Source organism: Mugil cephalus, chromosome 7 (assembly GCF_022458985.1).
Source record: "Mugil cephalus isolate CIBA_MC_2020 chromosome 7, CIBA_Mcephalus_1.1, whole genome shotgun sequence".
Lineage (NCBI taxonomy): Eukaryota > Metazoa > Chordata > Actinopteri > Mugiliformes > Mugilidae > Mugil > Mugil cephalus.
In genome coordinates, this window is record NC_061776.1 from 27675097 (window position 1) to 27796344 (window position 121248).

Below are 121248 nucleotides of genomic sequence, written 5' to 3' on the forward strand. Positions count from 1 at the left end.
TATGTGTCCTACTGTGACTTCAGTCCCTGGGTAGCCTGCCGGTGAGAGGGAAAAAGGGAAGGAGGAAAGTATAGACGAAACTACTGCTGGTGTAGGAAGAACAAACAGGCTTAAGAGACTGCTAGGAGAAAACGTTGGTGAAGAAGAAGGTAAAGACATGGTTCTCTGCAAAATCACTAAGTCTACAGTAGTTAATCTCAGGTTCCTGCTGTGTTGCCCTAAGCAGGTATAAATGTTTTGTAAGATGTGGAGATGTTCAACCTTGGTATGCCTCTTCCTTTGAAATGCTTTGATGTCCCATTTGAAAGCATTGCTATTGATGTCAACAGGCCACTTTGCTGGTGGCCAGATATTGTTAATGTAATTCTGTAATTACATGGGACTACATCTGGAACACAACCTGCACTGGTCAGCTAACAGTGAACAAAAAAGGTCAGTGACAGTCTGCAGTGTCTGTCCAGTTCCACTGACAGGTCGGGGAGGCCGTTTGCCTCTTAGGCCATAAGACTCCACAACGCCTCCCTGTGAAACCTTATTTATAGTACTGCATTGACCTATGCACAGTCTTCTCACTCGGTAACAACAAAAATGCAGTGGGGTTCATTTTTGTTTCTACTTCCTGTTTCACTTTCAAGAATAGTGGCTGAAGCTTTCATCAAATTTTCGTCCGAATTCCGCCGAACATGAGTCATACCAGTGTCTATATCTCCAAACCTCCTCAGTTAACCTTACTGACTCTTTATTGATGCAAATCAATCAATTCAAAAATCACAGAGATGGAGAAGCAGCAGGAAATACTAAAGCGGAAACACACTACTACCCAGCAGACCAATCACAGCTCTTGCACTCTGCGTGTTACTATACAATGAAGGTCCGAACACCTAATCTTCCATGGGTAAATAAATCTACCTACCTACCTACCTACCTACCTACCTACCTACCTACCTACCTACCTACCTACCTAGTAGACTATGCAACAAGAAATACTAAAAAGCCAAAGTTGCTTATGTGTTGTGTACAACACAAACAGGCTTGGCTACTGTGTACCATACCCAGAACAACAGCTGAATTTTGGAAGGGCTAAAGTACATGATGAGGTACACCATTAGGACACTGCGGGCAATGTCTCAGTCCTCCACCAGAATTGCTCCCTTTAAGCTACAGGAAACAAAGTATGGTGCTGAACATGCTTCATAAAAATGAAACTCAATATGTTTGCTGCACCTGCGTATGTATGACCAAAGAAGCTGGGTTACTACCAGAGTGGAATGGAAAAAGAAAGCCAAAGGACCCCAAAGAAACTTGCATCTTTTTTCATTTAAGTTGGTCCATAGGCCCAGTTTGAGATCCTGGACTGCACTCTTGGAGTGCTGGGCAGACCACAGGCAAGTGCACAATGCTTTGTGTGGGCGGAAAAAATAAAATGTCTTGCTGTACTGTGAGTGTTGCACTGAGAGAAACAGAATCTGTGACAGCAAGTTTCACTAACTTCATCTGGTACAAAAACAGAAAGAAAGACACAAAGAAAATGTATGGAGCATCATGACGTAGGTTACATGGAGATAAAGTTCTTAAAAAAAAAAAAAAAAAAAACAAGGCTTTAACTCAGAACAAACTGGAATTACACAGGGACACAAAAAAACAATCTGGCAACTGAAAAGGGAAGAAACCCAACTAATAAGACACAGAAACCACTGACATCAATGTATGAGAGCGTTTCTTATGTGTATATTTTTCAGTTCTTTATTTTAGACACCATTGCAAGGTCCAAAGCATAGTAAAACATTAAAACAGAATAAAATAAAAACAAAGGACATTCTCTCCAGTGTTTTCTTAGAGGAGTACCTCAATGAGGTCCTGGCTGGACTAACTAGAGCTTCAATAATACCATTTCCTAAACTATCTAGACTTAGACTTAGACGGATTCACATGTTGGCACACTGGACGAAACAAAAAAGTAACTATCTGGGTATTCGCATCAACAGCCTCAAAGAGTCATTATAGGCAAATGTAAGCTGCTCTTCTTATACCTACACCACAAATAAGCAGTATAAATAGGTGTAAAGAAGGCTTTAAACAAGGAACATACTGAACTTGCAAAGTAACATGTTAGCCTGGGCATGTAGTTTGCAGCGTTGACGGTATACATCTTTGTCATCAGATATATATATCTGAGATATTTTACTTCTGCACACACCATGACTGGACTATTACACAACGAAAGCAGGGAATGTCCTTTTTTACTCAAAACCATATTATGTGCATACTTAAAGTAGCTGTTGTACTATATGGGCTAACAATTACCAGATCATCTGCATACATGAGATGGTTAATAAGAGAGCTACCAACCAGGCAGCCCGTAGTACACAAACTTAATTGAATTGACAAATCAAATTCATGTATACATTCAATAAGACAGGGGATAACAATCCACCATGACTGACACCGTTTGATACATAAAAAAGGGAAGATATTGCACAACTCCATTTCACGCTAATTGTCTGGTGACTGTAACTGTGACTTTTGGGACCCCTCTCTGTAGCAGTTTCCCATGGTTGACCCTATAAAAAAAAGTCTGAGAAGCATCTATAAAACACAGAGATACAGTTGAATTCGGACTCAGATATTTCGCAACCATTTCCTATGAAAAGTGAATATACATATTGGCGCCATGTTTCTTTTTGATTGTCAGATGTAAGTAGAAATGTATCAAGCCTTGTCATGAGGATACGTTCCATGACTTTGGAAGTTGTCCATGCTGTTCAGTTTCCCAGCTTTATCTTTTAGGACCAGAACTAGCAATATAGAAAGAATTGATTCAGGTAGCACTCCCTGAATAAGAAGCCTAGTAAAGCACAATGACAACAAAGGACAAAGTTTTTGACTGCATGTAAGTGTGTACTGCATGTGAGGGTTTCACGTGTATATGGGTTAGGATTTTAGCATAGTATGTGAATGAGTGTGGTTTCATATGTGTAGGTTGGAGGCTAATACTGAATGATGACGCTAACGGCACCTCATAGCAGATGGGACAACCACAGGCAGGTGAAACAAATCAGCAAATCAGGGAGCAACAGGCAATCACAAAACACAAAATACTAACACAGGAAGTAAACAAGACACAGACAAATGATGTAAGTGACTTTTCAAAATAAAACAGAAAAACCCAAACCTAACTAGAACCCTAAAACCATGACAGAGTATGGAGATGACTTTTCTACCCTAATAACTTTTCAGCTGTTATCTGTATGACAGATTTGCTGGGGATTTTAAATTAGGGATAAATGCAGATATGTATATCAGACCATGTGTTCACCCTCTCCTGTGCCTTATGAGTAAGTCGGCATCACCAGTGTGAAAATGAAAGAAAAAAAGGAGGACTATTTCTGGCTACATGTGAATATCTACAGGGACCACCAACCGCCAGCATGTTGCATGCAACTTCACCGTTTTTGATGCCTGAAGCAGCATGCCCTTGAAGGCTCAAGTGTGCTTGGCCATACATTCAGTCTTAAGATAAAGGTTGCACCTGAAGAAAAACTCATCTACTCAGCCATGAACTCATGTTTTTTGTTTGTATCACTGCACTCATCTCATCAATTAAACTCAACCTAGTAGAAATGTTTCTGCAATATTCCACAGCCAACAGAGAGATTCAGTATGATACACTCAGCTAACAAACATGCTCTCCCTGCGGAGAGGCGGCCTTTAGCATATCAATACCCAGTATTCTGACCAATCATAAAAGAGAGGCTGCTGGATCTGGTCCAATCAGGCAATGAATGCTTCAACACTGGTTCCAGTCTACACACCTGCTAGTTTGTGTGAGAAGACGCTGTTTAAAAGCTGAGTGTTCACGTGGAGGTAACAGCAGAGCATAACACTGAAGCCGATGAGCATCTAGCAAGAAATTAGATTGATTTGTTCTGTCGTCCGTCACCATTTTAAGAGCCCAGGAAAAGGAGTGTTCAGATGTTAAATTTTCTCCAACCAACATGGCCAAAAAAAATTCAAAGACATAGAAACAGAAAACGTTTAGATATTTTTACTTACTTGAATGCGTTAGTTGAAGCTGTTGCAGCACTATTGAGTGAATAACATATTTTTAATGCTATCTTTTCCTGCATGTCAGATCTAAATATTTCCATTGACAAAGTCAATGCTTCATTCATGTAGTCAGTTTGCAGTTGAGATTATTGTTTGCCCGAAAACCAGTAAGAGCCAAAAAAAGACAACACAATCCTCCATGCCTCACAATGGACACATTGTGATTTCTCAAGATTTACACATTTATTATTTAAAAAGCTTTTTAATTATTTATCAAAATATTTTTTCATCAAAGCATTTTTTTCATCGTGTTTCCAATAATGCAGTGCAATGCTGGTCCCACCTTTGTTTGCAGTAAACATGAATGAACACTATAGCTCCTCATTTGTGTGACTGCTGTCTTTACAATAGTCTGAAATGAAATATGACAAAAATATCAGTGACGAAGTAGCATGGATAATTCCAAACTATAGTTAACGATATTATTTTCCATATAATTCAGAGACGCTAACAAATGATACATAATACAGCAGAAATTACAGAAGATGGTTACATTAAGCACAAATGACTACATTGTATAAAGTCATCTTTGTATGTAGCAGTAAAAAGAAAGAGGTACACCTAATGAGGCAAAGGAAAATAAATTATTTTCTATGAGAACGAGATTATTTATATTCTCAAACCCAATCACTGGATTCATTTATTAATTCCCACGAATTCTCCACGAATTTCTCAGGCATGTTACGTGTGATAGGAACAGGAAGAGAAATAATCTGCTTTTCATATCTGTGCAAGAAAACATGCAAAGAAAAAAAAAAGTGGTGCTACCTGAAATTCTGTTGCATAACTCCTTGTGTACATCCTGTACATCCTGGCTGAACACAGAGATGATATCATCCTCCAGTTCCTCCACCAAGGTCTCGCACTACAACAAAAACACAGCAGCGAAAGACAGACTTAGCCAGCAGAAACAGAGCGAAGGCAGCCCGGCCATGCATACAACACAGACACACACACACACACACACACACACACACACACACAGTGTTTTTGCTGACACAAACACACACAGACACACACCACGTCTTTTTGCACAGTGCAGGGCGGTGTCCAGGTTTCCCTTCTGTTTGCCAAACTGCTCAGCCATTTTGAAAAGTCGCTGGTCACGCAGTGAGCTGCAGTTCAAGTTTTTATTTGTTTTATTTCAGAAGAAATTTTTGAGATTTTTCTCCTCTGAGGACCTTCTTGAGAAAACAGTGACATGACAAGTTTAAAAATCTTGGTTTGGACTTTGCTCTTTCTAGATCTGTACAGTCTGTGATGACAAAAAAAAAGAAGAACAATAAGAAAGATCAGAAGATGAATGATTATAATAGAAGTATGGGGTTGAACAGTAAACTGCTAAATATTATATAAAAAGCCTGAAACTGTTCGACGAGGGAGGCCTGGCCACAGGCTGCTAATGTGTTACACTACAATGAAGGCTTTTTGAATAAAAAAAAAAAAAAAAAAAAAAAAAATGCTTACTAAAACTAGACAAATGGATTAGTCCGGTTGTTTGAGAGATTTTGTCTTTGGAACAGTCTTCAGATCCGATCTGCTCCAACACTGGCCTTTAAAGGCAGACTTTCAGGTTTGATGTGACAGAATCAAGTTTGAGTAGAAACCTACTTTTACTCAACTTTATGTCACTGATTGTCTAGTTTTTTGTTTTTTTTTTGTCCCACTCTGCTCTTAATATGCTGTGCTGTTTTGAAATGTCCTTTATAAATAAAGACTTAATCATAGGATAAACAGTAGACAGAAATTTTGTCTAGAATGCGCAACACTCAAGATATACCAAAGACCTTCCAGATGTCATTCTGTAGGTAAACACACAGCAGGTCTTCTGTGTGGTATAGTGCAACCGAAAGCTATGTCATTAGTTCTTTTCAGAAAAGTCCCAGTCAAAGCCAAAGCAGAAAGTCACATGACTGTCATAATGTGGCAAAGTTAGCTGCTGCAGCAGCTTCCCATGCAGGCTAGTTATCATCCGAACAAGTTCTAGGTTCATTTTATACATGAACAAATTCAGTAGCAACTGGTTTCATGAACTAGCTCAGACTGATAATTGGTAATAAATATTTGCACCTACATGTGAAACTAGTGACTGAAAAAAATAGCTATCCACTATATGACTTTTCCATTAAAGACTAAAACAGTACATATAGTAACATCTTGAACACTTTCCCACATTTGACAGTAAAAAAGTAATATTAAAGGATGAGTCCAGCTTTTTGAAATTTTAATTTCTTGCATATCAAATGGTGAGGACTAACGAGGACCCATAATAAAACCATAAAACAATTAATAATCGGGTCAGTGCTGAAACAATAAATATATTTATATGTATACGTCTGATGGGTTTTCACGTTATGCCTCAGCATTATCAGTGATAACCAAAATAAATCACACACACAAATTAATATATACACAGTATATTCCATTTACAAAATGACTTGAGAGTGTGTATGGATGGATCAAGGTGGTGTGACCTGGCTGTGGACTCCTACGTGCACGTGTATCTCTACATTAGCACATAGAATTAAAGATTATAGTTCAGTTAAAAATATGATGCATTCTGTGGCTTAATTATGAAGATTTGCACTCACTGCGAATTTCAGGGCATTGGATGCCTCCGGCCCATCGAACTGGAAGTTGTTAAAGTCCGGGAAGTCGCCTGTGGTCACACCGTCTCTGGGAGCAAACCTCATGTACTGTTTTTTCTGGGTGTCGGGGTCGACATGGAGGGCGTAGTCACTCATGCTGTTGCATACCTCGTCCAGGAGCTCACTGAGGTGAATCTCAGAACGAGCGAGAGGGACCTGGCCAATCAACCCAAAGAAAAGAAGAAGACATGCAGTGAACACGTCGGGCTCTTTGTTTGCTGGTGTGAGTACTCTTGTCCTGGGCTCCAGTCTGTCCTGGTTCTTGTGTCATATAACATCCCTCTTATTTTGTTAATGTAATATGATAGGGAAAAAAAAAAAAAAAATCAAAAATACACTTCCGAAGACGGCACCTGGATGGACCCGAACAACAGAAACACTAATAAACTGGTGCTGGCAGAACACCTTGGAGCCTGGGTTGGGCCTGTATCAGCTGTGTAACACCACAGGAGTCTGTGTAGGTCAGCCAGATGACCTCTTGTTTCCGCTGTGTTTTCTCAACCCACACTAACAAACCTCAACCTCCAACTCTGACTTTTAACCTGTGTGAATACCCTCCCAACCTCACCATCCAAAATCTAGCGTCCTCTTCCTCCCCCCTTTCAGGACAAAACAACGAGGCGCTGATGTCTAGACATGTCTACACAGGTGCTGCGCTCTGCTCCCTCCGTGCCCCGGAAGGATATCGGTTGACAGGGGTGATGCCCGGGGGTTGAGGGGGCAAGGAGGGGGCACTGAAAAGGCTGAGGTGGAGGGGGTGGGTCGGTGCTCTTTATACCTCCAACTGAGCTGAAAACAAACCAAAGGAAGGGTTTGGTTTCCTGAGAAGGGTGGGGCTGGTGGAGGAGAGTGGAGAAGCAGGAGGCCTCAACAGAAGCCAAGTGCAGGGTAAACAGCCCATCTCCTCAGCCCCCGCCAAGCCTTTGCTGTGTCTTTTGGCCCATTCATTCTCTTTCCATCCTCCGATGATCAAAGGAGGAAATCTTCCTTGTATTCTCTGGTCAAAAGGTGGAAGGGTGGAGGTTGGGGGTGTGCGGTAGTGGTGAGAGGGTGAGGGGGGAGTATACACCATAAAGAGAAAGAGGAGGGTTGGATAGAATCTTGCAGATGATCTGAATTTGTAACAAAGTGGATACATTATTCCCTGACCTCTTTTGTTTCTTTTTATGTCTGGCTGTGTTCCCTTCCGGACCTAGTCTACTGATTACATTACAGACACACACACAGGCGCGCACACACACACACACTTGAAAATGTCAAAAAGTGACAGAAGGCCTTCCCACCATCTGTTTTACAACAGTTACTTCCTTTGCATTTGTGTTTCTTTGACTTTTCATTTTCTTAACAGAGAGCTTTATAAAAAAAATGAAATAATGCCACCTCCTTAAATCCGGCTTCATTCTGGGGTCATAGTGTAGGGCCAAAGGCTGTGAGGGGGAACAAGACACAAGAGATGTAGTTTCTGTCGACCAGTGATGATGGGATTCACCTATATAAATCTAAATCTGATTGTGACCTTGACAAGTAGCAACATTTACTCACTCAAAGAATGACATTACAGACACTAGTTATTTTTCTAAACCAGTCTGGTGTATACTTGGATCTGATAATTTCTGATAATAAAGATCATTATTGACTACTTTATCAGTTAATTCATTGTTCTAAAATGTCAGAAAATTGCACAAAATAATTGTCTAAATACTTCTTAGCTCTTAAGCTGGTCTATCAAATGATCTTTTATTGTTTTACCATAAGTGTGAAGGCCAAGGATATTCAGTTTGCTGTTTCGTTCTGTCTTATTCAAATCAAGGTTTAGCGGCTTTAATGTCTTTATTTTTCATTTTTTATATATCTGTATCTACTATTTTCAGAATTAGTGAGGTCACTGAGCTGAGAAAACTGTGAGCCATTGCTAGCAAAAATAAACCACGGGTCAATTCCTACCTGGGACTAGGCTACTTTGTATTAAGACCAAATGATAAGGGTAACTCAGTCAACACAGATGAAAATCTATTTATTACCCACATTTGAGCATTTCACCTGCATCGTATCACACCTACATGACATGTTGTATAAGTCGTCACTCTTGACTCCTAAAAATGTTTTGAAATTCTTTTGAAGTTCTGTCAGGGTCTTCCTTTTAGTCGTGTCCCAGTCTCATTGATGGAGAGTGAAATCAATCTTGCAGGAATTCCCACAGGACTCCCCAAAAAAGGTCAGCCCTGTAATCTACACATTATCATCATCATCATCATCATCAGCAGCAGCAGCAGCAGCAGCATTCAGCCCGCTGATGTGGATATGTGCTGTGTCACTGGGTCAAGTATCATTAAAGAATTTATGGAAGTAGACCTCTTGTTACCATGTGACTTCTGTCACTTGCAGCTAAGCATTTGCATTTTTATTAAACACAAATACCATTACCTATACCCCGATTAAATGTCAGAAAGATATGAAGATATAAAATAATAAATACTGTCCAAACTGGTGTGTAGTTATTTTAAGGCTGGGAAATAGTTTTGGTTTTCAACTAATTTCACAGGGGTCTCTAATGTCTTGGTAGGTAATAGAGCACATAGTTAGGGAGTATTATTACAAGAGTTAAAATGGGAATATTATTACAATTATCAGCAATTATTTTATGTTATGTTCTAAATGTAAAGTGGATAAATCAAATTGAATCCATTATTATTGAATATTAGAATGACTATTATTATTGATGCATGTACATGTAACAGTAACTGAAGATAATTTGAACTTTTGAATTCTTAAACATGATGACAGTTCATCTTATTTACAGCTAGTACTAGCTAGCTAGAATATAAAGTACTTGTTTTCTTTTGTATTGATTTATTTTTTGCCTAGTATACAGATCAAATTGGCAACTATTTTACTAATTGCATCATGTGAGTACTGTTTTTCTCTGTCTTATATTAGTGTAGATTTAACACTGGGAGATTTTAATGTTAAAAATATTTAGTTGATAAAGAAATTGTTCTGCAATGTCTTATGGTCACTTACAATGGTTAATAATAAAAAGAATGATCTGTTGCTCTAGCCATATTCTTATTGCCATCAGTCATGTCCTTTCTTGTTATAGAGTGTGAATTTAAAACTGTATGTCAAATAAGACCTCCCTATCAACCACCCCACCCGCTGCCCCCAAAAAAAGACTCTTCTCCCCCTGCCCGACAACAAACCACGTCGGTCCATCTTAGCCCCTGGGCTTGGGTCTGAGTCATTACCATGCCATGCTACAAAATGGTTTGGAATTAAACCCCTTCCTTGCCAGTTGTAGCAGCGTGAAAGGGATCTGTCAGTCATAGCGTTGTTTGAAGAATGGGGTGGTGGGGGTGGTGGAGTGGTGGTGGTAGTGGGGTGCGACCAGTTGGGCCAGAGAATAGGCTTCTCAGGGATGCTATCCTCCATTCAATTCCCATTGGACAGGGAGCCATTATTGCACCAGTGTGGACAGGGGCCTTTCAATTTCATTGTCCCGGTGATATGGGCCAATGAAGACCCATAAATTAATAATAATAAAAATATTGTCATCAAAGTGGTGAGTGGAAGGAGAAGCTAAAATGTAATTTTGACCAATATACCTTTAAAATCATAGAATAGTGAAAAAAAAACATGCATGAAAAAGCAATAACAGTAAAATTATCACTTAATTATGACAAAAGAAAATACCAAAGCAGATTATAATTGGCTGCCAATTTAATGATATGCATCACTAGAACAGCATTAAATATTAGCCCAGGACTAATCAATGCTGGTAATTTGAAAGAGGATAGAGAACAGGTGAGGTCTGCTTCGTAATTATACGACAAGCAAAATAATTATGTAGAGAAAGCCAAATACAGAAAGAAAGAAAACTTTTTATTTTAAAGTATGACGTGTGGTTTGCTTCAGGTGATTGTGTCAAGGCATTAGACTTAGGAAAAAGGTGTATTTCATCATGCTTTTTTCCCCAATTATCAAACATAATGTATACTAATCTCTAGATACTGTCAGGGGTTACAAATAAAAGAACACACAAAATGTTGTACATAGTGTTGGTTTTTTCATTTACAGTGAACAGTGAGCCCACTTTACAAACTTTATCTTTTCATGTACTAATGAAGGAAATGCTAAATTGTGAAACTCCACGTTGTTACAGAAGGAAATGGAACAGAAGCTAGTCTGAAGATATCTTAATCAATCAAGGGCCCAGGTGTGGACAGCCTAGCCTACCATGCACAGAGAGAATCTCTTGGGCTGACTATGGCAAGAGAGAGAATTTAAGTTTATTGGGGGACACAGACTGGAACCATATCTCAGTTGGAAGCAGGTGAGAGAGAAACCCCCTTTTGCTGGGCATCATACTGATGAATGCACTGGAATGATCCGCTACTATACTTAAAACCACAAATATGGGTATGTAACCTAATTGGTGTACTTTTGGAATCTGCAGAGTGCACACAGGTTCACTATTGTTTAAAACCAGATTTCAAAACCCACTAATATGGTGCATCACCAGTCCTCTCATTGGAAATATATTTCAAGGTAGGGCTGCAATGACAATTGGAAATTGATGTAATTGATTACGGAACAGGACCAGTAGCTCAAAACGGTCAAAATCCCAAAAGATAAAAATACAATTCATAGCACTATGGCACCTTGACATGGTCGCTCCAGTCTCTACACCATAACCTGACGTGCACCACGAAAGAAATGTAAGTAGTGTATTGCAATGAAGACCATAATGGCTGTGATTGGTCAGAAATGCGTTTCTTTGTTCACGTGACTAAGCAGCCAGACAAGCACAGAAAGTTCTCCTTTGCTCATACACACCATCTACTCAGACATCACCTCTATGTCACGAGACTGCTCCTGGACAGAGAGACACCGGGACGGTAGTAAAGAAGTCCCAGCAGAGAGAATATCAACAGATGTCCTTTGCCTTCTCTGGATGACATTGCAAGCTAAAGCTGCCTCCACATTAAAAGGAAATTTTTAAAGGACAGTGCGAGTTACAAGGGCTTGAAAAGCAGGACCAATAGATTTAAACCCAGTCTCGGCCATCAACGCTGCTAATTCATAATCAAATGCAATATCTTGTATTATTTTTAAATCACAAATCACAGTTCAAGCTGGGATAGACTCCCAACTGTAGCTGTAGCTATTTGGACCATTATGTTGAATTTAGTCTCATTATTAGTTGGTGGTCAGAGCCTGGGAATTGTTGTTGTGCCCTTATCTTTTTTTTTTTTTTGAGAAAAGAACAGAGACTCTAGAACAGATGCCAACCACAATGCTTATCACTAGCATGTCAGCACATAAGCTTCTGTCTGCATGTACAGACCTCTAAAACTAAACAATGTAAACGTTCTGCTCTATGTGGGTCCAAACTTTAGCTAGATTATCCTCACAGCATAGAGGTTGTTATTCATGGAGTCTCCATGTATGTCTGCTACATAGGGAGACAACAAGTCACAGAATTTAAAACATACTCTATGTATGCTAATTAATAATTCACAAAATATAGTACAATCATCTTATTAAATGCACTCAATAAATCTGACTTTTGGTTGAACAGTATAGTTTGGCAAAACTTACCAAGTTCATAGATATCGTGTTTAAATACTGAATAACATTTATTGGGATAGATCAAGTTATATTTATTGCTACAATCAACTTCTCAAAAAATAATCGACTAATCGAAAAAATAACTGACAGATCAGTCGATTGACAAAAGAATCGTTTGCTGCAGCCCTAGTTCTGTGACTCAATCACAGATCAATCCAAAACCTTTTTGATAAGAAGTTTATCGTTTGATCATGGTCATGAGCACTTATCATGCTGGTAGCTAAATCATTTTCTCTTGCTTCCAGTCTTTGTGTGTGAAGTGCACAAAGGAACAGGACATGGATAATGTCGCTTACACAGACAGCTCTTAGTCAGTAAAAGTAAAAAAGAAGCTTGCATTTCTCAGTATGTGGAGGAAGTCAACCCTTCTTTTAAGAAGCCAGTAGAGAGAAAGCACAAAACCTCTCTGAGTGAGGTGACATGCAATCTTTTTTTAATTCAGTCACATTTCTGGGCCATGATATTATGTGTCACTTTGTCAGCACACCATTGTGCATCTTCTCATTCTCAATGCATGACTTCCCACCGGTCACTATGAGATCAACTCGCTGCTCCAACTAAGTTCAATGTCTTTGGAGGCCTTAAATGTGTCATTGTTGCTGCAGGCAGGTTTAACTTTTGTGCCACAAAGCAGCTCCATACCCCCAGGAAGTCCTACTGTGAGGAGGCCAAAGAGCAGAGACTTAAAACCTGCAAATCCTCCTCACTGATGGCATCTAAGCTGTGACATCCCTCCCTCTCTGATTCACACTAGGTCGAAAGCTGCTGAAAAGAAGGGAGCAGGGAGGGCATGGGATCAAGGTTTGGGTTCTTCTGGGGCTCAGTAACATTTGATTGACCTAACAATGCAACAGGTGGAGGTTAGTGTCAACTCAGGGCAGAGGAGGAGCTCATCTCTGGAGCAACAACACTCACTAGAAATGATACCAACCACAAACAGTTTTCATCAGAAGAACTTATCTGTCTTATAGTAATAAATACAACAATACATATCTTGGAAACTATTTCTGTAATAAGGCCAAACAAATCATGGTCCCAGATTGGCAGATATGAGGATGCGTTGCTTTTCCTATTGCCACAGTTTGTCATTTTTGGTTTGTGTCATTGCTTGGAGAAAGAAATCAAGAGATTACAAAATGAAAAAAAAAAAAAAAGAAGAAAATCCTTAGTTACCGCTGGAAATCAACTCTACTGGAAACAGCTATGTATAAAATAAATTTGTTCAATTGTTGTAAACAATAAACACGTTAGAAATACAGGTTATCACATCAAATCAAAATAAACACTGCAAATGCATTGAACAATGAGTAATAATAAATGAAAGTAGTATTAGCAGTTTTGATTAAAATATCTGGGTATTCATCTACCAGTGGTAACCGAATTTTGTCTGTTACAAACTGTAGTTTGAAAGAAGTGAACCAGCATTATGGGAAGTACAAATGCTGTTATGAAATGCAATATTGACTCACAGGAGTACTTTTGATAGAACATACAACTAAAATAACAACTTTGTTGTTCGTGATATGTATATTACACACTTGAAACATTTTCTGATTTTCATATCATTATGGCTACTATAGTATAACCTGCAAGTATGTTGACTTGATGTTTGCCAGGTGAATAACATTCAATAAAAGTTTGATACATCATATTTAATTGAACATTGCATTACCATGTTTTACTATATAAGCATGTAGGGAGAATTTATTGGTGTAGTTTTTCTTGAAATGGCACACATCCAAAGACATTCAAATGAACATAGCTATGGGGCGAGCTAAATGAAACCAAAGCAGGACCCACAGGGGAAAGAAGAAGAGTAATTAGCAATCATTGCTCAATTAATCCACCTTTATACAAATGCTTAATGAGAAGCTAGGAACGACACATATAAGAGCCAGATAACAGCACCATGAACAACAACTTCAATTTCTGTCTGGGTGAGATACATGTAGCATCCATCAGGGGGCCCAACAATCATTCTAACCAACATAAGGCTGGTTAGTTCAAATGTGTCAAGGACTATCTGAGTGGATATAGAACTACTTTTAGTGGATTATGGGTCTAATTTAGAAAGATCGTAGAAAGGTCCTTCATTGAGTCGAGACCCAGCAGAGAAACCAGACTTGAGTCATTTTTCTGGGTCCAGCTCTCAAAGTGTAGTGGTTTTCTACTCATAGAAGTATAGTTATGCCGTACGTGAATATCCAATCATAAACTGAAGCAATACATTTCTCCATCGTATGACTCTATCGCGCTGTCTGCAAACAACTTGGGCAGATTATGGAGGAGAATGGCCATCTCAAAAGCTTAAAGCTTGGTGTATACCATAGTCTTTGCGGATGGCCATACCATAACATTCTCTGAACTCACATTAAAAGATGGCACTTAAAGGGTGGAAATTCCATTCAGAGTTATCCTGAGAACCAGTGACGTTAATTGTTCTTCAAAGAACAACAGGTATTGAAGCTGAGCCCCAAAGACACTGCTAGAACTGCAACTCTTTTATAATTGGCATTTAAACAATTTAATGATTGATTGCTCTCACAAATTGTTATGTTACTGTCTTGTACTGTAAGATGCTGTAGTTTTCTCAAGTATACACATTTTCAGGAATTTTCAGGAACCACAAATAAACTATTCCATGAGAGAGATAAATTTGTACAAACACCAAACATGAGGCTCAAAACCATTAGCTCACATCAGAAAGGAGAAGATCAGGGGTAGTTGAATTACACACAAACATTAGCAAGCAAATAAATATATAAAAGGTTAAAAGTGTCTACATGGCGTCTGCAGTGTTAGAAATGTTAGCTGGGATTATTAGCTAATGTCAGATTTAGTTGACAGGTTACAGCCTGATGCCCGATGGATATACAGCACAAAAAGTTTTCAGACACCCTTAAAATTTTACACAATCTCAAATATTATCATGAAATATTTGTTGTACAAAGCTTTTTCGTTTCAAAAGCTGTGGCTGCATTCAACAGATACAGACAAATACAAATTATATTTATTCTGTTTATTGTTTAAAAGAAAAACTAACAAAACTAAATCCTTGAGGGATTCAATATATCAGTCCTCAACATTGTTGCTGTTCCTTGTTTTAGCCATTTTTGTTTCTGAAGTACTTTCAAATGTACTGGCTTTACATAGACATGAAGCACAGTAACAGAAAAATGTGTCTTAATAAAAAGCACAACCTTTATTAGTGAATCACTGGAACCAAAATGACCCAATACTCAAAATTTCCTATGTATTTTTATGGAACCAACCAATTTTAAATTTTTAATGTCTGCTTTACGATTTGTTTAGGGCTGTACTAAAAGACATTGCACTTAAAGACCTAATAGTGATTCTTAATGTAATATTTCACAAATGCATGGGGCGTCCGAAAACGTTTTTCCACCATTATACCCATCTAGATTCCAGGGACAGAAAGTCAAAAGGATGTTGCCTCTTTTTAAATTACTGGGTACTTGTGTTGGGTTGTTATTTTGACATTATGGATGACACCACAGAGACTGAGAGAGAAGGACAGAAGGGAAGAGAAAGTAAGAGAAACTGAGAGAGCAGCAGAAAAAGAGAGAGAGGCACATGCTGGAGTAATAATTATAAGGTAGCTTCTGTTTTCCCATTTGATCGTGAACACAATGTTTTTAAAGAACCAACCAGTGTGTTGTTCTGGATTTAAAATATATGACTGTTAGTCCAGAGAGGGAGTGATCTTAATCTGATTTAACATGAATACTGGACTTCAATAAGGATGCTCTCCAATCTTTTTGTCACAATTGTTACTCCACACATTCATATGTTTAAAAAGCTTTCACCTGCCAAATAGTGCAGTTATCAGTGACACTCTAAATAGGGGTTGAAGCCCAGGAAATCAATAGTGGTGCAGGACACCGCCTGATAGCCTGGTCTCTAGGCAATAGATGATGTCTGGCTATAGTGACCTCATTATTTCAAGAACAATAATTTGGATCTATATTCTCACTGTGTTCACACAGCATCACACCTATACAATCACAACAACACTACCGATCAATCTACTTTGACTGCTATGTGACCTCCACATCCCTGAATACAGCTTCACTGTGAATCACGAGATTTAAGGCAGGGAAGTATTTGAGGTTTGTATAGGCTAATTCTTAATGAGAAAAGCCCTTGTAAAGAGAATGTTTGTGTTTTTGTGTACCTTGGAAAATGTTATTTAACTGTAGTAAATACATTAAGAGTAAGACGAAGACAAAGCCCAAGATTAAGGATAAGAAATGCGTTCCTATGGATAAACTTCAACAATAGAGCTGCAATACTAGCCTCCACTGTTTCAAAATGCTTCTGTATGAGCACTGACAGGAATTAGCAAGACACATGTAAATTATTATTAGAAAGAATTAAACTCCAAACATCCATCCGATGTTACAGACCTCATAGTACCCTGGCATCGCAACAGATCACTTCAATCTCAAAGTTCTTTTGGTTCCTAGAGTTTCTAAAAGTAGAATGGGAGGTAGAGCCTTCAGCTATCAGGCTCCTCTTGAGTGGAATCAGTTCCTATATTGGGTTTGGAAAACAGACAACGTTTCTACTTTTAAAGTCAGGCCTAAGACTTTCCTTTTCGAAAAGTTTATAGTTAGGGCTGGCTCAAGCGACACCAAACAATCCCTTAGTTATGCTGCTATAGGCCTAGGCTGCAGGGGGATGATGCACTGAGCACCTATGCTGAGTTCCTATCTTCTAGTTCCTTCTCTCTTACTACTCATGTATGTGTGTGCTACTATAGCATGTTAACTGTGGCTCCCTTGTGGTGTGAAGAAGAGCATCTTGCCCAACACATCCTTGGAGAAGATGGGCAACAGCACCAGAAGACCACAATAAATGCTACTCACATCAGTTAGGAACAGGAAACGAAAAACTGTAGGCCACACTGACATGCTACAGCCTACCTGAACATTGTTGCTGACGTTTTCTATCCTTCTACACCACAGTGTGCCATTCTTCTGATGTCTATTTCCAGGAGGATAACGGGCTATGTCACAAAGCTTAAATCCTAAGGTTTCTTGAAAATGTCAATGAGTTTTCTTTATTCAAATAGCCTCCATAGTCACCGGATCGCAATCTGCCACTTTTGGATTGTAGTGAAATAGAAAATTTGCCAACAACACTGGAGTAAATGCATAATGTTACATCGTTAATATGGACCAATCTATAGAAACTACTATGAAATGTTTCTAGCGAATCTAGCGATCAAATCTATGAGACAGAGAAATTAAAGCAGGTCTACAGAGAAAAGAGGTGTCCAGTCCAGAAACTAGCAATACGATGGTCAGAGAGTGTATATAGTCATGGTTATGTACTGTGTACAACAGATCTGGATGAAGAAGTACAATAAAATGCACTTTTGTCCCAACTGGACAGTCATAACATGTGGATATAAAGTTTCATCACAAAGGTGGGGGGGGGGGTCTGTGTACTTTTTGGTCATTCAAGTTTGGTTTAAGACTTAATAAGTACTAACCCTAACCCTTTTCACTTGTTGTACCTTTAAATTTTAAAACACATTAGCAGGAATAAAATTAAGTAGACAATTTAATTTTGTTGAGAGGCGTTTAACCAAAAACAACCATCTGACATGCAATTTTTACAGAGAATTTTGGTATGTGCACCATTTATAGTCATTGTGTAAGTGTTCTCAGTGCCTCTATTTGGTACTAGTTGGGTAATCTGCAATGTTGTGACAGAGCATTTTACAGTCAAGGCTGCTCAGTACACTGTGGCTCAGCAAACATATACTTAAAGAGCCACATATAGCTAAGGATTATGGTTAGACTGTCCTTATTAACACATTAGTGTGCTGTACCTTTTTGTCTTTCATGGTTCCATCAGGGTCGAGTCGAAAGCTGCCAACATTAATGGTTTTCTTTGGGTCCACCTGACTGATTGAGTAGGTCAGTTCATCCACAATTGCCTTGCATGCTGGGAAACAGAGGTCGGCATTAGTGACGGCAAGAAAACACACTGCAGTTCACTATCAGGAGTTAACAGAACATTAGCAGACAGAGTGTTTTAAATGAAGTTCTCCAAACATTTACAGGGATTGCAACAGATATCTGAACAATACACTATAAGTATCAGATGACAATGAGCTCCTGACAGTATAGGTGACACACATACAAATCAACTGTCTATAGACAGTTGTAATTAATCAAGTATTTTACCATGATGCTTATATGTCCACGGTGTGTTTATAGAGACACAAAATACGAGACAATTTTCTGCTTTAAGTTTTAAGTAGTCAGATTTGGATAAGTTTTTCATGTCAGAAGCTTTCACCCTTGTACAACACAGTTCAGAGGATGTTGCTTAAATGTTGCCTCTTGACAATCAGTCAAGAGAGTGGCTTATTTAGATGGGACTGATGAATTTCACTCAAATTGACTCCAGCAAAGCTGACTAACTCTGCGTTGAACAGCATAGATACTTGGTTTTGCATCTTGCTTGGTAACCACGCTGCAGCAACTACAACAAATTACATTTTGGCTGAAACACAGATTCTACGGTCCTTCTCCACCAACAATGAAGGCCGATTGCTGAAATTTTCCGATTTCCATGACACAAATTAAAGAGTTGCCAATCATCTTGCCTGGGACTTAGTCGTGATCGTTCTGGAGTTCGTTTTTGACCTTGAATGACTCTCCTCTTGATGCTGTTAGAGAATTTTACAGAGCCCACTCTGCAATATTCAAGGCACTATAGAAACCATCATACATGTACCTGTGTATGTATAAGGTCAAGACTGCACCACTACAAGAACCAACATTCATCTATCTTTCTATCTCGGTCTTTTAGTTGTAGTGGCACCCTGTTGCATAATATCATTTTCTTAACTTTTACAACTTTCATTCCGCTGAAAGCCACATCTCCATATGGTTTTCAATGCACACTAGGGCTGGGTGGTATGACCAAAATGTACAGTATATCACAGTATTCTTCAAAATTCTGATGGAATCACGGTATATCACAGTATTTTTTTTCATGCATAAATACATGTTCACAACGCGTTCTAAAATTAAATCTGAGGACATTTACAGTTCAGGGATAAAAAAAGAAGGATTAAATGTCATCAACATGAAATGAAGAAACTGGGGCAAAGTTTCAATTATTTTGACATATTTATTCATATTTATGCTCAAGGGCCCTCAATTTGTGAATTTAGTTTGGACTATTGAAATAATAAGAATAATTTATTAGTATTTTTAAGTGATTACCAGATCACGGACTTCCACTTCAAGTTCTCTTTTGACAATTGCACAGGTGGGTTAGGACGCTCCTATTTCACCTGGCAATGACAAATACTATTTTCTGATTGGCTGATTGGTCGCTGATTAAACAGAGCAGGCTGCCTTCACTCTATGTGCAGCGAGTTTTATCATTTTTCAGCGTGACAAATGTCACGTGTGGTGTGACAGCGTGTGAATTTATTGAAATGCATGAGACTTTAGAGCCCTGCTCAAACATATTTTAACTGCTATGTCTGTAACGTCAATAATAGTGCAACCAGCTACCTATTTCGGCTGTAGTCTGCGTGCAACATTTTTTTTCTTATTCATAAAGCTAAAATTAGGGACATTTTCAGGGACAGCTTTAGACTGGGGACGGGTCATCCAGAATGGAGACATGGCACAAGTTCTTATGTGTTTTCAGGGTCTTCTCATTCTGCTGCAAACTTTCCACCTTCAACGCACCTCACTGTCACACCATTCGTGTTTAGAAGCGCTACATTGAAAATGGTCCGGTCTGAAACAGTGTGTCACAGCCGAGCATTCCAGTCACTGTACAATCAAACACACCGCTATGCCGGCATATTAAAAAGTGATATCATGACAAAAAAAATATCCGTATTCGGTATGAACCGGTATACAACCCAGCCTGTAATGCACACTGTGAAAAAACTGCAAATCATTAAATCTTTTAAAGGTCACAAAGGAATATATAGTCCTCCCTTTTCATACTTTGGAACAGTGCTCTTTAGCAGTGTTCCATTTTTTCTTGCTAGGTTTGTCACCCTGCAGCATTGGTATGTTTCAGTGAGAGCTCTGTGACTTACCAGAACAGTAGAGCATTTTTTCCCTCTTCCCCTGGCAGCTGCTGATTAAGACGGATAGAACCATCACAGAAATTTGAATAATCCATGAGGCCATATTGATAACCTAACAGACAGACAGACAGACAGACAGACAGCCTGGTTAGACACACCGTCTTTACATCTGTTATTTCAAAACCACAAACAGTGTTGTACGTATGGCAGTGACTCGACAGTGACAAAGACTCACAGAAGGGTGTTTATATTTTAATCTTTATTTATTTGTGATTCCCTGCCCCTTGTAGCTACTAAGTAACATAAACTCTGGCCTAAGTGCTCTCAGCAGGCATATTTTATTTCCTTCTCAGCCTTCGTCATTAAAAATACATTATGAGTGTGAATTCAAAAACGTTAATGAAAGGCAACTGGAATAATAGAGTTTCTCAGGAATTTGCTTGAGCTGGGGCTACACCTACAGGTGTTCCTATTTAAGCCCCACCAGTCCTTTACAACAAAAGTTGCCTTTCTTTGATGTTTTTGGATATACCATGACCTGGATGACTGAGAACCTTCACAAATGTATGAGTGTAAAATTCATTGTAGGGAACCGATGAAGGATGTAGAAACGTACTGGGAAGGTTTTCCAAGAAAATACACCTGAGTTTTAACTTTCACTCAAAAGTTTCTTGTAGCCTACACTTTACTTTAGGAGAAGGGAGACAACACGGTCGGTTATAGCTTCATATTGTCAAGTTAGACTTCCAGATACCAAAGCCAGGGCTTCTCTCCTCATAAAGGTAAAAGCAGTTCTAAACACAGGTGAGATGGGAGACACATGACCTGAAACCTGCTACCGTTGTGCCGCTGTGGGCAGGCGGGTCTCATATTGTCTGGGCCTTTGGGATACTTTTTTCTCACGACGTGAAAAATAAATAAATACATAAAAAATGGTAGGCTACATAATTTCAATAAACTCTTATTGGTTAAATGTACAGCTTCGCCCTTCGTTCAAACGAGAACGGCTCAAAATAAATGAGATTAAATAGTATGTTGATCCCTGCTGCTGATGACAAATACGTCAAGTTAATTTGGAACATGCTTTTCTTGGTAGTTGGCCAGTACACAAAACACATTACATTCATGTGGGAAACAGTTGTATGGGGTAAACTGACCGGTTAGCAAACAGCTTGTCTTACCTGGCGTGGAGAACTAGCTAGACTCAGCAATGGATGTGGAGTCGTTGTGATTCAAACTACAGCGATGTTGAATAAAATGATGAGCTGTCATTAACAACTTTCTCTGTACATGCTTATCTCTGCTCAATATAGGATTCCTGGCATGGACGTTGACGAGTTTCATTCACATTACTTCACAACTTTTAATTTTCCGGTTGTAAATTTCAAAGTAAAATGTTTTGATCGAAACGTTTCCGACCATTGGTAATACAAATACGTTAACATAAGTATATGTTTGCAAACTACCTCAAACTCAGTTTTTCCTCTTTTCCCTCTTTTCTCTTTTTTTTTTAACTATTTCATGTTGTTCTCGGCACACGGTGAATTCTACTTTTACCTTGAAGGTACAGTCAGCTCACTTACCCTCTCACCCTGCCTCGTCACCGCCGCCTTGACGCAGAGGTATATTTACGAGCTTGGCTGTGGTGGAGCCACGTTCTGTCAGACGTCTGCCCGGACAGCCAATCAGGATCCAACCTCAAAGAACACAGACCAATCAAACTGCGCTACTGTCTGCAGGACGTGACTTATCAATCAATACTTGAGAGTATGGTATTAAAGAAGTGCCATAAAAAAACAATATGGTATGTTAATATGGAAATATAACTTAAATATCTTTCAGCTGTTTCTCTGTGATGAAGTTATTGGACACCGAATTTCCCTCGGATCCCCCGGAAGGATAGTGAGGAACCATCATCTCCCAGGAAGAAATGTGGTTAGGAAAAAATCAAATCAAACTTTATTTATATAGCAGTTTGCATGCCAAACAAATGCAAACCTTCGCACAAATAAAAGCACAAAACATTATAACAAGAAACCAATCAAGAACCTCCGAGCCCCCATCCTCCATAAGTGTATGTGCGAGTGTCTGTATGTGTAAATACAGACACTTAGAAGCACACTCACACATACACACACAACACAGGCACACACACAATCACACTCATATACACACTAAAATTTGTGTGGCAGCCCCCCACGAGGAAACACTGGAGAACTAAAAGACTAAATAGTAAAATGGAAAATAATTAAAAAAAAAAAAAGATAAATAAATAAATAAATTAAAACACCCTTTATCCAGTAAACAGATATTATAAAAGTAAATAAATAAATGTAAACCATGTAAAACACATGACATAACTAAAATCATCAAATGTGATAAAATTGAATTAAAAACAAATAAAATCATGTAACACAAAAATCCTGATTGATTGTGATCGATGATCACTTACACCTTTGGTGAAATCAATTTGAAGTACTATGGTCTGTGTTTGCTACAGGTGGTCAGGTCTGGGTTCAGCAACATTACCAGGTTATTCCATCCATGTATTTTTTCTTCCCTGACGGCACAGGCATATTCCAAGGTGAAAATGCTGGAATTCATGGGGCTCAGATTTTGAAAGACTGGTTCAGGGAGCATGAGACATCACTTTCACACATGAATTTGCCACCACAGATTCCAGACTGTTCCAGATTGCGCAGTGGTCAGACTTTCCCAGCATCAATCAAAGATCTTGGTAAAACTTCAAAGCGGGGAGATGCGATATGGGATTCAAACATTGGACAGAAAACGACTAAGCAAAATAAAAGATTTATGTAATGAAGGGACTCTAATGTCATTCCAACAATTAATAGATAAACATGACCTTCCCAGAAAGCACTTTTTTAAGTACTTGCAAATTAGAAGCTTTATATATTCCCAAATGAAAACCACCTCAGAACCTACTATGTCCACTCTTGAAAAATTCACAGTTAGCCATTTATATGATAGAGGACAGTTATCAAAGTTTTATGACATACTATTAGCAGGCTCCAAAGAGAACTCAATTTCGTATTTAACTGCATGGAAGAATGATCTTCAGGAAAACATCTCTGTGGAGGACTGGGAGAAGGCATGTCTTCACGCCCAAACCCAAACTATAAACACTAGATTTAAATTATTGCAATATAAGTGGTTGTTCAGGACCTATATTACCCCAGTTAAATTACATAATTTTAAACCTGAGATCCCTGATACTTGTAATAAGTGCACTGAAGAAATTGGCACACTCTATCATTGTATGTGGGAATGCCGAAAAATTCAGATGTTCTGGAAAGAGGTGCTGGAGCTCACTTCTAAATTGACAGAGAGTGTTGTCCCCATTGAAGCCAAAATGTGTTTATTACTTATATACCGTGAAGATTTTCCAGTAAATACAAAGAAACGCAAACTAATCAATTTCTGTTTGATGCAAGCTAAACGTGTAATTGCTTTAACCTGGAAGGATACTCAGAGACCTGAATCTAGACAGTGGGTTAAGGAGATGTCTTGCAGCCTGGCACTAGAAAAAATGACCTACATCGTAAGAGGGAAAGTTGAGGATTTTTATAGGTTATGGATGCCTTTTCTTATTTTTATGAATGATATGAATATACAAATGCCTGGGAACAGATAAGCACCAATACCCCTGTAGAATGTTTTGAATCTTGTACCACAGCTAGAACATAGTGGCTATGAAATGGGAGAGTGAAATAGGATGGTGACCATGTTTTGTAACTCTGTAACATTTTTTTTTTTCAATTCTTATCATTATTACTATTATTTAATATATTATTTTTAATTATGTATATTATTCTTTAATAATTTTCTATTTGTTTTTTGTTTTTTTTTACTGATTTGTTTTACTCCGAGAGGACTGTTGGTTATGAGAGGGAGGGAAAGGGATTTATGTCTGTATGCCTGTTGTGTTCATTGTGCATTGTTTGTTGAGAAAAGGAAAAAACTTAATAAATATAGTTTTGAAAAAAAAAAATTAAAGATCTTGGTGAAAAATAAATGCAACAGTGGATGGAAATAAATACTGTGACATTGCAGAAGCTTATCAAAACAATGCCACGGCAAATGTGTGCTTTAATCAAAGCTAAAGGCGGTCCAAATATTATTATTATATATATATTTTTAATTTCTTTAGGGTGATTTTTTTCCCCAGGTATATATATATATACATCAAACAAGCTGTCCATCGACCAGCGTTTCAGTCCTTTCGTGGAGTTTTGTACTTTGGAATGATGACATGTACATGTAGAGGGGGGATGTTGTGGAGTTTGAATCACATGGCATTGCTAAGGATAATGATGGATAGCAAAAGCATGATTTTATTTTCTCTTTTAGCTATTCCAAAGTTAAACATTTTTGACTTAGCGAGAATTGTGGAGTTAGATTTGTTACCACAGAGAAATTAATTGGATCAGGGGGATACATTTTTCTACAAAGAGTTTGTACATACCAAGGGAAATAAAGTCTTCAGTTGTCACTTGGCATGCTAACTATCTTAGCCAACTAGCGTAGCTAATGTTAGGATACTTTTTGTGTGAAGTTAAGTAGTCTTGAATATTTCTCAATGAGACAATGTTTGTAGCTTAATGTTAAAGGCAATGTACTCAAAGGACATGTTTTGGTCAGAGCTGGCTCATGGCAGTCTGATTCTGGGTTATGGAAGCTGGCTCTTGGAACATGGAATGTCATATAGCATCTGCTCTGGAACCCAAGTCCTTGGGGGGGATTCGTCTTTGCTTGAGTTGCGACGTGTGTTTAGACGAGTAGCGGAGAGTCGGGGTGGGCCTGTATGTTGGGGTTCACTCAGGTGGATGAAAGGGTTGCTTCCCTGCCCCTTCGGTTCAGACAACAGGTCCTGACTGTTGCAGCAGTTCAGAGTACCCTCACTACTGTGCTGCTGGGGTGCTTCAACATTCGTGTGGGCAATGGCAGCATGTCTTGGAGGAATGGCCTGCCTGATCTGAACCTGAGCAGTGTTCAGTTATTGGACTTTTGTGCCAGTCACAGTTTGCCACTTACACCGTTTTCGGTGGGGAGAGGGAGCTGCTGACATTAACTGGGGGGTATTGTCGGGCAGTGAAAGAAAGGGCTTTATAACCTTTGAACACCTCCAACCTGGTGCTGGACACCCAACCAGTCCACGTGTTTTGTGGATTTGGAGAAGGCTTCTGAGTGTGTCCCTAGAGGCGGCCTGTGAGAGTGCTCTGGGAGTATGTGGTGATTGGCCCCTGCTAAGGGCCAATGAATAATGTATCCAATGTAAAGCGACACTGAGTGTCCTTGGTTAAGCGCTATATAAAACTGATGCATTATGACAATGCAACAGTTTTCTCACAATATTAGCTATTACATTATGAACTTGTATTACATTTAAGTTATTACGTTATGACTCATTATTACATTATGAGTTGCTACATGTTTAAAAGAGACAATTTATTTATTAGGCGCTGTTAATCTACTGTTCAAACAATAAAATTAATAGAAACCTTCTCAAATATAAGACTTGACCAAACAAAGACATTTTAATCAGATCACATCAGAGCAAATGTTAAAGGTAGTATTAAAACATACTATAATATCAATAAACAACGTCAGAAAAAAAAAATCCAAAGGAATACTTCTTTTATGGTCTTGATTTGAAGCCGTCCTTCAGGATATCCAGAAAAAGCATCATGGTGACAGTCCAGATGATGCCACAGCATGAAGCCCATAGGCCCTATAAAACTGAGGAGTCAGTCAGTACACTGACATTCCTGTGGAACCTCCTACAGAGTAAATGGTCTATGATCAAATTTAATTTCTCTAAGTTGGATGTTACACTTCCTGCACAATAAAAGCTATTATACCCAGCATAACAAGTTTGTTTAATGGAAATATACCAGCGACAAGAAAACCGTTTGTTTAAACTTACATAGGTAATGCTTTAGTGTAACCTTACACTTAAATTAAAAGTAAATAAATGTAGCTGGTAACAAATAATAGATTTAGACTGTGAGACTAAAAGTACATGTATAAAACTGTATATCAGAGACCATCAGAGTCAAGAGCAAGTTTCATAGTTCATCTGGAAAAATCACAGCCAATACATAGGGAAATGGATAATGCAAAAGGTAATGGAGAAAGAGTTATGTTGGCCAAAGTCTTGCAGCATACTAACAGTGCATGGGCCTGGGAAAAGGGCTAAAAATTGTTAAGACAGTAATGAACTAGGGAATGCATTATGTCACTGGAGAGTTCCTTCAAAAATAGAAACACAAGTGTGTGTGTATGTCCCATTAACTGTGGGACAGTGAACCAGGTGGTGTCTTCACAGGGAGATTTGACATGGTTTTCCTACTCCTAATTGAATGTCATCTGTAACATCAAGGTTTTGATTGCACAGGTAGATGAAAATGTCTTCAGACCAGTGAGACATGCAGTGATGTGAAAGAAAGTCAAAGCTGTTGTTAAAGCAGTTTTCAAGATTTGTTTCAGAACTCACATCTACCATCCTGTGACACGGGCCGTCGCTAGCTATATACCATTTTCATTTCAATAGATATCTCATCAACACAATATTTTGGGGGTATTGTACAGAAAAGTGGATATTTTTCCTTGATCTAAATTGAAAGTCATCACTGAGAAACCTTGTCACTGGTAATACAGACAACTGTATTTTGGTTGGAGGTTGTTATGCACAATTCAATGGCCACAGTCAGACTTCAACAAACCTGTTGTGCTATTATTAATATTAATGACTACTACTACTAACTACTACTACTAACTAACTAACTAATAATAATAATAATAATAATAATAATAATAATAATAATAATAATAATAATAATAATGATAGTACTCAAAGTACTTTTCACTGACACATTTACTCAATTGCTCACACAACTCAGGGTTCAATGTCCTGCTCAGTCACACTTCAGCATGTGGCATGTACAGGGGATCAAACCCTCCGGTTCTTGGGCAAACCACTCTAGCTACTTAACCACAGCTGTACATGTGTAAAACATATTTAGTTTAAGCTTAAACTTTTCAAATGGACCCTGTTTACGAATAAAGTTAAGACCTTTTAGAGCAATAACTAAATGCAAGAAAAGTAGGAAAAATATTTTACAATTAATTTATAATTTAAGGAGTCTTTTTTAAAAAAAAATTGACACAGAATTTATTTATTTTTATTCTACTTTTTTGCCATAAGTGTGCCTTCAAAGACTGCCAGTATTGAGATTCACTGCACAAGCTACCAATTCAACAGTGAATTGAAGCTACTCTGTTGGTTTCATATATTTGATTCTTTCCGAGCCGGATTCACCAACCACAAATGTGTATGTGTGTACGTGTGTTGATTTCTCACCATTGGAGCCACTATATTCAGAGTCAACAATGACTTTCATATGCCACTCCTTCATGTTTCTGTCTGAAAACTCCAGATCCTCTAAGCTATAAACATGTAAACACCCTCACTAAGACTGGTCGCCTGTGATATGCCTGATGGCATTGAACACAAAAGGCAGAGGGTAAGGGGTGGAGTTAGTGGTGGGGGTTGCTGAGTGGGGAGGTGGTGTCAGGAGGATGGAGGGTATTTGGTTTTTTGGGGGATGGTGAGGGGTAAGGAGGGCACTTGAACCAATGAAGCATGGCGAGAGTGAGAACTGGGAAATGGCAGGCTGGTTGCCACTTCACCATGACAGCTGGCTGACTACCAGATTCAAGCCTCCAATAATTAATTTTTTTTTCTTTCTTTTTCTTTTCTATTGTTTTTCTGTTTTCATAAAAACAGAAAAACAAAAAGAAATATGCAATATAATGTTCTCAGGCATATAGGTAAGAGCATTTTGCAAATGTCTGTTTTTCAGTCTATGCAAAACAATAATTAATTACAAAAGAACACGCAGCAGCAAAAATAAAAATATTCTTTTCGGTGAATGTCATCTTGCCATTTTAATTTCCATTTCATGTCTCTGTTAAAGCATGTGTGACAGGGAGCTCCTGTGGTGGGCAGGCCTCCAAAGGCAACAATTGAAGGTGTCATGTGGAATCATTTCATTACACTGTGTGAGGGAATTAACCCTGACATTCAGAAGCATAGCTATAATTTAGGATTCACAGCCTAAGAGAAGATTGCCTGTCAGTTTTGGTCCAGTACCAGGTTTTTCCCACACAAGGTAAGCATTTCCATGGAATAATTGTGCAAGGGAACATTTCACATATCGGGAAGTACAATGGCTTGTGTACAGTTTGTGATCTGGTTCAAAAAATTCTGTGTTTTTCTATGCGCATGGCTGTCACACGCTGTCCTCTGACATTGGCTGCCATGGACTAACTATGCAGAGTATGCAGAATACTAAATGTCATGTTATTATGTAACAAATATTATGTCTATAAATACCTCTTATATGAATCAATAAATAAATGAAGACTGATACCAAGCTACTGAGAATTCTCTCATTCTTAGCACTTTTAAATCACTTCCAGGCAGTTGCTATGGTTTACAAAGTACGTCCTGGTTTTGTCTGATCAAAATAAGATGTTCTCCACTGGTATTTGTCATTTACCTTATGCCTTATGCATAGAGTTGTTGGTTTTTCACAAATTTCCAGCCACTCGACTCTTCCTATTCCTGTTGCTGAACTCTACAACATGGTGTTTTAGTGCCTCACATTTAATTGGTCTTGATGTTCCTGATTGGAAGGGAATAAAACAGACTATAACACTGAAGGCCACATGCTGAAGACTTAAATCAGTGAGTCTGTCATGAATATCGATTCAGTTAGTCTGGTGGTTAGTCTTCATGCAGTACTTTTAATGGTCACATAAGACTAGACTACACAACACCAGCCTCATAGTGGATCAATCAAATACATTCAGGCCATTCTGTGTGATAGCTTCTGTCTGTATTTACTCACAAATAGTACACATTTGATGTCAAAGCATATCTGCATAAAATTACAGCATCTACACTGCTTTCTGTAAACCACAGCACTCCCTTTTTACTTTTAGAGGTGGCAGTGAATGAGTGAACAAAAGTTGTAAGCATGGTAGCTATCTAATGAAGTCTCTACATCAGCATCACTGTAAATATATTTATTACTGGTCCAAATATAATTTTACCCCGAATATATAATTCAAATATAATTGTACAATCTAAGATCAATACAGCCACTGTAAATGCCACACATTCCCCCCTCTCCAAATGTTACCTGTTCTGCTGAAGGCCCTCCAGTCAGACTGCCACTATCTGATTGTGTCTGGTGTGTATGGAAGAAGCTGCACCATGACTGAACAGCCCAACATCTTCATTCACTTCTTGTCACAATAATCAGACACACTTCATCTCAACACCAGAAACACACACCAGAGGCCAGTATTTGTGTGTGGATGTAGTGTGCTGCATATGGTTGGAGGACAGTATCCTGCCACGGTCGTCACATTATTTTCATTATTATATTATCACATCACATATGTGTCACATATCACATATTATCAATATTCCATACTGAATATCTGTACATAGTTTGTGTGTGTGTGTGTGTGTGTGTGTGTGTGTGTGAGAGACCATCTTTGCAATGACTAACCTTTTAGACCTTAAGACTGAGTGAAAACATATTTGTCATGTCCTTAAGATCTGTTTTTTGGGTTCAGGTTAGAATTAGAGTTAGGTTAGTTTAAATGCCTGGAAAGTCAGTGAAGACCCTCTAAAATACAGAAGTACAATCAAAAACAAAGAAACAACCTACAACAAATAGCATGAAGCAATGACAAACACTCCATTTTTCTTTTTTCTTCTTTTTTTTAAGTATGTTTTTTGTTATTTTAGACTTTATTGACAGTCTAGTAGAGAGAGATGGACAGGAAATGGAGGCAGAGAGGGGGAGAGACACACAAGAAAGGGCGCCCGATGTCGGACTTGAACCGGCTAAACACCACCCCAAACATTCTAATTTTAATGGCCAGATGTGGTATATACTGTAAATGCTACACTTATTGTGACACATTTTCATTTTCATTGCAAACTATTGTTTTTGAGCAAATATAAAATTAACATTAGTACATTGGTATGCAAAGGTTAAGGAGATTTACAGCATTTTAGTTGCTGTTTTAGGTCTGTGAAAACACCCTACTGAATAAATATTTCTAGGCTGTTACTCTTAAAATAGGAGATAATATGATGTATATTTTGCGTATATTTAGCTGAAGAAACTTTTTGCTGGAAACTACCAACTAAAAACTCCCACATTGTTTTCTATCTATTGAGTATTTTCCAGATATCAGAGGTCTGAATGGTTGGGAGTCAAAGACCTTCGTCATGACAACTGTGAGTCAGCCAGGGAGCCAACAAACTGACAGAAACCGTCACTGTGTGTGTGCCAATGTTTTACCTTTGACTCCACCCATTCTGTTGTCCCTGCAGAACTCATCATCACCTGCTTATCCATTTATCCCGCTACTACATGAATCTATTCCCTATGAACAAAAGCAAAAGAAAAATTTAATTCTTCAGGAGCCAATCATAATACACCAGTTGTGTGAGGGGATGCGTATCAATGTTTACCAACCCTCACTAATGGCAGACAACCATGGCAGAACTGTGTGTATGTAGACAGAGCAGCTGCTACTCTATAGGTGTCTCCTAGGACCACAGCAGGTCTCTGAATGTTTGTTCTGTGGGTGCAAGCATGTGTGTGTTTGCCTAGTGAGGCACATGAAGGACACTTCAATGAGACAAGCAAAACACACACACACACACACACACACACATTCAAATAAGATGGTGTCCCAAAATATCATTCTTTGAGAGGCATTTCTTAAAAGGCCACACAGACAGGTAGATGGAAAGATACAGCAACATTCCCCATTAATGAACACATTAACACATTTAGTGGCACTATGACACTATGAAGTGTGTGTGGGTTTAGATTTATTTAGGAACACTTTCATTCACTAGGAACTAGTGGGACTGAGGCCCTGTTCAATCCTTTCATTAATAGCTGATAGGTGGTGAGAGCACTCCCAGGATGCATTGAGGGGGCGTTTGAGCAATCCAATTTCAGACCACATTTGGAGGTGGTCATTTGACCTCGTTCCTTTGGTAATGTGAACACATTAAGCATACTGGGTGACATTTAGTATGATAAAGTTGATTCCACTTTGTTCCAGACATTTGTCTGAGGCAGGTGAACCACCATCTGATAGTCACAGTTAACACAGAAAAGGTTCTCTGCAAGGTAGAGGGAGGTCAGGTTGCAGGCGACTCTCCACATATTGATATACCTATAACCTGTTTGAATGGGAGGCCAAGGGCAACTTCTGGGGAGTAGTATGAAAAATTTGTTGCCATACTTTTGGGGATCTCATTCACAAACAGTGGTTCCCCACTAGAGGATCTACTCTACCTTTTTTTTTTGTTACGATTTTTTTTTACTATTTCTGTGTGCTTCTTTTAACTGATCGCCGGCGATTCATTAAAGCCTGTGGTTTTTTAATTATCATAATTCGCAATGGTTTGCGCTAATGACAAAAATCAAAGTCTAGCTTTTGTCTGGAAGACCTTCATGACATCTCAAGGGTGTAACTAACTTCATTTTTACCAACAAAGTCCTCCAAACAACTCTCACAACTTCCTAGTGTTCAGCCACACTTTGAATTGTGTCCATTGGTGAGTTATGGTAATTCAAATACCTTTTTTTTCTTTATCCATGGGCGGATGTTTAGGTTTTAAAGGGTTAAGATCTTGACACACACCTCCCACAGAGATGCTCTCACACAGACACACTGTTGACTTGTGTGCGTAGATCTGACATTGAAGAACAGCTTTTGTCTCAGTTTATTGTTCAGATGTTAGTAGCTGTCACTACTCAAGGTCAGGAAGCATGTCTATTCAAAGCTTTATCGTTAGATTAGATGATGAGCTCAGACAATGGCTCAGAGACAGATCAATACACCTGACCAGACCCCTTTCACTGGTTGCACTCTCAATCAATAGATACTGCCAAACTCAGTACGAATTCGGTGTCCGGCCTGATCAGGGTGTTCTCTGATTGAAGGCCAGAGGTGGAAAGGAGAGCTGATTTTACTTTACTCCTCTAAACAGTAAACTGTAGATGGTACAGGTAAACAGTATTATTATTGGTTAAATTTAGATCACTGCATCAATTTCTTCAGTTTACTTGAACTTGCATGCATTTCTTTCTGGCCTTCAGCAGATGGGTCCCTCCATATGAGCTGGGTTCTGCTCAAGGTTTCTTCCTGTTAAAAGGGAGTTTTTCCTGCCACCGTCACCCTCAGGCTGCTCTGGAGGTTTTTGTGAAGCATCTTGAGACAATTTGTATTGTTATTCACGCTATATAAAGTGAACTGAATTGAATGTGGTCTGTGGCCATGCATACCATGTGAAATGTATGTATGTATTGGGGACAACATGGTATTACAGCTGGACACTTAATTGTATTTTGTGACAAGACCGGGAAAAGTGCAAACGTGTAGAAGAACATGGTTTTAACTAAAAAAAAAAAAAAAAAAAAAAAAAAAAAAAACTCAGTATGACACGTGGTGTTGTCATGTGTCACTGACCAGCTTGACATTCAACTCGCTGCTCCCAAATGTCCTGTTCATGAAATGTGTATATGTGTGGATGTGCTCACAGCTCATGTGTAGAGATTAAACACAGTCAACAGCAGAATTAATGTGTTTTCCTTTGACGTGCTTTCCATGGATTGTGTGTTATTGCTCTGAGACCTGCGCTGGCTGTCTGCTTTGTCTCTGACCTGAACCTCAAACAATGTTATCTCAGTCTTTCTGTCTCCCTTTGCTTCTGTCTGCTTCTTTATCCCTTGTTAATGCTCTATTGCCACCACCCCCACTTCAGTTTCTATCTTTCTGGCCCTGGCTCTTAATTATTCTCCCTGATTTGGATCCTTCAGATAAACAATGCATGTTAATTAATATTTTATGTACACTGTGTGTGTGTGCCTCATTGCAGAAAATAAAGAAAGTCTTTTCAATTACCAGAGTAGGGTTCTCTTTTGAGGGCATTATTATGATAGACAGTAGATCAGTGAAAATTTAATTTCCATTGCCAGTGATACCTGAGAGCTTAAGAAGTGGTAGAAATCCTGAATGGCATCTGGAATAGTACCCATGATGTGATAGGTTGATTATTTTTTAATGAAAGACCATGTACTCAAGATTATTATAGCGTTTCCTACATGATGCCTTTGTTACTTGATTGGGCCTATTTGGCAGACATACTGACAAGCATAAAAAACAAGTTTTTACATTTGCACAAATTCCAGTTTTATCTGTGTAAAATAAATAATACAATAAGGAAATAATGTTCTTATTGTTGTCTATACAGTGTATATATTTGTGCATATGCAGTGTGCATATGTTTATGATTTTATTTTTGTTTTTATGCAACAAACACCACCATTTATAGAATCCAATGGAAATAGAAAAAGTACACAAACTAAAGTACAACAGAGTTTATTGAGAGTTAGCATTTTTTGCAGACGCATAAAGACCCATCCTTTAAAAAACATTTTGCTTGGCTAGTTTGGTTTAACAAACATGAAATTAGATTTTCATTGCTGTCTAAAGATATGACAAAATAAAATACTTTAAAGACTGAATGCTTCGGGGTTGCTAGTCTGCTCAACACTTGTGGTAATAGGCGTACTACAACAACTGTCAGGTCTGTGAAAAGTCTGTGGTTGTGTTGTGCAGCTGAAGCTGAAGGTTCTATGTGGTAAAAATGTAAAGTAATTGTATGAAATCTAAATGATATGTATTTTAAGCAATTGTGATTATTATAAGTTCATCATTCAGTAGTTTTGATAGAAGGTGAAGGTCAGATTAGTACATATACATGAGGTTATAGGGCCGGCCAGCTGGCCAAGAGCTGCTGCCAGAACCACAGGCTACCCATGGTGCACAAGGATTTATTTATTTTTATTTATTTATTTATTTATTTTGACAGACATGCCAGCTCAATCTAGTTTAGCCAATTCAATTCAATTAAATTCACTTCAATTTGATTTATTTGGGTAGTATCAATAACAATACAAACTGTCTCAACATGCTTTACAAAAACTGTCCTGCAACCTCCAGAGCAAGCACAAAGGTGATGGAGATGGAGAGAACTGCCTCCCAAACCCAAACTGGTTCCACAGCAGAGGAGCCTGGTAGCTGAAGGCTCTACCTCCCATTCTACTTTTTAAAACTGTAGTCTTTCAGATATGATGGGGGGCCAATGAAGAGAAGCTAAAACAGGAGCAATATGATCGCTTTTGCTAATTACCCTCAGTGCTCTTTCTGCAACATTTCAACAGGAGGCTTTTTAAAGCCAGACAGTACTGAGTTACAATAATCCAGGTTGGAAGACGCAAATGCATGAACTAGTTTTTCCACATCACTCTGAGAAAGGATTTTCCTAATTTTTATGATATTACGAATGTGAAAGAAAGCAGTCCTGGTCACCTGCTTTATGTGAGGATTAAAGGACATATCCTGGTCAAATGTAACACCATACTGGAGGCCAAGGTAATGCCATCCAGAGAAACTAAATGATTAGCTCATGAATCTCTGAGATGTTTAGTTAAAGAGTAGAAATGTACAGGTCATCCAAGTCTTTTGTCTTTAAGGCATACTTGGAGTTTAACCAGCTGATTCATTTCATTCAATTTCATGGATAAATATAACTCGGTGTCATCTACATAGGAATGGAAACTTGTGCAGTGTTACCTTATAATATTTTCCAAGGGAAGCATGTATTATATGGAGAGTATTGGTCCTAGCACAGAACCCAGAGGAACTCCATAAGTGTTGTATAAGACATACGTATAAGATAAGATATATATACCGTTGTATAAGTAGAAGAATAGACACAGGAAACCAGGAATCACCAAGAGCTGAACGAAAACACACGAGGGTACATCAGTAAGCAGATAGCTCAATAGAGACAGGACTAGATATAGAGGGAGAGCAAGCATGCAAAAAAATGGGAAAACACAGGAAGTAAAAGAAGAAACAAACACCAATGAAGAAACTTTCAGAACAGAAACAGGAAACACAAAGAAAACCAAACAGAATTACAATTAACGTAACAAAACAAAATATCATGATAAAGCCTTGTTTTACTGTCCCAAAGATGACAATCTCCAGGGCCTGATCTATCTGTAACCCCTCTACAAATTGATTAAATACTTCAATTTGTATTATATGATGCAATATTTTGATACAGTAGTCAGAACATTTTGCTGATATCTATTTTTTTAGGAAAATGTACAAAAATGATTTTATTTGTTACTGCTTAGTTTCTGCTCTTTTGCAGAATATGAGACTGATATTAATGTGTGTGTGCACATGCATGAGTGTCCCTACTCTAGGGCCTAAGTGGTAGGGGCTCATTGTAAAAATAAAAAAAGGCAGACCATATGCCTCTTATCAAGGTAGCAGATACACACTTCCCCATGGACCCCAACACACACATGGACAAAGAGAGGGAGAGACAGGAGGAGAAAGAGAGATATATCGTCAAGGTTAACAATGTTTTGACCACTGGTTATCTTAGCTGATGAGGTTCCCACAAACAAAGACAGCGCATTTTCTGATTGGACTCTCCATGAACAGAGGAACATTCTCTATTATTCAATCACGTTATTTCTTTTGTGTGTGTAACATTGATTGTTGATGATTGCTAATTAAGTGTTCCTTCCTAGCAGGCAGCAGATCAAAATTGTCATTCAACACTCGTTAATTTTGTTCAAAATAAGGACTAGATGTATTTGTAGATGTGAAATATTGAGTAAAATGGATGACAGAGCTGGTTGTAGACTGTGCAGTACAGTGTACATGTGCTACTGGATCTTCTCCCGTCATTCAGGAATAGTCTTGTCTTGAAATATAAGACAAAATGATCTCATGATTATTGACTGGTCAGTAGTGAGTCAAATGCATGCTGACATCCAGACAAATATTCATACAGACTCATATACTGTATATCATTAAAAATCTGCTAAAATATCCTTTACTGATTTCCCTCTTTTAGCCTGACTGCAGGAATTTTTACAGTTCATGATTCACAACAAAACCACAGATGTTTCAGCTGAGTTGAGCTGAGTGGTGGGTTTGAGTTTAAGGGATTCATGCGAGCCAGGCAGATTCTACAGCTCTAAAGTCCTTATGGCTTTATGCACGGGGCATGATCACATTCAAACAGTTCAATGCTGTTGACACGCAGTTTAAACAAGATTATTATGTAAAATACTAATGTGTGCTGTAGATTTCCCTCTTTTGCAACAAAGATTAACACTGAAGAAAAGTACACCAAAATATGCAGATGATAAATAAACAATGTACATGCTTGGTACCAACATGAAAAACTTAAGACCCATTTCAAATTGAGTCTGTATTTTATCTTAAAATAGAATTTATTTAGCTGTTCTAGCAGCAGTGTTGATAGTTTAGTGTGTACACCGGAGCACAAAAAAAAAAAAGAAAAGAAAAACAAGCTTCCATTTGACTTTATTTTACACACTGTACATACTATGAAGAGGACGACATTAAATAAAGGGAACAGAGCCAAACAACTCAGCAGAATGGACAAGCAGAGGAAGGAGGAGAGGGAGGTCTGGGAGGGAGGGGAGCTTGGGGATAGTGAAGGAGGATGTGAGTGCTGAGATGGGATCTGGACCGTCTGTGTTGTTTCGTGTCAATTGAAGGGCTTTTTCCATCATCTGCCAGTGTCCTGTAGAGCGAAACCTGCTGATGGCAGAAAGATCCTCTCAGCTGGGTCAACGTCTCCTCTACATGTTTCCTACAGGCTGTGTCAGAGACTATTAAAGACTGGGAGGAGTGCTGATTACTAATACCATCAGGAAGCAATCTAGTGTAAAAACTGAGCTCTTTGGCCTCTGTAGCGTCAGAATGTGGACAGAAAAGAAATGATTAGATGGACTATTAATATAATAATTATAATCGCAATAACTACATCATTATCAGTGATAATAATACAATAAATAAGACGTCAAATTATCAAAAACACAGAACAAAGCAAGGTGTCCTGAAGATGGCCGTAAAATCTATATTCTTGTGGCTCAGAATGTTGCAGAGCAATATTTAAAAACCCATTATTTGTTTATGTTCAGCTGAATGAGATAGTTTTATACATAATGTGTATATCATCTTAATATTTTCTTGAGTTTTATCCTGCGTAATAAAATTGAATTAAATTTTCTAGCTTCAATAACAATACAAATTGTCACAAGATGTCACAGAGCCTGAAACCTCTCAGAGCAAGGCAAAGTGCTGTAACCTCCCGAATATGTTTGACTTCCCTAAAACCTTGATAGTCTTTCTGCCAGCTTTAGCAGGAGCATGAGAGGCTGACACTGGTAAACGCCACCATCTACTGGTTATCATATCACACTACAAGGGTGTTTGCGTACTTGGCAGCAGAGTGGTGCAGCTGGGATCACTGCTGTCTCACAGATGGAAGATTCTGGAGTGTCTGTGTATGGAGTTTACATCTCTATTTTTATTTTTTTTTTCTCCAGGTGCTCTAGATTCCACCCACATGTGACTTCTATTTGTTAATTTGCGATTTTGACTTGGCCATAGATTTACACGTCCAGCGTGTACCCTGCCTCTTCTGTTCCAGTCCATGTTATCCTTTACAGGAAAACTGTTACAGATGCTGGATGAATGGAAATCCTTAACTGAGTGAAAAAAATTGTATTGTTGAGAATCCTGCAATGACTGCCTGAAGCCTGGAACCCACGGACATCACCAAACGCTGGGTTTCCTCCATTGTGATGCTTCTCCGGGCCTTTACTGCAAGTATCTTCAGTTGTTGCTTGTTTGTGGGTCTTCAATATTGTCTTAAGCAAAACGAAAAACATGCTTGATCGGGTGATTGACTCAACTAATGTAGAATATTCAATTTCTTTGCCTTAAAAAAATCGTGGGTTGCTTTTATGGTATGTTTTAGGTCATAGTCATCTGTACTGCGAAGCTGTCAGCCTCCCAATAAACTTCGCTGCATTTGGCTGAATTTGAGCATAAAGTATATACCACTAGACTAGAACTCATCTGGCTGCTTCTCTCTTTCCCATGCCATCACATTGCATCCACCACGTGTTACAGAAGATATGGTTTGCTTTGGATCATGAGTCATTTCAAGCCTTCTGCATACTTTCTGCCTCCATCATTCTCTTTCAGGTTGATCAGACTACAGACTACTTCTAATGTTTTTTGACAAAGTCTAATCTGGTCTTTCTATTTTTGAGACACATAAATGGTTTGACCTCTGTATTCACTATCAGAAAGTCTTTTGATTATTGTAGACTCAGATACTGATACATCTATTTCCTGGAGTGTTCTTCACTTGGTTGGATGGTGTGAAGGTGTGTTTTTCTTCACCATGAAAAGGATCCTGTGATGGTCCACCAGTGCTGTCTTCCATGGTCGTCTAGGTCTTTAAGAGTTCCAGAGCTAACCAGAGCACTCTTTTTTTTTTTTTTTTCTCAGAATGTACCAAACTGATGATTTGGCCAATCATAATATTTATTTATTTTATTTTCTCTCTTTTTTCAGCCTAAGGATAGTCTGTTTCACGTGCATTGAGATATCCTTTAAGTGCATGTTGTGGGTTCACAGCAAAAGCTTTTACCTGCTTATACAATGGAGGAATAATGAGGGAATAGCCCATGCAGCCCATGAAACACTATTTTTGTAAATTTGTTCATAATGATAATTCTGTACATATTTTGCTTATACTATTTTGTATTTTATGACTCAGTGATGACACATAAATTGTGTTATTTGCTGGTGAGTATGTGAGTGGACGGGTTTTTGTTTTTAGTAGAAAATTATTGGTTAGCTTGCTGAGTAATGCCAAAACTTTCTAATCATACTGCACCCATGGATTGAGAGTACATGTGTGACAGGAAGCTGAAATCTATAAATGCTTGTTCACTTTCACTGTAATGAAATGTCTCTTGAAATCAAAACACACAAAAAAAATAAAAAATAAAAAATAACTTATAAGATTTACTTAAAAAATATATTGTAAGTATTTGCATGCAAATGATTTAAGTAAAATTTAATGCTGCAATATCAAGTAACACTCACTTGCAGGTATCAAGTAAATTTTACTTACCATAAAACATAACAGTTGTAAAGACATTAAGTAACATTTACTTAATTGCATCTAAGTTTTAAGTTATATTTATTTAAACAAATTAAGTCTACTTGTTTTTCACAGACAGGAGCATCATTTCACTCAAAATTTTAAGTAAATTTTATACATCTGTAATATTTGCTGTTATGAAGTTATTTAGTAGATTTGAAATAACTGTCTACTGTGACAAAAAAAAGTTGTAAACTCAAAGTGCAGACTGGTGAAAATATAGACAATTCATTATGAGTATCGATACTAGGAAGGACACATTCGGTATCGAAAGTACACAGTAAAATCAGCATACCCACATTACCACTGTAAGAGTTGATCTTAACACTTTTAAAGTGTGGGTCCACACCCCAGAGTGTTAATTTAATACTTTTTCAAGTGTTGGTACCTTTACACTAAGTTAGTGTAAATTTGTTAATTTTAACACTGCCTAACACCAACCAGTGTTATGTAGTGTTAGCAATTAACTCTCTCAGAGGACTATTTCTTAACTACACAAGTGTTACCCCCATAACACTTAAACGGTGTCAATATAATTCTTATATAATCCTACAAAAAATACTTGGAAAATTAACTTTACTAAAATAAAAAGGTAGTCATGTTTTGCAGTTCAAAAACATTTATTTTCAATCTTGCACCACAAATATTAGAACATGCAACAGTAAGGCACAGTGTAGCGTTAGCACCACTGTAGCACGCTAGCTAGCAACTCCGAACCATTAGCATCATCTTATCACGTTTCATATCTATGGTTACAAAGTGCATGACTCGTCTCACTCAGACAAAATGTCAAGCCAAACGTACCGTTTACTGCCGTTACTCACTTTCTATGTTACAGTGAGGCCAGGCATGCATGCTAACCATGCTAACCTCTAGCTCATTAAGCAGGTGTTCGGCTGGTTAGTAACAACGCTACGAGTAAAGTTTCCGTGGCTCACCGCTGCAACATGACGTGCCGAAGTTGTTGTGGGCTTCACACTGCGCGGCACAGCCATGCTACTAGCCGTGCTAACTAGCTTCATCTCAAAAAAAGAAAAAAAAAAACAAAAGAAAGAAGACTGCCAGCGGAGTCTCTCTGTATTCATCTGGTGCTTATATATTCTCACAAATTTAAAAGAAAACAGTAATAACTTGCCTGCCGAATGACTCGGTCGTGCTACACCTGCTCTGTGATCCTGCATGTAACGTGCGGAGAGCCAGCCCCACTGTGCGCATGCGTTTCAAAACGCCACACTTCAAGAGTAAAGTTTATGTAGTATTTCTAGGTTTATGTACATACAACTATTAAACATTTAAACTGTATGAGGAAACCTAAGTAAAACTTACTCTTCCCCCATAATTCATGTATTACATTAATAAAATGTTTAATTTTACTCAAGAAACTCCACTTCTTACTGAATCTTAAAAATACAAGGTAGAAATTATTACTACTACTCTAATATTACTCTAATAGAGTTTACTTCACCAAAAAGTCACTTTTTGAAAGATTTTAAATAATCTTCTCAATTACCATTATTACCATGTCTTTCAAGTTTCCATAATGTTTAAAATGCTTGAAAGGAAGTTCCACTGGCTTCAATACGTTCAGTACATCTGGTGTTTTTGCTGATTTAGTTCCATATAAGGCACATGAATTTCCTTTAATTGTTTATATTTTATCTTTTAATCAGTCCAACTGATCACCCGACGATGCCATCTGTATGCCCTCCACTGAGCCCTCACACATCTGGACACTAAGGACTCATACGTCAGAATGCTGTTCATAGACTTTAGGTCAGCATTTAACATAATCATCCCCCAACAGCTGATCTACAAACCGGACCGTCCGGGACTCAACACCTCGCTGTGCAACTTGCTGCTGGAGTTGTAACCAGGAGACCACAGGCAGTACGGGTCGGCAGCAACACATACAGCACCATCACCCTGAACACTGCTGCGAAACTGTACAACAAAGCCTGCTCCCAATAGACCGCATATGTAGAACTACTGCTGTATTAATTAATTAAAGGATTATCTTATCATGATTACATTCTGCTTGACCACTTTGGTCAGATGTGTGTATCTTTGTATGCTTATCTCCTTCTATCCTCTCTTCTGTCTTCTTCTGCTTAACTTGTAGCATCTAGTACCAAATCAGCAAACAACGAATGCCTAAAAACACAAAACAGGAAATCCTGGAGAAAGAACTCCAGGATTTATAGCAAAAAATTACAAAGTTCTAGCAGTTCACAAGCCACTGAAATTATGTACGATATACGGTTGAAGTCAGAAATTTACATACACCTTCAGTTCAATAAATTACAGGGGCGGGATTTAATCCTGGAAATCAATGATCCCTGTCTTAATTCAGTTAAGATCACTACTTTTAGAGATGAATGTGAAATGTACGCACAATAGTAGAGGGAAAGATTTGTTCCAATTTTTAAACTTTTTAAGTTTACATACACTTTTTCTTTGGTAGCACTGACTTGATTAACATGAGTCAAACATTTGGGGTACCGTTCCACAAGATTCTTAAAGCAAGCTACAAGATTTTTCTTCCTGACAGAACTGATAGTACTAAGTCGGATTTTTTTTTGCCTCCTTGCTCACACATGCTTTCTTAAATTCGGCCTACAAATGTTCTGTCACTCTGATATCCCTACGTTGTTGTCCTTTAGACATTTTGCCACAATTTTGAATGTATAATTGGGGCCATTGTCCATTTGGAAGACCTTTTTGCAACCAAGCTTCAGCTTCATAACTGATGTCTCCATATGTTTCTTGAATAAATTCACTTAATCTTCCTACTTAGGAAGCCACTATTTTCAGTACACCAGTCACTCTTGCTCCAAAGATCTCCAACAACATGATGCTGCCACCCCTGTGCTTCATAGTCAGGATGACGTACTCAGCCATGCCCATTGTCCTCCAGATCAGTAGTCTTTCTTTTTTATGGCAGTTTTGAAGCAATGGCATCTTGCTGCGTGATCTTTCAGGTTATGTAGATGTAAGACTTGTTTGACTGTGAATATAGATATTTGTACCTTTGTGTCCAGTATCTTTACAGGGTTTGCTGTATGTAAAGTATGTTCATTTTCTAGGGGACAGAACATGATTCCTTCCTGAGCTGATCCTTGTTAGTTTTCTAAGTAGACATTAAGAAACACAAAAGAAGGTACAATGTTTTCCACTGACATGTAGTGGAGTAAATTACTTATTTTACACAATTCCAGTCCGGCAGAAGTTTACATACATTTAGCTGACAATCCCTTTCATTCAATTCAACAAAATGATGTCATGACCAAGCACCTCTTTGACATCTTGAGGAAATGACAAAGTTTGCTTTGCTTGGCTGGTCACCCAGTGTGCAAACACAGATTCCACAGTGCTGCTGGCTGGCACAAAGTGCAGAAAAGCAGGTGCAGGTTCAGTCGGGCTCATCCTGCTGGGTGGAGTACTTTAGAGGAATATCCAGACCCACCACAGGTCCCACCACACTGAGCCATGACAGCACATAGTTCACTGGCCTGCACCACAACACAAACACACACAATTAAAGTGACACATTTCACAATACTGTATGGAGTAAATTCATCAAGCATACTTTGTTGCCAGATTCAAAGCACCATCTGTACATGTGGATGCCTACATTTTAAATGAATTAACATTTAGATGGAAAACTATCATCAACTTTATGAAAATGCTGCTGGTTATATGCAGCTTTTCAGTGAACATAAGAATGCAGTGGACACAGACGAAAGAAGGTGGAAAAGCGGAAAACACACCCAAATACAGAAAAGCTTCATGTAGCAAATACCGTTACTTTTTTTTTCTTCCTGTTTTGGTTGCATTTCCTATTAACTAGCTGCATTTGTGCAGTGACACTAGAATTTACAACCTGTCCGATGATCACAAATAAGCATGCAAGGCCCTAAAGTAATTGTTTTTGTGGTATACTGATATTTGTATAATTTAAATCCAATTCAAAGCACTTGAGAAGAAGGCCTGCATTGGTTTATCGAAGACGATTCACCTGAATTAGACTCTTAGTTCAAACCTATTCGAAACACATGTTAATTCCGAGCGACAGCCCAGAATGACTGGCAAGACACGAAAATAAAAATGAAAAATCAGCAGGATATCACTTGGGTCAGTGGATGTAGCTGTGATCCTACCTGTTCAGGTCCTCAGATGCCTGCAGCACAGGCCTCATAAACTCCTCTGTTCTACAGGGGTGGAGCATAAAGAAAGGCTGACCAAGCAGTGGATGCTCCTGATGCACAGAAACAGAGACAAGATGTCAGCAGAGCTTCAAGGTCGGAGATGGTCAAAGCGGAGCTGACGACTGCATTTACCTGTTGACTGATCATATTCAGAGGACTGCTCTGGAGACGAAGTCTGAAATTTGGATGAATGAAACGCCACACCTCCTCTAAACTCAGACTCCTCCCTTCTAACAGACAGGATAGAAGAAGCAGTAGCAAAATCTCAGAGTGCATTCTTGTGAAATACTGAATGGAATATGAAAATCAATACACACCCTCTACTTTCCCAATGGAACAAACGTTTTTGATATGTAAAGTTAGCCCGCTAGACACCAAAAAAAGTCCCAACCACAGTAGTGCATGCAGCCTTGAACATTACTCACTGGTTAACCCTCCTATTATCCTAAAATATTACAACACATTTTACCCTGATTTACATAAACTTGTCGACCAAGTTTTTGTGTCAGACACTTTGTTTATTTGTTGACTACATAAATAACCCCTTGCTACCAGTGAGTTGACCTTCCTTCTACTGTTATTTTTTGAATGATGAACATTGATTGGGGTCAAATAGGAGGGTTAAGTATACAGTGTTTTCTAAACCCAGCTCTGCCAGGTAAACACTGTGTTCTGTGGGAACTTCTACCCAAGACAAAGCAGTATACATCTGTCTATGAGAACATATGACCTGCAGAAAGATCAACTGGAAGGTGAAAGCATAATAATCCCAGTGTCTGGTCAGTTGATGCATCATGTCTTACTGATTCCTTACTGCTTTTTCAACTCGGTAGAATCTGCCAGAAAAGGGGATTTGAAAACAGTATCCTGATCTGCTGTTCAAAGACTTTGACAGGGAGGCAGTATGTGAAGTCAAGTAAAAGTCAATTAAAGCTGTGCATTACTGAAAAATAAGGCTCAAAACAATAGTCTACAAACAGTGGGCACGGCACAATTGCATGGTCAACATCCAGCGTGGTCTGGGTGTATCTGAGGGATGCTGCTGTTGTTGCGGGCGGCTGCAGTTATAAAATTAATAAGTGAATATTAAACTAAAATATTAAAATATGTTTAATATGATATTAATAGCCTATAATATTGAAATATTACCGTTTTTAGATGATATGCCATGTTTGTAGTCAAGCTGTAATATGCTAATTGTTGTTACCTCTGAAACAGGGGTGCTCTGAAAATACCCCCATTAGCACTTGGTACTTTCCTCCTGATAAAATGATCCATAGACTGTATGAAATCAAAAAATCGACCAATCAGAATTTTGGTTGACCCAGAACGTATCAACCAATAAGTCGACCAGTCGACCAGTCGACCAGTCGACCAGGACTTCACAGCCCTATTGGTCACCTTTGCTGATAACCTGCGTCTCCCTGCTTTTTTGTCATGTCTTACGAGCCAGGTCATCACAATCTACATTCTACTCTCTGGGAACTATCACAGCTTGTAAATAAGTTTTGTATCCAGCAGAGTTTTTGTGTTCTCATCTCAGCATCTCACATCCCAGGTTCTGAAATATTTTAGCTTGTCTTTAAGCATGTTTAAGATCTCCCTATGGGTTGCCAACAATGTTCAGGTCACAAGCCTCACCAGGACATTCAGCCCAGTATATGTACATTCTTTAATCTCTATCAGTGTCAATGACAAACTGCAAAATAATAGTTTGCAGAAATGACTAACTCATATGTAACTAACCTAGAGTGAAGGCTCTGAAATACAGCACAGGAGTGCTGTAGCTGCAGGAGTACAGGATATGATATTCATACTGAAGCACCTGGCTGCTGCTTTCAGTCACTGTGCAGACGCCGTCATCTTCCTCATCTATGTTGCCTTTGATATTATGACTATCGACTGGGGTTACAGGGACAGACTGTGGAGAAAGAGAGAATGAGATGTTCAGTTTGCACGTCAGCTGTGTCCGTGCCTCAGTTTCTTAGTGTTGTCTGTGTCTGTTTATGGAAAGGTTCATAAGTTAGGGAAATTAATTAAATTATTAAAGGTGGTGAAGTTAGCACAGTTTAATTTAATTTACACACACATACACCGCTGAACATCCAAGTTATGGACATAAAGATAGCGGACGATTGGGTGTTCAACTGAACAAAAAACTGGTCTGCACTGACCACATTAGAGAACTTATATGAAAGGTCAGAGCACTGTCTACCTGCTGGACAGGTCAGAACAGTAAGAGCATTCGGAGTTTGGGTAACACTACTGAGGACCTCCTCTGACTTTGTGGTGGCATCAGCCATCTTCTATGGAATGGTCTGCTGAAGCAGCAGCATCTCAGTGACAGACAAAAAGAGACTGAACACGGCGCTATAACAGCACTGGACAGCCCCTTCCAAAGTGGACTGCTTCATTCTCACATTCACTGAGAATGCTCAGTAAAGGCTCAGTTGGAGAAAAAAGCATGCATAATAAGACAAATGTTTCACCTCTGGTTCAAGGCCGGCGTGACGGGAAATGTGTGACTTTAACTCTGAGCTGGATCCTTCTGGTTTCTGTAGTGGGTTTGAGCCAACAGTAACTGACCTAAGAGCCGTCTTCTTCAGATAGCCCTCTTCTGAACCCTAAAAACAGATCGGAAACTACAAGTGGGTACTTTCATGGTGAACAGCAGGCTTTTATGCTGTGTCTATAGCAGTAAGAATGATAACACAGAAGCCCTCACCTGGACCACTTCCCATCTCCATCCATCTCTCAGCTGTTTTGACTGTAGCAGGAAGAGCTGGCAGCAGTGACGGAATTTCTCCTCATCCAGAGTACAACAGCTCATCTCTGTAAGGTGTGTGAGAGGGGTGTGTGACATTACACAAAGCAAGGACTCTGATCAAAGTCGTTCACTTTTTCACGCTAACTGCCTCTGCAACTATTCACTAAATAGTGAACAAGCGAGAGCTACACAACAACTGAATGACATTGAATGCCACACTACACTCATGGTTGTAACATCAACCAAAAACACTGAACTCCCGCAGTGCATTGTAGCAAACATACTCCTTGCTATTGAGTATTTAATTCAAATGTATTTTATTTTAGTTTGTCTAGTTTTTTAAATATAATTCTAAATTTGCATTGATGGTGATCTTGTAACATTAAAAAAAAATCTTTTGACGATCAAAATGCGTCACAACTGCCAATGTGTGACACCCACCAGCAGGTCCAGCTCGCTATTTATTGAACTTTTCAACCAGAGGTAAGCCAACCATGGATAAATCCCTGTTATGTATGCATAAATAAAATTTAGTTTTCTCTGTAGCAGTTCTTTTATTTCATAAACTCAACACACTATAGTTTTTTTATACATAGCCCTAGCATAGAGGTAAAAATGATATATGCAGTGTCATCTTCATTTTAGATGTCAAAGGAGTTTTCTTTTCTGTGGGAAATGGGTCCAAATGGTTCTTTGAGTGTTGAAGGTTGCCGACCCCATCTTATACTAACCTATAAACAACACAACCAAATTGACCTCACAAGTTTTAGAAATACAGTCTTTTTTTTTTACTCTGGTCTGGTCCAGGCCTTTCAGGACAGGGAACAGGGGACATTTGGCTTACATTAGTTCTAAAAGTATGAAATTACAGTTGCAGTAAAACCAAAGTACATCAGTAATACTGCTTAGGACCCCTCCTATGAAAAAATTATTACTACACATGCCTTTACGAGTAGGCAGCTTTGTAGTATATCAGGTGGCAATGCGCAGTTCCTTTGAACTACTTTTATCAGCTATCAGCTGGTTGTCTTAATCATAATACATAGGTACTTAAATTGTGTTTAAATTCATCCTGTTTTCATCTGTGCACACTGTGCTGCAACCTGGAGTGTGTTATATAAAGCAAATGATGCCTGTTTCAAATACACATTTGCAAACGTTTCGCTTTTTATATGTTCTTTATCTGATAAGTAACTATGCATGCAGAGCAAGTGTATTGTAGTAAAATCTTTTAATATTTCCATTTATTTAATCCGTATTTTCCTCAGACCTGTACAGAATTACAAATTCCTTAGACCTAGAAGCAGTAGTTGAGCAGTAGTTTTTGAGGTTCATGCCTAAAGCCATCAGTTTACTGACATCACAGCCAATGATGACAGGCCTACAGGAGGAGGAAGAGGAAGAGGTAAAAGCACTTGCCTCCATGTGTAAATGTGCTATAAACGTTGTATTTTTCATGGTATAATTTTATATTAATAATATGTTAGTATTTTGAGCTGGCTAGTTCATTGCACTGCTACATTTGTGTTAATTGTGTACCTGAATCTGAAAGATACTTAAAATACAAAACAAACAAAAACCAGTATTGAAACTGAGGACAGTGGTTGTAAAGCTTTTTAAACGTCCTTTAAAAGTCACCGGTTTAGTAAACTAATGGTCAGTTTTCCACAACAAAGACTTGAGAGGAGAGGGGGAGAAAGGCGAAGAGCTAATGGATTGGATGAGCGATTCTGAAGGAAAGAAAAACTACTTAACCTCGATTCTGTTTTGTGTAAACAATACGTATTTTACGGTTGTACCATGTCAAATAAAAAACAAGCCATTAAAGTGTGCGTCAATCATTTCTCAGTCTGATATACGACAGAGCTGAACATGTTTGTTTCAATGGGGCAGATAACCTTAGAAGCTGCACTGAATATTGCGGCCAAAACGAACCCCTGCAGAGACACACAATTAAAAGCAGATACAGCAGACATTAGGCTGGATTCAGCTCTTATTTTCTGTTACTTACTGTAGGACGACGGGTCCCACAGAGAACCAATACCAACAGGAGAACCGAAGAATAAATAACAAGAAAGCAGAGCCAGCTTTTCTCTTCCGGATCGTCAAGTCACGTGACCACCACCGTTCTTCCTCCGCCTTGTCTGTACTGCAGCCATATTAAGAAGGGGGTGTGACCAGGGCCAGAGCAGACAGCATAAAATGACAGATTGCTATGCTCTCATAATATTGCAGACCAGAAGGCTCTGAATACGTTATATAACTATAAGCCATCCTCCCTTTAAGACACCTAAGCAGTGTCAGCGCCACGATGGGGGAAGCAAGGGAACAGTGAGTCATAACGGCACTTAAACTACGTTTCCCAGAGGGCTCCATGTGTCGCGCTCTTCTAATTTTGGTTCAACGGTGAACCGCAGAAGAATAACAACGCAATGGTAATGTTGGTCTGGCTTCAAAAATGCACAAATTGAATGAACAGGCAGATGCTGGTACATGCACAATATTTCTGCTTGATGCATCTCCGCCAGTTCCTGAGTACCAGCTGCAGGGTCTTCAGCTGGGAGCCATCCCTCACTGATGTTTCATCACTTTAATCCCCAGAACAACTCGGGATGGTGGGGTAGCATCCAGGGACGTCTCTCTACCGCTCCCTGTAGCTTGATTTCGATGGTCAGGTTAACACGTTGTCTCTCCCTAGAGTTCACAAGCTAGCCTTCTCTGCTCCTTCTGAGAGATCATTTATGACCCTCTTGCTGACATGAACCCAACATCTCTCAGGATGTCACCAGCCACTTTTCCATCTTCGTCACTCCTGGTGCAAACGGGAAAGGGACTTTTAATGTTCCTAGGTTATAGGTGTACAAGCCTTTATGGTGGAGTTTGGTAAAGTTAAAAGATGTGTGGAGAGCCGTTGTCTCCAGCTGTCATTTGAAGTCAGACTATGGCAGGGCAGGACAGAGGAACCATCATTCTGTCAGTTTGTTTCATTTACCAGCTGTCTTCATGTCTTCATTTAACAGCAGGCATGGTTATTATGACAGCTACTGTAATTTTTTCAATCAACAGTCTTTGAGTTTCAGCTTTGAACTTTTGCTCATCATGGTGTTTGTATTTAGAACCACCAGATGGCAGCAAATACCGCATCACAGCTTAGAATTCAGCATCATATAGGGAGTGATAGGAAAGAGCAATATAATACACACTAATATAATTTGATTTTGATTGATTTCCACAATAAGCTGTGTGACCACCCTCCTGTGACCCAATTCACTGTCACAACATCTTCAGTGACAAACAAAAACATTTTAAACTCACATTAAACTCACAAGCAGGGCAATAAGAATTTAAGAACTGTGTTAATTTCATCAGAAATGTTTTGGACTGTATCTTGAACTGAATTGAAACCAAGTCCAGTGATTTTTGTGACTTTTTATGACATGCAGGAACTTCAGGAACTATTAATCCACTAGAGCTGTAATATACAACATGGTAAGCTTTCACTACACCCTACCTTTAGTGATAGGTGGAACATATACCATACAAACAGCATGTTAAAGCACAAAGTCTGGAACTAAATTGGTCAAGTGATGGAAGTGCCATGTTAAGTTGATTTCTCTTTCTTTCCATTTCCATGATCATGCTCAGGAAAACACTGGGAAAATGCAGAAAAAACAGCATAGTGACAAGACCATTTGCAATTTAGTCGTCTATTACGCTCTCATCTGCCATGAGAGACTTTCCAGCATTCTTCAGTCTGACTTCTTGGTAATGAACTTACCTGTCATGGACTCAACTGCTCCGTCCATCTAGTATACTGCCTCAGCTTTTTATTCCTTTAGTTCTGCCATTGCCCTCCTGGTTCCCGTTTCCTGTCTGTAACATGCCTACTCCTCACTGATTCTGGACCTATTTGTGCTTCCACTGGTTTGTACACCACCTGGTTCAACGATATTGTGACAGTGATTGGCACTGTTGCCTCACGGCTGTCTCTAGTTCTCTCTGTCCGTGAAAAATATGCAGGCTTGGTGATGGGTGGTGGCGTTTTCAGCTCAGTCTACCATGACCGTCTACGTCCATTGGATGGATTTGCGGTCAGAGAGCAGCCGAAGTTACAATCCATGTTAAGAGATTAACACTTTAAACATAAATGTTAAGAGATGACAAACAAAGCCATTTATTGAAATAATGCAAAAAAAAAAAAAAAAAAAATGAATGCAGTATTTTCAATCAAGCATAATGTAACCATTTCCACAATGAAAAACATAGTCAACACTGGAGTCTCTAAAACATTTGTGTCCAGTTCTCAACTGAGGGCAAACGGCAAAACAGCAGTATTTTTGTTGTGTAGTCTTTTATAACACACCTTTTAGACGAAAAAAAAAAGAAATTCAACACAATACTATTTAAAGAATCAAATACAGTATTTACATTTTTCTTACAGCATTTCCACACACATGGAAAAATTAAACTTAAGTACCACAGAAGAACTGTCAATCCAAGGATAAAAGAAGAACATACACCATGAAGACTGAAGTTCTAGTGAATAATGCTGATTCTGCTAGAACAGAACGACATAGTCTTTTTTTAATGCAGACCGTGAGAAGCAGCAGGAATTTTTGGGTTCCATAGGGAATATTGGGAAGACATGGGGAAATGGCAAGTCAGGAACACGATAGCACAGCCAGAGTTCAGAGCGAGGACATGAGTGAAGAACTTTTCCCAGACTGGCTTCACTTCACTTCCACTGCAGTCCAATTTAGGAAATATGTATGCATCTAAACCTTTTTTGTTTCTCCCTGAGACCAACCAGCTCATTCTTCAGCATTTGTTATTGTCTGTTTCATAATGTTGAACCTTCCAGACATAGTCCTCTATTTTCACTGTTGGAAATACAGTTTCGGCAATTCGTTTACTTACTTCGTTACTGTTACTTCATCTCTACCAAGAAATCTTTTACATAAGGGTATCTCAGAGTTTTGATGCTGGGTGACCTAAATGCAAAAAGTTTGCAAAAAAAAAAGTCTCCTTTGGTTTGAGTTCTGACCTGTATTTATCAAACATTAGCATCTATGCTCATGACATCAATATGTCACTTAAGTTAAAAATATGACTCTTCATGGTGATGAAGAATCATATTTTTAAAAAGAATAATCTCCACACAGCAGAACTGTCAAGCTGTAGATCCATAGTAGAGAGATGATTACAGACCCTTTCCAAAAAATTAGAATATAATGGAAAAGTTGTTTAATTTCCATAATTCCATTCAAAAAGTTAACTTTCATAGATTATAGATTCAGGGCCCACAATTTAAACGATTTCAAGTATTTATTTGTTTATTTTTACATAATTTTTGCTTCCAGCTCATAAAACCCACGAAAACAGGAATTCAAAAAATTAGAATACTGTGAAGAAATCAGCCCAAATTTTGCAGGGCATGAATGTTTTAAACTGAGTGTCACATACTAATCATCTACTAAACTCAAAGTACCTGCACAGGTTTCCCCAGGTGTCATTCAATTGCTTCAGTTTGGTTCAATATGGAGAAGACTGCAGACATGACAACTGGCCAGAAGACCATCAATGATACCCTCCATAAGATGGGTAAGCCACAAAAGTTGATTGTTAAGGAGGCTGGCTGTTCACAGAGTGCTGTGTCCAACCATATCAATGGAGAGTAGTGGAAGGGCAAAATGTGGCAGGAGAAGATGCACCAGCAAGAAAGAAAGAGTGGAATGAGGCAGGAGTCACAGCTTCAAAAAACACGATATTCAGACGCATCCGGGAGACGGGCTACAACTGTCGGGTTCCTTGGGTCAAGCCACTTCTGAACCTGAAGCAGCGTAGAAAGTGTCTCAACTGAGCCAAGGAGAAGAAGGACTGAACTGTTGGCCAGTGGTCCAAGGTCCTCTTCTCCGATGAAAGGAAAGTGTGCCTTTCATACGGGAATCAAGGTCCAAGGGTTTGGAGGAAGACGGGTGAGGAACAGAACCCAAGCTGCTTGAGGTCCATTGTGAAATATTCAGTCCGTCATGATTTTGGGGTGCAATGTCCGGTGCAGGTGTTGGTAAACTCTGCTTTCTTAAATCCAAGGTCACCTTAACAGTCTACCAGAATGTTTTAGAGGACTTCATGATTCCTTCTGCTGAGGATCTGTATGGAGATGCAGATTTCTTCTAGCAGGACCTGGCCCATGCCCATACTGCCAGAAGCACTAAAACCTGGTTTAATGCCCATGCCATCACGGTGCTTGACTGGCCAGCCCACTCGCCGGACCTAAACCCCATTGAGACTCTATGGGGTATTCGCAAGAGGAAAATGAGGGGCACCAGACCCAACAACAAAGAAGAGCTGACAGCAAGCATCAAGGAAACCTGGGCTTCCATAACTCCCAGGCGATGCCACAGGCTGATTGCCTCAATGCCACGTCACATCGAGGCAGTGATTAAGGCAAAGGGATTCCCAGCCAAGTACTGAAGATTGACATAGCATTTTGAAAGTACCATATTTTGGTTTCATGTGATCCTAATTTCTGTCTTTTTTTTTTTTCTGCAAAAACTGAGGAACTAAATGATATCTTCACAGTATTCAGATTTTTTTGAATTCCTGTTTTCGTGGGTTTTATGAGCTGGAAGCTCAAATTATGAAAAAATAAACAAATACGTGAAATCATTTAAATTGTGGGCCGTGAATCTATAATCTATGAAAGTTTAACTTGTTGAATGGAATTATGGAAATTACACAACTTTTCCATGATATTATAATTTTTGGAAAGGGTCTGTATATTATACCATGTGTCAGGGAGGAAGATTTTCATGCCAATATTTTATAGATCATTGAGTTTTAGAAACAAAAACACATCATCAGGAAATGTTTTTATTCCTCCATGAATCCTAAATTCATTCAAGGAAGTTTCATTGCACAACTGGTCATGTGAGAGGTTTCTTTGAAAGGTCTTTTTGAATAGCTGAAAGGTGGCACTTTTCTATCCAAAAATTACAAAAGGTATTTGCTATTATACTGGCACGTGCACCTTGGCAACCTTAAACATGTGCATACAGCTTTCATTTACAATTTGTATTTCAAGTGTCTCCCATCTGAGTAAAATCTGCTATTCCTGTGTCAGGTGTGGATGAAAGGATAAGATAGCTGCATCTTTTCATCAAATTCTCACACCATGTCCTAAGGAGGATCTGTTAAACCTGGTTTCATCTGTCTTCACAGTTGTTTGGTTTCAATACATTTATAAGGTCATCGAACTACAACAGACTCACCCTAGGCATTATAACTTTGCTATCTGTATTCCGAACCAGGCTAGAATTGTCTCATGTGTTGGTGCTTCCATAAAATGCATGTTGTGTGCAGGGAAGTGAAGTAAACCCAGTGGGTTCTATTGTTGGGCACAGTTTCGAAGACCTTCAACAGATTTACGGTGTGGTTAAGGAGGCGGTGGGGCACATAGACACACTGACAGCTCATAGCCACTGACCAAGGCACTGCATTCACACCAATATGGCTTCAGGCCTTCTGACATGCCAGCAACTTGCAATGATGTAGACAGACAATGAGGGTTGTGGTGAATTGTAACAATCCACCTTCATTATCAAAGAGCACACAAGGGTAAAGCAACACGTTTCCTGACTGGTTTTGAGGACTTGAACACAGAACGATACAGACGGAGGAAGCAGAGCATTGGCAAGGTTGTTCATTTTGAGTGCAGCCTGGTGGTCTTTTATGTAATGTGTTGGATGAAGTCTGCATAGGCCACTATGAACACCTAAACTTTCATTTGGGGAAAATGCCGACACATAACATGCTGATGATTTCAATTTCCCTTCCAACTTCCGATGATGTGAAATACTGTTGTGTGTCCCTATATAGCATGAGTATTGCTTTCATTGTAAGTTTATAGTGTCTGGAGGAGTGTTTTGGGGTCCTATCACACTCAGGCTGCTACTTTGACTTTTGAATTTTCCAACAGATCTGCATGTTAACATTTGTAAGGAATTTACTGAGTAAACGAGTGAGTAAGTAAGTGATGGAATATAGATTATGTAAATGTTTGACTATTTAGGTCAAGTTTACAGCGCACTTGATGTTACTTGACCTGTTGCCAATGAACCAAAACAATTACATTTCTGAGTTTAAACATCTGATATGTTGTTTTTGTACTATTGTCAAGCTTAAACAATTATTTTATTTATTTACTTCTTACAAGCAGATCAAGTTTTTTGGTAACATGGAGCTGCATAAGAACTTGTATACATTGTATGCAATGAAAAAAAGCATACATTTCATAGTGGATTTTTAAATCATGTTAAAAAACAAATACTATCAAAGTCATGTGATTGGTCTGATTGATTACAGTTTGTACAACAACCACACCACACAAGAGGTTGGTTGGAAAATGATCAAGTCTTGGTACTGTTCTTTGGTCTACAGTCTGTCTAAGATTGAATCACAGCAATCACATAGTCCTAAATGAAAAAAAAAAAAAAAAAAAAAAAAAAAATTCAATGTGGGAACACTAGAGCTAATTCAAACTGAACCAAAAACATCAAATGTAAAAGCACCCTAAGACGGTATGATTTAAGTCATTACACTGTAAAAGGGGCTCACATCTAACAATTTTTAGGTTCTTGTCAGTGTGCAACAGCCTATTTAATCACAGGACACAAAAACTCTCCAGGTAAATGTTTTGTTGCCTGACATTACCAGGCTCATGGCATACTTGTTGATAAAGGCCAAACGGAGCTTATCAGTGTGATATGATATGATAGTGTAACCTTAATGCTGTACAGACAAGTACTCTTGAAACATTACATTTCGTGTGTTTCTGTTCAACATCATTGTCATTTCCTGTTTCCTTCATCTTTCACTCGTCACACACGCCGAGGCCTTCATTTCACCATTATAATATCTATAACATCTGCTGAAGTTTCGTGAAAGTTAGCTTTCCACCACTTGAAATGTCATTATCATACTGTACATTAATGAGTCTCTGTGACTGATTAGGCTAGTGCTGAATGAATCCGTTGTTCCTTTAACAACCACACGCAGCAATATCATGTTACTGCACTGACTGTACTTCACTATAGTCCTAAGGTGTACTAACATCACTGAACCTTTTTTTTTTTTTTTTTTTTTTTTTACAGAAGCAGATTTTAAAGGTCAGAAGCTTTCCCAAAGTTTGTTCAAACAGAGGCATCAACATGACGCTGGGTTTTCTTACAGTGGACATTTTGACTTGTCATTTCAGAGAAAGCACAGGAGCAACTGTCATGGTGGCTCTCTTTCATAGGCATGAAACTGAATGAATGCTAATATTAGGGGTACATTTAGATGAATTCAGTTGTTTATCATAGAACTAAACATTTTTAAAGTGTCAACCTTGTTATTGATTTAAAAGACAAATATGTTGGTTTAATGTGATATCCCCACTGAATTTAATACGTTTTTTTTTATTATTATTATTTGTCACTCTTCAGACCCCCAGTCATTTTATTACATGGATCCCTCCATAATGACTTTTAGAACAACATGAGACATGAGTCAACACACAACCTACGGCCATTTTTTAGCACAGATACAGCAATTTAGTTGGCTTGTTATGCAGGAAGGTGATAATCTTAATCCAGCTGGGGAGACAGACAAACTAGACCTTTTCACTGAAAAGAGAGTGAACAATGATCAAAGGTGTAAAACCAGGCTACATTTTAATGGAATGTCTACACACCCACAGCATGTATGACGAGCCAAAATGTTCTCTGTTAGAAATGCCTTTAACCCTTTGTAATGAGGCAGTCCTTGGACAATCATAGTGCATTTTGTTCTTGTTACTGTTGCTTAAGCAAACAGTTTTTCTGTTGGTGTGTACAGAGAACATGGAGAACCCATTACCCAACTATACTTCGTGAGTGTTTCTCTCCAGACTGTTTCTTTCGGTTCTTAGTGTTCATCTTCTTCTAAATCTAAGAGGATAAAAGTCTTTTTCCTCAATTCTTCATAAATTTCCAAAGTTTTGTGTATTTTCCTACTTCGGTTAGAGATGTCAATGCTTCTCTCCCATCCATTCATTCATCTACACATACTGTCAAATGTTCAGTTCAGTGCCAAGAACACGATCTCTAACACTGTAAGAAATGATGGTCCACCTATTAATTCTGAGAACAAGGTGCAGTTTGTAGTACCTACAATAGTGCTTGCCCTAAACATGTGAGACTTTTTGCGTCTCTCTTGCCTGTTTGATACTATACAGCCATTTAATGACCCGTGCATTTCTTTCCACAGCTGAGATACCATATGGCACCCGCTCCCCAGCTTCCTCCTCCTCGTCCTCACCTTCATCCGCATCTGACAGCCCATCATTGGAGGATCGTCGTGACTGGTCGCAGTCAGAGGATATCATAGAAGCTGATCGGAAGTTTAGGCTGACAATGTCTGAATTGGCCCGTGCAAAGTTCTCTGGACCAACTGTCTCCAGCTCCTCGGGGTCCAGGCCACAGTAGTTAAAAAAGCGTTCCACATCAGCCCCAGCTCGGGCATACCGATCTGACAAGTCTGATTTAGATCTGTGTAGTGAGGGGCGGCGAGCCACAGACGAACCGAACTCAGGCTCCACGTTGGGATCAGCTGACATATTGGAAGATTCTCCAAAGTCACAAGGCAGCGACTGAGGGGTGGTGTTTTCACCAGGGGAGGGAGATAGAGTTGTACGACGAGGGGGTAGTGACAAAGAAAGTGCAGGAGGAGGAAGTGTGGCAGGGTTGGGTTTAGGAGGGAGGGGTGGAGCTGAGGAGCTACTGGATCGGGCTGTACGGAGTGGCTTGCCATTGCACAGTCGCAAAAGGTCAGAGGACGAATGGGAGGTGAGCAGTGGTGGTAGTGGGGAGCGAGAACGATCGATCACTTTTTCACCTCTCTCATCCAGGACTCGTCTGCTAAGGTTGAGGTTTCCTCCCTGTTGTGGACTGCGACGACCCCCTTTGTTGAGTAGTGGGACCTTCAGAGAGTGCGGGAAGGATCGGAGGGAGTGTGAGGTAGTGGGACTGGGGGCCGAGTCTGGTGGTTGCTCGTTAAGAGTCATTGTAGATCTATAGGTTAGTGGCATCCTAGGGGCAAAAAAATACTATAAATCCATGGAATGCATTCAAAAGAGATAAGAGCTAAACACTGTACCACACTGTGAATGTGTAGTATGTGCAACTTCACAAACGTTATTCGCAAATTCCAAAAACTGTGCATGGTTATCCCACAGCAGAGGCAGTGGAGAGTGAGGGGTGTGGACGAGTGGCAAGCAGACAGTGCACTATTAAGTAGAGAAGAAAGTCCTATAGGGCACCTGGACTTGTCGAGTTTGTTGAAGATGTTTCACCAATCGTTCTGTTAGCTTCTTCAGTTCTAAAAGAGTGATTTAGTTTAAACATGTGCATCTGTGGGTGTTACTCATCAGAAACTCATAAGACTTGTGAGGTACAAGTCTACAAGTCCAGTTACCCTTGTTTCAGTTTTTTGGATACACCATAACCTGGACATTCACAGACAAGTCGTATCTTTCAATTTTACTCAGGTCATGTTGAACCTTTTCTTACAAACTGAATTCATAGCCCTCTTCATAGAAATCTAGAGACTAGATACTGCGCCATGTATTGTTATTTTACCTAAAAATACAGAAATATATTTTTTGCTCTATAGTCCCTAACCCTTTGGAAAGGGAGCACTTTTACATCTAAGAGCCAAACATAAGCGACCCAGTGGCTCCTTTTATGCAGTTAGTCGTATCAATACTGAACTTACATTGGCCAGGATTGAAAGACCCATTTGCAGCAGATTTGTTTGACCACAAAAAAAATGATCATTACAAGATGAACGCATAACATATTAGCTTACCCAGATGGAGTCCAACTCCTGGCCATTCCCCCTGATGACCTCACCAGCACAGCACTCTTAGCTCCTCCTCCTAGTCCTTCAGATCCTGCTCCTGAAGAGGATGATGAGTTTAGAAGATTTTTTAGAATTTCCAGGTTTAAATTCTCCCGTTTGCTGCAGCCACTGCTTGCTCCACATGTGTCTGACTTGGCGTTGTTGTTGGATGCTTTGAAAGGTATCCCAACTCCATTTCCCCCTCCACCAATCCCAGGGGCTCTCTTGGACAACAGAGCATGTCCAACAGGAGGCTTGGCCAGCACTGGTGGTTTTATTGGCTCCTGCTTTGCATTGATAACTTCCTGGCTCTTGACATATTTGGCCTTGTCAGCTTCTAGCCTCTCAACAGCACTGAGGCGCTTTGGGTTAGGTTCCACCTGCGTTGAAAAAAGAAAAAAGAAAAAAAAAAGATGCCAATTAATTCAAGATATTTTCTGTATACCTGTATCATGCCCATTCATCCAAGGTAGGAGTAATTAATCAGTGTCATCACAGGTAGGGTGTTTCTGCTGAGTCTTGCCTTAAACAGCTACAAGCGGACATAATGTGGATTGCCTGAGCACAAGGCAATCAGTGTTACACACACAGCTTCAAATGTCATGTTTGTTTAAAAATCTGCACACAAAAACTGTGTTATACTTACATAGCAAAAACAATGACATTAAATATGCCATGATAAAAATGTTTCTGGTTCAGAACTCAACTAAAAGCAGCTAGTAACGATTTGACCATTGTTGCAAACTTTGTTACAAACTGAAAGACGGGGCATAAGTTTTCAACACTGGAGAGCATTGTTAATCTAAACATGTTTCACTGTAGTAGGATTCTACTTTTATTATCATATCAGTTTATAATACAGATAGAACAAAGCAAATGGGCTCAAAACCAACAAAGCCTATATATAAAGGGTTTGTAAGCAGGTCCGTGTGCAGAAAACAAGTTTAACTTCCAGATTATTTTAATAGTACACAAAATTCAAAGTTTTCTTCATGAAATATGTATATATTAAAAATCTTATCACTAAAATCAAAAACAGTGGTGCAGCTCCCAAATCTGGCTGACAACAACCAAGAGTTGAAGCCAGGAAGCTGAGTTGTCTTTCACACTTCTCTGTACCCTCTCAAGAACTGTCTCTTACCCACTACGGCTCACACCCCAAACAGGCTCTGTCTGCTCACAGGTTTTGCCAGTTACCACTGTGAGAAAAATATTTTGAAAGATTATTTTGACTGTACCTCTCCTGTAGATGTCTCTGAGTCAATTTATTACTGCATCGACACCATCAACATGTCTTTCAGACCCTATCCCAGCTCTGCTGCTCAAGGAAACTTAACTAACTTAATTAACTTACTAACTGTAACTAACTTACCATATTAACCCAGGTTAATCTTTCTTTAGTAACAGGTTCATGGTACTTTTCACAGTCTTTTAAGGTTTCTGTAATTAGGCCTTCACTTAAAAACAAATCTCTGGACCCAAGGTAGACCCAAGTGCCTGAGCCAACTCAGGCACTTTGAGGACTTTAGAGAAGCAGCCTTGGTTAAAGTTATTTCTAGCGATGAACCATTTTATGATTGCTCTGTCATTTTTTTAGTTAAATATTTTTTGTGTGAATGTTAAAGACGCTTACAGTGCTGAAGCCCTACCACTGCTGGGTAGATCAGACCACAACCTGGCCTAACTTCAGCCCTCCTACATCCCCTCTGTACAGAGGCTGCATGCGTCTAACTGCACATTCAGGAAGTGGACGCCTGGGACCAGTGAAGCCCTGAAGGACTGTTTTGGCTCCACGGATTGGAGTATACTACTCGGGGGTTCTACTGTTGATGGAGAAATGTAGTCTGTGGAATTAACAACACGGTGGACGGTATCACAGACTACATAAACTTCTGCAGGGACACTGTCATCCCAGTTAGAACGGTTCGTTGCTTCCCTAACAACAAATCCTGGATTAACACAAAGGAGCTTCTCACAGGCTATGGCAGGAAGAGCAGCCAGGTGATGGAAGGATGTGTCAGCTCAACCACTTTTTCAACAGGTTCGACACCCACCCTGCAGCTGGGCCAACTTTAACCCTTCCTGCCCCCCCTCCTCCTTCAGCTCCAACTCCACCTTCATCGACAGCTACTGCACACCCACCAGTAGCAGCTGGAGCACCTCACCTGAATAATTCTCCAATCCAATACCTCTTATATTGAATCATTACAGCAGCTTACTCACATGTTCTCAGACTACTTTTGTCACTGCCAGTTGTATGGGGCATACATGCTTTATATTCATTATCGATCTCTCATGTAACACGCAACAGCTATATCCTTTATATTGTTTGTATCATGATTAGATTCTACAGGTACTGCACTTAGATGTGTGTATGTACGAATGTGTAACAGATATATGTTATTCTGTCCCCACCCTCAAGAGGAAGCTAGGTAAAGCAGGGGTCGACAGCCTACTGACTGCATGGACCACTGACAACCTCACTAAAAGACCTCAGTATCACATACTTCATGACTGTATGTCTGACGATGTGCTCTGCAGAACACTTTTTAGTACAGTTAATAGTAATTAATGATGGCTTGATGCGTCCTTTATATCCATTACTAGTGTCCTATGTATTATGCAATTAAGTGTCTACATGTAAATATTGTGCTACTATGCTTCAAATCTATGAATTTATCCACTTGCTTCTGCTATTCTGCCATTTGCTATTCTCTCTCTTGTATGTATGTAAATATAAAATATATAGAAAAGAACATCTACAAAATCTATTCTTTACAAAAAACAAACTAAAAAATACATTTAACATCATTTGGTGATTGTAGCAGTCAATACAGATTAATGTTAGAGCATTAAAATAAACTAGAAATAGGTAAGAGATACAGATAATAGTGAGCATGGTCCTTGTATTAGTAATAGACAGAAATCCTATTTCAAAATATTGTCCACCCAGAGATGAAACACTTCAAAACAAGTATGGTCAAAATGTTTCAGTTCAATACAAGATTTACTTGAAAAGCTGTATATGCTGTATACAGCTGTGCACACACTACTGTACCTGTCTCCTGAAGTAGTCAGGACCCTTGTTGAGGATGCGTAGGGGTACAGTGGAACCGAAGTGCGTTGCAGGGCCAGCAGCCTTGCTATCTGGCAGGGCTGGAGCCAGTGTCTCTGTCGGCATGGCAGCGAGATGGCTGGGGTGGTCGGCCGTGGTTGCAACAGGTGCAGGGGCGTCGACAGAGGACAGGGGCACTGGATGACCCCCAAAGCATGAAGACACAATGTGGAGAAGAGAAAGTCTAGAAAGAGATGAAGCCCTCCTGTCTGTGGGACTGACTCAGATGTTGAACTAAGGGGGCTAGTGGAGTGCTGCAGTCACATCTACTTTTGCATTGCTGGGCTTGGATGAACTCTTTCTGTTAGCAAACTCTACTGGGTTATGGAGCTTGGATATGGCTGACCTATTCATCAAGAAAAATGGAGAGAAAATGACTGCAGTGACAGAATGGACAGAAGCAAGAGGAGTGATGAGTGCGTTACAGGGCAGTGGTGTGGATGAGCGCTTCCACAGGACCGAGGGAAAAGCAAAGGATGGCAAGAAGAGTAAGCCCCATTCCCTCTTCAGCCTTGCTTCAGTTCTTTCAACTTGCCGCACAATCTGAAACAGGCCAAAAAGAAAGAGAGAGAGAGAAACAGTCAATGAGGTTAGAGTTAGCATATGACATCATGCACCTAGCAGCGACAGCAGGAATAGATCTTTTTCACACCAGACATTTTAACTTGTGACAGCAGTTAAGCCACAGGTGAAATAATGATCTGTCCTAGCACAGTACGCCATAACACCGAAACAACATGCATCCTCTGTTCATCATTTCTTCACTGTATGCACAACATCATTTCACTTATCCACTAGACTGTTAAGTCAAACAATGAAGTTAGAATTTTGGACACACCGTCTTACTCTCTTTTTGATTTATAAGCCCCTCTCTCAGCCTCAGCCCACTTCTGCAGACACCTGCCTCACCCTCCAAACCTCTTCTCATCCATTTATTTAACAACAAACCAGTTATGCTACCATAGATTCTGAGGACGAGTCACATTCTTGATTCAAACATCTTGCAGACACTCATTATGTAGGCATGTCCAGGTTTAGATCTATTATTAGAAATAATAAATCTATTATTAGAAAGTAGAGTGACTGATATTGATTTTATTTTTTTGTTTGTTTGTTTTACTTGTGTTTAATCATTCATTCCCACCAGCATTGCTCTCATTTTTCATTTGGTTCTGTTCAGTGGCACACATTTTGACACTATCCTGGTACAGAATAAGTTTAACATATACTTCTCCGTGTGGGTAGGTAAAGCTTTGCAACTGGTTTAACTGATTTCCACATATGATAGATGAAAAACAAAAACAAAACAATCTTTTTTTCTCCAGTTTTGCTTGGGATTGTTTCGAGAATTTCTTCGTAAAGCTGGATCCATTGCAAAAATCACATTTAGTTGTAGAAACGCTGTAGTGCACATACGAGGCCTAAGTGTGGCGCTGTTTCTGCTACAGAACTCAGACAAAAAAAGAGCAAGTGCATGTGCCTCAACCCTACAGGCTGTACACAAACATACAATCTGTAATTTTTTTAGCTCATGGTAGTGGGGAAGCAACAGTATATATTGGATCTAGCTACAAGGGCCAATATCCGATGCAGCACCATCACAAGCCTGTAGCCACCACTGATGTTGTTGTTCCTATGATCAGGAGGTAGAGGGTCAAGGGGCAGGGGCAAGGGGTTTGGTGATGGCATCATCATGTCCGTATCTTCTTTTTCACTCCGGGACCTGGATTCAAAAAGGTGAAGTTCCAGTCACCAATAAATCCAGATCCGTCATGACCGTCAGCCTAAATTTGTGGTTTCATCCAAAAATCATATCTGTGTGGACGTGGGCTTTGGGGCTACAAGGTAAGACTGAATTTAAGGGTATGTCATTTCAGCTAAGGACACAGCAGGGACTGGCAATGGATGCGCCCCAACATGGATAAAGCACCCATTCCATGCGAATGCAGCCCTATTTTGTATTCTACAGTTACCTGGAACTTGACTTCAATTTCTCTTTAGTCTACTTGGCATTTACAGTAATCTTACTACAATAAACAAACTAAACAACATAAGTAACTGAACACTGTGAAAAGCAAAGCACCGTTAAAAAAAAAAACAACAAAAAAAACAATACATGTATTCCGGGTGCACACTATTAGAAAGCATTTCTTATTTCGTAATTAATTTTTGCAGTCCATAACCGATATTTGCCATATTTATTTAGCCTTTTTGCTCTGGATAATAAAAAAAGAGATTGGAGCCTCAGCATCTTAGGTCAGAGACCCATTGCTGGTCTTCCACAAAGATATTTCACATGTTAGCAGCACAGCTGACGTGTTTTTGTGGAAGTCACTGTTTGACAAAGACAGATTAAAGTCAAAGAGCCAGCATCACTGGTTATCGATATTTTTTGACATCTGAAGCATATTATGTGATTTCTGCACTGAACAGGGCCCACTGCCCAGTTTATAATGATCACATAAACGAAACAAACATATAATAAATCCATTTCACCAGGATTAGGAGCATGTGTCCAATTTCCCAGCGAACACAGTATGAGAAAGGCAGCTGTAAACTTATGTATATGGAATGTAATGCATGTTTGAATGAAACACCACTGTGATTAGTTCAAAAATGAAAAACTAAAAAGGAGCTGAAACACCCATTCTACTTCTTTCACTTTGTATCTGTCTCCAAACACATGACAGTCATCAGATTGAGAGAAAGAGAAACATGGCTATTCCACGAGGAGCTATTCCACTAAGCCCTACCCATTCCCACTGGTATTTATCAAAGTTCAGTGCTTCTTTTTAAAGCTTGATTTTTTTCCCTAATATAATGCCTGAAGAGGAGGTAACAGGAAGTAGACAACAGCTTTGTCACATGGTAGAATGACAAAAACCTGCAGCCTAATATCAACAAAAACAATAATCTTGTGTTGGATTAAGAGAGGAACAGGAGGTCTCCCAAGCTTGTTGTCAACCATGGAGAACACATGAAGAGGGTGAATTCCTATTAAACATGCGACATTTTGTCAAATAGTAGATGAGTTCTTGGGTTATGTCCAAAAACGTGTTTTGTGTGCAAGCAGTGATTGTAACATTGGACTAGAAGCATTAATCCTCGGAGTAAGAGTACATTACTGATCTCCTAAAGCCTAGAGGAGTATTTCCTGTCAGTCAAAGCCTGCCCTGTTGAACAAACATAGTCACATCGTTCTGTGTCACATATAGGAGAAGCAATGTGGCTGACTGTCGGGATCCTCCAGAGATGGACCATTTAAATTTTGAGATTTCAAACAGATCCTTAAAATCCTGAAAGCTGTTAATTGCACCCACTGCAGAAAACATGTTCCAACACATTCACTAATAATCTGTCCCTGGTTCATGGTTTGTCCCTCTGGGGACCACAGCTGATTGGTACTTGTCACTACCAACAGGGAGCACTATGTGGGACGTTTAAAATCTGACATATTGTGTTGACACAACATAAACAATAACTTCGTCTGTGAGTGGTCATAATGCCTTGAATAACTTTTCTTATTTACAGCCAGTAAAGTGTACTCCTTATGTTGTACCAGTTTAATGTCTTTACTCACTGGCTGTGTACCTTTGTCACATTTCAGTAACTATCCTAATGCAACACCGAGAGTATCAACGGAGAATAGAGACATGAAGTGCAATGCAGGGTGGCTGAACATGTCATGGAAAAGAGAAGTTCCCTTCACTGTGAATCACTGCCACTTTATGACTGAATGCATTTTATGTCATGTGAAGGACTTAGGCTTGGAAAATATGTGCATTTTCATGCTTTATGGACAATTCACCAGAGTGAACTGTACACAAATTTATTATATAAAAAAAGAATCAAACTTTATCATACATGTATGCCATTTCAGTATCTCAACGTTCTGCCTAGTACTAATTACCTGGACAATTTTCGCTATGAAAAAGGGCTGGCCTATGTCATAGCATAGTGAGTAAAGTTATATAATGCTGTTAGTTCTGTATTTAATTGATACACAAAGCAGCAAGTGGGCCTGTTTATTCAATGATAATGAATCTTATCTATCCCTTACATGCTCACCATTTGAAGTGCTCAATCGTGTCTCACACCCTCAACCTTTGCATACCATGATCCTATAAAAAAGCAGACAACTGACAGCTAAAATGGAAGCTGACAGAACATCTGCATGAACCATATTGCTCTCCTAATTGGTTTAGATTCTATCTCTGCTCAAACAACTTACTTGAAAGTTCAACCTCAAAAAGACCTGAACATTAAATGACCTGAGACGTAATCATTTCTGTATACCACTGTTGGCTACATTTCCTATGGTACATGTGTTTTTATATTTTTTATTCATCTTGCCAAAAGAATTACCATTTACTCTGGTGTAAACTGGGTCACTGGATGAACATAAGGTTATGTGTTGTGTTGACTTTACAGAATATTTATTAAGATTCCTTACTCAAATGCTTCCATTCAGAGGAACCTGCAGGCCATGTGTTAAATGAATTCAGTAAAACTTCTATGTCTGTATTGCTTGGCTCACCTCTATCATTAGATCAGAACTCATACAGAAAGCCCACTTTCCCTACAGCTTGGCTGATCATCTGTTGCTCCAACTGATTACTGACCTCTGGTGGTGTACGTCAGAACTACAATATATCACATTAATGCAGAATCTCTTCTTCATAAAAGGCGTGAACGTTTCACAGTGTTTAAGATCATACCTTTGGGACTTCAATCAACTCTTGTGCACTTAAATTGTGATACAGTCTAAGCCTGGTATGAAAGTTATGCATATAAAACATGAGCAGAAATTCTGAAATTTAAACTGACAGATTGTCTGAAGATAACTGAAAGCACTGAGTGAAGGTTGTGCACAGACACTAAAAAGCTCATTGTAATGACCAGTTGACAAGGCAAAACACTGTAGACGCCTGTGAACCTTACCATGTGAGATCAATTTAATCCTTTATAGTAATTAATCATTACTTCTTCAAATAAACACATATACACACATATAAATACACAAGCTAATGAATTCTTTATGCTGACCTTTCAAAGTACAACAAAGTCATCTTGCTTCTTCTTTTCTGTGTCCTTTTCTCGCAACATTCTGCTCTTCTCTACCTTCCCTTTCCACACCTTAGCCTGTTCATCTGCTAATCTTCTCCTCCCACACTCTCTCAGCAGGCTATGAGGTGGACAGCCTGCAACAGAGCAGGGTCCCACAGCAAGGGCCACACAACAAGGTCCTGCCCATGTTATAAATAACTATTCTGATAGGTCACTCAAAATCTCTTTGTGCTGAATATGCAGCTAAGAATTTCAACAGACAACCAGTAGGTGTGTGTCTGTTTTTTGATTGTGTGTTACACCAAGGCCATCTGGTTTGACAAAGTGAAGGGCAGAGCTACTTATTATACATTTGCTGAGACCAAGTGAAGACAATAAGCAAAAAGTTGCAACAATAGTTAAACCAATGGCATAAATTCTGTATGTAGACACACATTGTTGTGTGGAACACAGCAATGTGCTAACGTGTTGATGCTTATCTTCAGTTATGGTAGCTCCAGATGTCAGGTGTGCTGAACACATATCATTAAAAGAATTCTGAGACTGAAACAGAGACCTAATAAAATGGATGCCTTTATATAGGGCTTTTTTTAGCTGTTGGTACTCAAAGCGATTTACACTTACAGACACATGTGACCATGTGTGAGACACTCACCCTTCGGTTCGTGGACAACCCATGCAGCTTACTGAGCCAAACCTGCCCCCTGTACTTCAAATAGTACCCAATGAAGACTCACTAGCAGATGCTAATGGCTAGTACTACCGGTACTGGAATAATTATCTTTCCAACAGCACCTGCCCTTCTCATGCCTTTACTGAAAGACAATAATCAGGAGCAGTACTGGAGCACTGAACAAGCCTGGGTTCAAGTGACACTAAGCTGATGTCTGCCTTAGCTAATGAGTTTACAACAGCCACAGATCAAATCTTATAGACAGACTTACCTTACTGCCCCAGTCACCCTGCTGGTGAGAACAGCTTTTTCTTCACAAACCCGCCTTGTGGAATACAAGTGTCTCCCAGAAGCTGTAAGACTATTTAACTCTGGTGGAGCTATGTGAATGCACAACTCAAGTGTTTTGCACATTTAAAATTCCCTGTATAACCTGAATAATCCATGCTGCTCTTCCGTTATTCATGCTGCTTGTTGCCGTTTTATTTTTATGTATATTTTTTCTAACTTTATTTAGCTTATCTTACTTGATTTATCTCGTTTAGACACTGCTACTAGTATCATATACTTTTTACTTGTGTCTACATTATAGTTACAAAATTTCGGTCCATCTCAAATAAAAATCCTTGAATCCTCAAATCCTTGATTTTGACAAAAACTCCAATTTCCAGTTTTAACCAATCAGAAAGGAGGCTGACATCTCAAGGGGGAAAGAAAAGAAAAAGCAAATTGGTTTATGTCTGTGTGCTATGTGTTTCAGGGCTGTATGATGCTGGAATGCCTGAATAAGTATTGCCATAATCAATCAGAGACTAAACCCTATGAGCAGAAGACAACGAAAGAAGGAAGAGATAAGTATTTCAAAAAAAGGTTTCAAACTAATTCACAGAGAAAGGGGTACTTAATAAGTGGACACAAGAATTATGTTTTTTTTCCAATGATGGTCTGTCCTGTGACATATCATCAAGGTTGAAGCAACAAATTAAAATTACTCACATTAACCTTTAAAAACAGTGGCACAAATACAAACTCCTAAATTGCTACTTTTCAAGTGGTAGTTGGAAAAAGCCCTATAGTTAAGATTTGCATTTCACACAAGCTGTGTGAAGTGCAGGTTTTTGTTTGGTTAATTTCTGGGGAGGCCAGGTTACGGTACGATGTAGCTACGTCAGGTGATAGTAATGAAAATTATCAACCTACAGAGGGCTAAATTCAAAGACAGGCTGGTCCATTTTGTTGAAATTTCATGCAGCAACTCTACATGGTGCTCAGGAGTGTGTATGGCAACCATGTGCTTGTATACATGCCTTGACAACAGTAGGGCATGATCCTAATGAGACAACAGATGGTGTCCAGGGGTATCTCCTCCCAGATCTGAACCACTGCACTGAGCTCCTGGACTCACTGAGGTGCAACCTGGTGGAGTCAGATGGACAGAAACATAATTCCCCAGAGGTGTTCTATTGGATTTAGGTCAGGCAAGCGTGGGGGGGCATTCAGTGGTATCAATTCCTTCATCCTCCAGCAACTGCCTGTAATACTCTCACCACATAAAGCCAGGTTTTGTCGTACAACAGGAGGAACCAAGGATCCCTGCACTAGTGTAAAATCTGACAATAGATCCAAGGTTTTGTCTGTGAAGGTTCTCAGTCATCCAGGTCATGGTAATCCAAAAGGCGTTGAATAAGGGCAACTGGACTTGTAGAATTTTCTTGAAGACTTTTTGCCACTCATCAAAGTAGCTTCTCTCCACACCTCTTCCCACTAGTCCCTCAGAACTGAAGAAGCTACTCGAATGAGTGGCGAAATGTTTTCAAGTAAATGCTACAAGTCCAGTTGTCTTTATTCAACGCCTTTTGGGTCCAAGGTTTTCTTCATGAAACCTAAATGGTACCATCTGTGCATACTTCCATGGGTATGCCTCCTCAGACCATCAGTGATCCACCACCAAACCGGTCATGCTGAACAACGTTACAGGCAGCATAACGTTCTCCATGGCATCTTCAGACCATTTCACATTTGTCACATGTGCTTAGGTTGAACCTATTGTCCATGTAGAGACAGAAATGACTGATTGTCATGTAAAGAAGATAAATTATTATTTCATTTGTTTAATAACAGTTTATGGTACTGACTTTAGGAAAGGTAACCTTAAATTACATCTCTTGTGATTTGGTGCGATATAGAAAATAAAATTAAGTAGAACACCAGCAGCTCCTTGGCTAGGGCATTGTTTTTTAGGCCCCTCAAGAAATGGAGTTGGTGCCATTCCTTCTCAATCAGTCCTGTGGTGTTGGTTTCGAGGTTACGTCAGAAACCCTCTCCACACAGTTCCTGTTGATGTATACAGGCTTAGGGTCGGATGTGTTTCTCCAGAGGTCCACTCTTCTTTACTTAGTTTTTGTGGTGTGGAGGACCAGGATGTTATTGCTGTACCGTGATGATCGCTTTTCCACATTATCCATGTATGCTCATGCTCATTTCTCCCTGCAATTAGCCCAACCACTGTCGTGTTGTCCACAATGGAGTTGCTTGGGTAGGGGTGCAGTCATGTGTACAGAGAGTGTACTGTAAGGGACTCAACCACATCCCTGTGGGGAGCTGGTGTTGAGGCAGGGAAAGTGGGGCCTAACCTTAACTCTCTGTGGGTGGTCAATGAGGACGTTCTTATTCCAAAGGCAAGTGGAGTGTGGGAGGAGGTGGTTTAATTAATTAATCAAAGAAGGTGATCAAAAATGACAATGTGTCACAGAAAGTACGTCTGTTTGCTATGCAATGAATAATATATAACATACTATAAAGTATATAATATAAAAACAACACTACGAAATCAAACGTTAAATGTACACTGGTGCCGAACCACAGCACAACATTAAGCAAATGTCAACTAACAACTGTTTTTTTTCCCATACTTGCAAAACCCAGGAAAATGCCACAATAGCCAGTTCCTAGATACTGAACTCATTGCCAGACATGGAAAACCTTTCTCAGATACTGACTTCATAAAAGAGTGCCTCACTAGTCACAGTACGAATGTGCCTTATGTACAAGTCCAGAAACAGTTGTGCTGCGAATTAAAAACTTCAGTGCAAGTGTGAGAGCATGCATTCCACAAACAACCAGCAACATAAACTGCTGTATTTTTTTATTGGGAAGCTAAAAGTGTTTTTCCTTGCCACTATTTACTTAGTGGTTGCTCTGCAGGATTCAGGCTGGGTTCTATCTGACTGTTTATAGTGTTATTGACATGACACAAATAAAACTGAACTGAACTTTTCTTTAACGGGCTACACAACCTCAGTAACAGATGTAGATATCAAAGCTTAATGCTTTTGATGAGATGATTATCCTACTTCCTGTGCAAAAATAGCTCTGAAAACAGTGCACTTGTTTTCTGCAGTATTTATTCATTAGGCACGCTCATGGAACACAAACTGCTATAACCCTTCAAAACTGATGAACACTCCCCTTTGTCTTCAGAGGTGATGGAGCAGAAAGGTTTAACAACTTTAATCTGATTGGGGTAGCCATCTGGAAGTCGCTCTCCCACCCTCACCCACCTGACATGCACACGGACACACAGACGCACGGAGGCAAGCGTGCGCACACACACACACACACACACACACACACACACACACACACACACACACACACACACACACACACACAATTGTCTCCACTGTCCCTCACCTTAATTTGACCTAATAATCTGGCCATACATTCTGCCAAGGAGCCCTACAAACAAAAAAAAGATACAAAAACTAGTGTGTGTGTGCGTTTGTCTCATGCACACACAGTCTTTCCAACATGAGGCCAAGTGACAGATGGCTCATGCAGGATTTATTTACAGTGACATGCAAAATTCTGGTTAATACTTTTTGTTTTTGTTTATACTTCAGTATTCACAGCAGTCAGCAGAATGTGAACAGATCCCCAAAAGGTATAAAATGTTAATGCAGTCAGAACTGAGTGCTTTACAGTGTTTTTCATTTCCCCACTCATTCAAACACTCATACATGTGCACAGTCCTTAAATGGAATCAGGAACAACTTTGGGTTCAGTGTTTGACATGTGTGGGGGGCAGAAACAATCTTGCAATTAGTGGACAACCCACTCCATTAGCTAAGCCACAGCATCCCAACTGTTACAAAATCAAACATTCGTGTGTGACTGGCAACAGACAAAATCATTAAAAAACATGTGCAAGGCTGTCTTCCACCAATCAATAAAAGTCTCTGGGAGTGGCATCATTCTAATGTCTTTCCATTTTATACTACTTTGTTGAACTTGGAAACTGTGAGGTGAAATAAAGAGGCAACTGAGTGATTTGACTTACACCTTTGTTCTCCAGTCAGTAAGAAAGAAGACAATATACATATCGCGGCAGGCTATTAAGAACATCTGTGGTCTAGCTTCACCCAAATTCACCCAGAAACCCAAATTCTGCATTGTGTGCTGAAAATAATCTGCATTCACTCCCAGCGAAGAGAAAATGAAGTGCTTTAGTGACACCTGAAACTGACAATACTTCTTCACTTTAAGTTGGTATGAAGCAAGGCATTTCCCTCCTCTTGTATAAACTACTCTGATGGCACTGTGCAAGTGCACAGGCCTGATACATTTAGAATACAAATCATGCAGACTTTTTGCAATTATTTTGACAAAGACACACATCAAGAGAGGTGTTAAACATTTTGTTTCAAGTCTTTTTCACATTTTCAGCTTCTCACAATAATAAACTAGTGATAAAAGATTACAGGTACAATGACACATGATAAAGTAACTGCTATTTTGCGTATTGAGTACTGGGACGCTGATAAAATTCATTTATGGACTGTTCCATAATATGAATCCTCAAGTCACACAATATTCATCTCCAACTCTTCTGTTTCTTTATTCTTTCTCATTTTCCTGTAATTGTGTTTTGAATTAATAAAATGAAATGAGTCCAATAATATACACTTACTTTGATGCTAATAACCGTATTTGATGGTGCAGATAAATACTACTGTTAGCACTTAGTACTCAAAAATCTATTTTTTAATAAGCATCACTTCAAGGCTCCATAATGCTACACTGAGAAAGCCCATGTCTTTGTTGTATTACATAACCTCCATTGCTGACCCAACAAGGCAGTACCTATATGTAGAGAAATTGATTTCTTCTCTTGCTCAGAGCCTAAAGTCTGCCTACTCTTAATTTATCAGCAACCTGAATTTCAGTGAGTGCAGAAGAGGGAAGGAGAGAGAAAGACAAGCTAGTCAGTGACAAGTATGATGTGCTGAGCACTTCCAAAGACCCTATCTGTTAAGAAGCTTGAGTCTGAACTTCCATGGGGTAACAAGTCTTGCTTTTCAGAGAAAAGCAGCCTTGGAAAAGGAGTCATTTAGAGTACAAAATGTTCTAAATTATTTTGAGCATGCGCAAAAGGAATTTCTATGGCTATAAGAAAACCATGTCCTACGTGGGTTCTCTGTCCACCACAGTCATTCTGCCGATGTGATTCTGGTTACTTATACACACTTGTCGTTTAAAAAAAATTAACTCAGTATTGTCTTGAAGTTGGGACCAACTCCCAACAATCTTCATGGATAAAGTTAGCTCCCCAGCATTCAAAGACAGAGGTGACAGGCACTGACTTCATACTCTTTTGAACTAGACTCTGAGGGGACATGGAGTTTACTGTATATGGTGGAACAGGCTTTCGTAACATCAATGTTTCCCCTACCATTATATTGGGGGAACATACACACAGACCCGTGAACACACACTAGGGCTGCACGATAAATCATTAAAAAAATCGTGATCTCGATTCACACATACACATGATCTCATTTCCAAACATAACAATTCTTAGGCAATTTATTTCACGAGCGGCATCACAAACAAATGCTCCCATTTCTTCCCGGCATCTTTACAACACGTGATTCCGTCAGTGGAGGAAGCCCGCCTGCAGTTGAGTGTGTGGAAACAGTGAGGGAGAGAGGCAGAGAGAAGTCAGCGATAAAGACAGTTAAATGGATGGCGAAGAAACTCCAGGTGGTAGAGGTATGAGTCACCCACAGACCCGAACCGAACGCGTGCATAAAAAAGGTTCGCATTCGGCGCTGTGAAAGTATTTTGAATTTAAGCCAGGTGATGACAAACAGTCTGAGGTGCATTGCAAAGTGTGTTCTTCCCTCATTGCAGCACCACAAGGCCACCTTTATAACCATTTCAATGTTTTCTTTTGTTTGTTAAATTTCATCAGCGCAATAAACATTTTGTAAAAAAAGAAATCGTGCCAAAGAATCGTGATCTAAATTCTAAACAAAAAAAAAAAACGAGATTCACATTTTTTCCAGAATGGTGCAGCCCTAACACACCTACAGCCAAAATGTCAGAGTAAAGGGAGACTAGCGTGGTTAACATGGTGGAGAGAACTGCTAACACTATTAGTAAGTAGCTAATCATGGGACTAAGTTATCATGCTGAGGCCGTTTTAACCTTCTGCTGTTATTTGGCTGACGGACTGTTCCAGTGTGTCTGAATGTTAGTGTATATGTGTTAAATGACTACTCTTTAGCTGTAGTGATATTTTAGTTTAGTTTTCTGTTTGCTGTGTGTGCTGCCGTGGAACAGTATACTAACCAATTAGCCTATTGTCTGCTCACTGGTACAGTGTTACTACGTCTTTGTGTAACAATCTCCATTAATGTATAGGTGTTCTACATCTATAAGCCCATTTTCTTTTCTCTTGAAAAGATCCACTAGCCAAACAACTGACTGTTGTATTACTGCCAAGGTGGGAAGCTATATATTCTAACTGTCATTGATGACAGTAATATCTTTGGCGTTTATAACCGATAAGTTATGTGATACCGTGGAACTCGATATAAATTTGCGGCCCTCTATGTCTAAGAGAAGGCCTTTCCCCAAGGTTAAGAATCACTGCTCTAGAAGGTCTTCATTACCATGTTCCACTTAGGAACCGATGCACAACCCACTCATCACTCTGAAAGCAGAACCTTTCGGGATTATTCAGCTTTCTCTTCAAACTACGATGAGAGTGACTCTACCTGTTAAGTGCCTGTTTCTCAACATTATAGAGCAGCATCACATGATGCCCATGTCTGTACAAAGACATGCTAAGTCTCACCTTCCCCTCCCAAATGTACTTATCTGAGTCCCTGCCTAGAAGTGCTTGATTTTATGGCACTGAGCATTTTCATCCAGACCATGTGATTCTCACATTGACGATTATGTTAGGAACGAGACAACAACTTTAAAGGGACAAAGTTAAACTTGTCTGAGTAAGAGGAAAGTCACTATGACCTCCAGCTCAGACGCAAAAGTGTCATGCAGGCTCACCGCTTCAAAAGACTATCCTGAAAACAGCTCAAAGGAGGGTGACAAGAGGAAGAATGGGCACATTAAGCATAAACAACACAGTCCACAGTCTGAGTCAACATTCAAACATCAGAAGCAGAATACAATACTGAAGCAATCATGAAGCATGACTACCCAATAGTTTTTACAGATGATGATCACAGCATCTCTAACCAAAGTTCAGATTATAGCCCCGATAAACGTATTTCTCCCTCGGGCTCCCTCTGGCTATTTTAAGAAGAACTATGTTGCCAAAAGTATTTGCTCATCCATCTTTACATGCATATGAACTTAAGTGACCTCCTATTCTTGGTGCATAGGGTTTAATATGATGTTTAATATGATGGCCACCCTTTGTAGATATAACAGCTTCAACTATTCAGGGAAGGCTTTCCACAAGGTTTAGGAGTGGGTTAATGGGAATATTGGTATATTGAATATTTCTTCCAGAAGCTCATTTGCAAGGTGGACACTGATGTTGGACTAGAAGGCCTGGCTCAAAGTCAGGTTGAGGTCAGGACTCTGTGCAGGTCAGGCAAGTTCTTAAACACCAAACTCGCTTATCCAGGTCTTCATGGAACTTGTTGAAACTGGAAGTGGCCATCCCCAAACCGTTCCCACAAAGTTGGGAGAATGGATGCCCAAAATCTCTAAGTATGCTGAAGCAGGGGCCAAGCCAAGATCATGAAAAACAACCCTACACCGTTTTCTCCCCTCCACCAAACACTTGCAACAAGACAAGACAAGCACCGTTCTCCTGACAACCTCCAAACCCAGATTGGTGCATCAGATTGTCAGATTGTCACTTGGTGGTGTATGGTTTGGATGCAGAACTTTAGCCACCATTCTTGAGCTAATCTGAAGGTCTACACAGATTGCCTCTGCAGAAAGTTGGCGGTCTCTACACACTGTGCACCTAAGCATTCGTTGATCCCACTCTGTCATTTTACATGGCCGGCCACTTTGTGGCTGAGTTGCGGTCGTTCTCAATCACTTCTACCTGTAATAACACCACTGACAGTTGACTGTGGAATATTTAGTAGCGAGGAACTTTCATGAATGGACTTGTTGCACGGGTGACAACCTATCACACTACCACAATTGAATTCACTGAGCTCCTCAGAGCAACCCATTCTTTCACAAATGTATGTAGAAGCAGTCTGCATGACTAGGTGCTTGATCTTACACACCTGTGGCCATGGAAGTGATTGGAACCCCTGAATTTAGTTGTTTAGAGGGGTAAGCGAATACTGTTGGTCATATAGTATATAAACCAGGGCTGGGCAATTAATTTCTACAGGGGGCCACATGAAATATCTGAAGTGTGTTGAGGGTCAAACCAAACAATAACTTGAACGTAATTCTGCTCAAATATTAATTTTCTCCCATTGTAAAAAGCAATAAATTATATATGTTGATAAGCTGCTACTGTTAATCAGAAACATAAGAATATTCTGTAAATATTTATTTAAATTTATGAGTTTTGCTGTAGGTTGAAGAGGAAAATGAAACACAATCGATCTGTAGTTTTGGATAAAACGCATTGGAATGTTGGAAAATTTGTCCTCTCTGAAAAACGTCAGTGAACCAAGGAGGGACCATGTAGCTACATGAATTATTTTCTGTATCTCAATAAATCTCAATAAATGTTTAACCCTTTAAGACCTGAATGTTCGTCTGCCCACAAAGAGAAGCTTGCTGTATTTGAATTACCGTAACTCCCCGATGGACAATATTCAAGTTGCGCTTTCTAGAAAAAACGCTGCCATTACGGTAATGATGACACACCGCTGCTGTCGGCTGCCGGTCTGAGAGCAACGATTGCGGAGCCCCAGCAAGAGAGACTTGTTTGGAGGAATTTGTTGGTAAAAACAAAGTTAGTTATACCCTTGAGATGTCAAGAAGGTCTTCCAAGCAAAAGCACAACTAACCAGTGTTCAGTCACAATGAATATTGTCAATAGCGCAAACCACTGTGACTTATGGTCATTCAAAATCGGCCGCTTTGATGGATGCCAGCGATCCGTTCAGGCTTTTGAGGGTTAATAGATGCAAGAAGCTGCTTCACGTTTACTTTTTGAAGAATTAACGAACCAACAGTGCCATGATGTAAATAATACATCATGGCTCAAAACAAAAGCAACACAGTCGTATTGCATGCACAGCATAAATACTTGTTCATTTGTGCTTATGACTGACATACCGCGGGCCAGACGGGAATGCCCAGGTCTGATATAAACTTAGGTGTGCCAGAGCCCACTATGAAGCCCACAGCTAACAGCACTCTCTCGTAGTCGCATAAGCAAACTGAGATTTTTTAGCAATAGTACCAATTAGAGTTGAGCCAGATACTCGGCTGAAATGGGTATCCGGGTTAAATCCCGCCCACTTATAGTACAGAGAATTCGTATGGTTAACAGATACAGATACAGATAATGCTGTACTCGCTCATCCCTAGTAGCAATACAGTTATTTCTCACCTTAATGATAGTCACACATAGTACCGTTAGTTAAAGGATAAATTCTTATGCACTCACGCCATTGTCATTTCGTATGTTGGACTTACCTTGATGTAATGTTTTGTCTTTAAGACATTGCAGACTATTGCAAAACTTAGCTGAGGTGAGATGACACCCTCTTGCAGCAAACCCTGTAAAATATGCCAAGATCAGTAAATACTACATACAGAAGTCAGTGTTTTCATTCAATCCAACACCTTTCTCTCACATCACACTCAAACAAACTTTCAGCTCTTAACATTCTTCTCTCACTAATCCTGACTATAGGACACATGATTCTTTCATTATATGTGATTGTGAATGTTGTTTGTCTAGATTTTGTTCTTTTAACCTTCTGACTGTTCTCTCGTTGCCAAAATAAATATGGATGACAAATTCCCAATTGGTTAATGAACTGCCCAGTTGCTATAAACTAGGCAGTCTATAACTCTTATGAAGGAATCTATTGGTTCCAATCCATATCGCACACTACAAACTTTAGAGGAAGGAGAAAATCATACATCTGTTCCAATAATTGTATTTCTGACTTCCCTTTAACTGACAAGCATTCTTCATTCTGTTAGTGTATGTATTTGGGTGCCATCAGGGCTGAAACTATTGGTAAACCTATTTTTATCAAGGCAAATTAGCAACAATTGTGGCAAATGGTTAGTTTTGTAGTTTGTATTGGTGTGTCAACAATAAGGACACATAGATCTTGATGGTCTTGATGAACTACATTTAAACGGTGCTTGAAGTGGTTTCATGTAGTCGTTTATGAAGAATGACTACATGTAATCATTCATGTGTTCATGTGTTGAAACACACAGAAACTTTTAAAAACACATCGGTTGAGGAGTGGACAATATATTACATCTAGACCACCTAAATCTTAAACATGTATGCAGACATTTCTCATAATGTGTTTCATTCCCCAACTGAGCTCATATTTGATCAAATCCCCAATTTTTCCTGGACACTGCAGCCCTGGAGCTAAAGCTCCAGCCAGGAAAAACCCTGACTATTTGTGTTTGCCTAGACTAAATCATCCGGCATTACTCATCAAGATTGCACACAGAAGCAGTGCACAGTCAGCAAGGTTCTCACTGTGGACTTGATGCAAAATACCCATTACTTTTACCTGACCCTCTAAGCAGGTTAAAGGGTGTGAAAGAAAATCTCAAAAATCTATCACACTAAGGCCGGCAACAGGCAGTTGTTTTGTGAGCTGGTTAAATTATCCACTTTTTTCTGAGAATGGAGCAGAATGCCTCTTATTAATTATTTTTTTCAGACAAAATCATGTCATATTATAACACAACATCAACAATTTGCAGAGGTCATCAGTAGACTGCAGTACAAAAATGAGTCGCTTTGCATCACATTTGTCTATGTGTTGCAATGTTTAGTAAAAAAGTCTTCACCCAGATATCAAAAGTGAGCAAATTCAGTAAGGATTGCGAGATGCATGTCATTGTTAATATTGTGCAGATGGCATTAATACGACCAGTATTTCGAAACAAGAGGACAGCTGAGTGGTTGCACACTCACTAAAATTGAAACTGTAGCTGTGTCGCTGAATATTTGGACTAGTACAGTGAATGTAGTCTCATGGTTGGTTGGTGTTCAAAGTCTGTCATTGTGGGTTGTTAAGTTCCACAGGTATCAAGTTGTAATCAGTTTGCTTCTGCACACAGAACCTATAAAACAGATCTATAGAACTAAACAGTGTACAGTTCAAGGGGCTGCACAATATGTCGATTACGACTGACCGGTAGATCACAAAGACTAAAAAAAACAAAAAAAATTTAAATGTTAGGTCTTATTTAAAAGACATCCCGTCTGAAATCTCCCCATTTATGCGCTGCAAAACATGCTAGTTTCTGCAAATTTGGTGCAAGCTAAGACGGTACAATAATCTATATCGACTAATGAAGCTCACTGCACAACATATCAGAGTAAAATGTCTTTTTATGAGAAAATGTGTGAATTAAAGTGAAAGTACTAGTGGTCATTTACTTAGTGGTAAGTTAAGGCCTGATCGACTAAGAAAAAAAAAAAAAACAATACATTAACTAATCTGAAGACAAACTGTAGTTCCCTAACCCCATGATAGTTGCCCTCACCACCCACCACCCTTCTATAGAGAGCTGAAGCACTTGACCGTCATTTTTAACTAAATAACAGCAGAAACTGAACGTAAAAAGATTGACCTGCATCACCAGCTCTGATGGTATACTGCAAGTCTATTCCACTATGCTGTTTTGTTATTTTTGTAACATTTTTATGAACACGTTTAAGAATGTAAACCTTCCAAGATAAATTCACGGCCACAAAGCTTTAACGTTTTCCATCCACCTGATTTTATGAGATTTTTTGCATTGGTGCAGATTTATTAAAATGGAAAATGACACTCAGCTGAGCTGGGGATAATTGGTATATATCAACAAAAAGCGCAAAGGGAAAATATATTTCAAATATATTTCAGGAAACGTCCATTTGCAACACCCCTAAAATCCAGTCCGCAGGCCTCATCTATTCTTAATCCAAAGCCAAAACAGAGAGCGTCCAGTTGGTATGAGCAGATTAAACATGTGTTAGGAGCTGCTAATGTGCATCTGACGCCATTACTAACAGCTGACACAAACACTAACTACACCTGCGTGCGTGCTTGCGTGCGTGCATCGGTCGGTGCGTGTGCGTGCTGGCGGTGGTGCAATGCAATGCCAAAGCCCACCGATGCTACAACACAGCCCTGGATGGATTACTACACGGATAGTGTTCCTTACAGTGTTCCTACGCTGCAAACTAGTTCTGTAACATCACCAGAAACTCAAGCAGCAGTTTAGACAACACATCACCACATAATACTTCACCTAACTAAACTGACAAATGTTTCGTTATGTTATTTTTTTTTCTAAACTGCTGCCTGTATGACAGTGTGTCGAACAATAGCTATAGTTTCGACATGGCTGGAAATGAGGAAAAAAAAATACAGGTCCTGCGTATCGTCAGCTGGCTCCGTAACGTTTTAATAAATGTAGTTACGGCAGGCATCCAGCATAGCCCCGAGGCTCAGACAGCTATCCGTCCTTACCTGGTTATCCAGTTCCAGAAAACAAAGGATGCTGCCCCGTTAGGTCGGTGCGTTTCTTCGGCCTGGCAGCATCCTGTTCCCAGCCACCAGCGCCACTGTCAGACAGACCGCACGAAAATGAGACCGGAACTTCCGCTCATAAATTTCATAATGATGGCCAAAATCTGTGGGGCGATTCAGATATTTATGTGGTTGTGCTGTCTGCATTATGCTGTATTATAGCACGGATATCGTATGAAAAAAAAATATATATATATATTCAAATCAATTCAATTATAAATTGTTGTTGAAGAAGAAAATTATAAGTTTTACCCAAATACAATTCAGTAAACATACACTGATGTCTATTGTTGTTGTTTTGTTTATTTTGCCAGTAGTATTGTATGTCTAATAAACTTCTACTATAAAAGAACATTAAGAATGTATTGTAATAATAATGTAATGATATTTTTTTACTTAGTCCTCAATTTAATTCCCTCTATTTTGTACATTAAATTCCAGTGTTTCCGGTTTCTATTCCACCAGTGCAGATACCTTGACGCAGTTGCCGGCGGCTGTCTCTGCAACGAGACTGATAGATGCAGCTGAACAGGAGAAACCTGACATACTCTTGACTGCATTTGAAATTGATTGTAAGTATTTAAGTTGCAATACCAAGATCATCTGAGTGATTATCTTCAGAATATCCCAGCGACTCTTTGTATTTTTTTGTTTTTACTGAATTTTGAGAATTTTAAGTTGACCAATGAGTTCTCCCCTGTGAATCTGAATGGAGTCGCCCATTAAAGGGCCAGTACGTCGTTGTTGCTGGCAGCAGTCTGATGTGGCTCATGTACGATCTCACGAAACAAATCCCCCGTGTTTTAAGCATTTTCTCTTCGCCCAACGCATATTTTTTATGCCATTTTACTGCCTAAATGACAAGTTAGTTATTGTCTTGTATTTGAGATTTGTATCCAAAAGACCGATTGTGTGTTTTCCACAATAGGGGTTTCAAGGTTCTAGAATCGACTTCTGATTCAGCACAGTTTGTGTTAAGTCACTGATTAGAAAAGAAAAGTGAAGCTCATCAAATTCACAGCATTTTCAATTCACCATCCAAGATTAACATTCTTTGTTTGGTGGATACATTGTCTGTTGTCAAACACCGTCTTCAAAGCTGGAGCTAAGACATATTTTTTTTCTGACATTTTGTCTGATATACTTCTTCATCGAAATGAAGAAGTATATCATCCCTTCCGGGATGAACCTATTTCGTTTAATGGTTCATAAGGCAACTGTGCAGCAGACAAAGTTCTACATAACCATCTTAATCTTTGCAACACCCAGAATGGTGTTCAGCTGACAGTGGATGTTACCAACATGCATGTGCTGGAGGAGAATTTCAGGAAGAAAAAAGTTTAAAAAAAAAAAGAAGAAGAAAAGAAAAGCATCTTATCTGAAATCCTTAAACATATAACAGACAGAGAAATGTGACAAGAGTCAGTAAGTGTGTGCCTTCTTAACAGTGATTTTTAGCCATGACACACACACACACACACACACACACACACACACACACACACACCCTTACACAGCTTCTGAGCCTCAGTGTTGTCATGTGGGCAACCCCCACACTGTTACCTAGCAACTGTGAAAAACCAGAGTACAGAGACAGCATCCTTGTCATCTGAGACTCTCACACAAAATCAGACCAAGTGGCTGTTGAAGCAAAATGTAAAAGGCATGTGTGGCCACAGAAACAGGCGCATCTGCGATGCTACTACTACATGCTATAGTTTATGTAGTTCTTCAGATGGTCCAAATTGCATGCATATCCCTCCTCTGTCCTAAACCCACTATTAACAACTGGAGTACATCTGTGTAAAAAGCTTTACCTGTATTCTGTATTCTTCTTCATTATGCCCAATTTATCATCTCAATCAGTGATGTAAGTATGTGTGTTTCTGCTGTTCTTTATGTCTTCAGTATTAATCTACAATGCAGAAATGAATAGCAATGTGGTGAAAAAATAAATGAATTGTATAGCTACAGGCTATGTAAAATATTGTTAGTTAGTTGTTGTCTGCTTGGGCACAGGGACAGTGGTGGAAGGTTTTAGACAGGTACAGCCCGTTTGAGGGAATGGTTAAAAATGTTGGTGGACACACCGGCAATTGGCTCGAGGGATGTTGGCTTAAACTTTATCCAGAATGTTTCTGTAGTTTGGAAGTTGACTGTTTGGATAGAACAGAGGGTGTGGATGTGCATTTCACTGGATGTTAAAAGTTTTGCACAGTTCCCTCGTTGGTATCTCATATAACATATTTTAGGGGGAACCTGACAACAAATTCAAGTCATTTCAATTCAAAACAACCCAGAACAAGTACTAAAATCAGATCAGAGCTCATATGGGGGTATCTGGGTAAGCATTCATACAGAATATACAGACCTGATTACATGATGGATATAGACAATAAGTGACAAATGGTAGATTGATAGTGAATAAAAAGGGCTGATACAGCCAGCACACAAACTATTCATTATAGAATAGCTAACAGCTTATAGAGTGCTTATAATGTTATTGTTTATAAGTGTAGAGAGATAAAGAGCTAATGTCATGGAACAGTGTGATAGCATGGAAATGAGAGCAGAAGAGAGCTGCACAGTGCATGTTTACTCATCTGTTTGACTTGTATTCAGACTGTGGGAGTGTACACTGTGATCAGCTGCTACAGTTACAGATACAAAGTTGGAGGTCATGTTTTATATTATGAAAAATGCTCGAGGAGACTGTCTGAAGAAACATGTTTGGTGTCTTAGGCTTTATTATTTGTCGAAACTTCCTGGAGAAGGAAGAAGGAAGGAAGAATTCTTTTATGATTGAAGGGACACTGTCTCCTTTCCTGAGGCCATTTTCCCTGTGACAGTTTAGATGCAGATATTTGTGTGGTTGTGCTGTCTGCATTATGCTGTATTATAGCACGGATATTGCATGAAAAAAAATCTTTTCAAATCAATTCAGTTATAAATTGTTGTTGAAGACAATGAAAATGATATGTTTTACCCAAATACAATTCAGTAAACAATTCAGTTTAGATGCAAGTGTTTTCATAGTGACTTCTGAAGCAATCATACCTGTCATTCAGTCGTTAGTGATTCTCTTTACTAACCTGGAAGTCAGCATGACTTCACCCACTCACAAAATGTTTTCAGTGGAAAATTGGCCTTGGTTAGGATTACTGATTATGCCCTGGCAGTAATGTTATTTGGCTTTAGGACCATCCAGTTTTTCTCTGTATCATTTCAAATATGGCTCTTAATTAAATCCCAATGGCATGTTCTTATACTATCATACTAACATGGTGTGTTATTATACATTCTGATAACAATTGAGTCTGGTCACAGTGGGTTTCCTGCACTCCACCTAAACTCCACCAAATTCAATTCAGAGTAGCCAGGGTTTGAGCTCTGAGCCAATGACGGCACCTTATTGTGTAGCCGAGGTAAAGCACTAGTTTAACTAAACAAAATACTGTCCTACATTATGGGGAAAGATTTTTTTATGAAACAAGGAAAGCTACAACACCATCTAATGGCTCTAGTATGTGTAATAGGCTGGAACATATATTAACTAAAACATAGTTCTCCATGCCCTCTTCCATTTGATGAGGGGGATATTTGGGCGTGAAAAATATCTCCAACCTGGTCTTTGCGCATCTGATCTAGAGTCTGTGCCTGGTGGATAGGGTGATAGAAATCCAGAAATCTCATTGGTGAGTTGCTGATGTAGGGAGATTCACAGCTGCAGCTGCAGGTCCCATGACTAGTGCTGACTGCGATAGCCGAACTGCAGGCTGAAGATTAACCCTCAGGCTATGAAGCTTGTCCAGCAGCTGCTGTATATTTGAGAATGCATTTAAAGATGACACCATGGTAGTGGGACTTATCTGTGGCAATAAAGAATCAGTGTACAGGAATGAGTGCTGGTGCTGGTGCAGAGACTACAGCCTGGTTCTCTGTGGAGACAAAACAAACATTTTGTCTGCATTATCATTAACCTGAGTACACTCCACCTCTGCATCAATGGCTCTACAGTACACTTTACTAACATATTTATTCTTTTAACTTATTTTAACTAAACTTTAACTTTAATGATCCACGAGGGAAATTACTTTGTCACAGTAGCTTCATTGCACATAAAAGTAAACACACAATAAGATTATATTAAGATAAAATATAATGATTTTATTATTTACAAAATTAACAAGTAGTTGGCAAAAACAGTGTGATGTGGTTGTTTGGACAGTTGCATAGCAACTGTCTAAGGAACATCCACAAGATGGTCAGTGTTCTCTAGTCTGTGATTTTAATGTAATCATTTTAGCTTCCTCACCACCTGACTTGCATGAACAGCCACAAGAGTGCAGCAAGACACCAAGAAGTGCAGAATTTTACCATCTGTGCATCTGTACAGAATCTGTTCTTTTTACAACTATCAATGAGCCATTGTTTTACAGACAACAAAAGCAGAGGGAGGTGATGTCTAAATGATCATCTGAGGAGTTGAGTCTACTTACATGCACATTTGTTGTGCTTAATTAATAGAGGTGGCAATAATGCAAGAAATTCTAGTTGAGCAAGTTTTTAAGATAATACTTTATTGATCCCCATGGAATGGGGGACCAGTGGAAATTCACTGGGATTTGTATTAAGGCGGTAATGTGACTACAACCCCGTGGTGTTACTGTGTGATCTGCACAACCTAAAAGTCATTGGAGTGGATCTACTGTAACATTCCTTTTCACCTGGCTCACACACATTTTTCAGTGTGATGGCAATAACACATCCTGTTGTTCTTGTGTTACAGAGCCGATGTCTGATGTTGATGTTGGAATTCAGCTTTGTTTAGCTTTCATAATGAAATAGCCCCTGGAGAGGATCACTTTTGGGTCAGCATTCTTCTTTTCCTCTCTTGCTCAGGATATGAAAACAGTAAAGAAGACCATTAACTGGTTATACATGTTCTGCTGAATGTCTTTGTTCAGGGGTAGGTGTTGATACCCACAACATCCATCTCTGTCTAAGACAACATTAGAAGGATTGTAAAATGAGATTGAACATTACTTGCTGTGATTTCTAACACAGCCAATGGTACTTACACATAATGATATGTGTAAGTAGATACAGTCCTGCTCACCATTATTGGAACCCCTTAATTTCTTGCATAACCTCTACAGTATCTTCAGAAATAACGGGAAATGTACCATCATCAGGATCTTTTAATTGGAGGTCCAAAGTAATTTAACAAAAAAAAAAAAAAAAGATTTTCAACTTACATATTGTTATTTCAAAGAAGAAACCAAAAAAAAAAAACAGTATGTTCAGCAATAATGGCACCCCTCTTTAATATTTGGTTGCACACTTTTTCGTAGTGATGACAGCCTCCAAATGTTACCTTGTGGCATTTATAAGCTTCTTGCACTTCTCAGCTGGTATTTTCTCCCACTCTTTCTTTGCAAATTGTTCAAGCTCTTATACGTTTGCAGGTTTCTTTTCCCCAATGGCAGATTTCAGCTCATACCAAGATTTTCAATCAGATTGAGATCAGGACTCATTGCTGGCTATTTTAAAACTGTCCATTTTTTCCTCTTCAACCATTCCTTTGTGCTGTGGGTCTTTGTCTTGCTGGAGGACCCATGATCTTCGACTCAAACCACGTTTTCTTACACTGGGTAGGACATTTCGCTCTAAAATCTTCTGATAATTCTCTGATTTCATGAGTCCTGTGATACGTTCAAGGGCTCCAGTACCAGATGCAGCAAAGCAGCCCCACAGCATTATGGATCCTCCGCCATGCTTAACTGTTGGTAGGGTGTTTTTTTCCTTGTAGGCTTCATTGTGCCATCTGTAAACAAACTGTTGGTATGCATTGCCAAAAAGCTCTATTTTTGTTTCATCTGTCCACAGAACAATTTCCCAGAAGGATTGTGGTTTGTCCAGGTAGTCTTTGGCAAAGATTAGTCATTCCTTTTTATGTCTTTTGTCTTTTATGTGTTTTTATGTCTTTTGCTCAACCCTGTGAAGCCCTGTTTGGTTTAGTGTGCGGCGAATGGTACTTGTTGAAACCATGACCCCAGACTGTTCCAGGTTGGCCTTCAGGCTTTTCCACCATTCGTACCAACCTTTGAAGATTTCTCTCAGCAATTTTTCTCTTCCACCCAGAAACAAGGGGGTTCTTGACAGTTCCATGCTTGGCAAACTTCTTAATAACACTGCACAGTGTTGAAACAGGGATACCAAGGTCTTTTGAGATGGCCTTATACCCTTTGGAGGTCTTGTGTTTGCTAATTATCACACTTCTGATGTCCTCAGACAGCTCCTTTATCTTCTCCATTGTGACAAAGGAACAGGGGATAACAGATGGCTTTTTAAAACACAGAAGTCATCATTTATTGGCTAATTCATGGCACATTGGCACAGACAATTTATCACAGGTGATTCTCATTTGTGATTTACCACAGGTGAGTTACAATGTGTTTCCATACTGATTTACAGCAAAGGGTGCCAATACCAGTGACACAGAAAGCTTTATGTTCAATTTCTTCCTCCCATTGTTTATTGTTTCAATTATTGTTTATCATTTGCTCTTTTGTATGCAACGCAAGTTCCCTATAGAAAAGAAATGTTTCACATGATTAATTTTTTAAAAGATATTCCACATTATGTACTTAAACTTGATGGGTGCCGATAATGGTGAGCGAATGGTGGTGATAATGGTGGTGTAGCACACTAAGAAAAACAACTGTACATTTATCATCTAAATTTCCATACTGAATGTAGTAAGCAAATATGCTAATAAGTACAGGTAGCCTACAGTTAGCAAAGTTTGCCTACATTGCACAATTTCCAAGTGAATAAATCTTGTTAATCTAAACTGATTGTTATGGAGCTCCTAAAACTTCGTTAAAAACAACAAAAATAAAAACCAAACAAAACAAAATAACACCTGAAAGTTTTGTGTGCTCATCTGAAAGTTTTCTTGTTTTCTTGAAAACATTTCTTGTGTGCGTTCCCATATGTCAGTCCATGAGTTAACTCATTTATATATTGACCTGGGACTGCATTATGAAGAAATAGCTACCAGAAAAGTTTCACGGCCGCACGTGAAACTTTCAGGTACACACTCGAAACGTTTTTTTGTTTTGTTTGTTTGTTTGTTTGTTTATTTTCCATGTTCCTTTAGGACATTTGTTGATTCTGAGTCTCATGGTACTTTTCTCCAAAACATATCAGCATCATTTCACAGTGTAAGTTGACACATGCACAATAGTTTGTTGCACAATGTCAAAATTAGTTAAGAACATAATACTATGACTATCATATATGAATCTCTTGGAACATTTGATAAATCAATTGACAGTCAGGTGAAATTAGAACTTGATAAAATCAGAGTCCCTGCTCCATGCAATGGATGCTGTGTGTGAAGGTAATACAGGAGATCAGTGTAGGGGGTGGTTGCGACATGCATCACAAGGGAGAATATATTCTTTGATGTGGATGAGAATCTTTAGCCCGACATGCGCAGGTACACCTATGTACTGTCTGGAGAAATCTGGCGCAAGTGGTCTTTGTGGAAGAGTTGCAGCCAAAAATCCATCCCTCTGACATGGAGACAAGGCCAAGTGACTCAGCTATACACGGAAACATTGGCAGCAGCTGCTCTGGACTGATGAGTCAAAATTGTAAATATTTGACTGTAGGGGAGGGCAGTTTGTTCACCAAAGGACCAGAGAGCGGAACAGCAATGAGTGTCTACAGACAACAGTGAAGCATAGTGGAGAGTCCTTGCAAGTTTGGGGCTAAATTTCTGTAAATGGAGCTTGGGATTTGTTCGGGATTAATGATGTCCTCAATGCTGAGAAATTCCATCATCAATACCATCAGAGAGGTGTATTCTGCAGCATGACAAAGACCCCAGACGTACAGCCAAGGTCATTAAAAACTATCTTCAGTGTTAAGAAGAACAAGAAGTCTTGGAAGTGATGGCATGGCCCCCACAGAGTCCTGATCTCAAGACAGAGGGATTTGAGGAAGTCTACATCCACAGAAGATCTGTGGTTCTCCAAGATGTTTGGAATGACCTTCCAACTGAGTTCCTTCAAAAACTGTTCAAGTGTAACTAGATGAGCTGATCCTGTCTTGAAGGCAAAGGGTGGTCACACCAAATATTCATTTGATTTAGATTTCTCTTCTGTTCATTCACTGAATTTTGTTAATTGATGAAAATAAACTATTAGCTTCCTTTTTTGAAAGCATTCTTAGTTTACAACATTTTTTCACACCTATGTCAGTGTGCCTGCAGGTGTGTGGGTTAGAGTTAGAAAGCCAGATGTGAAATAAAACAACTCTTCTTGTTCTAGCAAGCCAGAATTGATAACATCTGTGGCCGTGATCCTTCACTTGCCGTGGCTGGTTATTTATCTGTAGGACAAAGTGAGCCTCAACCATGCAAACATAGCGAAAAAAAAGTACAGGATGTTACTCCACTTCTGTGAGTACACATGTCAGCCTCTGTAGAGACTTGTTTAAACTCTTGCTGCATCTACATTCAGTGCTCAGTGTCTACAATCTGCCTTCCCTATAAAACTCCAGCACTTACAACTTTGTCTGCATTTGAAACTTAGGAAAGAACATCATAGGGCCTTGCATGAAGATCTGACCTGGGCTATCCGATCTCAAGTAACTAGCTTCAGGTGTGTCTGTTCAGATCGGATCACAGTTTCATGCTCTGTACGCTAATAAACACTTCCATCTTGGGCTCAGTAGAATATTTTAACCGTTGCAGTCTCTAATGGATCTCTACCGCTGCTCCAGAGCTGAGAACAGCACGGTTTTATGCGTGTGCGTCATGACTTTGGCTTCACATGTTATGTTTTTATTTATTGATCTCCACTCTGATGTTAGACCTCCTCAAAAACCAGATTATAACCCATCCCTGGAAGTTATACACAGCATAGTTGCTGGTAATAAAGGTAAATAAAGTCCTCTATAAAACTCCACAAACAAATGAGCACCCCTGCTGGCAACTTGAATGCATCTCAGGGATCATTGTGTTTAATCTACCAAAAGATTCTAGGCGAAGCGGCTCTCCAGGCCTACACAGACACACACATATGGACAGATATGCAATCACACCCCCTACCTCCACATCCAACGCCTTTGTGCTTTTACCTCCTGGTGTGACAAGCGGGTCCACAACCAGCGCCCGGTGGGCTGCAGGAACGGATGGCTGCTTGGTTGCACTGGGTTTTACCTCTACCCCTACCCCGCTCCCTGATGCAAGTCCTGAGTTTTCATGTTTGTAAAGTGTACTTATTATGTGCTAATGTTGCTGAGGTTTTTTTCATGTTCCCACACTGTACTCCTCACAGGAGCATAGTATGGGGGTTGTTGTTTTTTCTCCTCCCCTCTCCTCACGTAACTCTGTATTTCTGTTTACCATCTCTGTCTTCCTGTCCTGTCTACCCCCATTTTGTCAAAGTGTATGTATGTTTTGTATATGTATGGACGGGTTGATGGCTAATTTCGCTGGTACTTGTACTAGTGACAATAAAAGGATAATATCATATCGAATGCAGACACATGCATCCCAGACCACCTCCTAATGTGGCCAGAAATCAGATTTCACAAATGCACCCTTGAGGTATTTACATTTGTCTTTTACGTGATTGGTGTGTCCAAATCAATGTCTAAACAGCCCCAAAGAGGGGACCAACAGGACCAGCAATTAGAGGACAACTCACACACCTATAGGATGACCACTAGAAACTTTGAGTGATGGGCACAACATAGGTTAACGTTTGCTTTACGATGCCAGAAGGATGACACAAAACTTTGGAGGAAGAATTGTTTTCAGAGCAGATGAGTGTAGATAGATGAGTAGTCACAGTGGTTTTATAGGAGACCTCAATATACAGTTTAATCCCTTGACTAGACAATGAATGCAAAGATCTGTCCCAGGGTGCTGCGGCAGCATCTTGGGCCATTCTGTTTGAGGGCAGTGTATCTACCAAAGTATGCCCTTTAGATCAGACATTTGTCTGATGTTTGGGTGGTTACTTGAAGTAATGACGGGTTAGAGAATGCCATTCTTGACTTAATATTAAAGGATGGTTTTAATTTCACTCTTAACTTGCATACAGCTTTTGCATTCTGATGCAGTGGTGCATGTTGGTATAATGCGTTTAGTCTTTACAGTCGACATATTGAACTGATTCTTTTTAATTATACAAGCAATTGATTGAGTTGTTGCACTGTTTACAGACTAAGTTTTCGTGGTGCTTTCCAGGAGTTTACATATGGGAGACAAGACTATGAAAAAAAACTCTCTGAAGAATGATGTTTGTGAACACATCCAAGAACCCAGAGGTTCCCATAGGAACTAATGGCCTTCCGGTTGAGAATACACAGAACTATGTGGAAGTGATGCGTTCCAAAAAAAAAAAAATAATAAAAAAGCCAACAGTCACTCCTAGTGGAATGAGGACAATCTGTTGGAATCACATAACAAAATAGATGTATGTATGCCCTTTGGAGGCATACATAGTAATAATTTAATCATCCCACCCCATGTCAGTTATACCAACCTGGAAATTTGTTAACTATTTTGCTCTTTTTTGCTCCTTTAGTGATACTGTTGTTGCTATGCACTAATATTGTAGGAAGCAATCATTAAAACTGAAGATATTAAAACTAGGAAGTAACAGATATAGGCAGTGTGTAGTAAAAAAAACAAACAAACAAAAAAATGTTTTTTCTGACAGCCATTTTATAAATATAATTTCATAATGTCCTTATTCCAATATACACATTCTATTCATTACTAAAAAATGGGTTAGTGAGCTTGCAGAGTCTTCCCATTAAACACACTTCCCGTTAACTGGCATTCCTAACTTGAATGTAATTTATGTAGCAATGACAGGGAGGGAGACACACGAAGTTTGAGTCTTTCATTAGTGATCCCTGATGTAACAGGCCAAAGGGAGTCGCCTTGCACTTGACAGTACAGAACAGAACACATTAGTGACAGTTTGGTTCTGTAATTCTTCAGGGTCCGGTTGGGTACATTATTACAAAACTGTCGTTACAGCAAAGGCAAAAAAACATATGCTGACCCACTGGGATTTGGTGTGTTTACGTAGACATAAGTATTCTAGTTAGAGCCGGGCTTCTGGATTTTTGTGTTTGTCCATGTAAACGTCCTGATTTTGTCCCTTATCAGAAGACTGTTGGACATATACACCTCCTCCAGGTTTATGAATACTGCCAACTATTTTCAGAGATAAGGTCATGTAACTGGGTTCCAGTGATGAAAAACAACTGTGATTTCAGCATTTACAAGGCTCAGGTTAGCTTTGGCTCAGTGTTGTTCTTTATGTGAATTCAGATCATCCGTCCAACTACAGTCACATGGTTTCTAATTGCTACCAGGAGGTTTCTCCAGAATGACGAACACACACACTGCTGCTGTGTTCCCACACAACTGCTCAATGCCACTGTGTCTGTCTGAAAAGGACCCGATATCTACTGAAGCTCTCTGACTGACTTTCAATAGATTAGTGGATTACAATTTGCATCTTTCTATATAGAAATAACAAAAAATAACTTGAAGTACAAAGGATGATAGACAGGGTTGTTTGAATGTTTTTCTTATGATGTGTCGTAAATATGTATGACACAAACACAGGACACATGAACACAAAAACTAAAGCACTGCAGCGTGAAGCAGGGTAATCCAAAAAACAAAAGCCAGAAACACGAGGGAATAGAAACACAGGTGAGGCAACTGAGGACAGAGCACACAAGGATAAACTAATCAAACAATTAAAGGGGGAAAAACCATAAGCAAAGCAAGAAACAAAACATCAAAGAATAAACTTTGAAAACCAGAAATAGGAATTGCAAAGAAAACCAAGCAGGATTACAGAAAATATTAAGAAGTCAAAACCATGACATGTGATCAGTGGCCAGTAGAATAACTTGTGTGTGAAACATTAATACATGACAATCAGGTTATATGTCATTTCCTTTTGCCTTCAACTTTGTTTCCCTGTGTTTCCCCATTTTACTCTCTGTCCTCACACTCTCTTACTGTATGTCTTCTCATTTCTCTGTAAGTCAGCCTAAAAAGTGGGGGTGCCTGCTGGTCAAGGTGGGTGATACATATATACGTAACATCCACATGAATACCAGTCAAAGCTCCTTCCCAAAAAGAATGCTTGTTACCGTAATTTGTTACTCATGGTTTCCATAAGTTTAGTCACTCGGTAGTATCAAATAGATACTAAAAATTTAAGAGGTCTTGTGTGTTTACCAGTAAAAAACTCTTGGGAGGAGGTGGGGGAGGATGACGATCTGTGGAAGTGGAGGAGGAGTTCAAAATGAACTAGGCTGTAGAATCCCTTATGTGCAAGCAGCCATGTGGGAAGGATTAGCATGCAGAACAAGGCGTAACCCTGAACAGTGCCCCAGCACTACCCCATCACAGCTCCCACATTCTCTGTCCCACTGAACAAAAAGGAGGATTCTTGGCAGTTACTCCTCTTCAGTCCAGATAGTTTTAATAAGACCAGAGAGGGAAGGAGAAAGGATTTTGCTTTGCTAACATGGCATCTGTGAAAATTCTGCTTCATCTTGGAATCTGTCTATCTGCCTGGAGTATCATAGTTGCAGGTAAAATAAATAGATATACCCACTTTTGGCTCATGTTCAGCTTTGTTCACTGTTGTGAAACCTAACTTTTATCAGGGTTTTTCTCTAACTTATTACATCAACTTTAGTATGTGCCTTGGTGTTCTTATTCAGAAAAGCAAATATGAAGTTTGAACATGTAGAACTTAAGGGAAGAGTGAAAAGTAAATATTGTTTGATTGACAGATGAGAACCTTGTGCCCAAGGCAGACAACGTAAAGTGGGTGTCTCTGGACTTCAAAACCATTCTCACCTGGACAGCCAAACCATCTGGGCATACATACAGTGTCCTGTACTCTATGTGAGTTCACCCACACTCACATGTATATTTGATACGCAATGCATAATGAATTCCAGAAGTGTGTGCAATCTAATTTGCAACCAGATTGCAAAGGAAGTTCACTCTAGATCCTCTAGATCACTGGGGAAAGACCTTTAGCTAGCAATCAAGACATTCTTACAAAACACCATGAGTCAAGATCGTCTGAATGCGCTGATCATTCTTTCCATGGGGTTAATTCAGTAACATGCTTCTTTTCATTCATAATAGTTGCTCAGTTCAAAGTGACAATGTTTAGTTTGCTCTTGTGGGTAATCCTGGCCATAATTGTGAGATTTTCCAACACTGCCAGCTTTACCCTCCGTCGCCAGTGTTAGAATGTAACACAGGTGCCAGTTGTTTCCTTGACTTTTAGACCCCTGCTTTTACTTGTATTGACATTGCATGGTACATTAGTGGTGTTTATCAAGTAGCTTTAATTTTACAACATCTGAGACATTTTCTGCAATTTCTACTGTGTTTGTTTATTGTTTATTAGTTAGTACTGTATCAAAGAGGATCCAATGATGTTTACCCAGATCATACTGAGCGTCAGTGAAGTCAATATCTTGCGTGGACTGCTCCTCCTACTCCTTTGCCCATGACGCTAGCTTCTGATATGGACATTTCATCCGAAAAACTGGTCTAGCTTAAATAAAAATGCCCCATCATATAATGAATATATTTGTTTTTAAAATGATTTTTTAAATGTTTTGTTGTGTGACTGTTAGGGAGGGTGATGACTGGACAGAGAGTCCCGACTGTTCAAGACTTCTAGATTTCCAATGTGATTTGACCAGCCACCTCGAGCCCTTGGACAGGTAGGAACAGCAACTGTTTCACTTCAAGGCCTCTATTGTACTTCTGTAATAAAGACCAACATCTAGTGGGTTTAACTAAGTATATCAATATAAAATATTTGAATTATTTTATGTAAAGACGAACCTCTCCAAAATACTGATGTATTCCTATTTAATAGGATCTTCTCGGCTGACGTTCAAACAGAACCTGCAGATTCTGACTATAATCATGGCGGGGAAGATCTCCCTCACACTTATTCGTCCCCTTTCAACCCCTATAAAGAGAGTAGGTAACACACACACACACACACACACATTTGTATGGCTATCTTTGTGACAACATTCATTGTATACCTTAGCCCCTAACCATCTCAACTAAGTGCCCTACCTCTAATTCTTACCTTAACCATAACCTCATTGTAACCTTTACCCTAAATCCAACCCTCACCCTCTTGTAAAGAAGTGAGGGCCACCACTTTGCACAAATGTCCTCACTACAATGGTGAAACACAAGCTGGTCCTCAGAAAGATAGTTGTACAAGAAACACCCAAAAGTAAGCACAGCTGGAAGGCTGACAAGATGGATTTTTCCATGATCTCAGAATGTTACAATTCTCAGGAGGTTACAGAAAAAGTACCTTGGTATTTTTTTTTTTTTTACCTTAGTATTTTTACCTTGGTATTTTTTTTTTTTTTTTTAGAATACAATGAAGAATTTCCCCATGGCTGCAACTTTTTAATGTATCATGGCATATAGTATACTATATAGAATAAAGGTATATAGATTCTTATTCTGAAAGCTAATTCACTAATCAATATTGGGGCTAATTTGGGTGCTAATTTGAGGGTTGAACTCTATTTATGCCTCCATGCTCCTCAAGACATATGTACAAGGGATTCTGTACCAGAGGCGGTCCTTGAGATGCACCATGTTGATATAAGGATATGAATGATCTGGTGGAGACACAGAACTCTGCTGAACCAACAAAAAAAACATTAAAATGTGTTACCTAATGCACCTCTCAACACCTTCTGTATGTGTACCATTTCAGTTTGACTGATTCATGAGATTTCTGTGGGAATAATTCAGATAAGTAATCTTGACTGTTTGGTCCTCAGGTAATATCAGTGCTGTGGAATTCACTGTGGAGGCCGTGGATGAGAGGAAAGTAATTGTCAACATCACCGATCCTTTGACCTCTATCCATCGGCGTGGGAAGCAGCTCAGCATCAGAGATATTCTCAAGAATGATCTCAAGTACAAGATCAGCTACTCCAAGTCTGGAAGCACAGGAAAAGTAGAGTAGCTTCCTGTGAACACTTGACATTCTAAGGCCCTCAGGCTTTAGTGTTGCCTAAGAGAAATTTGAACATAACACAATAGGATTACTCTCTTTCACTGATCCCAAAAATGACCAGTGCCACTAGACTTGCGGTCCAAAAGAGAATTTCTAAACACATGGTACTTTACTGCTGGGGTGAGTGCAGTCAAAACAACAAACAAAGAATGACTCAACTTAGTCTTTAAACAGCCAAATAAACAAAAAAAGGAAAATAGGAAGCAGCTGAGAACAGGGCTTGGTTCAAATCCCAGGACGGGCAGGAAGACATATGTGAGTGTGGAGCGAAAGAGCAGCACTTTTCTCTTCCAGTTTTTAAAATGAAGAGTGTTCATTACAATACCCGTGCATCAGAAATGTCTCCTGGGAAAATTAACCCCATTTGCAAACAATATATTCACCTTTACAATTGGGATGCCGAAACGAATAACCTTAGATATGGATCCATGTCTCTGTACCCATCAATAGTCCAAACATCTGAAACCAGCAGCACAACATTTTTACTTGCGTCTTAAGAAAACTATAAATTCTAGGGTAAATGACAGCTTGATACCAACTATTCTGAGGACAATAATGATTTTCAATCCGTTCTTAAAACAATGAATTGCACTGTTGACATTGATATCTGCCTTCAACAGAACGCCTTTAGAAGTGTAATGCAAACTGGTGACTTGGTGTATTCACTGAATAGTACACAGTGAAAAATAAAAGCCTAAAGAAAACTATCATGTAAAAAAATATATAAATCAATCAATTTCAGATATGCTACATAAATTAGTAAAATTGAGAAGTTATACGTGTATAAATGTCTGAATGTGTCCCTGTAATGCGTTTTCCTAACAGAAAGATGTGACATCTGACAACAGCATAGCAGAGGTGTCAGAACTGGATGCAGGCGAGAGTTACTGCTTCATGGTGGCAGCTTTCATCCCCTCCAGACCCAAAGCCACACAGCAAGGAGCATGGAGCAAGCAGCTGTGTGCATTCGTAAATGGGGGCACCCTGAAAGGTACACATACATTACACTACAACTGTATATCTGTAGCATCAAATCATGATATGGGCCATGTTAAGCACGTTATACATCAGATGTTTGGGGGCAAATAGAACAACTGCGTATAGAAAAAAACATATCTGATAAAAATAAGAATAAGAAAAAGCAGCCCTCCTTATTAAATCATAAAAAGTTTGCCCCAGTAGACCAAGATGGAAAATCTGACTGTCAACCACAGATTCAAAACATCCAAAGCACGTCACATACACCAAAGGACCACAAGCTCTGCTGGAAAATGAGTGTTCTAGTCCACTGCTGCTTCCTGTCCATGTGAACTCAAAGAAACATGAGGAGCTTCAGTAATGACAAGGGCTGAAAGCAGTACAAAATGTTGTCTTTATTAATAATAAATATATTAGACAATTAGATTACATATTACGCTATTGAATGCATCAAAAACGTTTGGATCTATATTTTTTAACCTTTTAATTTCTCCCCTTTTATTTTGGCATAGTACTTATTTCTGAGATGTCTTTCATAAGGTTGAATAGGTTCAGTACAGTTCATAAATGAACAATACAGCCAGGCTCACAACAGCAATGGCTATCTCGATCAGGAGTAGTTTAATCTTATTTAGTTAGGACTATTTAATGTTCATGTGTGCACTCTGGCTGAGATTGTGGGTCAGTCAGCAACATACAAAGACACAAAACAGAGGAAAATGTTTAAGTGCTGAGTGGCTAGAGCCATTTCTGTTGTGAGTCCTGTCTGTGTTGTCAGTTAATCAATAGGCAAAAAAAAAAAAGACCGTATGACCCATGCAGTTTGAGGCAGAGCTGTAGAAAAATGCACTTGTCCCCCATATTTACATATATGAAATATATGTAAAAAAATGACAACAAAATGACAACGTGTGTGGGGGTTAAAAGGAATAAAGTAATAAAAACATAAAAATTAAAATAATACATTGGTAAATACACAAATAAACAACTAAAAATCTGTATTTAATAGGTGGAAGACATAAAATGTGGAAGCAACTAAATGCTTCAGGGGAATTAATACAAATATATAAACATTTAAAAAATATATGATTTATTAGTGCCATTTCTTTATTTTTATATTTTATGTTTATCAAATCATTTATCTATCTATTTTATAGAGGTACAGGACATATGGTGCCACTTCAAGTTTTTGCGCTCTTTGCATTAGTTTTGCGTCTTTTTAAGCTGAAATGTAAACTGCGAAACAAAGGGAACAAATGAAAGGATAAATGCACTGCTTTCCAAAAGGAACTTTTCTGCCTCTCTACATCATGTGGAAAAGACAGAAGTGAAGTGAACTGAATCCTTTTCTTTTTTCTCCAGGTTTAAGTCATGGAGTATGGACTGGTATAGTCTTTATCCTGATCACAGTCCTCATCATCATCCTGATAGTGGCTGTCCTCTGCTGCCGCAGACAAAGAAACAAATCTCTCCAAATACCTCAGTCATCTGTGGCTATTTAGTGTGTTTGTGTACTTTGTGTGTGTGTGTGTGTGTGTGTGTGTGTGTGTGTGTGTTTTGTTTATTTTTTTAAAGACAGAGAGCTGGTCTCTCTTCACCTTTATATCTTCACTCTGTTAATGGGAAAATGTTACGCTGCATATTTTGCTTCATAGTCATTGTTTGTTAACTTTATATTTATACAGTGTTATTCACTTATACACTTGTATTTTCATCAATGTGGTTAAATTCATGTGCATATTACTCAGTTTTGGTGTCTCACCTCTATCTTTTGTGGATCCAAAGGATGGAAAATCTAAAAAATCACACACACACGCACACACACACACACACACACACACACACACACACACACACAAACACATAAAGAAATCCTGTTGTTAATTTCTTTATTAATAAATAATAATTTGTTTTTTTGAGCAAATCATGTCTTTTTTAGATTTCTAGACTTTATAGTTATTTGAAAGTTCTGGAGTTTGGAGAGACAGTCGATCATGATTTCTGACTGGTCTGCTCTGTACCTAATGGGCGTCTCGGCATTTTATCCAACAGCAGCAGCTACCATTTTCAGTAAGAAGGTCTAAATAATTTCCCTGTACTGTATACAAAAATAACAATAACAGCTGGCGAACATAGTGGATCATTTGGATCCAGAAATGTTTGGCAGGAGTTGATGGAAACCAAAAACACAGCTTGAAGTATTTTATTTACACTCTAATGACTAATGACTAACACTTCTGGTAAGGATTATGTGTTGCGGGATGCTCTAGTCAAGTGACTTTAATAGGCAAAAATAAGAGCTTCAACTGAAAGCTTAAACTGACACGGTCTGTGGGGTCTCTTAAAGAGGAAGGAGGACACATGATGAATTATAGATGCTTTTAATTTCTTGGTTCTTTCATCACAGAACGTCACATTTAAACATCAAGACGCATGTTACATATGATGATCATCACAGTTTGCCATAGCTACCCCTTGGCAAAACACAGAAGTTATCTGAATGTGGTTTCACTCAACCACAACATTTAAAATGCATAAGTCTGTATGGTAGGAAACAGACACACTGCAAAAAAAAAAAAAAAAGAAAAGAAAAGAAAGAAAAAAGGTTTACAGCTTGTAAATAAATACAAAAATAAATGTGTTAGTAAAAAAAATAATTTTAACAGCTGTGTAAATAATAGTGCTGATTGCTAACCTCATCCATTTTACAGTGCATGGAATATGATGTTTGTTGTCCTTTACACTATATACATATACAGTGACATATTTTCATCTTGAGACTTGCAGATGTCAACTGAAATGTTTTTGTAATAGGAAACTGAGACATATTTGTGAATCTATTTATGAAATTCCCTTTCTGATGAAAATAGATGTTGACTGGGTATTTGAATGTGGAATGAATAAAGCAGGAACATGCATTTATGTTTCTCCTTAGAATACGAAGTGACAGGTCCACCTGCAGAGATTTTATCACAAAGAAAGATTTGACAGCACTGACTGTGACTGAAAGATGAACTTTACAAACATTTGTAAAGTGACAGTATTTGGTCATCGTCACTAATGGATGTTTAATAGTGAATGAGTACATTTTAAATAGAACAACCTGAAAAGGAAGAATAAATGTTAAAATCTGTTCAACAAGGACAAAATGAATTGCCTGGTTTTGTGGTGTTGTCTAGTACAGTACTTCTCTTGAACTGCATCACAAAAACTATTCAACTCTTATTGAACACAAACAACTAACTCCATATGACTCTGGATCGCAGTGGGCAAGTCAGTCAGGGAGGCAGTAGGCTACATCAGTATTCTTCTGTGTGTTTCTAAAATATTGGAAACTATGATCATGTTCCCCCACAACTTTACAGGAATACTAACTACTAACAGTACTTCATTGGGATTCATTTTTATTTCATTATTTTATCTTATTAGTTGCAGTTTTGGAAACCGTGAATCAGACTTTAAACTTTTACTTTGAACATGAACACATTCATTTTATTTTATCTTTCTTGTGGTTTTATGAGTGTTTACTTTCATTTGCAACAAAGCTACGGTGACAAAGTAATCCCCCTCGTGGATCATTAAAGTCTGTCTAAGTCAGATTGGGACACATGCTCCATGGTGTTTTGTATTTTATATATATTACATTATAGAGGTGGGTCATATATTGTGAGGGAATGTAATGTAATTATCCACCAGTGTCCACTTGTTTTACCATATGTACACCACATACAACTGCAGAGATTACACTGGGCAGCTATATCCTGAGTAACTGCTGCAGTTGTATGAGGTTTTGCCGTGAAGCAGGACTGCTTCATTGCAAATTGGATTTTTACTTTATGTTTGTATAATTCTATTGGGTATAAAGTGTATATTTATGTGTATTTTTAATCTATATCATTTCTCCACTGAACATTTAAAGATGCAGTGGATTGGTAATCCGTATATCCAGCATTGAAATTAAAATCCATGTCCACCATGTATATTTAATGATATATTTCCGTAAGAAATACAAGCCAGTACAAGTATTATTCAGCTTTTAACTGGACATGACTTTGTGAGGGGCGGTACTTTAAACACCATATACACAATAAATAAATACAGTATTCCTATGAAATATCTATAATATGTTGACACATGAGAAAATACTATTAGCAGCTCATTGTCAAGCAACAGCAGTTAAAGACAACAGTAGTTGGCCTTTAGTGTAGCCAGCATAGCTTAAGATCTGTCTCACTGAAGCCTCTTAGAAACTTATAAATGAGGTTTATATGTGTGAATATGTACATTTGTACACGAATTTGCATTAAATCTTGCAGTATAACTGCACACTGACACAAGAGGAAGCTGACACCAAGTGGGAACACACAATTAGATAATATAATAATTGGAGAAAAAACTGTTGTCAGTCTCTGGTACCAACTGACCATCATCTCACTGAGAAATGTGTTGTTATTTTTTCAAGGAGGTGTCTTTCATTTTGCTTTTGTCTTTCAGTTGTTTTTTTTTTTTTTTTTTTTTTGCTGTTGTTTCTGTTGAAGACAACATTAAAGTTTGAAGACTTCAGTCCAAATTCAGGAGGATGTCGTTTCAACACATGGAAGCCTACTCTCAGAAAAAAGAGGACAGAAACCATCAGAAGAGCAAAATAAAGGACTATGATGAGATGGCTGACATGTGTTTGTCACATTGGAAAAGGTGGAGCTGATTTACATACTCTCAGATAGTTTGTGGATTCTCCACCTAAATTTGCTGTTGAGTGGGGCCAAATCTAGTTGAAAGGACAGTCAGCCTTGCTGAAAATTATTCTACCCACGGTCATGTGGTGCATTCATTGGGAGTACATGTCTGTCACTGAGTGTGAGTTCATTGAGTACATTTAATCCAGTATAAATAAAGAATATATGTCTCTGATAAAACTGCAGTTACTATAACAGTGTGTAGGAGTTACAACTCACAGAATAATTCATGCAACTTTAGCTAGTGTTCATGCATGTTAAATTGACCTAGTTCCCTGAGCATCCATAGGAAAATACACTGCTAACCAATAATCTTTTACAGTATGCCAAGGAATATTATGTGTATCAGGTTTGTGGGTAATAACAAACACGGACTCAGGGAAATCTCCTTTCCAGGAAGTTGTAAAAGTGATGGGCTCACATGATTATTTCTGTTCAGCATGTAATGTTATAATTATCAATTTTTCCACCCACACTGATGGGCAGATTTTAAAGATTGTGTAAAAACTTTGACAGCATCGGCACAACGGAACATAAATATTCTGTATCTAAAATCTTTAGTTAACTTAAAACCAATTCAGATCTGTTTTCCCAGTTAGTACAGTTAATTTGACTAATGGTGAAAAGTGAACGTAGAATCCTAGCAGAAACCACAGGAATAGGTGGATCTCATCTCATTGTCCAGTGGTGGGAAAGATTTTAAGTTTACTGTTTAAAAGCACTACTAAACTATAAAAAACATCTGCTGTTTGTTAAGTCAGAGAGTGAAATTAGAGTTTGTCTGTGCAACCAGGACACTTGCGTTAGAAGTAATCCCCCATAAATGGTAAAAGGGGTGGGTTAAAAGTAATTGGAAAGCTTGCAGTCTGTGGTCTGGTGGGCGTTATTACCATGGTGTCATTGGTCAGGAGGCACAGTACATTAGCTTATATGCATCAGACCGTTTGATTCATTAGGCAAGAAATGTTATTGTTACTGTTATTATATAATATGTTTTCATAAACCAAAACAGAGGCAGTTCAGAGAGGATGCATGACTGAGAATGGTTACACAGTCTTCAGCCTATGCAGCAAATATTACTTTACACAATTTGTACATAGTTTCTTAAACCTAACAATTTCATATCATTCAAATTTGGTGGGGTAGTAAATAAGACTTTTACTTTGATACGATTAGCTCAGAACACATGGACTTCAAAAACCTGGTAAGTGTAAACAGTTGGCATGATACCAAAGGGATGGTATGGATATGTACACAGTATACTATCGGACCAATCTCATATATATATAATATACACACACACATTTTATCTAGGTGACAATGCACTTACACATGTGACAATGACCAACATTTATCTTAGATCAAAATTAGGGATTCAGACTATAGACCAGTTACATCAGTCATCAGTCATCTAAGATAAAAACACAATAACTATCAGTCAGCTCAACTCATGTAACTTGGCAGGTTTTACATCTTGCCTTTCTGACTTAAATGGACTAATTCAATGGCATATAAACACACACAGTAGTCTCTGTTGATCATCCTTCCATTTTAGTCTATTCCAATTTGTCTCCACTTTATTGCCCATCCTCTTACTGCATCTCCCATCTGCTCCACCTCCTGCACTCCTGTCATTGTCAGAGAAACTCTGCCTCCATCAGCGTTGCTTGGTGAGAGATCACTTCAGGTCAATGTCCTGAGTTTGGATCTGAGCCTTTTCCTTGGCCTAAAACACACATGAAAGGCGATAATGTTTACAAGACAATAAAAAACTGTTCACTCTGTGTACAAAATCAATGAAGGCCTATCGGAGTACACCTTTACGCTTCAGTTTATTAATCCACAATTATTTGAGATGTGCAGTGACTTTTAAAAAGTCATATTAGTAATTTCAACTTTTGAACAAGAATCAAGAGTGTTTGATGGTTGGTTTTGTTAGCTAGGCTAGTATGAGCATGCTAAAATGTTGATGCTGACTTCACCAACATTTCAGTTGTCAGGCGCAGGTGGAGGTGTATCAAGCAGAAATGCTGTGTAGGTACTAACATCTACATGTGAATCAATTTAATTTATCATTCTGATTATTATTTTATTATTTATTATTATTCAAGATATATGACAGTATTATTATGGCAAGTTATAAAATGACGTATCAAACCAAAGTGCACACTGATAATAAATAGCCTCGGGCGTTGCCCCATAGCCCTAATAAATACCTGAACTGGATGACCAAGAATCTTCAAAGACAGAATATATGTGGCATATTTTATATCTGTGGCTGTTGAGCTATTTCACTCAAAACAGAAATTCTATCTCAATCCTTTAAGTTTGTAACAATTTGGTGGAAGGCTGACCAACAACACCATCCTTTGATCCATACCTGAGTTCTAGAGCTTGATAAATACTGAATGTCTGAAATCCAAATTAATATAATTATTTTTAATCTGAAGCCAATATTTTTACATTTTTACAACTAAAATATTTTCTCTGATGGCATGCGATAGACAAATTGTGTAATTAATGAACCATGCTCAATGTGAAGCTTTCCCAATGGGCTGTATAAACTATTTCAACTGTTTGAACTGACCTTGGTGTGTGGTCTGGTGCAGACCTCAGGCATGTAATAGTGGACTTTATTTGTGTTAGCACATGACGTTACATTTCTACAAGAACAAACAAGAGAGGCCCCCTTGGCTGATGTATTTTAAGAGCCATTACAAATCAAAGTGGCAGCACTATGTATTCGAGCGTACCAACCAACTTAAAACAATGAAAATGTAAAAAACTTGATTACACGTATAATTTCCATTTCTAAAATAGCATGCATATTGTGGAAGTGTCAATAAACCTGACTTGAATCTTCAATTTTAAAAGAACCACAGGTATGCATTTTCCAACTTACCCTGAGAGATGGCCGAGGAGGTCTAACTGGTCTGACCTGTTGTTCTGGCTCTGCTACAGGCTTTGCCTGCCTTCTATCCAGTAGCTCTAGGTCATCCGCAACATCTGGACAACCAATGTAACCTCCAGTCCCAAACACTGAACCCAGATCACCTTGTAACAAGTTGTGACAGTTTGGCACAGTGGATGCAGCGAGGTCTAGGTTGGCAGACTTGTTGCTAATGACCATGTTGAGAGTACCAGCTGTGTTAGCTTTTGTGGTGTTGGCAGTGCAGATACTGGTGTTACCGAATTCCAATCCCAGCAGATCTTCTGATGCCACATCACTGTCTGAGCTGGTATTGGTGAAACTGACATTGTGTTGGGGTTCCACAATGCATCGATTATTGCTTGCTTCAGGGAAAACATCCTGACTCAAGTCTAGCACCTCCTGGTTGCCATAGTCTAGCAATTCCTGATTTTCATTGCCACTTATATCTAGGGGTTCCCTGTTACCGTGGCTACCTGAAATCAGCACTTCTTGATTTTCTTTGCTGCCACAATCTAGTAGTTCTTGGTTGCCATGGATATCTAAATCTAGCACTTCCTGATTTTCAGGATTAAGGAAATCCAGATGTTCCTGATTGCCAGGGCTACAAGGTTCCACTACTTCTTGGTTATCATAGTTGCATGGTTCAAGTAGTTTCTCATTGCTATTGCTATAGGGTTCCACCACCTCTTGGTTGTCATGCCTGCAGAGATCCTGGAGTTTCTGGTTATCATTAAAATCTAATGCCGCATAAGCAAGTCTTGATGGTTCCAGCTTGTCTTTTTCGTTGTTAAAAAAATCTAACAGTTCCTCGTTATTGTGGCTACAATGTCCAATAACTTCTTGGTTTTCATAGGTTTCAGGTTTCAATACCACCTGGTTAGTGGATTCTATTTGCTCATTGTTGTCATAGGTGCAAAGGTCCATTGCCTCTGGGTTATCATCACCACAGAGGTCCAATACCTCCTGGTTTTCCTCCTCCGAGCTGAGCTTAAAACCATAAGGGTCAGAGTCCTGTAAGATCTGAGAGGAAGTGACATCATAACCAAAAGGATCAAAGTTGATTGGGTCTGCTTGAGTAGAGGGGGGTTCAGGGTCAAAAGGAAGATCTTTTTCAGCAGAGTCTGGGCTCAATTCAGCTTCATCAGGATCTAATAGAGTGTGATTAGAATGCTCTGGACTGAGTTTAAAGCCGTAAGGGTCAAAAGAAGATTGACTGGTTGGTTCATAGCTCATTTCAAAGCTATTTCGATCTGAGTCAGGTTGAATGAAAATGTTATTGGAATCTAATGAGATCTGTGGAGACGCAGGATTTCGATGTTCCTTTTCACTGTTGCCAACCCATTCTATCACCTTACTGGAAATTGTATCAAGTAGCAGAGTTGGCTCTATGTTGCCTGTCCAGTCTGGTTCCAAAAGTTCACCATGTTCAGTGACAACCTGAGCTGAGGCAGAGTTGAGACCTATCACATGAAAACATGACAAGGTTAAGGCTTGCATCAAGTGCAAGACTTGCAACTAAATAAACATAACACTGAAATTGATTTTAATCTTGCATTACAATCAGTTAATAAGTAGTAGCACAATTGTTTAATTGTCTTATTTTTAGTTAAGTTAATATATGTTTGGTTTGTTATAGGTCAAAATCACCATAATATAACCATATATATACGTCAAAATATGTCAAATTAAATAGATTACCTTGTTCTAGTACCGATGTTGCCTCAGTGGTAGCCTCGCAATCAAGAGACCTCTGACAGTGTTCTTCTATGTCAGAAGGTGGGGAGACAGCACCTAAGTCTAGCTCATACCCATTAGGGTCTGATTCGACAGAATACTGGCCCTGGGTCTGCCAACCCTTGATTGGCTCAGGCCCAAGCTCTTCTGACGAGCTCTGAATGGGTTTAAATCCACGGCAATTATCTCCCACCGCAGTGGCATCCAAGTCCTCTTGGCTGTAGCTGATCTCTATGTCACTGTCTTCATCTGGGAATTCTGACTCAAAGCACTGAGTTCCTGTTGAGGCTTTGTTTTCAGCACAGGACAGACTAGTATCTGCTTCATCTCCAATATTGCCTCTACCCTCATCAGTGCTGGCATTCACCTCTGAAAATAAAATATTTGCTGCAAAGGGGTTGCTGCCTTTGAAAGGGTCTGAAGGAAATCCATCTGAAAGACAGATCATTTAACAATCACTGAACTCAAGCCAAGCACTGATAAGTAAAACATGATATGCGATGTCCATATCAGATAACATAAAATAATGCATAAACTAAAATAAGTAAAATAACTCACCAGAAGAGTCTGTTTTAGGGAACAGGTCTTCATTGAAGAGGTCATCTAAAAATCAAATAAAAAAGAAATGCATTTTAATATAAACAATGAGACGCGATGTAGAGCTTAATTGGTGGTGTTTTGCTAATATGTGTCAATATTGCATGGTTTTTAAGAAAATTATTTCTTAAATAAGTTTCCATATTAGTTTCCAATGACAAATCTGTACAACAATGGTTGTATCAAAAGATATGCCAAAAGTGATGGGCTTTTTACAGTCCAACCTTGCAAGTAAAACTAAATGCTTTGCACTGTCAGTTTTATTTTAGACATAAATATACATATATAGATACAGAGAGATACACAGTTAATTATTTCATGTGTTATTAATAAGATATAAAGAAAATTCTCATGCTTACAACTTCAGTCATCCGGTTTACTGGACACACATATACTTACGATGATTGTAATCAATCAATTGCACAACAACAACTAATGTAAGGGAGTAATATGTGTTTCTGGCTTGACTTTCGTGTTTGAGTGTCTTGCTCAGAACACAGATAATGGAGAGGCCATTTTCAAATCAGCTGCTGGAAGATTTCCCAGCAGCTAATCTTCAGAGGATTGCTGACTTTTCTCGCATAAATAACCTTCTGGTAGCTGGCGCAGTGTGAAGGCTTAGTGGTAATCAAATTCCGTATACCTGTTGACCGGTGGATGAACTGTGAATCCATGGATCACAGAGACAGGAATACATATTAAATTTAGTTTGTTAAGTCATTTAATAATAGGTATTATCAGACCAGCAGCAGGTTATGCTCTACGTCTTACACATACCATCATTCCGACAATGGGCAAAGGGGTCAGCTTGGTAGAAATCCAATTGGCTGACCAGGTGTGGGTCAACAGTGGACCCCTCTTGCTCCGTCTTTATGACCCCTTCATTGTTGACCTCACCTTCCTCTGGGTCGTCCTCTATATCAGATCTGTCCATCTGTGGGCAAACAGAACATTACAATTTCTGTGTCCAAAACAAGGTTGGTGGTCTATATTAGACAATGTGACAAATTTTCAAAATTATGGTTATTGTAGATTAATTTGGTAACCCAAAGATTTTTTTCCCATACACATAATTTGTACTATGCATAATTAGAGTTGTAACAAAGCTACCTTTGGTGAGCTGGTCCCACTGTCATTGTCTTCTCTGGTACTTGCTAGATTATTGCAGAAAGATGCACCACTGCCCCCCTGGTGGAATCATGTATATAAGACAGAGAGACAAAGACAGTGAGACAGTTGTAACAGAAAAAAAAACAAACAAACAAAAAAAAAACTCGCCACACTGTCGCCAAGCCCCCAAAATTTCCAAAATTAGAATGAAGTCTAGGGGTAACAGGGCCTTCACGGCAGCTGCCCCTAGACTAGAACAGGCACCCTCTTAAGAACCTCCCAGTCCTTAGAAACTTATAAATCTTCCCTAAATACTCATTTCTTCTCCCTGGCATTTCACAAATCAGCACACTGTAAATCTAAGTGTTGTGGTTTTGATTGTGTTACTGTAATTTTAATTGTATTTTTATTCATTTTTTTTATTGTTCCTCTTTTTTATTGATAGTTTTTTCTCTTTTTTATTATTTATTACCCTTTTATTTCTCTTTTTATATATCCTGTGCTCTCCCCTATACAGCACCTTGATCGGCTGCTGTCATCTTAAAGGTGCTTTACACATTAAATTTGAGTTGAGTTAAATTTAAAGGAAATTAACTGGATCAACTGGACAGGGAGTTGTTGCACCTTGACCGATCAGACATAGCATTATGACCATCTTCCTAATATTGTGTCTCACAGGCACTGCACTGGCACTGGCATTACAAATATCAGTAGGATCTAATCAGTATTTAACTGAAAAGAATAGAGCAATACTAGATTAAACTAAAGAAATTTACATCAATTACATCATTTTTTGTGTTGACATTTTTAGAATAAAATGTTATTTAAGTATTTTATTGTTAACTGTGGAACATAAATGTAATGTTTTACATAAATGTTTACCTATTGCAGAGTATTTATTATATCATCACATACCCTGGTCCATTTTTACAACTTGGCCTTGCAGTGTTAGTATTCAGAATAGGAACAGTATCTGTGCCATAACCTGTTCTCACATGTTGGAGATCTTAGCATTAGACTGAAGGAGAAAAATCTCATTCAAACGCTATCTATGCAGTTTACCATGATAAGGTCAGCGTAGGCGGGCAGTGATTGGCTCCTTCCCCAGGGCCTCATAGGAAGCAGATCATCTTCAGTGGTATCTGCAGGAGAGGTTGAGTCCTCCAGCTGGCTTTCTGGAGTGACTGCACCTCCTGACATTGAACACAGAGTGTGCTCCTCCTACAAGGGAAACAGACGCAGATTGAAAGCATGCATATGGTTAGAGAGGCACAGATGGTTTTTATTCAGATCTGCTGTTGCCATAACAGATATGCACCAACACCAGTGTTTCTGTAGAAGAACAAGAACAATACACAGTGTGTAACAAAAAGTCTCAGTAATAGAGTGCGCACGTGACGTCACAGCACGCGGACGTCTCCGTGGTTACGGCTAGGGCTGGGCGATACTGGGAATTTTCGTATCGATCCGATACCAAGTATATACTTGGATAGGATCATGATCATTGAATAACTTCGAAATTTTGCCTTTAGTCATTTCATTGTGATTATGATAAAATACGGGAAAAATGTTTAGGCAAATAAACTGGGGTTTCTTAATTAATTACAATATAAAACAATTTAAAAGTATAAATTTTAAATAATTTCCCTTTTACTACAATTGTTTTGGGAAAAAAATCATTATGACGAGTACCGGCGCACTTCAATAACGGCGTCAGTACCAGCGATGCGATGCTGCTGTGATGCTAGGATCTGTGTCAAACTCTGTCCATATCTACCTTTTACTACAGGTGAAGATGGAGAAGCTCCTGCACTGCACATACTTGGAGAGAAGCTGTGTTGTGACGAGTCATTTGCTGGACGTATAGAAACTGTAAACAAAGTACCGATCTCAGTACTGGTATCGACCCGATACTGATATTCCTCTTGGTATCGATATGGTCGATATTTCGATTGATACGCCCAGCCCTAGTTACACTGAGAGGCAAAAAGTGACAGTTGAGTATGGAGATTAGTGACATTAGTTTGAACCAGGCTTTAATAGCGTCTAAATTGTAAAATTAATGTAAAAATGGGGAAGACCTGTTGTGCCATTGATTGTACCAACAGATTTTAAAAGCAGTCGGAGATATATTTTCACAGATATCTGCCAAAGAAAAGAGAAGTTCACATTTAGTGGCAGGTAATATTAATTTATACTGTATGAAGATGCTGATGAAGTCATACCATAAGTTACTAATTAAGTTACGTTCTGTATGGCTCACTCCTCGTCTTCGCCATCCTTTTTTTTTTTAGCTACATCCTAAATGATCTAAAAGTGAAACTGAATCCACTTTTCCAAACTCATAGTAGATTGTATGGATCATTGTCGAGTCCAATTTCTTTTAATTTGATCGTCAACGCATATCTGTTGTTAGCCGAATAGCGTAATTGCTTTAGTCGTATTTAAACATTTTTGGTAAACAAGAAAAAAAGAACTATCTAACAAGCACATTGGTATTTTTTTGATATTGTAACAGTAGGTCAAAAATTACTTTATGCAATTAGGCTAACAATACTGATTTAAATTAATGATAGTTTGGAATTAATAAAGTATCTATCTATCTATCTATCTATCTATCTATCTATCTATCTATCTATCTATCTATCTATCTATCTATCTAGTGTAACCCAGGCCCACTACACAATAGTTTTGCCTCGTTCTGTTTGTTCTTCAGTTTTATACCTGTTACAAATGTTACAGATATAAGTTTACAAATGTCTAGTGCATGGAGTACAGTTCAGATTAATGAGACTGACCAATAACGAATATATTTTGGGTTTTGGCATTAACAGGAGCAGAAGTATAGTTTATTGCATATAGCTGTTTGGGGGAGTTTACTGTATAAGCCAGCCCGTAGGATGTACATGCGTGTCTCTATGAAATGTCTCTATGTGAAAGCTTTACCACCCATAAAAAACCAGCATTAACTTCAATAATTGCAACATATCTCTGTTTCTTCACTTCAGAAAGGTGAGATGTCTCACAGAATCACAGTTCATCATCTGTAGTAAAAACAGGCTCTGATGCAGCACAAGCCACCAACTAGTGTATTTATGTAGCTTGCATTAATCATACCTGCAGAATCTCTTCATAGGACTGCCTAATAGAGTCTTGCAGAGGCATATTCCGTTCCCCAGCCTCTTCCACCTTTGTCTTGGCCTGTTTCACCTCCTCTCGGAGCTTCTTCAGCCTCCATCTGGCTCTGGCAAGTTCTCTCTCATACTCCTCCACCTGGCTCTCCTTCTGTGCCTCCTCTGCTTGCAGAGATAAAATCTGACAAGAAAGGTCAGAATACACCAGTAGGTTATTACTTCAAAAGAAAATAGGAAAACCAATACTATAGCTCATCACATAAGCATAACACAGCAACATCTGAAACTAACAAAAGGGATGGAATGTTCCATTGTGTAAACCTGCAACCTGCCAAGAGACCAAATCCTTTTTTGTAGTCTAAATAAAAAAGGTTAAAATGGATTTATTTCTATGCAGAGTTATTTTTTTTAATTTTACACATGGAAGTTGACCTATTTTTGAAACCGGTCTTAAGGAACTGCCCACCATAACAGATAGCGTTTTCTGGTCTATACAAAATTGTTGGCTGAGCACACAGGACAAGCGTGTATGTAAATGCAGATCTTGAAGATTTGATACTATTGATCACAGTATTTTAATTCAGAGATAAATGGTCTTGCTCTTATATAGCCCTTTTCTATCTACTCAAAGGTACTCAAAGCGCTTTTACAGTCAGAAACACATCCACCCATTCGCTCACACAAGCACACACACATTCACACACCAGTGCCAGTTGCACTGGGAGCAACTGGGGTTCGGTGTCTTGCTCAAGGACACTTCGACATATGGTTAACTCTTCGGTTCATGGACAACCCGCTTTACCTAGTGAGCCAAAGCCGCCCCCAACTCGCCCCTACTCGGAGCTGGGCCAGCATTTGAAAATTAATAACATAATAGCTGTGTGTGTGAGTATGTCATGAGCCACATTTTGTAATAAGATATACTATAAAGTGTCTTTGAGCAAAGCAAAGTTACATTTTTAAGGGGGCGACATTAAAAGTAATCTTCACTAGGGCTGTCACAAAAGAGTATTTTCAGATTTGATCATTAAAATTATGTCCACAAATGTCTGTTTACAACACAGACACTCAGTTTACTGTCAAATGAGGAAACATAAAATATCATCACTTACAAATTGACATTTGTTTTGAATGTACAGAATTATGATTAGGACACTGCTGGACTGATTTAAACTCTGGGGGATTCGGTGAGTGACTAAATTTCAAATAGAGGTGTTGATTTTAACTATTTTGAAATGACAAATATATGCACTCCTTCATTAAAAACAGCTTTAAGTGTTCAGCAGGATATTGATTTGAGATAAGATAACCAAAAACTGAGGTAAAAGGTTCAGTTAATCATGATGCTGATTTTAAGTCATATTGCTCATAGTTAGAAGTTTAGTTGCAAATCTGTGTCTATTCCACGGAGTGTGAAGCTGAGATGTAAATAGCAGACAGCTCCAATGAGAAAAAACGTTTTGTTTATTAAGTTCATGTACCTCAAATAAACACACATCTGACCATGCCAAAAATTCCTAAGACTGCCTGTAAATTTAAAAAAATACATCATAAAAATTAGTAGCATGAGCAGTTTGGTTGAGCAGTGATGCATGCAATGGTAATTGCTACAGTGCAATAATAGTAACCCCCTTTTACACATTTCCCTTGTTCTCTGCTGTAGAACGATGGTGTTGAAACAAGAACGGTTTACCTCAATGAAGACCCTGAAAATCTTATAAGAGAGTATATGGTAAGTATTTTTACCTCTACTTTCTACTTAATTTCTCTCCAGAAACTGAAAATATGATTGTGATTTCTACACCACAGAAGAATAAGAGATCAGGCTTGAGGTACACACAATATGTGCCGAACAGTTCCTTATTGTTTTGGATCCAAACATGAGATTTGTGGACAACAAGAAAAATGGATCAGATTGCCTGATATACTAACACAGCCCTGCTTACTGTAGTCCAGACAGAAAGATTCAGGCCACGCCTCCATCGTAAAAATCCTTTCATTGAAATCGCACTAATAGCAGTCTATGTACAGCTGTTTTAAGGTATTGTTTATGGATGGTGCTACATCCTTCCAGACAATGTTAAATGTAGTCTTGGAAAGAAGTAAATTGGTCATTGGATAAATAATAAATGGAGATTTTTTTTGTTGTAACTGAAGGTTTATTTTTTCTGTTTTTGAGGATGTTGAAGGCAACCAGGAGGCTATAGACCAGACAGACCCAAGGATCTTTACCATAAAGGTAGAAGGAGCAGAGCCCACAGATGGTCTGGCAGATGTTGGATTCATCCATTTTGTTTGGCCTCATGTACTCAATGGACTTGAGCTATCCAACAAAACAGAAGTACACATTTGAGGTTCTGCAAAACAAATTTGATGGAAGTAGATGGTAACAAACTCTTACCGCCTGCTGTACACAGGAGCAGCACAGAAAACTTGGAGGACACAATCTTGCAGAAATCAGATTTTTGGATCTGCATGTTGAACCGTTTGTGAAGAGTGGATGCACTTAATGTTCAACATGTCTGTTACATTCAAGCCTTTACCAAACAAGTTTACACAATGCTGATTAGCATTAATCACCACCAGGTAAATCTCTGTATTTCTCTGTGTACAGTGTCTTTAAATCTGGTCTTAGGTTCAGGGTTCCCGCTGATCCTTAAAAAGTCTTAAAAGGCATTGAATTCATTACTCTAAAAATAAGGTCTTAATTGGCTTTAAAATTATTTAAATCAATCTTTAAAAAGGTTTTAAAATGTCAACACGTAGTAAGTAGGATGTTATGATTGTAAGTAGTCTCAAATATAAACATAATAGGCAACGTTTATTTTTTAAAAATAATTTACCGAATGGCAGTAACGTCACGCAATCACTGGAGATGAACCAACAACACTGATGTGTTTGACGCCATGACTCCGCAGATTCATGTCGTTCGTGTAGCAGTTGGGCCGCATGCACGCATGGGAAAGTGTAAATTTAAGGAAAGTTGACTATAGGGAGACAAGCAGGGCTAATACTCGTGGTTTGAGCTTTTATCGGTTAACGTATGGACTTATGGAGCTTCAAAAGCTGCTCTACTACTCTACCAACATGCTGAACGGTTGCCAAGGCAACCTTCCAGTTCAAGTATTGCAATGAAGTCTGGGATTTGTACTATCAATATTACGTGCGCACTGGGTCTAATTCTACGGTGGCCGACACGGGCCAAACGGACCGCAGCGACCAAATACGTCTCAATTCGAGAAAGCAGCATCAAGTACAGAAACGATGCAAAATCACAAACTCAAACACAAGTCTAAACGAAGTACAAAGTAGAAACGTGGTGCAAATGAAAAAACGTGCTGCAAAAACAAAGACAGATGCGTCATCATGAAACGTGCTGCAAATAGAGAAACGATGCAAACCATGAAACGATCTGCAAACAAAGAAACGATCTGCAAACGAAAAACGCTGCATTACCGGTCACTACAAACGGAAGTTCTCCAAACCTGAAGGGGGCCCTCCTAGCGTAACAGCTCAATGGAGAGAAACACGGGGTGGAGAGAGACAGAACAGCTGGCTGAACCATTGTGCATGAAAATACGGCGTGAACGGTAATGTGACTTTTATTTGATTATATTTAAATACTATGTTTATATCACTGCTGCACATTACGTGACGTTTATGTTATTGTATTTTACACTAGACGTTACACGGCTTCATATTTGCTTGTAGATTATCTTACTAAATAAGATAAAATGATTACAGACTGATATATAACAACCGTTATCAGCCTTCCATACCGTACAACGCTGCACAGTACGTGTTATGTCTGTTAATGACATTAACAATTAACTTGTAAACAGTGTGTATATCAAGAGGTAGTGAAGAGTATCAATACTCATCTCAATAACAATAATAATCTACAAGCCGTATTTTCATGCACAATAGTTCAACCAACTGTTCGGTCTCTCTCTCCACCCCGTGTCAGAGCTATCGGTCCAGGTTTGAGTCTAGTTTGCATGTTCTCCCTATGTCTGCATGGATTCCCTCCCACCTCCAAGACATGCTCATTAGGCTACGTGGTGATCCTAAATTGATCCTAGGTGTGAACTGTTCTTGTTTCAATATTTTTTTAATAAAAATCTTGTTTATTTAACAACTTTTGTACCAGTCATATTTATTCCAATTCCATTTATGTTAGAGCTCATAAATTTTAAGTGTGAATAATTGCTTGTAGAGTTAGATTTTGACTGATCATATTCAAGCGTAATTAGTGATTGTTTGATAGATCTGATACATGGCTCCAGCTTGAAGTCTCCATGGTTCTGATGCATGTCCTACAAAAAGAACTAAATGTCCTTTAGTCTCCCACATGTCCATTTAAAATAACTAAACTCGGTGATAAAGATAAAATGTACTTTGGAAAAGCTGACATTTCACAAAACAGGTAAGTGCTAAGAGTGCAACAATAACAATAATAGTTTAATAATAGTAAAAAATTAAATGGTAACTTGTTTATCTAAGTGCAAATACAGAACAACCAACCTTGTACAGTTAGTATCACTCACGTAAGTAACCTAGCCAAGCTAACACAAACTTTTTCCTCCAAAAGTTTATCAGTGCAGTACTTTCAATTGTAAACCCCACAGCTCAAAAGCATAACTGACACTAACATACATACACTAGTGCAAAAACGTGTGTGTTGTTTATTTTGATATTTACCATGCAATAGCTCACTCTGTCGCATACAAAACAATGGCCGCTATGACAGCTTGCGGTTTGTTTGGAACTATTGAGGCTTACATGAACCACGTGACAGCTCTAGTGGCGACATCAAAGCGTGTCGCAACCATAGACATTAATACCTATGATTAATATGATTGCAACTCTGTTTTACTCTATAGCTCTGCCCCGTGTGTCTCTCCATTGAGCTGTAATGCTAGGAGCGCCCCCTTCAGGTTTGGAGAACTTCCATTTGTAGCGACCGGTAATGCAGCGTTTTTTGTTTGCAGAGCGTTTTATGGTTTGCATCGTTTCTCTATTTGACCACGTTCCTATTTTGTACTTCGTTTAGACTTGTGTTTGAGTTTGTGATTTTGCATCGTTTCTGTACTTGAAGCTGTTTTCTCGAATTGAGACATACTTGGTTGTTGCCGTCCGTTTGGCCCGTGTCGGCCACCGTAGAATTCTGATAGATATAATACAACACAACTAGCTTTGAGTTTGACACGTGTGTCATAGGTTGACAGGGTTCAACCCAACTTAGCTGTCAGAGAGGAAGTATTCCTCCTGTCTGAAAAAAACTGATATTGGTAAGTACGTCAAAAAATGAAAATAAGGAAAAATATAATAGAAAGATAAGTGTCGACCTGTTAGGCCCCCCACCACATGCGGCCCCCAACCCCAAGGCCATAAACCCAGGGGAAACACTGTTCGCCATAGCTGGTACATGTGTTTTTTTTCAAAATTAAACTTTTTCACTGGACCAAATAGTCATGTTTTGAGTTCAAATAAAAATTCCCATTGGTGTTGATTGTCTCATTTGTCCTAAAAAATTTATTTCAAGTGGCATTAAAAAAGTCCTAAATCTTAAATTTAACTTGCCTTGAGCTGTAGGTTAGTCTTTATTTTTTTGAGTGTAGGCCTACTCATACAGAGTGAGATGGAGACCTATCTCATAGTAGCAGTTCTTTATTACCTGTTGACTTTCTTCATAGCAGAGCTGTCTAGTAGCTTTAATTTGCTGCACTAGCTTCTCCTTGTGTGTCTCTAGTTTCACCAAGGTCTCCTCCAGCTCCTTGCGGTCAGACTGCTGCTCCTGAAGTTCTATGTTCTCCACTGCTACTGCATTCTCCAGGTCCTAGACACATGCACACATGCAGACGAAGATGAGAAATGTAGATTGAGCAACAAATGTCAGTGATCCTATACAAACAGAACAGGATGTGAATCTCACCCATGTCTGACACAGTTTGTGTAAGTCATATTAGTTTTAAAGCTAGTCACAAATCACTTTATTTTAAGTGACTGAGGTAAAACACACAAAAACTAAACAAGCCAGAGCTAGCCTCAATATCTGGTGTGTCTCACCAGCTGTTTAAATGACATTATTAATTCAAATTTATTTCTACATTTATAGTAAAAAAACAAAACAAAAAAAAAACAATCACTGAGCAAAATAATGTTAAGAACTTAACTCTGGGTGTGCTGTTACAGTGTCTGATTTAATGATGTTACACCAGTCAAAATAAATTAGTCTGGGAGCAACATGGGTGCACCACCAGGATAGGCAAGTCAAGTAAATGTTTAGGGACCTATGAAATCAAATCCGTTGAGAACGGGGCCCCAGATGGTAGCTTTCTGGGTTTGTTGTTTTGTTTTGTTTTTATGCAATGGTCAAATGTTTTTTGTAGTTTACAGAAGAAAAGGCTCAAATTATCATTGCCGTATTATAGATATGAAAATATTTATATAAAATAAATAAGCCCTGAGATAGGCTGTCAACCTGTCCTAGTGTACTCCACCTCTCACCCCACTGATAGCTGGGATAGGCTCCAGCAGCATCATGCTGTAAGACTGAGACCAATCTTACAGTATGATGACATCACATGACAGAATCATGGGATATGCAGTTATGGCATTAGAGCACAAAACAGGCACATTTATGATGTATGCACTGTCTACAATATTTAAGAAACTCAGAAAATATGATGCTAACACAAAATACACTCACACAGATGTATAAAAACCCAACACACATACGCACACACCAGAGCAAGGTGCTGCGGTCTTCTTACTCTGATCTCGGCTGTCTTAGCGAGGACTCTCTCATCCGTTTCCACAATGTCACAGTCCCTGGGAGATGACCAGCAAAGAAGACAGGAATGTTTAAGGAGAGAGGAGAGAGAGCACTCGTTTTTCCAGCCTGCCTTCCCTCCATCATGCCCTGCTTCCCATGATCCCTCTATTTTTTCCGGCTGCACTGCTGGCTCCTCCATTGCTGCCCTCTCTAGCTGTCGCTACACTGCAGAGGAGGCGGAGCTGCCTCAGTGAACTGTCTGTATGTGTGTGAGTGTGTGTGTGCCGGTGCTAATCAATGCAAGCAGAATGCACCAATGTGAGAATAGAAAAAGAGAGGGGGATGAGTCAGACAGAAGGGTGTACAAGCAATAGAAGCAGCTTATCCATCCATATGAGAATTTCCTCTAGTTTCCACCCTGTGTGTCGTCCCTCTTCCTTCCCTTATTCCTTCCTATCATCATGCTGCTTTTCTAGTCCTTACATTTCTTACCTCCTCCCGTGTGTTCCCTCCCCCTTCTCCATCACATCCCTGTCCCCTGCAGTAGAGCATTCATCAGTAGAAATACCAGACTGCAGCAGCATTCTGCACAAGCAAGCCCTGCTGGGCAATCAATAACCATTCAGAGACATTTTAAACGTGTGACTGAAACTTCTCTTTCTGTTTCAGTCATCACCACCATTCATCAGTTGATTTTAACACAGTTGCTATTTCCTGATGAACACTGTAATCTGATCAAGATAAATGGTCTATGTATGTATTGCATAATAAATCAATTACTATAATAATTGTGACATATCTCGTGTTAAGCACCGTGCAAACAAATAACACATAACACAAATACTTAATGGTTTAATTGTATTAGACCATCTGAGCCCATTGCAGAGGTGCATGACAACCAGTGTTAACAAGCTGAAAGGAGTGTCACCAGGAAATTATTATAATTAAGTTGCTGAATGATGCAGTATGCAACCACTGGAACATGCACCACAAATCTGGAGCCAGATGGTCAGTCAGATAGTGTATTTCTCTTGTCAAAAGAGCCAGGCTGTTGTTTGAACAATTGGCAAGAAAAGTAGTGGACATACCAGAACACTGCAAGTTGCTCTCAGGGGAGACCAGCAGTAAGCAGTGGTCAAGCTCCTCCCATGGTAATAGTCTCTGATTTAAGCCAGTGTTACAGTTCTTGGTTGTGTCCCTGTCATCCATAAAAGCAAAACAGCTTTTATGAACTCTGTTCAGTTCCAGAGTGAGGAGGACCAGTACCTCAGAGAAATGCTTGATGCAGTTCTACTGTCCTCCTCCTTCTGGTTATTACTAATTGTTCTTGTTGACAAGAAAGATAGTTGTGTTCATCGATGTATTAACAATTAATTACACCAAGGCATAGTTATCCATTGCGTAAAATAGTTGAGTGCCTTGATGTTCACTGAGAAATACATCCTAAACACTGATGCCTCTTGTCATAGCATTGGTGCTGTACTATCACATATTCAGTTTGAAGAGAGGTTCAACCAACCAGATCTAGATGTTTTGCAAAAGTGGAGAACTGGAGAAGAGACAGATTAAAGATCCAGCTAGCCATGTTTAGATCCAAATACACTTTCAAATGTAGTGACTGAAGTGGCTGACATAATGAGAGGTTTGACAGTTGAAGTGAGAGGCTTTTTTGATCAAGTTGAATCTCTTGTCAGGCTGCTTTTAGTCGTACCAGTTTCATCAGCTAAGGCTGAAAGAAATTTCAGTGTTCCAAGGAGACTTAAGAAATGACTTAAGACATGACACAAGTAAGACTGGACAATCTTGCTGTGTGCCATGTCCATCAGAGAAAACTGCACAATAGTGACCTGACACAAATCTGCCAGCAGTTCATTTCTATTAAAGACCGGTGTAGAGATTTGTTTGGTTCTTTGAAATAGGAACTAGTGGACACTAATCTGCTTGTATTTGAGTGACAAACACATTTCCATTTCTTTCATGTTTATTTACAGTGTTGTATTTATGTATTTCCAATGTTGTTGATGGACAGTATGTTAATTGACAGTATGATGCACAGTTGCACTACAGCCCTACCGCCCTGTAAAGATGAGAATTCTTTGAAGTTGCCTCCTTGTCTTTCATTAGTCGCTTTAACCTATAACATCTGCATGACGTGAAATTATGATTGCTAATGGAAAAAAACATCATCTTTCACGAGAGCTGCCTTGGAGCACTTTTGTGTCGCCACCAATGTCAAAATCAAACCTAGGGGTTAAGGCGACCTGGTGGCTTCATCATCAAGTGTGGATGAGCAAAGATACTTTTTGTGTTATATATTTAGATGTGATAATATGTACTACAGGAGTTGGTGAGTAGTCATGCAGGGAGCTTTACAATGTTACTGCTGACACTTTTCTAAATGCTGCTGCCCTACCTTGTGCTTTGCCTTTGGATGGTTTAGTTCTTAGATTTTCCTTGCCTTTAGAGGTGTTTTCCCTACAACTGTCTCTATTTTGTCTACTTCGTTGACACCCTGCTCGAGTTTTGTTTTACATGCACAGTACTACAGTTGTATCACTGCAGACAGATTGGTAGATGTTTTATTCATCCCAAAACTGGGAAATTTCACAGTAGCAATGTACAGGCTCTCACCATACATACAATATAACAGGAAAAAAAAAACAATCTACTGTAGATACAATATTTATAAGAATTATAAAAATAAGTGAATACAAGAGGAAAATGAAATATTGTGTGTTATCTGTCAGATACAGATGAGGAGTTGAACAAGCATATGGATTGAAGCAGGAAGGATTTCCTGTTGCGTTCTTTGAGACAACAGAGTTGCCTGAGTCTCTTGGAGAACGAGCTCCGCTGTCTGTCTATCATCTGGGGGAGAGCGTGGTCATCCCGTCCACCACTTATACACCCCACAACTGCAGAGTCATGAGAAAATTTCTGGATGTGACATGACTCTGAGTTGTGTTGAAAGTCAGTGGTGTATAAGGTGAACAGGAACGGAGCAAGTACAGTTCCCTGTGGGAGCCCCACTCACCACCACATCAGACAGGACACAGCCCAAACACATGACCTGTGGCCTGTCTGTCAGGCTGGCTGGCTGGCACAGGTCCTCAGTGTCCTGGGACTGATGCCATCAGTTACCATGTCCATCACTACTGTTGGGATATTTTATTTTACTGTTGGCTAAGATATTATATAATTTTACTGAAATCTGTCATGTCAAGGTGTTCAGTATATTTACAATTCAGTCTCACAGCCTCAAGAAATTTTCAAAAATGGCACAATTGTGCACATGGGTACCTTCAGATGTTTTGCAAGTCACAAGGAAGTCTCAAGTCTGTGTCCTCAAGGCCCAAGTCAAGTCCTAAGCCAAGAGGAACAAGTCTATGTCAAGTCCAAAATTTGAGTTTGAAAAATTTAAATTTGAGTCCTTTTAACAGTAATGATATATTAACTTTAAATGACAGACATTTATCCATCAAAACATGATAGATGTGAGTGAAAATATATAAAAACAAAACACTGATACTTACATATAGCACAATTAAACAATTCCATTTTACTCATCTCAGAATATTCTTTTTGGAGAATAAACATTTGTTAAAATGTGGGAAAGAGCAGCTGAATTCAAT

The 121248-nt window shown here is 39.0% G+C and overlaps 5 protein-coding genes across 7 annotated transcripts; 1 reads left to right on the plus strand and 4 right to left on the minus strand.

The window, feature by feature from the left end:
- Positions 1–4268: 4268 nt before the first annotated feature.
- cnpy1 (canopy FGF signaling regulator 1) lies at positions 4269–21827 on the minus strand. The gene is made up of 6 exons (XM_047588506.1): positions 21663–21827; positions 20491–20593; positions 18244–18359; positions 6699–6911; positions 4876–4972; positions 4269–4459 (listed from the first exon to the last, which is right to left on the minus strand). The coding sequence occupies exons 2-6, from the start codon at positions 20582–20584 to the stop codon at positions 4419–4421; spliced, it is 561 nt and encodes a 186-aa protein (XP_047444462.1). The 5' UTR covers positions 20585–20593; positions 21663–21827; the 3' UTR covers positions 4269–4418.
- A 20182-nt stretch (positions 21828–42009) lies between these two features.
- Positions 42010–48837, minus strand: atg10 (ATG10 autophagy related 10 homolog (S. cerevisiae)). The gene is made up of 7 exons (XM_047590663.1): positions 48681–48837; positions 46628–46734; positions 46392–46526; positions 45649–45823; positions 44035–44132; positions 43855–43952; positions 42010–43206 (listed from the first exon to the last, which is right to left on the minus strand). The coding sequence occupies exons 2-7, from the start codon at positions 46730–46732 to the stop codon at positions 43107–43109; spliced, it is 711 nt and encodes a 236-aa protein (XP_047446619.1). The 5' UTR covers positions 46733–46734; positions 48681–48837; the 3' UTR covers positions 42010–43106.
- A 1980-nt stretch (positions 48838–50817) lies between these two features.
- fam110b (family with sequence similarity 110 member B) lies at positions 50818–80518 on the minus strand. Of its 2 annotated transcripts, XM_047590062.1 has the most exons (5): positions 80409–80512; positions 77380–77463; positions 61647–62246; positions 58556–58968; positions 50818–57777 (listed from the first exon to the last, which is right to left on the minus strand). In XM_047590062.1, exons 3-5 carry the CDS (start codon positions 61767–61769, stop codon positions 56874–56876), a joined length of 1440 nt encoding a protein of 479 aa, XP_047446018.1. In that variant the 5' UTR covers positions 61770–62246; positions 77380–77463; positions 80409–80512; the 3' UTR covers positions 50818–56873. The 2 variants fall into 2 exon arrangements, with proteins under 2 accessions (XP_047446018.1, XP_047446019.1); XM_047590063.1 differs by lacking the exon at positions 77380–77463 and having other exon boundaries at positions 80409–80518.
- Positions 80519–92891: 12373 nt separating this feature from the next.
- LOC125010555 (tissue factor-like) lies at positions 92892–98338 on the plus strand. Its single transcript, XM_047589275.1, has 7 exons — positions 92892–93122; positions 93327–93441; positions 94191–94280; positions 94439–94545; positions 95379–95557; positions 96443–96608; positions 97958–98338. The coding sequence occupies exons 1-7, from the start codon at positions 93056–93058 to the stop codon at positions 98095–98097; spliced, it is 864 nt and encodes a 287-aa protein (XP_047445231.1). The 5' UTR covers positions 92892–93055; the 3' UTR covers positions 98098–98338.
- A 622-nt stretch (positions 98339–98960) lies between these two features.
- Positions 98961–117928, minus strand: LOC125010554. Of its 2 annotated transcripts, none has more exons than XM_047589273.1 (10): positions 117588–117928; positions 116516–116677; positions 110822–111019; positions 108767–108925; positions 107705–107782; positions 107372–107528; positions 106556–106600; positions 105962–106429; positions 104234–105723; positions 98961–103057 (listed from the first exon to the last, which is right to left on the minus strand). In XM_047589273.1, exons 1-10 carry the CDS (start codon positions 117813–117815, stop codon positions 103010–103012), a joined length of 3033 nt encoding a protein of 1010 aa, XP_047445229.1. In that variant the 5' UTR covers positions 117816–117928; the 3' UTR covers positions 98961–103009. The 2 variants fall into 2 exon arrangements, with proteins under 2 accessions (XP_047445229.1, XP_047445230.1); XM_047589274.1 differs by having other exon boundaries at positions 117615–117927.
- Between the last annotated feature and the right edge of the window lie 3320 nt (positions 117929–121248).

Excerpts from the sequence above, each read along its gene's own strand:
- LOC125010555 (XM_047589275.1), top strand. The coding sequence starts at position 93,056 with ATGGCATCTGTGAAAATTCTGCTTCATCTTGGAATCTGTCTATCTGCC. Across the intron at positions 93,123-93,326 it reads CTGGAGTATCATAGTTGCAG|ATGAGAACCTTGTGCCCAAG; the intron begins GTAAAATAAATA and ends TTTGATTGACAG. Across the intron at positions 94,281-94,438 it reads CACCTCGAGCCCTTGGACAG|GATCTTCTCGGCTGACGTTC; the intron begins GTAGGAACAGCA and ends CCTATTTAATAG.
- atg10 (XM_047590663.1), bottom strand. The coding sequence starts at position 46,732 with ATGAGCTGTTGTACTCTGGATGAGGAGAAATTCCGTCACTGCTGCCAG. Across the intron at positions 46,527-46,627 it reads GGAGATGGGAAGTGGTCCAG|GGTTCAGAAGAGGGCTATCT; the intron begins GTGAGGGCTTCT and ends ATCTGTTTTTAG. Across the intron at positions 43,953-44,034 it reads TGAATATGATCAGTCAACAG|GAGCATCCACTGCTTGGTCA; the intron begins GTAAATGCAGTC and ends TCTGTGCATCAG.
- LOC125010554 (XM_047589273.1), bottom strand. The coding sequence starts at position 117,815 with ATGGAGGAGCCAGCAGTGCAGCCGGAAAAAATAGAGGGATCATGGGAA. Across the intron at positions 108,926-110,821 it reads CCTATGAAGAGATTCTGCAG|GAGGAGCACACTCTGTGTTC; the intron begins GTATGATTAATG and ends TTTCCCTTGTAG. Across the intron at positions 107,783-108,766 it reads CCTACGCTGACCTTATCATG|GGGGGCAGTGGTGCATCTTT; the intron begins GTAAACTGCATA and ends TGATTCCACCAG.
- cnpy1 (XM_047588506.1), bottom strand. The coding sequence starts at position 20,584 with ATGGCCTCATGGATTATTCAAATTTCTGTGATGGTTCTATCCGTCTTA. Across the intron at positions 18,360-20,490 it reads AAAAATGCTCTACTGTTCTG|CATGCAAGGCAATTGTGGAT; the intron begins GTAAGTCACAGA and ends TCTGTTTCCCAG. Across the intron at positions 6,912-18,243 it reads GAACCATGAAAGACAAAAAG|GTCCCTCTCGCTCGTTCTGA; the intron begins GTACAGCACACT and ends TTGATTGGCCAG.
- fam110b (XM_047590063.1), bottom strand. The coding sequence starts at position 61,769 with ATGCCGACAGAGACACTGGCTCCAGCCCTGCCAGATAGCAAGGCTGCT. Across the intron at positions 58,969-61,646 it reads CTGACTACTTCAGGAGACAG|GTGGAACCTAACCCAAAGCG; the intron begins GTACAGTAGTGT and ends TTTTCAACGCAG. Across the intron at positions 57,778-58,555 it reads AGGAGTTGGACTCCATCTGG|GATGCCACTAACCTATAGAT; the intron begins GTAAGCTAATAT and ends TTTTGCCCCTAG.